Source organism: Uranotaenia lowii, chromosome 2, assembly GCF_029784155.1.
Source record: "Uranotaenia lowii strain MFRU-FL chromosome 2, ASM2978415v1, whole genome shotgun sequence".
Taxonomy (NCBI): domain Eukaryota; kingdom Metazoa; phylum Arthropoda; class Insecta; order Diptera; family Culicidae; genus Uranotaenia; species Uranotaenia lowii.
In genome coordinates, this window is record NC_073692.1 from 195,130,006 (window position 1) to 195,272,625 (window position 142,620).

The window sequence follows — 142,620 nt, forward strand, 5'->3', positions numbered from 1 at the left end:
TTATGAACTTTTCATTTATCGTGGTTGAATTAAATGGAATCTTTCGTTTGCTTTGATTCAGTGTCACTTGTCACGTGTCACTTCTCATGTCTAACGTTACTCACGCCTCACTTTTCTGAAATCACGTCGTACATGATGACACGTCTCAGCCTGAGACTCTCAGGTACATCTTAAGCCAGGCATGTCAAACTGGGGGTTAGCGGGCCGCATGCGGCCCGCGCCCTTGGTCAATGCGGCCCGCGCACCCCGTTTTAAATTGTCACAAAAAAACACCACTGATTTTATGTAAAATATTACTGCAAAAAACTAAAGGTGAATGTAACGTTTTCAAATAAATGCAAATGTTTTTCGATGTTAAAATTTCCTCTCAGAAACATTGTTGCTCTGAACCACAGTTTTAGGTTATTCCCGCTTCCATGAAGATTGTGTGTAAGCATTCATAGCGTAAAATACATAAATAGCTTCCAAGTATTTTGGTTCTATTATTTGTGATATTTTTTAAATTGAAGATTTACGTAAGCGTGAATTTCAACATTATTCATTGTAAAAAAGCACATTCTAAATAATCAAAAATTTTCCGAGATTAAATTTGTAGCTCTGAATAAATTTATTTCAGCGACCACTTGTCAAACGTTCAGTTAATTTGGCGGTAAGTGTGTTGGTGGCACCGGAATTGAACAAAAACATATCCCACCGCTGGATTCTTGTTATTGTCTCAAACCTATCCAAATACGTGAGTATAAACAGCATACATTTGTTTATAACACTAGTGAATAATATTTTTGGTTCGTGAATTGATAGTCATTTTTAATACCATATCGGTCACTGAATTAAAAAAAAATCGAAAATCTTTTTAGAGCAGTTTTTAAAATACTGTTTAATGAAAAAACTAATTGTGTTTTTTTTTAAATATCTTCAGCTACTGATCATAAAATTATATTTTTATATAATCTGACCTATAAACTGCCCTTCGCACAGATATTTTTTGACTTCTATTGGGATTCAGAGGTCGATTTTTAATTTGAAACTTGACATCAATAAATAAAGTTCAGTTTTTTGTAAACAATTGCTATCACATCGTATGAGGCCCTCAGAGCCAAAGGGGTATAAGTGAACAAAAGCTACTTTCGAGATAGCAAGCATCTTTGTTGTGCGATTTTCCATATACTTTTTGGGAAGTTGTAGTTGAAGATAAAATTATAAAAATCTGAAATAAGCACTGAATAAAGATTTTAATTCAACTAATTGTTTGAGTGATTAACTCAAAAATGATGTCGGTTATGGTTGGGAGAACTATGGTAGGGGCTAAAAATGGTGTTGGTGCAAAACTGCTTGCGAAAAGAAGGGGGACAGACAGCAATTTTAAATTTGCTCATTTTCAGTGTATTATTCACCAAAAGGCATATTATGCGCAAAGCAATTAAAGTTCCAACATGTGCCGAAACCAGTTTCAGATACTACAAATTTTATGCGTGCCGGGCTTGAATCATCGCAAATTTTCACATTTTTGGAAGACATTGGTCATGAATTCGATTGTGTTCCCTACTACACAGAAGTACGCTGGCTTTCCTGCCACAAAATATTAAAAAGATTTTTTTTTTGCTACGAGAGGAAATAATATTATTTTTGGAAATGAAAGGTGAATCTGTTGAACATTTTCAAACAGACGACTGGGTTCAGGATTTGGCATTTTCCGTTGATCTCACTGGCCACCTGCAAGATTTGAACTTGAAACTTCAAGGAAAAAAACTGCTTGTGATGATGTAAAAAACTTTCAAGCGAAGTTACGGTTATGGATCGACCAAATTTTCAAAGAAAACCTTGTGCACTTCTCTACGTGTCAAGAACTGAAAAGATCAAATGAGGCTGCATCATCTGGTAAATATGTACTTCACCTAGAATCGTTACTAGATGCATTCAAAAGCCGTTTTCGTGACTTTAATTCATAAGAGCAAGAATTTTCGTTGTTTGTATCTCCATTTTCGTTTGCTCCTGAAAATGCAGTTGATAATTTGCAACTAGAGTTGATAGAGCAGCAGCGCGATTCTTTATAAAAATAGAAATATATTGAGGTGGCTGTACCAAAATTTTACAGCTATTTGTCTGAACGCTACGTTGCGTTACGAAATTTGTTGCCAGAATTCTTACTGTTTGCAAGTACCTATGTGAGCAATTTTCTCCATGATGAAAGCTACAAAAACTCCTCAACATTCGAGATTATCTAATACAAATTTATCATCAATAATGAAAGTGTCAGTGACAAATAAACTTCAACCTGATATTAATAAACTAGTATCTTAGAAAAGATGTCAAGCATCAGGAGAATAGATATAATGCATTATAATATAAGAATGTTAAAGATTTAAAGATTTAAAACTTTAATAAAAATTTAACGAAAACTTCCATTCCTAGTTAACATTTAACTATATTCCATTGTATTGTATCTAATCTTTGCGAAAATAATATATTATGTTTTCTAACTGAATTTGGCTGCGGCCCTCTACGTCATAGAAAATTTTCAATGCGGCCCGCACACCTAAACGAGTTTGACATGCCTGTCTTAAGCCCTATAAATATCACAGGTCTCAGGACTTCATAAACAACTGGACATCGTTCTAATATCTGCAAGTGCCAATTATCTTTGGCGACATGCAGGAGAAAGTAGTGTAGAGGCGAAGGATGTACCACGAACTCGCGTAACTCTATGGCGAACATTTGGAAGTTGGCAAATACAGGACAGATAGATACACTTAACAGGATATGTTGCAATAATACAGGATGATTGCCCCCTAAAACACGTGTACAGACCATGGTTGCCAAAATTACAGAAAAAAATATGTAATTTTACAGAACTATGAACAAATCACAGAACATAAAAATTTAAAATATTCACAGATTTTACAAAATTTTTGAATTTTGAATGAATTTCCAGAATTATAATTTTACTGGCCAATATAAAATTTATATATTCCTTACTTTGAATTAGAATGGTCTGATAAGATTGATAATGTTAATTGATTTTTCCTAAATAAAACCAATTTATCATGAATTTTCAATGAAATTAAAGGAAATAGCATCACAGAAAACTATCACAGAATTTATGGGTAGAATCACAGGAAGTCAGTTTTTTTTCAAGTTTATCAAGTTATATCAAAACGTAGGCGCTTATATATGGTAAATTAAGCTGAAAATATTACTCGTTTACATCGGCCCTACGCCATAGACATTGCACTTATTATAAACTGTCATGAAGCTATCAAATAAGTTTGAATGAGAAAAACTAAATCAATCAAATCGTTTCTTTTTGTCTATTTATAGAAAAAAATACAGTTAAAGGTGCTTTCCTCGGAACCTGTCTAGTTATCATTAAAAATATAGGTTATATTTCACAGTTATTGAGCAACAAAAATCATTCAAAACCATTTTTTTTCATAAATATGAAGAGTAAACACTTACTTGAATCACGGATGCTCGTCTCATCATCAATGCGCCGCCATAACCATCGAATCCAGTTCGGCATATTGGGCACTTTGTTTGATTATTTCCGAATTTAAGGAATGCTCCATAACTCCAATTTTGATGTCCATTTCAGAAATTTCCTCCTTAATTCGAAAAATCGCTTTCTTAATATTAATAAGTGGGCCTGCATAAAAGAATCCATTTAAAAAAAACAGTTTCTACATAAGAGATTACAAAACATACTTCCATCGGTCATGGAATTGCCTCTTTGTTCCATCTGAATTTTTATGTTTTCAAGCTCGTTCGTAATCTTCGATAGTTCGTGTTCCTTCTCAGTCTTTTCGCTGTCGCGTTCTTTTATCTGATTGTTAACCTGGTTGTATTCAACCAGTATGTCCTTGTACTGGTGAATCAAGTCCTTTAAATCATTGTTCAAATGTTTTTCGCGACTTTCTATCTTTTCCATTACATAGCCGATATCGTTTTGAAGTTTTTTCAGCTGTCCATCCGTTTCCTCCGTAGCCGATTCGATATTTGATCGAAGGCTTCTCATCTGCTCCAGATGAGCTCTCCAATCTCGTGGATCGGTTTTGACGACTACCTTAAGCTGCGGCAACACTCGTTCTAGCTCAAGGCGCCAATTTTCGCTATCGGTTAGCGAATCTACTTTGTATTCCTTGTTGGTAACTTTTTTGAGTTTTGAGTCCGAAAAATTTAAATCGAACAACCCATTCGTTTCGTCATCACTCTCGTCGCTGGCTTCGGCCATCTGTTCCTCTTCGACTTTCTCCAAAATTACCTCCGAATCGTTTTCAATTAAATCTACCATCGGATCGTCTTCCTTTTTACACTCCGGCCGTTTGATTTGAAACTTGGTCAATTTTAATGCCTGCGTTGCAAGACAATCCATTATGTAGATGCAGATCGGTCCCGCTCCTTGAATCAGCTTGTTTGTTTGAAAATCTGTGGGTACATCCTGATAAAGAATAATATCTTTTTCGTTACGTTTTTCTTTGTCAAATTAGCTTTTACAACACACTTACCATTTCTTGTAGCACCCGAATAATTCGGGAGATAACTAGGTTGGGATCATCGAATTCCTGCGGTTGATCGAATGTCTTGCCAATTTTTCTAATCAACCAGGCAGATATGGAAGTGAACATGAAAAACTGCTCGCCTGGGTTGAACGACTTCAGGAAGTAATATCGATTGATCTGTTTCATTTTCATTTCCTTCAGTAGCAACCGCTCATAGTTCAGTAGCTTTAGCTTTTCCATCAGATCGTCCACCTGATAGGAGGAAACGACCGAAGCACCGTGCTGATCCCGGTCCATAGCCAGGCCATACTCGTGACGGAACATCACTAATTCGAATATCTGTTTAATTACTTTCTACAGGAAACTAACTAGAACATTTCCTGAAACCGACAAATCGGCTGAAGGATACGAATCTATAACGATAACGAAACCCAAGGCCACAACAAAACATTCGGATGCCGTTGCTACGGGACAGGAGGTGCCACTTCAATGCGCATGACACGGATAGGCGGCGATATTACTTCAAATTTGTGTTGTTCCAATTAAACGGTTATGAGCGGAATGGAAAAATGTCCTTAAATATTTAGTTCAGCGTCTAAAAAAATTTTACAATGAAAACATAAGTTTCAAAAACGTGAAACCTAATTATGAAACATTGAAAGGATGGATTAATAGGATGTGCTTCATGTCGATTTGAACACAAAATTGCAAAACTTTATAAAGGAAAAATAAAGTTTCAATAGGTACCTACATATACAAATCGAAGTGTTTTTCAATTAACTGTCTGATTCCATGCGACGCTTTCTGTGGAATTTCCATGCACCTTGGTAGGGTAGATAATATTATGCTGAACTGAAATTTAACCCCCAGTTTATCATTTAACTTAACAAGTTCCGAACAATCCTATGCTGGATATCGTTGGGCGATGAACTAAAGCACAATGATTTTGTATATTAGGCTCCATTCGCCATTCAGCGGTTTCCGAAACATAAATATCTTTTTGGCTTTCTTACAGAAAGGCATAGCGAACGGTCAGTTGGGGATATCATTAATTAAGGATCCAAGACCCCACTCAATATAAGTATACCAATCGACTCAGCTCGACGAGTCATATCTTAAAAACAAAAAAAAACAACATTTTATTCCATAGTAAATATCATACTTTTGTAGGCTCCAAAAAAGGTAGCCATTTGCTCAGCAACAGTAGCCAGCAATCGCTAATTTAATTACGGGGGCGATCAAAAATTTGACAAAAAGTTCATCAACCAGCCGAGAACCGATCCCACGCCATCTATCATGAGAGTTAAGAAGGCTATCCCCTTGACCACTAGTGAGCGTCGAGAATTGTGGCTCTCAAACTTAAACAATTTGAAATATTTTGATAGTAAATGAACTCGTTGAATATCAGTTCGCTTATCCTCCAAAAAACGTACTGGCTATCTTTTTGGCTTTCTTACAGAAAGGCATAGCGAACGGTCAGTTGGGGATATCATTAATTAAGGGTCCAAGACCCCACTTTATAGGTACCAATCGACTCAGCTCGACGAGTTACGATGATGTCCGTCAATTTGTATGTTCCATAAAAACGTTCTTAACACAACTCCTGTTCTAGGTTTCACGATTTTGATGAATTTAGTATCAAAAAATTGCATTTTTTTTCCTGTAGGGCATATTTCAAATCCAAAAAAAAAACAAAATTTTTTAAAATTTTAAAAATTTTAGAACATATCATGCTTACGTTGGCTCCAAAAAAGGTAGCCATTTGCTCAGCAGCAGTAGCCAGCAATCGCTAAATTAATTACAAAGGCGATCAAAAATTTGACAAAAATTTCATAAAACAGCAGAGAATCGATCCCACGCCATCTAGCATGAGAGTTTAGGAGGTTAACCCCTTGACCACTAGGGAGCGTCGAGAATTGTGGCTCTCAAATTTTAACAGTTTGAATTATTTGGATTATAAATTCGTTGAATATAAGTTCGTTTATCATCCAAAAAATGTACTGGGCACCTTTTTTTATATTGAGTTTAGTAATTTTTGCTATCGATTTTCTTTAATCATAATCTTTTTTATAGATTAATAATATATAATTCAGAAAAAAGGAATCCATTATTGTGTCATTTATTTCCAAAGATAATTGACACTCTGTAAGAAAGCCTCCAATCCACTGATAAGTGTATTAAATCGGGTTTTTATATTGAGTTTAGTAATTTTTTTTTGCTTTCGATTTTCTTTAATCATAATATTTTTTTATATATTAATCACATATAATTCAGAAATAAGGAATCCATTATTGTTTCATATGTTTCCACAGATAATTTACACTCTGTAAGAAAGCCTCCATTTCACTGTTAAGTGTATTAAATTGGGTTTTTTATGTTAAAAGCGAATAAATCTAGATATGTCAATCGAAGATAGCAGTTCACCACGTTACACATTCTGTATTTTCAAATCAAGAACAAAACTTACATGGTTTACTAGAAGAGCTTCCATGCGCTTAAAATTAATACTTGAACTCGAAATGACTACACGTAGAGAACACTAAGCATTAGAAAAAAAACAAAACTGATTTTGTTTGAAAACATACTTTTTTTAACCAAACTCCTGTTTTGTTTGAATCAAATTATTTTGTTTTTGATTCAAAAAAATATTTTTGAAAGAAAGAATTAATTCTTAGAACTAAATATTTTTGAACTTTGATGTTACACAAATTCTTTGATTCTAAATAAATGGTCCAATGGCTTATTTCTTTCGAAACTTAAGTACTTCTTTATATACTGAAAGAACACTTGGATTTTTAGACAACTAATTACTAATTTATTACTTTCAATAGAACAATTGAGTAGCGTGTTGATAGGACGTGGGCCTGACGAAAAATGAATAATTTTCACTTGTTGATTTGGTATCCACGGTAGCATAAGTCGATGCCTACTGTGGAAACATATTTCCTTCCTTATTCCCAGGACACCAGGTAAGAGTTCAATCTATCAGGCAGCCTGATGTTCCTCTGGGGACGTCTAGGTGTTGGTTCATCTTCGAAGGAAATGAAAGAATCGTTTTGGTCTTCTATGCTAACATCGACATCGACCGAAGTTGATTCCCCGGCTGGTGGTTGAGGATCATCTTCTTCAGGTTCTGGAGCATTTGATGTACAGGATGGTTGACCAGGCTTGAAGTCCAAACATATCGACCAATACGTTCAATGGTGCATGCTGCCTCTCCGAAGTAATTGCATCACCAGGATACCGAAGCTTGACCTGGTCAACGTGTGAACGTATCAGCTTCCGCCTGCCATGATGTTCTTCCAATAGGATGTTGAAGTTAACTTCAAGAATCTTTCCAGGAACTCACTTCCAAGACGAATTGTTGCGGTATAGTTTGGCATACACCGCAGCACCAGATGTTAGTTTGTGTGGTCGTGGTCCCTGATCTACTTTCGGATGTCTCGGTTGGTCATGATCCAGAAGATTCATAATAGTTCTGATTGTTCTGCCAATCATGAGCTCAGCTGGGGTAGAACCATCCAGGACACGGCTTGGAGTTGCAGGAACGTTTGAAGGGATTCTGGATGTTATGCCAGTCGTTGATTTTCAGCAAAGACCTCTTGAGGGAATCCACGATCCTTTCAGCCTGACCGTTTGATTGTGGATGATAAGGCGAAATCCGCAGATGTTGAGTTGAATACCGTTCCTCCCGCAGAAATTTTCGAATGGTTTCGAAATGAATTGGGTGCCATTGTCGGAAACAATTGTTGATGTTTCGAAATGATGGTGATGTCTGCTGCTGTGTCGGATTGAAGCGTTGCTGCAGAACCATCGATGAGAACAGTAAGAAACTTCCGGCTTGACACGAAGTTGATGTTGTTTTCAGCAAAAACAACTTTTACTGGTCGCTTCTTGAAAACATTGGCTTTTGATTGCGGCTTCGGTTTGTAGCAATCACAATAACCTTCCTTGTGTCCGGTTTGCTTGCAATTCCTGCAGACGCGGCTTGAATAGCTGCAGTCGCGGACAAAATGCATTCCGCCGCACTGCCAGGAGTCTTTGGGTTGGTTGAAGTGTTGGTGGGTTTTGAATGTGAACCGGATCGTTTTACTGGAAACTTCTTCTGCTTCACTGTGCAGACAGAAGTCACCTGTTGATGTTGTTCAACCATCGCTTTGTCGAGCTTCAAATTTTGCAGACGTTGAGCATCCTTGACCAAAATTTCAAGACTGCATTCGTCTTCCGGGCCAGTTGCTTCCAATTTGGACAGTAGCCTCGTTCGTTTGTCTGCATTCTTTCGTTGATTGCACCGCACCGCAGATGAAAATGAGGCTTTTAAATTGGTCCACCTTTAAGTTGGCCAATTCGAAATCCACGCAGACCTTGTTCACCATCCCAGCGTAGCTCACCAAATCATAAGCAACGTTTTTCCGCAGTTGAAAGCACTTGTAGCGTTTGCAGAAGAGCGAAATCCGGGTACTGAAGAGTTTCGTGAGTTTAGTGACCGTTAGAACAATTGAGTAGCGTGTTAATAGCACGTGGGTCTGACGAAGAATAATTTGCACTTGTGGATTTGGTATCCACGGTAGCCTAAGCCGACGCCTACTGTGGTAACAGAAAACAAATTTTTTTTTCTTTATTTGGTTATGACCGAGGAAGTTTATAAAAACTGTTGACGGTTCCTAGACAGTGTTACAGCTCCAGGGTTGTGTGTACTTATGTAATATATACTTAAATTTAAAACACTTCCGTTGCTGCCATTAGGGAAACAGTGAGGATAGGAAGGAAGGGATGGAGATTAAGGATGGATTTTGGAGGTGGAAAGGAGATAGTATGAATTTTGGAAAGGGTGCTTAAAAATTCCCCACACCAGGTTGCACACGGTTACGAAGACCATTTCCTGTCTTCTCCTCCCTAGAGCCCATAGCTTAGACAAGATTTACCGCGCTTGTCACGCGTTACTTTTGTTGATGTTTAGTTTCTTGGGAGGTCCGTGCAGTTTAATTTTAGAGGTTTGGTTTAAGAAGCACAGTAAGATCGCACCCCTCCACTAGTCATACTGTCTTTGTACGGTATGGTTTCGTAAGAGCGGATGGACCCTACTGTGCTGAGTTTCGTTAAAGTGATGATTGTTTCGAGTTAAATCCAAAATATTTGATTTTTGTTTTGAATGTAGTAAATCTTGGTATGTTTTTTAATTCACTAGGCAGAGAGTTGAAAATGTTGATTCCTCTGTTTACAACACTATTTTGTGCAAAAGAAGTTCGTGATCTTCTAGTAGATAGATTGACATGTGCCGAACTCCTTGTATTATGTGCATGAAATTCTGATGATAGAGGTATATTTAATTGATGTTTAACCAAATTATTTAAAACTTTGTAGATATAAAGGCAAAGTTCTAATTTATTGAGCATATCATAAGATAACACTTTGGAATTGTAGAGTGATTCAGTCGGGTGCAATATGGGAAGATTTCTTATAATTTTTATGGCTTTGTTCTGTAAGATGCGTATAGGTTGTAGATTGATACTGGTACTACTACCCCAAATGCAATTCATGTATGTTATGTGGGAATGAATATATGCAAAGTATATCTTCCAGGCTGTACTTTCAGAAATCAGTGGGCGTATTTTTCTTAGAGCAAACACATATGGCGTTATTTTACTACAGACATTTTTTGTATGAATATTCCATTTCATGTTTTCATCTATGAATAAACCCAAATACTTTGATGAGCTGACTTGTTTTACTGGAGAACCTTTAACAGTAATGTTTAGAGTTTGAGAGTTTCCCCGAAGTTTGAACAACATAAAATTGGTTTTTTTAAGGTTCATTTCCATGTGATTGGAAAGAAAGAAGTCAACTAGTAGTTCAAGATCATGTTCGATGTTTTCTTTGAGCGTTATCAATTTTTCAGAAGAGTATAGTATTGTAGCATCATCCGCGTAGAGTTGTAGTTTTCCTTTTAGAGGCAACAAGAATATATCATTGATATACATTATGAACAACATTGGGCCAAGAATTGATCCTTGTGGAACTCCGTGTTTGATAGTCTGCAGTGAACTTGTTGTATTGTTAATCTTCACTGCTTGTTTTCTATTGCTCAGATATGAATGCATTAAGCTTTGAGAATCGTTAGAAAAACCTAAGTCAGAGAGCTTTTTAACAAGTAACTTGTGGTGAACTGAATCAAAGGCTTTTTTCACATCTATGAACACACATACAACAGACTTGGCGTTGTCTATTCCACTTGAGATGCCATCTACGAGATTAATGGCGGCTGTTAAGGTGTTAGACTTAGGGACAAAACCAAACTGGTTTAACTGTTTCTTAACCAAAGAATAATATTTTTAACTTAAAGAAATAATCATTTTAAATAAACACTTCAGCCTTTGATTCAAAAGATCGGTACTCGCTGTCACATTATTTGAACATTATTTTCGCAAACCTTAACAAAGGTATCAGTACTTTGGTATATGTAAGTATATTTATCAGTATATTTAAAGATGTACGCTTTAGTCTTAAGTAGAATTTAGATCTCTTCAAAGAAACATGAAGTTTCACTGAGATCCTATATGTGTGTGTTCGTTTTTTTTTTTAAATCGAGTTGAACGGAGTACCAATTCCATATAAAAAAGCACCTAAAATCCTAAGCTTAACCTTTGACAGACGTTTCAACTTTGACTCACATTGCAGAACGGTTTAACCGGAAATACAAAGCCGTGTACGTCTCATTGAAATGATTAGTAAAAAGCATACTGTATCCAACCGCAACACTATTTTGAATTATGGAAATAGTATAGTCACCAAGATGATACCAATCCAACTTCATTGGTCTTGGTCGACAAAGATAAGGACCGGATGATTTGATTATAGTGAACACGTTGAATTTCAGGTCAGGAATTTTAAATAATAAAAAGAAAGAATTTTAAATCTTAAATTTATTTGCATTCGCAATCAAATGTAACACTGGGTCACAGTGATTCATTTGATAGCGAATAAAATTAAATTTGAGGTTTAAAATTCTTTCTTTTTTTATAAGAAATTCCCGATAGGAATTTAGAAACAACAGAAAATATTTCCTCCAATTGGAAGAAAAGGAAAATGGTTCAATGAATAAATGCTTTTGAATCTAAATCGTAATAACATTGTAGCAAAAGAAAATAACTTAGAATCAATTTGAACTGTTCTTGAATCAAAGCATTAAGATTTTAAATAAATGATTTTTCAAATGACAAATGCATTTGTTTTTGCGGCACTTTCCTTTGAAATGAAATATCATTTCGCTGCGTGTTAGAATGAAATTTGTTACTAAATCAGGGATTTTCAGTACATTACATTTAGTGTAAGGAACCTTCTTCCTGTTCCCATGGCCATTATTGAAGCAATTTATTCAGTGATTCGAAAATAACGAGAAATGGGTAAAATTAAAAAGAAACAGAACTTCGTCGAATATATCATTTACTTATCAAAAAAGATTCAACGCCTCATCGACGGGATTCAAACTTTCAATTTTCGGTTTTAATACTCTTTTTTTCCTAATTGTTTGGGAACACTTTTGAAAATTTTAAATTTTAATGCAATCATTAAGGCAAATGGTACAAATTAGAATGCATTGTGGATGATTAAAATTGATATAAAAATCAAAATTCAAATAAATCCACTGAAAACACTGGAGACATGGAGAGGTGGGTTTTTGCATGACACAGTTCTTGACTGGTCACGGATGCTTCATGCAGTACCACCATTGGTTTGGACATGTGACCTCGCCATTCTGCTCAACCTCCTGTGACACAGTAGACACCATTGCACGTAGTGTTCAACTGTCCGAGGTTCGAAGGGGTACGCGCTAACATGCTTGTCGCCTGCGGACCAGACACGACAGCCGACAACATCATGCGAAGGATGTGTGAGGATGCAAATACCTGGCGTGTGGGCGGCGATGGGTTCACCCGAATCATGACTGCCCTGCAGAGGAGTTGGAACCAGCACCGGTCCGCGACCGGTGTAGGATGACTCCTTCGTCGGGGAGCATCTGAATAGTGTGCGTCCGATCCTGGCAGTAAAGTATACGAAGATAAGACTCTACCTTCTCCGTATGCCGAGCTGTTGGGTACGTCGCGCGTCTGTGTGTAGGATACCTCCAACGTTACCGTTGCGCAGTATCTGAGTCGAACGCGCCCTCTGCGACGGAGGCTGTGGGGATAAGACATGACCTTCTCCGCAGTCGAACTCGCACAGGGAAGAGTATTCACGTCACGGAATACTCTCGAGTAGAGTGGTCTCACGTCGCCGTCGGATGAGCCACTCGAGTCGTGTAGAATGACGTCTTCGCCGGGAATCATCCGAGTAGTTTCGTAAAGTCCCGGACGTGTGACAGGCGCGTGTCCAGGATAAGCTGCTCTCGATTCGGCACACGGACGGGCAAAGAGGAGAGGGCCTCGAGCCAAACCAACCGGAGCCAAGATCTCGAGTCGTTAGAGAAGAGGTCATTGGTATCTTGCAGTGGTCTCGAACAGAGGCGGATCGCACGATAGTCGTGCAAACCAAGCGAGCCTTGAGCTACGAGTAAAGGCCGGACCTCGAGTCGTCAGAGGGGAGGTCCTTAGTCTTGAATCGTAACAAGAGGCAGGGTATATATGCTGGAGTTTTGACTCGAAATTGAGTTAGCCAGTGAGCGCTTAAGCGCGGACTTGGTCTCCCATCTCGGGTACAGCCTTCGGTGCAGGTCCGGATGGGATTATGACCAGAGGCCCCAGGTGGACTTTATGGCGTAGGGGTACTTAGTATCATGAGTCGTCCAATTGCACCCATGGACCCATAGTAGCATACTGGGGGGACTCGGTCGCTCGCCGTGCCTTGGAATGCAATCTGTAAAAAGGATTTACCACCTGGGTGATAATAAAAAAAAGGTGCATTTTGACTCGTTTGCTTTTTCAGATGCATCTATTGAAAACGATGGAAAATTTTAAGTTATCGGTACATTGAGATTTTGAAAGCCAGCTATTTAAGAATCGAGCGTGGCTCAGTGGTAGGGCATCAAATAAGTTATAAGCGCCAGAGTACCTGGTTTTTATAAAATTTGAAGCAATTGATAATAGCTTAAATGCTTATTTAGCCTTTAAGACCCCGTTTACTGGAACTTTTAGTTACCGTTGTGTGTACTGGCCCTTATTGGCTTAAAATCCCATATTGGCTTAAAATCCCATGAAGAATTTCAAGAGCTTAGGGGAAAGCCCAGTAAGACGGACTCAGCGGGTAAAACGAACGCTTTGAATATTTCAAATACTACTCTGTTGTGTTGTGAGCCTACTAATGGTTGAATCAAATACAATTTTTGGCAAATATCTAATGATGGGAACATGTTTGTCGAAGTGTTTCAACCTTTGTTGACTTACAGCAGGCAGCAGGTCCCTTATTGATTAAATTATAATAAAACAGTCCATAACTCGCAAAATTTTCGGAAATTACAACCGTTTTCAACGGAGGAATGCTTGTTAGGCTTCTTCTTAGCCATCTGGAGAAAAACCAGAACTATCTGTGAGGAGTGTTCAAAACTTGAGGACACACAGGTAATACAATTAAGTTTGATAAATGTTAAATTAAGGAATATTTATATTTATTTTAAATTAATACCATATGAGAATATATAGCTTTTCTTTGTATTGCCGTAATCGTTTGAAGCAGGTACAACAGTATAACCCAAGTTCATTCTTATCAGCATAACGAATCATGTGGATGAATTTGCACATTTGTACAACATCCACAAAAATGGCAAAACGATGGTCTCGACACCCACACAAAGGATTTTTTCGGGTACCTACTTCTGACCAATCAATCTCACCAGTTGGTTAATATCAATTGCCAGGTACACTGGTGTATTTGCGGGATTGCCAAATTATACGAACTAGTGAACCATCAAAAATGCTGAGTCCGTATTATTTGATTTATCTCATTCTCGGACCGGTCTTCAAGATTGCCGAAAAACTTATGATTTTTCTGAAGGTCAACATTTTAGTAAATGCTTTGGAGCAGCATTTCGGCTACTTTGTTATCGGGCTGTAAGTATCAAAAGTCGTTTGCACGGAAGAACAACATATGGTTCGATTTTTATCGTTATCATCATCATGAAAAACGTGTCAAGTTTCGCATTCGCTTCATTTAACAAATGCATTGTTACATAATGTGTTATGGGATGACGAGATAATCACTTAAATAAAATTGATTAAAGAAATGACCCTCGACCGAAGGAAACCGCCCCGAAAGACAGCGTTAGTCAAACAGAAATATCTCACATGGCAAAAATGGTTGAATTTTGGTGGAACCCAAAGGGGCCGGCCAAGATGATGCACACATTTCATCAAGTCAGGTAAAGTTTTGTAAATTTTCTGTGTTAACTGATATAGATAGCCTAAAATGGTACTTACAGAGTTCCACTGGTGATCGAGGGGTTGGCTGAAGTGGGTAAAATTCCATCGAAAAATATAACATCAAACAGTGCACTGGACGGAATCCGAATTCTGGAGGCCGGTTGCGGTGGTGGAGTGCTAGCTGAAGACCTAGCATACAAAGGAGCATACGTAGTGGGAATCGATCCTTGTAAAGAGATGATCGACTTGGCGAAAACTCATCTGGAAACCAAATCTAAGGATTTGAAAAAATCAATCGAATATCATACAACAACCGTCGAGGAACATGCTAAACAATTTGCAAACTCGTACGATGCAGTTGTTTGTTCAGAAGTTATGGAACACGTTGATGAGAAGGAGTCCGTTCTGGAGGCTTGTGTTCGCTGCTTAAAGGTATGTTGTCAGCTGATGAAAACAATCATAAAATCTAACAAACCACTTTTTTAACAGCCCGGAGGATCACTGTATATTACGACTGAAAACCAAACGATGTTGTCATGGTTTACGTTTATACTCATCCCGGAGTATATTTTGAAATTTATACCAAAGGGAACACACTTTTACGAAAAATTCATCTCACCGGAAAGTGTTTCCTGTATGCTTGCCAAGCACGGGTGCAAAACAAAACGCGTGCGTGGATTTTTCTACGATAGGTTCCGGAATAAGTGGAGTTTCATTTCAAATGCCGATTGTAACTACGGACTGCACGCTGTCAAGCAATAGAAACCCGATTTTCTCAAATTTTCTTCAGTGGCATGTTCGGATAAGAAACGTTCAGCAAGGTGTTACGCACATTCACAAATAAAACACTTATATTTCAGATCATTCGCTCGATCACTTGCCTCATATTCATGGACTGAGCACATTCATATCACTCAAACTCATTGTGCTACGTAATCATTTGTAAGTCTTGTTTACCTTCCCACTAAGTTAAAAGTTGGAAGAAATAGTTCGTTTGTAGAAAAATAAATACCTACCACAAAATATTCGAGACGGAAGAAAACTTTGGAAATGTTCAGTGTTTAGTAAGAAAATAGTTATGGTAAAAAATGTTAAAGGATAGTAAACTGAGGCAGATTATAGTTGGATCACTTGTTCCTTGCAAAGGATGTACCACTTCCTTCATTTTCAATTGTGCGAGATTTGAAGAAATCACAATGTAGTCTTACTATGTACCAGTCTGTTAGGATTTTTATAGCTCATCTTTAGCGTTCGCTCCATTTGACTTGATGAATTCATACATAGCTGCTGCTGTACGTTTGCCGTCGTAATTTTTATAGAATTTCCCCCGAACAAAGTACTTTAACGTTGGATACCCTTGAATCTCAAATCGCTCGGAAGTTTTGGTGTATTCGGTACAATCAACGGCGGCCACCTTTCCTGGTATGCCGTTCTTTATGAGTAAACTGGCGGTTTCAGCGAAATCTGGCTTCATTCGTTTACAATGACCACACCAGGGGGCATAAAACATTACTAGAACGCGATCCTCGTTTTGCAAAACGTCATCTACGTTGCTATCGGTGATAGTGATTATTTTATCGGCACCCGGAAAATCTCCAAATGGTTCAGGAGCTTTCTTTTCCGGAGCAGCTGCCGTTGGATCGGTTAAGAATTTTATAAAATCCACCTCGGTCCTACCTCCATTGTATTCTTGTACGGTCTTGAGATAGCTGAAGTATTTCATCGTGGGGTATCCACGAACTTCGTAAGCTGAACAGACGCCGGAATAACGAGTGCAATCAACTGCGGCTAAGGCAACCTTGGGATCATCTTTAAAATGCTCAGCCGCTCCGGCGAATTCTGGTTTGGCCCGTTTACAATGCCCACACCCTAAAAGAGAAAAAAAAGGTTGAGTTATGATCTGTTCAACCGTAATCTATTGACAATGACCACTCACATGGTGCATAGAACATTAGCAGCACATGCTTTTTCTTCTTGAGGAATGGCTTGAACGATTCGTCGTTCAGATGGACCACTTCGTTTTCTTCATCTTCCCAGGGTGCTTCTGGAGCTGGTGGTGGTGGGGGTTCCGCTGGATTCTAAAAACAATCGTTTTAGTATTTAAGATATAAGAAACGCTTTTGCTCCCCATAAAGGCATCGCTTCTGAAATTGAATATACTTGATGCAAACCAAAGAAAGCATAAAAATTTCTATAGAAAAACGGTCGAATTTTTATTGATACATACAAAAACACAAATACGATTTCGCTGGAAGCTATTCAGTAGCTGTTTGACCTACTTTAATTTCAACCCTATTTAACAGACTACACATTTAAATGCTTCACAATATCGTTGGAGGATGGCTTGAGACTTGAAATTTTTTTCTTCCATTTTCAGAAGCCTTCAAAATGATAAACTGGTTATTAAAAACCGAAACGTAGCATTACGCTTCTGGATCGTGACTTACCTTCATGAATTCTATTATTTTGTCAGCTTCCCGCATGTTGACATCGAATTTGAACTCCCCGTTTACAAAGTACTTAACTGTAGGGAAACCTTGCACAGAGAACTTTTGCGAAATACTTTGTTCTTTAGTAGAATCTATAGCTGCCAAAACACCGGCAATTTTCTTTTCTTTCATCAATGTAGCCGCCTTTTCATATTCCGGTTTCATTCGTTTGCAGTGGCCGCACCAGGGAGCGTAAAACATAACCAGTGCTGATTTTTCATCTTTTAGGGCGGGTTCAAAATTGGCACTTGTCAGATGTACGATTTCCGAGTTTGGTTCAGACGCCCAGTCAACCTCTTGAGGTTTATCTGGAGGAGGAGCCGCTGGGTTTTTCATGAAGGCTACTATTCCGGCTCGGTTGTTTTCCCCGTCAAAAGTATGCTTCATTCGACCATTTCTGGAAACAAGTGTTAAATAAGTAGGTACAGGAATATTTCTAAATGGATATTCGAAAACTTACTCATAGTAAAGCAAAGTTGGAAAACCAGTAATGTTGTATTGCTTTCTAATAATTGAATTTTCTGGTCGATTTACGTCGATGGCAGCCAGAATATATTTTGGCTTAAGTTCCGTTGCAGCTGCAGAAAATTCCGGCTTCAACGTTTTGCAAAAACCACACCATGGAGCGTAGAACATTACAAGGACCGGTCGCACTTCCTTTTTCAAAAATTTTCCAAGAGCCTTAAAAAATGACATTGTTTAAAAAAGAAATCTAAAAAGTTGGCAAAATAAATAATTCAAAGCCTACTTACAACCGAGTCCGGAACATGAACAACATCCACTCCAATGGGATCTTCCTCCCATGGTAAATCGCCGGTAGGTTCTCGCATGAAATTGGACATGCTGGTAGCGGACAACTGTCGATCGTAGTCCTTGTGGAAATCACCATCCTTGTAATGCTTTAGCGCGTGAGGTGCAGGTTGAGCTTTCAGTTTTTTGCAAATCTTTTTCACTTCACTGTTGCTGCAGTCGAACAAAACCATCGTTCCCTGACCCTTTATTATCTCTGCCGCATCTCGAAACGCATTCAAGGTACTGTGGGCCTCTTTCATACTCGAGACAAACAACACCAGTACATTGTTCTTCGTGCGGAGCAGCTTTTTGAAGTCTTTCATATCGGAAATGCCATCTACCACGGCGCTTTTGGAGTTAGTTTTTCCCTCTGTTGGTACATGTCCAATGATGCAGGCCTGTTTGAAAAATATATAAATTATAAGTGATAAAATGTCAAAAGCAATGTCAAATTATCAAATACCTACAAATAACGAGAAAAAAACATAGTTTCAACAAGGGTAAAGCATTGTTAAATATTTGTTTACCTAAAGTAATCTGTTTCGAACAACAGATCATGAAACTTACTGAGATAGTTTTGGACTACATACAACATATTCGAAATCTTTTTTGTTTGAAACTATCGATCATCGCTTGTATTTTTGTTTTTTTTTTTTTGGAAACTTGTGAAACAAAAATTATTCAAACATTCAATAACATAAGAAACCGGTACTACAGGAATTCAACCAAAAAATGGTATTTTACAAAACATGGAAAACAGTATCAAAAAAAAATGTTTGAAATTGTTTTACATGATAAACCTCTATTCGTCTACCTATATTGAAATTCAATCAAAATCAACTAAACGTGTTAGTACAACATAATTAGCAAACATTTCCAATAAAATTCTCAATAAGTTAAATTACTTTTATAGAAATCTCATATTTCTGAAACCAAATATAAGAGACATAATTTTATGATTATTAATCATTACAAGAATTAAGCCATTTTTTTCTGGGTCCGTCTAACTCTGTCATTGTAAACCGAGGGATCAAAACAAAACGAAACTCAAATCTCCGGCAAGCTCAAGTCATGCAGAAGCGCAAGGGCAAGCACGCAGACAAGCGGAAGAAATCCTGACGTGGCGTAGCGCTGCTTTCATTTAATGCTGCGAGAAAGATCAAAGCTAGCGCCTATCTTCCGGGACTGATGCGATTAGCATTTTCTCCACCATTCTTGCCGTCTGCCTGCAAGAGCTGCTTTTTGCTGTACTTACCAATGCGGCCACAGCTAGAAATGTTGCTCTCATGATTCAATGCACAAGGAACTATTTTATGGCAGCTACATTTACAGATTTATCCTTAACTTTTCACTTTTTCGGGCCAAAAATTAGTAGCACCGGCTAATCTGCTTCCCAATCAAATCTGCTTTTTTTTACTTGTTTGACTTTTCTTCTTTTCGATTCTTTCACCATCACGAACCGATTCACCACGATCATTGAACCGGTAAAAAGCTCGCGCATCATGCAGATGAACTGGAAAGCTCGAATTGATAGAAGTGTTCAATGACAAAACACTGCTGGTTCTGATGGTTCTGACCAAGGCGGGTAAAGCTTCAGGTGTGTTCTTATACCAATGCACGGAATCGTCCATCTTGTGACAGGCAATCGTAATCGTAGGCATGGTAGACGAACAATTCGCTGTCAAAAAACGCTCTGTCTCCACCCCCCACCAATGAGAAACTTTTGGTACCCCTTGCCTACTTTTCCTCAATATGAACCCACCCTACTGACCCACCCTGGTTCTGACCAGGCCTACACTGAACCTCGAAAATACCCAAACTTGAGAACTTTCCCCGCCAACCCGAATGAAACTCCCTCCCTACAGGTTTGGCTATTGGACGTATAACCCAAAGTTAAGCTTTTGAAAGAGAACTCATCCCCCAAAATCTGATACCGCAATAAAATGGAAATCAAAATAAAAAAAATTACTGCAGGTACGGGAATTACACCCATACCTGAAATGGCTTTGCGCTTATCATCTCAGGATGCTAACCGCTCGACCACCGGAGAGTTGTTGAGAGAGGCAGCTACATCATCGTATATGCGAGACTTTCTGCAAATGAAGCGGGAATAAAAGTTATCCCCCAAAAAAAAACAGTTCCTCGCTTTGAACTTACCCCCCAAACCTAAATCTGCCACGATGGAGGTAGCAGAATCAGATGCGCTTACAACAAAAACCCCCCAAAAAAACAGTTCTCCGCTTGAAGGACAAGTTTGGCGTATTGGCAAGCTGTGATTTTTTCACAAACTTAAGTTGTCAATCTTGAACTTAGGTTTGGCGGGTGGCAGTTCTCAAGTTTGGGTATTTTCTATTTTCAGTGTATGAAATGATCATTTGATGGCCTGGCCAAGCACGGTCTCCAGTCTTCTAGTGTATACGATAATCACCTTATGCTGAAGGACAGTATCCAATTTTTCAAAAGATCCTTATCCGAAAAAACAGACAGCTGGTATAGAACATATTCCGAAGATAAAGGAAGGATCTTCTTCTCCATTCAACACGTGTTTTCAAAAATTCCATGGTTTATTGGCCAAGATATGGATGGTCGTGATATTCGTCTTTTGAACCGTTTAATGGCCACTCACGATTATTCGAAATACTGGTTAGCGAAGATGAAAATCGTTGATGATGCTAATTGTGATACATGCTCAGTACCAGAGACTGCTAACCACGTAATAATGGAGTGTCCCCGGTTTACAACTTTGAGATTGCAGTATGACTTTGGCAGCAAATACACAAATATCCCAGATCTATTCAAATCGAAGAACCCTCAGCTCTACAAACAAATCGTAGATTTCGTACGCACAGCAAAATTGGATTTTTAGCTCAACGCAGCGAATAGTAGAAGGGCATATAGTCTTAGCTACTGGCCCTTACACCCATGGAATGCAGCCCAAACAGCACACGCTAACTTTTGGTTACCCCTTAACGAATACTTTTGACCCGTTATTGGATAAGACTGGGAGAACTCCTTTTTTGGGATAAAACCCCTTTACCCCTTAAGGGGTACTCAACATGATAACGCCTTAACGGGTCAAAACTACCCCTTATTTGAAACGCTTGCTCTGGATAGAGATGTGAGCAGTGGCTTGTTGAATAGAAAAAAAAATGCAATGAAATGTCTAAACAAAATAAAACTGAATTATTTTTTTAAAAGCATCATGTATTGTTTGGAATAATACATAAATAATTCATACATTGTTCATTAATTTTAGGAAGTTTTTAAATGCCGATCCTCCGATAATAATTTCAGGAAGTTTTTAAATGCGGGTCTTCCGTTGCGATTTTTTGTCCGGAATTGGACTGGACGTTTTCCTAGCGGTAGCGGTATCGAGATGACGACAACTGAAAGGACATCAACTTTTTGTAATATGAAAATTGCTTAATAAATTTGAAGGAAAAAGCTTACGTTAGAATCCGACAACATCGGCTGGGTTGAAGTGTTGACACGAAGCCGTCTTTGTGCTGCAAAGTAGGTGATGAAACATTCATTGCCTAGTTCCAAGATCATCTGTAGCGGGAATTATTCAAATTAATATCATAATGTTTACATCAAATAATAATAAAACACTTACCACGATTCACGACCGCAAATGAAACGTTTAAAATATGACAAGACTCAAAACTACCCTTTTTGAAGGGAATCAAGCCTTCCGAAATAAGGGGTAATATTGATCCGTTAAAATGACCCTTTATTTGACAGATAGTGGAGGTTCTCAATAACGGGTCAATTTTACGCCTTTAAGGGGTAGCCAAAAGTTAGCGTGCAGGCAGTCCAGCAGTAGAAAGAAGAAGAAGAAGAAGAAATGATCATCGAATCCCACACACAAAACTTTCGAGGCTCCACTTAGCAAAAAATGGCTGTTACTTTCCGTTAGCAAAAAAAATTTTTTACTGTTGAGTTAGTACTTTCTAATTTTGCCTTGCAATTAGCTCAATTTGAGTAAAAATCACCCATTTGCTACTAGTTTAAGCATTTCAAGTAGCTTGGACTCGAACTTTTAGTCTGCACTCGAACCGCGGTCAACGTTTTGTGTTGACAGGAATTACATTTTTGTTTTCTTGTCGGGTCAGTCGATTTCGGAATGTTTCGATTCCGTTTTCGTAATGCTGCTGCTGTTGGCAGATTTCCGAAGGCTTATCCTTCGGATACTATGGTGGCCGTTCGGAAGAACCTCCGGTGGATGTTTTTCCGGGTTGAAATTATCCTGTTGGAAACGGAATTTCGATTGGTAAGTGAGATCAACGATTGAATTTGATCTTGGAGGAAACTTAATTATGCTTCTTTATTTCAGGTTTCAGGGCCGAAAACAATCGGAGCGGCCGCTTCCATATGTGAAGCCAATAATAAAATTTGCGGATATCTGTGGAGATCTTCGATTCGCTTGTGCATGAAGATTTTAATTTTCCCGGTAAAATTGGAAACAAGGTAAATTAATAATTGTTCAAATAGTTACCTGAACATGCAAAAACTGTTCACAGTGCTCCGTTCTAGTTTGAAAATCGACTTTTCAATTGACTGCCTTCTGGAACAGATGGTCCGGTACAGCAGAAATATCGTTGCAGTGCTGCTTCTGAGTTCGGACTTTAATGATGAGATTTCTAAGGCTTTGTAATCAATGAACATTGTAAATAGGTTTCCAAACTCGTATAAAATACTGCGAGGATGTTCCGTATCATCTGTTTCCGAATGCAGTCAATTGAAAATATGAGTTCCGAATTCGAACATAGCACTGTGGTCAGTTTTCCTCGTTATTTCATATGTACGGGGCCGTCCATTAATGATGTCACGCAAAATTTGGAAAAAATTAACCCCCCCCCCCCCCCCCTCTGTCACAAATTGTCACAACTTCCTTTTTATATGACGTCACGTTTTCATACCCCCCCCCCCTGGAGTAAAATTTTTAACCCTTTAGAAATTTGATTAAAAATGTATCTTTTTTTTAATTGTTAGTTTTATTCAAAGAATTAAAAAAAAAAAAAAGATAACCAACATTTAACAAGCCATCAATCATTGCTTAGAACATATTTCAATCATTAGCCCAAGGATTATGTTGATGACTTTTCATATCAATCATTAAATGAAAGGTGCAAGTATAATTTTATTGAATTTTGGATAAAATTATTTGTTATTGTTTTGCTTTTTATTATTTTTTGTGTAATGATATATGATGTCACGTTCAAGCGTTCACAGATTGTCACAAAAATCGAAACTCCCTCTCCCCCCCCCCCCCTCACGCGTGACATCATTAATGGACGGCCCCTACTAGCTGTTCCAGAAGCAACAGATATAATTCGAAAGAAACCATGAAAGTGTTTTTTTTTTCAGGACTTGTAAAGACACCTTCAATCATGCTGCTGTGGATGCGCGGGAAGCTGGACATGACGCTGCAGTTTTTAAAATTATCTCCCATTTACAGGCAAGGTAAGTTTAACTTCATGTTTTTCCTTATGCTTTCAAAAGCGCCCATTGAGCTCTCATTTTTGAAGTTAGAAATTAATTTTTATTAACTCAAGCTGAAAAATCTTAATTCAAGTGTTCATGTGAATTAAAAATATTCAAAGTGGATACGTTGGATCATTTCGGTTCGTTTAAATCTTTCGAGTCATACGATCAGTTTGAACCGTACGAACTGTTCGATCCGTTTGATCATTTCGACTTGTTCGATCCCTTTGAACCATACCATACGATACGTTCAAAGCGTTTGATCTGATCGTTCGTTTGATTTGTTCGATCCGCTTGAACCGAAAGATCCATTTGAACCGTACAATCGTTTCGATCCGTTCGTTGTAGGCAAATATTTAAAAACCTGATGAGTTTGAATTTTTCCCGGGATTTTCATCCCGTAGTATGATGTTGTTATAGAGGGGCTAAGTTTAACATTTAATTCAAGCAAGCATTCGCTTAACGATACATTTACTTCAATTCTAACTATGTACTGAAAATATTTCTTATTATAAAATTTCAGCTATCAACCCTGTATTTCGTTAATGATTTAATAAATTTCATTCTAACTTTTTTTTAATTATAGAATGGAAACTCCGGATGCCAAAGTGTTGACATGCGACATGCGAGACTGTTAAAACCGCTAAACTACCGATAACAAAATAACCGACGTAAAGTGTAAGTACAAAAAATGCTACTGCTCCCGCATGCAGTTTTTTTTTTTTGAATAAATTTAAAGCAATTGAATACTGTGGTGATATGTGAATACAAGCTATGGAAAACTATTAGGCATACGAACAACTTTTATATGACGACACTCCAGGCATAGAGAGCAATGGTTCAACATGGTCGAAAGTGGAGTGCATTGTGTGAGTGGCACGCAGAATAGGGTAGCAGCCAGGAACTAGTAAATATACTATGTTGAGTGGTCCTGTAGTGTACAAGGTGTTACGAGTGGACTGAAAGGAGGGTACCACAAATTGGCGACGAGGATGGGATTCAGGTAAGACTGATATTTTGAATCCAATTGAATCGCGTGTGTTTGTTGTTATTTGCATTGTGTTTTTTCGAAGACAGCTAAGACCATGGAGGTCCATCATGTCGTGTGGTTGCGACGATCTAATCATGATTCGTTGAAATATTTGAGAGAATTAAGGAAGTTGCTCCTTAATTCGGCACTTCATGGCTTATTTCCTGCGTACCCTATGTACTGAACCTGTTGATGGTGTGTGATATTGGCCAGTACGAAGTGGGAAATGAGATGGAAAGAGAGATGATGAGAAAGAACCGTTGCAAAGATAGTAGTCAAGTTTTCCTTCGTAAACATAGCTACCATGACAAAAGTGACGTCACTACAGAACATTTTCGCGACGCATTTTGGCTAGGCTACCACCTTATGCCGTTTTCGTTTTCTCCACTGGCGCGGGGCAAAGCTAGTGGGCTTCTAAATTAATAAATGAACACAATAACAGCAGTTAGGGCAAACCCGTGCATAACTAGGTTACCACTGCTAATAAACGAAAACACTATAAGTAAAAGTGAATACAGGTTGCGTTGTGGGTACTGCGGAAGGCATTAGGGTTAGGATGCGACATATCGATCGAGTGTGAAAAGAAAAAATAAAAACAAATTGCATGGCCGGTGTTTATACCGCGCAGGGAGCGAAGTTTTCGCGACGTAAACAATTGTGAGGATTGTTTTGGCCGATACATATGGGTATCGTGCAGGGAGCGAATTTTTCGCGAAGTAAACAATTGTGAGGATTGTTTTTGGCCGATACATATGGGTATCGTGCAGGGCGACAGGAAATATCCTGTGAGAGATCTGGGCCCGAGAGAGGCAGATCAATTGGCCGGTATGTTGTACCGTGCAGGGTGACAGGAAACGTCCTGTGAGAGATCTGGGCCGAGAGAGGCAGATCAATTGGCCGGTATGTTGTACCGTGCAGGGTGACAGGAATTATCCTGTGAGAGGTTTGGATCCAGCTCAAGTTAGTATACAGAAGAAAAAGGTAGAAGAGGAGTAAAAGTACAAATGTAGTTTTTTAGAGATGGTGAATGGTGAAATTCTCAAACTCAAAAGCAGAAAGAGGGTATTCATTAACAGGAAAATAATTGTAATTGAATAATAGTACCTTTTTTGAGGATTGTATGTCTCAAGTTCTAAACGAAATTCCAGAAAACAAAATTAGTTTGGTATTGTAACAATAACATAGGACCACGGAAGACGATTAATAAAATAGATTAAATTCAACAAATTTGGTGTTTTTGATTCACTAAAACTTGAATCGCGTAAGAGATTTTAAAATTTTCTTTATGATTGATTGATTGTTTGGTTATAGAGATACTTAAAACTATAAAGTTCATGCATATCTGAATATTTTAGAATTCATTATTTTGAGCACGTCAGTTTCTTTAGGGGGTGATGATATTGGTAAACATATAAAATTAAAGTATAGATTTTTTTTTCGCTTCCAGTTTTCAGAAAATATATATATATAAAAAAAAAATAATTGCAGAAGTTATTTTAGAGAATTAGTCTAGATTCGTTTCTTCTTTGAGGGTTGTAGGATTCTCAAATCGAAAAGCGTCTGATAAAGAAGAAAAGGAGAGTAGCCAATTGTATTGGCAGTTTTGGGGTCGGTTTTCAGGAGATTTTTAAAATAGACTCGATGATTTAATCGTTGTTTTTAAAATACAACGGTCAACACAGAACAAGTCGGAGTGTTTCTGGTCGTAAGCATTTACCATAGTGAGCTCGGGACCATTCATGGCGGGCGTGGACGTTCAGAGGTCAGAGTTTTATACAGTGAGAGTGGTTTCAGATGTGGAGGAGACATTGTAAAGATATCAGTCTGAATAAAGGTAAGGGCAGAAACACTTGGAAAAATATTTACGCAGTCAACTAATGACTCTGTGGAACCAAATATATTTGAGGATATCAGTTATATTTTCTAAACTATCATCCACTATCGGTTCTGGAGTGAAGAAATGGTGCAGATACTGATTTACTCTGTAGGTAAATAGCCAATCTCAAAGTTTCATGATTTCGAACACGGTTGAGAAGCTTGTTTGTTGTTGTTTGGATGATGAAAAATGTTTCTGTGAGCGACCAGCGAAGACTAATTATATGCATAAGCGGTGTTTAGTCCTCGGATCGAAATGTTTCTCGGTGTTTGTAAGCTTATTTTCTGGAACGTGACTTGATATTATGAATATCACCAGAAGTGATGAAGCGCCACGAAATGATCAACAAGTTACTAGATTTTGGAAGATGCTTATACCGTATTGGTTAATTCCGAGTGTTGCACTGGTGCACCACTAAGTGCTGCCATCTTGTTTATTCGGGCAGTGTTGCACTGGTGTCGCACTGCTATCGGGCGGTAGTGCTCTGGAAATTTTGTCAATGTTGCTAGAGAGCGTATGAATGAGTGAGGTAGCAATACACTAGGCTCGATTTGTATTTGTTTTTATCAAGTTAAGTGCAACACTGAACGAGGGGAGAAAACAAATGTATAAGATACAAAACTTTCTGAGAGAGCGAGGAATGTGTGATCGTGTTTGTTTACCCGGGAGGTCGGGGACGCATGTCCTTGTATGAGGATTGTATATTGATAAGTTGTTCTGAGGACGAGTATGTAAACATGTATGTAGTCTCTTTAACTAACAAGCTCCGCACTAGTGTTGCGTTGAACTCCATGGAACTGTTGCTCCGTACTTAGTATTGGTTTCCATTTGAGAGTTGCCGATACAGTGAATATTTTCGCAAGCAAGAAAAGACTTATTGACTCGCTCAGACTTCTCTATGATTAGAAAGCACAAAGAAGGAAATTGTGGCTTGTAATGGAGGCTGAATTGTGGTCGGTGCCACATAAATAAACAATTCAAAATTTGAGCTAAATTTTCTATTTTGGCAACATTTTTAAACCCCCTTTTCCCAGCTAGAACATGTGTGTCATTAGGCTTTCACTTACGCTTCGTTGGGGTTATCACCCGGGACCTGTCGCTCGTCTCGCAGCGTCGCCTCATGCTTGCGTGATCCTCCACTAGTGCTGCTCTTCCGTAGGAGGCGGAGGCCGCCACACGCGACCCTGTCGCGCCTCGTCGGAGCGCAACCGAAATGGCTGAGCCCAGCGTTCGATGGTGTTGATTCCGATGGTGCCTCTTCTGACACTGTTTCGCCTCACGCGACTCTGTCGGGTCTTGCTCGAGTGCAAGCGAAGCTGCTGGCCCCCACTTGATCCTGAAGCGCGCCTTGTTGCTGATAGCGCCTCTTCCGGACGCTTCGTCGCCTCTCACCTGAGAGTAGCTGGTGCTGCCGGTCGCAGCGCACAATTTTGGCGCACCTGTCGTGCTGCTGGCGCCTCTTCCGGACAATGCCTTGCCTCACGCGACTGACGCGTCTGCTTGCCGAGCGTAATCGGCGCTGCCGAGCACCACGCTCGATTTTGGCGCACCTATTGTACTGCTGGCTCCTCTTCCGGACAATGCCTCGCCTCAGGCAACCTTGTCGCGTCTGCTTGCCGAGCGTAACCGATCCTACCGGTTACCACGTTCGATTTTGGCGCACCTCTCGCACCGCTAGCGCCTCTTTCGGATGATATTTTCTGCTTTCCGCGTCTCTCGCCGATGCTGCTGGTCGTCACACTCCTTTTCGGAGCACCTGCTGTGCCGATGGCGCCTCTGCCGGACGATATTTAGCCTTCTGCGACCCTGTCGCGTTTCTCGTCGAGCGTAACCGGTGCTGCCGGTCACCACGCTCGTTCTTAGAGCACCTGCCGTGCCGATGGCGCCTCTGCCGGACGATATTTAGCCTCCCGCGACCCTGTCGCGTCTCTCGTTGAGCGTAGCCGGGGGTGCCGATCACCACGCTTGTTTTTAAAGCACCTGCCGTGCCGATGGAGCCTCTGCCGGGCGATATTTTGCCTCTCGCGACCCTGTCGCGTCTCTCGCCGATACTGCCGGTTGCCACACTCCTTTTCGGAGCACCTGTTGCGCTGCTAGCGCCCTCCCGACACCGTATGGCTCACGCGACTCCGTCGCGTCTCGCTTGCCGTAGCTGGTACTGTCGGTCGTCGCACTTGTCGATGAAAGGCCTGTAGTGCTGATGGTGCCAGCACAGATAGCGGAAGAAAAAAGGGCCGCAAAGCGACCCTTATTCTAACTTTTGCTTCCTTCCGCCCGTTCTGGTGGTCTTCCGACTGAAGTTGCCTGTGGTACTTGGTGGCTTTTCTTCCTTCCGGCCGTTCCTTTGCTGGCCTTTCGACAGGGGTATTCCGTGGTGCCACGTTGCTTGGAGTTCGACTCTGTGCCTGAGTCGACTTTCCTTCCTCCTGAACTGAATTCCCGATCCCCCTTTGATCGATTCGGATCAGACGGATTTCGTTTCTCCGGAGAAGTCCGAACAGCACACTCCGCGCTTTCAATGCCGTCACTCTGCGGTTAGGTTTTCCCTCGTTGTACCGCCACGCGGGAATCCTCGTTGACAGTTCTTCGCATACACGCTTAATCTTTTCCATCCATAAGTGTCATTCTTTCTACCCATTTGCGCTAAATATTTTCTGCATGGGTTTGTTTTTTGCGTGAGCCTGTTCAATGTTCTACACTACAATGTTGCTTTAGTGTGGGATGGGTTATTTTAAGAAGTTGTTGCCTTGTTGCTCATCGTATCGTTTTCATTTCAGGACAAAACATGACGTAGTGAAAAAATTCATATGCAACACAACATTGCTGCTTTGGTAGAATTTTTCATGGATCATGACAAGGATCCATGAAAAATTCATAATCACGCCACTAGGAGTTCGAAGGAGATATTAAAATCGACGGCTGTGTCGAGAAAACCTCGAACTGATGTCACCCTGCAGTGGTGAGTATCTTCAAAACTAAAGACAATAAACTATATCTCTACGCCAACGGGTCTTGGCAAAATCCAAATCAAATCTAAGCCAACGAGTTATGGCAAATGTGTCGATAATTACCAGTATATCTGGCAGAAAGAAACTCCTTCGAATCCTTAAAACAATCCACTTAATAACATCCACCTCAGCAGCATACGAAAATCCAAAATCAAATGGTTATTGATAGAGATAATAACCTAGATCTTACAAATAGAACTTAACAAACGAAATTTAGGTGGGAACTTGACTGGTTTATACTAAAAGCAACAGAAGTCTAAGGAAAAGAGGGATTTAATCCTCTTAATTACCAAGGGCCCGGAATAGAGGTTATACCGCGCCTCCAGATCGCGTTCCTTTTGATATTTCCTTGGCAACCCCCTTGACAACTGTGCATGATCCATTATGTATCATTTTATGAGGTTGGTGATTTGTGGTCAAGTCTGAATCGGACAGTTGAACTGTCGACACCATTTCAGGCGAGGGTAATTTGTGGTTCCGCTGCGCGTATTTTGGGGTGTGGACCGTGGTAGATGGTGTTCTCATAGCTTGTGGTCTTTGACGAAGTTGGTAGATAGCTTTTGAGAGATTCGTCTTAATCGGGAAGTCATAATCGGAAGTTGTCATGGTTGATTGAAATGTTCTTGATCGGGAAGTCTTAATCGGGAGTTGACATGGTTGGTTGAAGATAGTCTTGATCGGGAAGTCTTAATCTGGTAGTCTTGATCGGGTAGTCTTAATCGGGTAGTCTTAATCGGGAGGTCTTAATCGGGAGTTCATTGTGGATGTACTTGTTCGGTTTTCTTATTTCTGGGAAGCCTGGTCAGCTATGGTCCTCCGGACTAGGAGAAAGTCAGCAGGAATCTTGCAACCTCTTTCAAGCTACCCTGGGCGTTGTCCTGATTCGTCCTGTTGATACTGTGCTGAATAAGCAGGGTTCGTGTTTGCGGGACAAAATCGGATATTGCTGCTGCTGCGAATGAGCTCCCTCAGACGGGCCCTTCTTCCGGAGTCGTCGCGCAAAGCAGATGGTTGTGGTGCTGACGATGAACGTGTTTTTTGCATCGGTGATGCTTTTGTTGGCAACCTTGGGTAGCGGACATAGCTAAACTTGTTACTGTACTCACGAGGAGGTAGATAAGAGATATTGCTCACTGCGTTTTCCAGATGCACGATTTTTCCCGATCGGCCTAACGGTATTTCCTGCGCTGTTGCGCTTGGTTGACAGGCTTTGGCTGTGGTCATAGCTGGTGGATAATCTCCTTTTTGTGGTAGTAACGACTGGCGTGTTTTGACCTCGTTAGGCTCTTGTTGACTACCTTGGGTAGCGGTCATAGCTGGATTATTTGCGTGTGGCTTTCGATAGTTAGCGAGAGAAAGTCGATATGGTAGTAGCGGCCGTCATGATGTCTACTCCTCACAACTTCTTCGCATAACTGTGTTCTCTGGTGCTGAATCCTCTTCTTGATGTCCTGACAATCCTTTCAATTGCAGCGACGTGGTGTTTGGAGCTGCTGTACTTGACTTTCCGAACATTCCAATATCCCGAACCTGGATGGGTTCTCTGCGATGGTGTGTAGCGCCTGGCTACGGTGGCTCACCAGTGCTACTATCCCCAGCGCTGCTACGCTGCTTCAAGATGACAGGATTGCATTCTGGACAATGAGTGGCGGCAATCCCACGCAAGGTTGCCAGCCCTCTCCAAATTCTGACGAACTTCCTGGCAGAGTTCTCAGAGTCCATTCAGCCGACGCTGGTCCCGCTCAAGGCCGTTGTCTCCTTCATAAACGCCTACTTCGTTGTGTTCGTCGGTGTTCTAGCGACGAATTAGCATCAGCTGTGCTTCATTGAGTTGTTCGAATGGAAGAGTTCTGTATAATTTACTCCGAGTTGTTGGGGCGAGGTTTCAACGATGATGTTGTTGGTCCTACAGCCTTCTCCATTTCGTGTTTTGTGCTCCGAGTGAGCTTGTGGTCAGCGTTGTTGCTTACATAGCTTGAATACTAATCAGGTTTGATGTCCTTCGCATGGTAGCGCCCACGCTTTCCTGTGACGACATCCTCTAGAACATACAAATTCGCTCCCAGTTTCTCCTTCACGATGGCAGCGATAAACTTCGGATCCAGCTTCTTGTTTATGTGGTCCGCCTTCGACGATAGTACAAACGAACGACGCCATACTAGCTCGCCCGGTTGGAACGAGACCGTGCGCTTCCGTAGATCGTAGCGTTCCTTCGTTCTCTCATGGTTCTTCTTGATTCGCTGCTGGATGAACTTGTGAATCCTGTTGATCGTGGATAACCTCATCTCCTGCGCGACCTTTGGATCATCTGACACGTTTAAGTCTTGCTGAGTGTAGAGATCCGTGTGCAGCAAAAGTTCCCGACCGAAGTTGGCGAAGTGTGGACTGACCCCGGTGGATTCGTGCTTTGCACTGTTAATAGCGGCGGTAATGGCTGCCAGATTCTTGTCCCATTCGCGGTGATCTTCTTCCAGTAAAGAACGAATACATGTAATGAGAACTCTGTTCACCCGCTCGGCGTTGTTGACCTGCGGTGCGTAGAATGCTGTCTTCATATGGATGATGTTGTGACGGCTAAGCAGCGCTCGAAAGACTTGTGACTCGAACTGCTTCCCGTTATCTGACAATACTATCCTCGGCCTGGAGAATTTCAGGAATACCTTTTCCTCGAGAAACTCGACCATCTTTGTTGAATCGGCTGCCCGCATCGGGTGGGCAATGACGTATTTGGTGACCCAGTCGACGATGACCAGAAGAACTGTGTTGCCCTTCTTGGATCTGGTGAGCGGTCCGACGAAGTCGATGGATATTAACTCCCATGGTACCCTTGCTGGCTTGAGGTTCCCCATCTGAGGCATCATTTGTTTGTTGGGAGCTTTGCTGGCTTTGCACGTAGCGCAAGCCTTCACGTAACGAGCGACCATGTCCTGCATCTTCGGCCAATAATAGTGTTGTTGAAGTTTGTGCCATGTTTTGTAGAAACCTAAGTGCGCGGCTGAAGGCGAATCGTGAAAACGACGGATCAATTCTGCTCGCTCTTCCTCTGGAACGACCTTCTTCCATCGATGACTGATAACGCCCGTCTCGTCTTTGACCTGGCAATTTTTGTAGAGTTCTTCATTCGCTATTCGGAAGTCCGGATATTTTCCGCCTTGATTCTGCACCTGCCTGATGAGGTTTCTATACCACGGATCGTGTACCTGCGTGATTGAGAAGACCAATGAACAAACTATCCTGGACAGTGCGTCTGGAACGATATTACAGCTGCCTTTCCTGTATCGTATCTCAAAATCGAACGCGTTGAGCCTCAACAACCACCTGCTCATGAGGGCCGTTGGATTCTTCAAGGTCTTCAGGTAACTGAGGGCTGAATGGTCACAGTAGACCACAAAGCGTACTCCTTCGACGTAGCCACGGAACTTTTCAATTGCTCGTATTACGGCCAGGCATTCCTTTTCAGTTACGGTGTATTTCCTTTCCGCTGAAGAAAGTTTTTGTGAAAAGTAGCAGATTGGGTGCTCGTCACCGTCGATTGTCTGCGTCAACACGGCTCCAATTGCCATATCGCTGGCATCGCAAGAAATAGAAAATGGCTTCGTGTAGTCTGGCATGGCTAAGACTGGAGCTGTTACAAGGGCCGACTTAAGTTTGAGAAAAGCTTCCTCGGCTGCTGTTGTCCAACGAAACTTCGTTTTGGTCTTCGTAAGCTCGGTGATGGGAGCTGCAATACGGGAGAAATCGGAGATGAAACGACGGTACCACCCACACATTCCCAGAAACCGTTGGACTTCCTTCCTGGTTGTTGGTACGGGGAATTTTACAATACACTCTACTTTCTCGTCATCCACCTTCCAACCTCCTTCGCTGAGAATGTAGCCCAGATATTTGATTTGCTGCCGACAAAACTTGGACTTTTCGGCCGAGATAGTGAGCTTAGCTCGATGTAGTCTTGCCGCAACTTCTCTAAGAACTGTAATGTGTTCCTCAAACGATTTAGAACATATGATGATGTCGTCCAAATAATGGAAAACGTACGGCTCCATATCCGCAAACAAGTGAGTCATAATCCTCGCCAGTCCTTGGCTGGCTGTGCACAGCCCAAAAGGGACCACTTTGAATTGAAAGTGCCCTCGGGAAGGTACTGTAAATGCCGTCAGTGGCCTTGATTCCTCATGAAGGGGCATTTGCCAAAAGGCATCTTTGAGATCTATCGACGATATGAATGAACAGCCTCCCAGATTATTGATAATCGATGAAATTTGTGGGATTGGGTAGCCCTCGTTGACCATAATGGAGTTAAGATGCCTTGCATCCAAGCAGACGCGGTAACTCCCGTTTTTCTTCTTGACTGCCACAAGAGGGTTGTTCCACGGCGAAAAAACTGCCTCCTCGATCACATCCAACGAGATCATTCTGTCTACTTCGCGGTTGACCTCCTCCAGGACATATTGGGACATTGGGTAATATCGCTGCTTCCGTGGCATGGCTTTGCCCACATCTATACGGTGTTCATAAAGCTCCGTTCTTCCCAATTTCCCTTCCTCGGCTTTCGGAAATAGCTTGATTGTCTCCTTCAGTATCTGGCGTTGTTCTACCGATAGTTCCTTCATCGGCTCTGCTTCAAGTTCTTGCTCAGTAATCATTGAACAGCATACTGCTTTGACTCCGAACGTTTGCCAGAAGTTCATGCCCATGATAGCGCAATCTGGCAGGCTAGGCACGAGTAGAACCGGCAAAATTTCGCTTCGGTTGTTGTACGATATTGGCAGACGTGTGAAGTGATTGATCTGGTGTGGCGTTCCGTCCGCTGTCTTGATCCCACCGCTCAGTGCTTCTTTTCGTAGTCCAAGCTCTTCTACAATCTGTGCTTTACTGCCACCTAACAAAGAACAGTTTGCACCACTGTCCAACAAAGCTGTAACTTTCTTTCCAAGAACGTCCAGAACGGCGTGCGGACGATTGTCATGTCCGGGATTGATAATGATAGAGTTGATGTCTTGTAAATCAGGAGGTATTGAAGGTTGATAGCTGTGTTGCGAAGAATCTGGCCCTTCATCTACCACCTCCTCGCTGCGGCGTTTTCCGCTTCACTGTTACAAACAAGACAGCTGCGTAACGTGTAACCTTTTCGACCGCATCTGTAGCAAAAGAGAATTGCTTGTGCCTTTGTGCAATCCGGAAACCTATGCCCCTCCTCATCGCAGTTCCAGCAAAGCGCTGGACGGTACGCTGCATGCTGAACAGGATTTAGATCGTACATATTGCTGCCTGCTTGCTGAAGCTGCTGGTTCTGGAGCTGTGGTTGATAGTGCTGTTGGAATTGCCGTTGAGGCTGCTGTTGTTGAAGCTGCTGCTCTTGAGGCTGCTGTTGAGGCTGCTGCTGTTGTTGAAGCTGCTGCCGCGGCGCCCATTTAGCTTGCTGTTGCAACGGATGTTGTATTCGATAGTTCTCCGCTTGACTGCCTTGCCGATTCACCAAATTGCTCTGACCTGCCGAAGTTGTAGGCGGTTGTTGACGCTGTTCCGGTCGTTGTACAGAGTGCTGCTGCTGTAGTCCTGTATTGAAACGATTCGATCTGCGCTCCAGTTGAAGCTTCATGGCACAAACTTGCTCGTACAGCTGGTTAAAGTCCCCTTGCAAACCGTTTGCTTCTTCTGGATCCACTAGATCTGCTTCAGTTTGGATAGCTGACGTTGAAGCCGCACCTTGCTGGCTCTCGTTCTCCACCGTATAAACTCTGTTGAGGCGTGGCTGTTGTATTGGAAGCCGATGCGATGGTGCTGAGTATGATGTGGCTCCGTACAACTGCTCGTCCGCCTCCACTGCTTGCAATCTCCCGAAACGCTGCTGCTGGTGTTGCTGAGGTCGACTTGTTGTTGCTGGTGTTGCGAAGTTTGGTTCTAGTAAGTGGTTGTGCGGAATTGGAATTCTGCGCTGCTGGTTCAGTAAGAGCCTTGTTTCGTCGAAGTTACTGCAGACGTTGACCAGGTCCATCAGTGTCTTTGGCTGAGCGGCTGTTACTATTGTTGCATAATCCATGTTCATATTTTTCTTGACTATGAACAACTTCTCCTCTTCCGTAAGTGGTGGATCGATGAAGCGGAATAGTGTAGAGATGTCACGGAAGAACTTATCGAACGTTTCGTTGGCACCTTGAAAACGAAAGCTGGCTTCCAGCCTCAGGATCTGCGCATACCCGCTTGGCAGAAACTCCCGTCGAATTTCTTGCTTGAATGCTTGCCAGGAATACAGACGACGTTGGGCAAGTGCTCTGGAGTACCAGTCGAGGGCGTCTTCAAGCAACAGGTGCTTTATGGAAGCCAGAAGTGTCTGATCGTCGATTCCCTCTGATCTGGCAAACGTCTCCACTCGGTCTAGGAAAATGTTGAGGGACGTGGTATCCTTTTCGCCTCGGAACTTGAACGGCCAATTGTGAATCGCCTTCTGCATCCGCCTGTCGTAGTTGCTACCACTTCGGTTTGTAAAGCTGTCGTTCAACTGCTGCTGCCTCCTTTGTCGTTGTTGAATGTCGAACCGCAGTTCGTCCAGAACGTTCACAGCAGCCAGACCAGCCGAACTACCCGACCTCCGGATGATTACTTCCTCCGAGTCCCTCTGTCCTTGTCTGCCTCCTTGGAATGGAAGAGAAGACGGCTCGACATCCGCTTCTTGCATCCGTGCTCGTGCTCCTTCATCATTTCCGGCTGCTTGTGGCCTCGGTGGAATCGTCAACGCATCGCAGGCATCCCTACTGCTACTGTTCTCTGCCTGGATGGTTGGGACACTAGTTGAAAGGCTAGTGTTTTCTGTTTCACTTAGCACCATATTGACTGCACTGTTCACGCACTCTATCTGAGCTAGCAGCGTCTCTACAAGCTCGCACACGACCCTACGCGTTTCCTCTAAACTCGCGACCACTGGAATCAGTGATAATCTTTGCCGGTAATGAAGCAATCTCGATTTCGCGCAAGCCATTTGATCGGCGTTTCTATTCTGCGTGGCTAAATCAACATGATTCCTCAATTCTACAACTGCCCTCTGGCAGACCTCGATGTTCAACTCCGGCGACATTACATGTTCTGAATTTACGTATACAGTGTCCCTGAGGGTGTCCTCTTGGACAAGGGCTTTTAACTTGACCACCCTAGCTCTTCTAGAGCACGGGGCTAGATTTGTAACATGGCGCAAGGCCAATTCATATTCCATCTCCTCATCATTAAGATGATACAATTCAATTTGTTTGTTCATGATTATTTATTTGGATCAAAAAAACCAGATAATTTAACAATAAGTGGACTTACAGATTACATAAATTGATACGATTGAATAATTCGAGCGATAATAATCAAAATAAGCATAACAGTTTTTTTTTTTTTTTAACTAATAAACTGTTTTAAAAATCATAATCATATCATTATAATTACTAATGATATTGAAATTTATCTAACTAAATCATAAGGTTCGATTTAGTTGGGCGCCATTTGTAATGGAGGCTGAATTGTGGTCGGTGCCACATAAATAAACAATTCAAAATTTGAGCTAAATTTTCTATTTTGGCAACATTTTTAAACCCCCTTTTCCCAGCTAGAACATGTGTGTCATTAGGCTTTCACTTACGCTTCGTTGGGGTTATCACCCGGGACCTGTCGCTCGTCTCGCAGCGTCGCCTCATGCTTGCGTGATCCTCCACTAGTGCTGCTCTTCCGTAGGAGGCGGAGGCCGCCACACGCGACCCTGTCGCGCCTCGTCGGAGCGCAACCGAAATGGCTGAGCCCAGCGTTCGATGGTGTTGATTCCGATGGTGCCTCTTCTGACACTGTTTCGCCTCACGCGACTCTGTCGGGTCTTGCTCGAGTGCAAGCGAAGCTGCTGGCCCCCACTTGATCCTGAAGCGCGCCTTGTTGCTGATAGCGCCTCTTCCGGACGCTTCGTCGCCTCTCACCTGAGAGTAGCTGGTGCTGCCGGTCGCAGCGCACAATTTTGGCGCACCTGTCGTGCTGCTGGCGCCTCTTCCGGACAATGCCTTGCCTCACGCGACTGACGCGTCTGCTTGCCGAGCGTAATCGGCGCTGCCGAGCACCACGCTCGATTTTGGCGCACCTATTGTACTGCTGGCTCCTCTTCCGGACAATGCCTCGCCTCAGGCAACCTTGTCGCGTCTGCTTGCCGAGCGTAACCGATCCTACCGGTTACCACGTTCGATTTTGGCGCACCTCTCGCACCGCTAGCGCCTCTTTCGGATGATATTTTCTGCTTTCCGCGTCTCTCGCCGATGCTGCTGGTCGTCACACTCCTTTTCGGAGCACCTGCTGTGCCGATGGCGCCTCTGCCGGACGATATTTAGCCTTCTGCGACCCTGTCGCGTTTCTCGTCGAGCGTAACCGGTGCTGCCGGTCACCACGCTCGTTCTTAGAGCACCTGCCGTGCCGATGGCGCCTCTGCCGGACGATATTTAGCCTCTTGCGACCCTGTCGCGTCTCTCGTTGAGCGTAGCCGGGGGTGCCGATCACCACGCTTGTTTTTAAAGCACCTGCCGTGCCGATGGAGCCTCTGCCGGGCGATATTTTGCCTCTCGCGACCCTGTCGCGTCTCTCGCCGATACTGCCGGTTGCCACACTCCTTTTCGGAGCACCTGTTGCGCTGCTAGCGCCCTCCCGACACCGTATGGCTCACGCGACTCCGTCGCGTCTCGCTTGCCGTAGCTGGTACTGTCGGTCGTCGCACTTGTCGATGAAAGGCCTGTAGTGCTGATGGTGCCAGCACAGATAGCGGAAGAAAAAAGGGCCGCAAAGCGACCCTTATTCTAACTTTTGCTTCCTTCCGCCCGTTCTGGTGGTCTTCCGACTGAAGTTGCCTGTGGTACTTGGTGGCTTTTCTTCCTTCCGGCCGTTCCTTTGCTGGCCTTTCGACAGGGGTATTCCGTGGTGCCACGTTGCTTGGAGTTCGACTCTGTGCCTGAGTCGACTTTCCTTCCTCCTGAACTGAATTCCCGATCCCCCTTTGATCGATTCGGATCAGACGGATTTCGTTTCTCCGGAGAAGTCCGAACAGCACACTCCGCGCTTTCAATGCCGTCACTCTGCGGTTAGGTTTTCCCTCGTTGTACCGCCACGCGGGAATCCTCGTTGACAGTTCTTCGCATACACGCTTAATCTTTTCCATCCATAAGTGTCATTCTTTCTACCCATTTGCGCTAAATATTTTCTGCATGGGTTTGTTTTTTGCGTGAGCCTGTTCAATGTTCTACACTACAATGTTGCTTTAGTGTGGGATGGGTTATTTTAAGAAGTTGTTGCCTTGTTGCTCATCGTATCGTTTTCATTTCAGGACAAAACATGACGTAGTGAAAAAATTCATATGCAACAGGCTGAAGAACAACACGACGTTGCGTGTAGCAAGTTTTTCAACTTTTAACAAAGTGACGGAGTCCTTTTGTTTAATGTGTTTTGATTGGATAGATGGTTGTTGAGAGAAGCGGCGAGGGAAAGCAGGAATTGTCTTTTGGTGAGTCAGCAGGTAATAAGAAAGCTATTCCTGAGTATACTTTCTGTTCGAATTATCTTCATGGTGTCGGTCGTTCCATGTGTAAGGGTCAAGATTCGACCACTAGAACGGGGAAATGCATTACGACCTTAGCCCACAAATTCGACATACACACATACACAGATTTAACATATAAGATGATAAGCGATCCCGCTTATTCAATGGGTTGATCGTTAGACGCAAGTAAATAGGCCTGGATGTCGGATCATTTTAAAACTATTGTTTTTTTCTAAAAGCCGTTGAGGTGGATAGCAAAATTAGAATGCTGACCTTGTAGACAGGTCGAAGACATCGAAGTCCATCCTTAGTTTTCATTCATGAGGTTTTGCGAAGCTGGTTATGGATGCCTTGCCTTCTTTTCTGTTTTCTACTTGTTTGCCTTACGGTATCTGTCGGTTACGCGCTCAGGATCTGGAGGTTAGTCCAACTTCGTTACTCTCTTAGGCGTAAAAAAAAGGGTTAAAACCAACTATTCAACTGTTAGCTTAACAGTCATAATATCAGAGAGTATAGAAGCGGCGTTTTCGAGTTAAGATTTGATTATGCTGGGATGTAATAAAAATCCTTTTGTCAAGCCGATTTCGAAGTGGCAATCACTGGCGAGAGGACTCTGGAAGGAAATGAGGCCATCTTCAGGATTGTTGAAAAAAATCGAAAGAAGATAAATGCGTTGAGTGTTGTTTCAGATATTGAAATTCGTTGTTCCTTTTTCTGCACATGTAGGTACCTTGCCAATGGGGAATAGCACGAGGATCTCGTGAGATATTTGAGTGATTGGGCAGCCACGAACATTGGCAGTTGGAACGTTTTCCTCGAGTATGACACTGAGTGTCCAACACGCATAAACGTGTTGGGTAATTCCTCAGTTTCGGGACACAGTTATTTCAAACATCTTGTTTTACTTAACGATGGTGATGTTGGAGTTTTGTACTACATCGGAGGATATTCACATTTCAATCTTTATAAAAAGGGAGATGTGGTGATATGTGAATACAAGCTATGGAAAACTATTAGGCATACGAACAACTTTTATATGACGACACTCCAGGCATAGAGAGCAATGGTTCAACATGGTCGAAAGTGGAGTGCATTGTGTGAGTGGCACGCAGAATAGGGTAGCAGCCAGGAACTAGTAAATATACTATGTTGAGTGGTCCTGTAGTGTACAAGGTGTTACGAGTGGACTGAAAGGAGGGTACCACAAATACAACGATCTTTTTATTTATAAATCAATATCAGAAGAAAAACAACGGTGATTTCAAAAATTGAAAATTACTAGAATTCTAGTTTTTTTTAGGGTAAATAAATTTTTGCTTAAATTTTAGCAAATAATAATTTTTATTGCTGAAAAATTAGTAAAAATTTAGTCTGGACACTTTCGACTATTTTGCTAAAATTTCAGTAATTTTTTTTTGCTAAATTAATTGCTAAGTTTTTAGCTGGTCAAATTTGAGCAAAATTTTGCTAAATTCTGGCCTCGAAAGTTTTGTGTGCATGTATACATCCAGAATCGAACCCCATATATACATCCAGAATGACCGTAAACTCGATTCGTTTACATTTGACAGTTTCGCCCTTATGAAATGTTACTCTAAAATATTAATGAACCATCCGCGTGTTCATTCGCTTTGACCGATTGATGAATGTCATCATCAAACAGTCATTAGAAGTCTGTTGATGTTTACAAATGAGTAAAGCTAATTTTTGATATAGTTTTTTTTTAAAAAACATTGTGTTTAAAAGCAAAATGTGAAGATTTTTTTCATATTTATTACGTTTTATGTGTTGCTCAAAGGAATTGTTATTGCGTACGTTATATGTAGTTCGAAGAAAATGCCCTGCTGATTCCATTTTTTGAACCAACATTTGAACAAGTTAACATGGAAGGATCTCATCATCGCACTATAATAGAACACCTTGATCTCGAATCGGACACGAATCACCATCACCACCTGCAGGAAGATTTATCTAAAGGAGTTCTGCGAACGATTCATAACGTTGAAAGCGACACGTTACATTTTATAACAATCCCTCCAGCCTCGGATTCACGGGAGCAAGAGTACATAGAAAGTTCACTGCTGGGGGCGGATCTTCTATCAAGTCACATTCCTAACGGGCTGTTGGTAGATTATATCGGAGCTCCAGGAACGGCAACTACTCCTGGGACCGCTCAATTCCATTCACAGCAAAATCCCAATTCCAACAACCTTTTGGAGCATCATCATGGAGGTGCAATTCAAACGTATACAGCCGAAGATTTGCAATCGCTGGTCGAAGCAAGCTCTATGCAACATCAGCAGCAGCAGCAAACCATAACAGATACCACGGCGACAGTCGATGCTGATCGAAAACTTTTTCTATCTTCCGGACAACTTTCCCATGAGGCTCCTGTCATAGTAACAAATTCAAAGGTTTGTATTGTTTGTTTTGTAATTACCACCAATAATTTGATCATTTTTGCTACAGGATATTGCTTCTATCTCGGTTTTAACGGACCACGATAAGTTGGTCCACACATCCCATGCCCAGTTGACAAATGTCTCCCACATGCCAGTTGTTACTAGTGGCAGTAATTATCTCCATTACCATCATCAAGATCTGGGAGGAACATCGCAAACCACTGGCGGCAACAACCTTTCAACAGCGGGAAATATTCTCACCAGCCACCACAATACCATAAGTCATCATCATCATAACCATCATCACCACCATGCTCCACACCAACACCAAATTATTCAAAATACCGCCCACCAACAGCAAAACCATCAGCAGCAAAATCAACAGCAACATGTTCAACAAAGTTCCAACCAACAAAGCTCTTCGCAACACCTAACATCAATACACTCGATGCTGCAAGGTGATTTGGGAGGTTCTCCGTCAAAATTGTTCCATGTTGCTTCGTCCAGTTCCGGTAATAGCATCGCAATCAATGCGGCAGTTGGCCAAAATGTAAGTAATTTGTCAAATTGCTCTCAATAGTTTATTAACGTATTATAAATAGTATTTAAAAGCTGATTGAAAAAAAAACTTAATCTTCTGTACTCAAATCTAGCATCAGAATTCAGAATATTTCTGCATAATATAATTTTATAACTCGTCTTGGGAAATCATTTTTAATTTTATATTTCAGTGCCTTCAGATGCCTCCTCTGGCTCCCATCAAGCGAGTTCCATCCCCAAAACGCTACATTTCATATCCAATAATACAGCCACCACAAACATCTGCCGATCGGACGGTTTCATCGGACGAAATAGGAGTTAATGGTGATAATTTCCTAACCAAGGACGATTTGCTAGAATGCGATTCGCGGTCCGATGAAGACGACGTTGAACCAACCCACAACTTCAGCGCTAATAATCAATTTTCCAATACTCAGTACCTTCCGCATAAAAAGCGGTTATCTAAAAATCTGGGAGATTCCAACAATCCCAACGAACAGCAGTTTCAACGAGAATCTGTCATCTCAAATGACCACCATCAGCACTACCATTTGGATAAACAGGGCAAACAGCCTCCCAGTGATCGCACTGATAAACAAAGTTCGGCTCAATTTTCGTGTCAGCTATGTAACGAATCGTTTGAAAGTCAGATAGAGTTTTTCACGCACCTCAAGGGACATTATGAACCGATAGTCGGCAGTCCTGTTGATGAAAGTAAGAGTGATCCTAAGAAAAAACCTAAACTCCCACGCGTCAAGCACACCAAAAAACTGAAAAATGATAAATCTTCGCGTGATGCAGCATCTAATCGGAATGCGCACGAGTCAATTGTAACGAACAGCAAAATTGAAATTTATCATGAACCAACCAAAAAATCTAATTTGTCTGATGTGATACCATCCGCCCAAACGCAATCATTACCCGGGAATGATGCAGAAATGTCAGGAGAGTTTAGTGACCCTGAAGATATGTTGGAAGGGATTCGAAACGTGGTTCAAAAAGTACAAGACACCGTTGACACGGATACCAACGATGGGCATGTTTTGGGAGGCTCAACGGGAAAAGCATGGTTCCAGCAGCAACACCACCAGCAGACGGAAGTTGCAGAAATAACAAAAACTTTCGATTATTCCAGAAGTTTGGAGACCCAAGAAATACACATCAATGCTGGTGGCGACAGTTATGTGCTATTCGTTGACAAATCGGACTTACAGGAGCCAGGTAATATTGATAGATTCTTATAAGGTATGGAAAAATATTCAAATGAAAATTTTAATTTTTAGATCAACATCAAATCAATCAAACATCAACGCATAACCAACTAGGCCGGCAACAATCTACGATTGAATTAATTTCTCATCATCAACTTCTACAATCGAATCATCTTCCACAGCATGATACAACCCAATACGTAATAACAGATGCTGGACAACAATCAGTACCACAACATTCAACTGCTACCACCATAAGCCAAGAATGCGATATGAACATTCAAATGCTAGGACTCGGTACGACAGGCATGGATAACCACGAGATTCCTAAGCTCGTAGATTTCAACCTAGGCGAGCATCATGATCTGAACGAGCTGAGCAATCCGCAGCAGCTGAAACACGAGCAGGAACATATAATCGACGATACTGATGATAATGAGTCAAACGAGGAATTCTACGTATCTGGCGAGGAAGATGAAACAATTCCGACTGAAGCAGGCACGGATGTGGATCGGCTTGGACCACAAGAGGCGAGAAAAGTTGTAACACAAAAGTCCTTGACCGCAAAGATCGGTGGAACGGAAAAAGTTGAGGGAGGCAAAAAATCTGGCAAAAAATACCCGTGCGTTGAGCCGAACTGTGATAAGATTTTCAATTCCAAGACAGCCGTTCGCTACCACGAGTTACAGCACAAGAACGAGCGGCCGTATCAATGTGGCCAGTGCCCCAAAAACTTTTTCACAAGCAGCGCACTGAAGGTGCACGAACGATTGCATTCTGGCGAGAAACCTTACAAGTGTGACGAATGCGCGCGTTCTTTCCGGCAGTGGGGAGATCTAAAGTACCACCAAGCTTCCATCCATTCGAATGAAAAAACGCACCAGTGTGAATTTTGCGGGAAAAAATTTGCCCGACGGTATTCGCTCGTGTTACATAGGAAAATCCATCTCAATGAGAAAAATCACGTTTGTGACATTTGCAACAAAGCTTTCAGGGCGAGCTCGTATCTGCAATCCCACCGCATGATACACACCGGTGAAAAGCCATACGCTTGTAAGGTCTGCGGAAAGCAGTTCCGTTGCGGTGGCGACATGAAGCGTCACATGAAAACACACAATCGGCAGCCGGATACTGGTGACGGTAAACCGGTCGTTGACGCGGTAAAACGTAACAGCAATACAACGAGGCCGATAAAGCAAAGTAAAACTCCTGCAACATCACAAGGTCCTTCCAGCAACGAAGTCGCTCCGGAGGACGTGATCGATTTGACAAAAATTAAATCCGAATCAATACAAACTACCCCGGTGGAAACGATCGTGTCCAATGATCTCGACCAAGTGGGTAGTAAAACGGTTGTCTATCATGCCACACCGATTTTAGATTTGCCAGGAGCGAGCGAACTGTGTCTCGATCGCGTGACAAAGCCGTAAACCAATCACCTATTCCGGCGTTGCTTGATCGGCCAAACCATGGAACAAAAGTAACATCATTAGCACGGCACTCTACAGCGTGGTCCAAATGTTGGCAGATAAATACAATGTTGCAGTTAAACAAGAGACATGAGTACATATGTACCATCCGGAAGGCAAAAGCACCATCCACAAGCCAAATAGGTCATATCGAATTTCGCCAACCGACCATATATATTTTGTAGGTATTGTGTGTGGATCGTGTAGATGTATTATAATTGTTTATTAGGCTTGTAAATAATTTGTAGATAAGTATTAAAAACATTGTGTAGAAAGTTTATAAAAAAAAAAACAAATGACTAATCTAAATCTCTTATAAACGATTTACTTTTGGGAAAATAAAAATATGATTCGTTATGCTTAAATTTTCATTCCATTTTATAAATAGATGACGCCTCCAATTAACTCGAAAATAAATCAAATATTTCATTGATGGCTTTATGTGACTCTGATACTGACATGCATGTCCGCAGAATAGAAGTGTATAGAATTAGATGAAGCACCATAGGTAGGCTTGCAGAGTTGTCCAAGTCCATTAAATCATATGGCCCGCCAAGTCCGTTAAATATATTTAATATATTATAATATGGCACCGCGCGTGAGGTGACGATAGTTGAGTCACCCGATACCAGGAGTCGCTTTAGGTGAGAAACGTCACTTCGGATGAATTTTGAAAATGAATCTCTGTCACTTCACTTTACACCGACTATCAGAATAAGGTGACTAGAGTCCCGTGAAAGTAAGGTGACTCGACTTTCGTCACCTCACGCGCGGAATAAGGGCTGATATTATTGTATTTAAATATTTTTTTTAGAAACGTCGCTGGTGAACTTACAGCTGAACATAGACTTCCGGCAATTTAGTACTTAATTTTACTTCGCCGGAGGTCGGGACTTCCGAATTAAAATGTAGTGCTGGTGCGATTATATATGTCTCGCGTGAGCTTTAGGCCTCGTTTTCACAAAATTTCTTATTGATGCGTGCATCAATTAAATGTTGCACACATTATAACAGTCGAAAAATCGAGCAGTTAGAGCTTTTGTCTCTCTTTGTCTCCCTAGCCTAAATTCACATATGGTGGAAAGAGAAGCATATTGTTTGCCAGATTTGACAGCTCATTTGAAAGCTCCAGCAGAGCCTTCAACTGTTATACAGACATCAAAAGTCTACATCTAGGGGCTTTTTCTATTGATTTTTGCAATAAATGCACTCAAATTATGATTTTAAAAATCATTGAATATAGGGTTTTAAAACTTCTATGAGTATAAAAACAAGTTCATTTCATTTTTTTAAAAAATATTCTGATATTTTGAAACTCTAAATTATCTTGAAAAGTGTGTAGATTACAAGAAAAATTTTGAAGATGAACGCATCAATACGTTTACATGAATGGTGAGTTTTGTGAAAACGCGGCCTTAATGACGTCGTATCAAACATCTCAAGAATTCAATTTATATCTCACATACAATCCAGGTTCAGGCTACACATATTCTAAATGGAAAGAAATTGCGACTAGTTTATGTCAGTTTTTGTATTTTTTTCGTATTAAAATTCTTTGTTTAGATTTTGTTTCATTCGACGTAGTGGAAGCTCACGCGAGATGATAATTTTACATCTATCATAGGTGTGAGCCTAATATTGGACACCCTGTGAAAACTAAAATCTTTTGGTGCCTTAACTGGTTTTGGAAGAATTTGGCGCTCTTTATTCGGATTTTTTTCGCATCACCTCTCACTTTCTTAAGATATCATCTGAAGAATCGAAAATAATCATTTTTGAGTCGATGATAAATGAAAATCAATCAATCATTTTATTCAAAGCCGAATTGGTATTTTTCTTAGAATTCTGATAACACAGATAAAACGCATACAAACAAAAATTCCACTATTTAAGGAAAAAAATCCATTTAAAATCATCACTGGATGACGTTTTGAGCATTTGATCGTGAAAATGGTAATTCACAACTCTTTTTAGGATCGTAAAAAAATAGACTAACCTATGCTTTAAAAATAGCAGTTTGACTTGAAATGCTTTCACGGAAAATAATAAAAAGGTAAAATTTACCGAGTTAGCAAAGGTGAACGCTCGTGAAAGCCAAAAAGGTAACTTCTACCTCTTCGAGGTGAAACTCACCTCACAGCTATTATGTCATTCGACCTTAAGCGCGAATACCGTTTCGCTTACTTAATGTATGTGAGAGAGAGAAGTGTTCTCTCTACCCACCACAATACGGTTCGTGATCTTATCATACAAAATATATGATCAGTTTACATTTGGTCATCAACTGATAAACAAGTGTTTTTATTATAACATCTCCGAAACATCGAAAGTGACTGTAAGTGTTAAAGGTTGCAGTCATAGAGTAGTGACACTTAAATTGACGACGAGGAAAAGTGTAGCGAATTATAAATTCACTTACCGCGTTGGTCAGTTTGTGTGTTTTACCGCCGCATCTATAATTCGTGCTAAGCGCGTGATTGCGAATTGAACAAACTATAGCTTTGAAGAGTCGGTTTCGGCTGTGACAAAGTCTATCTGTTTTAGAAAAGTATTCAGTGCGTATTTATACATTGTTCTTGAACAGGCTGAGCAAAATTGCTAGAGTGCCACATCGCAAGCTTGCCGTTGAATCGGTGTATAGCTAAGTTGGAAGTGCCATTTTGTACGTGGAAGTTGAGCTTGCCTGTTAAAGGTGTACAGCTTTGTTCGACATTCTTTTGTGTTTCGCCATTTCGGATCGATCATCAGTGGATAAGGGAATCATCATCGCCATTGCCCAGTTCGACAAGCGCCTAGAGAGTGAGCTGCCAAAGTGAGATCATTTGCCGAGAGAATTCACGTATCATCACGTAGCGATTTGGTGAGTGAATTGAGAGCAACACATCCAATAACATTGGTGAGTAATAACCGTGAATTTTATGCTTCTAGTGACCGCATCTCTCAGCTCTGTTTGAGATGGCTAATGTTCAAGCTAACATTGTAGGATCCATGGAACCTTATGTTCCTGGAACATTATTTAGCCAATACGCGGAACGATTCGAGCATTTCTTTGAATTCAACCAAACTCCAGATGAACGCAAAAGATCTCTTTTTATCACGCTCAGCGGCCCTATTATTTTCAATGAACTGAAATTATTATATCCCGGACAAAACCTTAATACTGTTAATTATAATGACATGATCGCTCGACTGAAAGCTAGATTCGACAAAGAAGACACAGATGTTGTACAATGTTTCAAGCTGGAATCCAGAATTCAAACGGAAGACGAAACGGTTGAAAGTTTCATTCTGGACTTGAAATTAATTGCTTCACAATGCGATTTAGGTGACTATAAGGAAAAGGCTATACGGAACAGGATTTTAGTAGGGATTAGGGATAAAGATTTGCAGAGAGAACTTTTGAAACAGGATCGTTTAACCTTGCAATCGGCTGAAAGGATTGTAACGCAATGGGAATTAGCCTCAAACAGAGCAAAAATTCTGGGCAGCAATCATCATCAAAATGCATCTGTGGGCTCAGTGAGAGAGAGATTGGGTAGGGCGGTTCACGGTGGTAATAGGTACCAATCTACGAACGAAAGGAATGTTGACTACCGTAGTCGTAGTAGAAGTCGTGGAGATCCGAGATCCAGAAGGGTATCTTTCGACCACAGGAGCAGCAGCAGAAACCGAGAAAGCAGATATGCCAATTTGACTTGCAATCGTTGTGGTCAAAAAGGACATATTAAACGGCTATGCAACGTTTTCATCCACAACAGAGCGGGTCCAAGCAGAGCAGATCGTGTTCAGAGTGTTGCTATTCCGGCTCCTTCGAGGAATACGGTTAGCAATATAAATCAAGCGCTGAACCGACTAAGAGTAGAGATGAGTGAGGAGTCTGAGGAAGAAAATTCAGGTGATTTTTATTGGTGTATGATGGTATCGAACGATAAGGGATCAAACCGCTCATGTTTAGTTGATGTTGTTGTTGAAGGTCATAATATTATAATGGAAGTTGATACTGGTTCAGCTGTGTCTGTTATGGGCGAAAATATGTTTCAAAAAATTTTCTCGGTTAATGTTTTTAAAAGCAATCGAAAATTAGTGGTTGTGAATGGTGGTAAACTTGATGTACTTGGGGAGGCCAATGTGTGGATCAATTTAAACAACCACATAGAAAAATTACCTTTGGTTATCTTAAAAGAAAATGTTCAACGATCCAGTCATAATTTATATCCGCTGTTAGGAAGAGAATGGTTAGATGTATTTTTCCCTCGATGGAGAGATACATTCGCTAGGCAAACCTCAAGTATTAAACATGTTTCTGTATTTCCGCATAAAGATTCTATAATTGCAGAATTGAAGACAAAGTTTTCGAACGTTTTTGAAAAAGATTTTTCTGAGCCTATTCGCGGATATGAAGCAGAACTTGTATTAAAAGATAATAAACCCATATTTAAAAAAGCCTATGACGTTCCCTATGGTCTTAGGGAGAAGGTTTTAGAGCATTTAGAGAAGTTAGAAAAAGAAAATGTAATAACTCCAATAGAAACCAGCGAATGGGCTTCGCCAGTTATTGCTGTAGTGAAGAAAAATCAGGATATACGTTTAGTTATAGATTGCAAGGTATCTATAAATAAATGTATTATTCCGAATACTTACCCCCTACCTGTGGCACAAGATATTTTTGCTAAATTGTCGGGCTGTACTACATTTTGTGTTTTAGATCTTGAAGGAGCTTACACACAGTTATCTTTATCAGAGAAAAGTAAAAAATTTATGGTGATAAACACAATTAAGGGGCTATTCACATATAATAGGCTACCTCAGGGTGTATCTTCTAGCTGTGCCATTTTTCAGAGCACGATGGAGAGAATTTTAGATAATATTGAAGGGGTTTCTGTTTATTTAGACGACGTTTTGATTTCAGGGAGAAATGCTGAAGAGTGTAAAAAACGATTAATTCTTGTACTAAAGCGTTTGTCAATAGCTAACATTAAGGTAAATTGGCAGAAATGTAAGTTTTTTGTATCCGAATTATCTTATTTGGGACATATTATTTCACACAAAGGGTTGAGTCCTTGCCCTGATAAACTTACAACTATAAAAAATGCATCCATACCAAGGAATACAACTGAATTGAAGTCGTATCTGGGACTTATAAATTACTATGGTAAATTTGTGCCTAAACTTGCATTTCAGCTTTCACCACTTTATAAGTTGTTGAAAAAAGATAGTAAATTTAACTGGACAATTGATTGTCAGAAATCTTTTGAACTAAGTAAAAATGCCTTGCTAAAATCAAAAATGTTAGATTTTTATGATCCTACCAAGCCTTTGGTTGTTATAACAGACGCTTGTAACTATGGATTGGGTGGAGTTTTGGCACAAGTGGTAAATGGAGAAGAGAAACCCATTAGCTTTACATCCTTTTCGTTAAATAACGCACAAAAATCATACCCTATATTACATTTAGAGGCTCTGGCACTTGTGTGTACTATCAAGAAGTTCCACAAATATCTTTATGGCCACAAGTTCACGGTTTATACGGACCATAAACCTCTTATGGGTATTTTCGGTAAAGAAGGAAAAAACTCAATCTTTGTTACTAGATTGCAGAGATATATATTAGAGTTGTCGATATATGATTTCGAAATATGCTACAGAAAAGGGGAAAAGCTTGCAAATGCTGATTTCTGCTCAAGATTTCCTCTGCTAGAAAATGTTCCTCCAAACCTTGATACAACAGTTATACAACATTTAAATTATGAGAGCACTGTGCCTTTAGACTATTCAAAAGTTGCTATGGAAACAGAAAAAGATAACATCTTAAATCAGGTCTCTAAATTTGTTCAATTAGGTTGGCCACAAAGAATTGAAAAAGAATTTAAAAATATGTTTTCAAAACAAGTTGATTTAGAAATAATGAAAGGCTGTTTACTTTTTCAAAATCGGGTGGTGATACCAAAGAGTCTTATTCCAAAAATATTGAAGTTGTTGCATGTAAATCATTCCGGAATCGTTAAAATGAAGCAGCTTGCTAGAAAAACTGTTTATTGGGAAGGAATAAATTCCAATATTGAACAACATGTACGAAATTGTATCACATGCTGTAGAATGGCGATAGAGCCGACGAAAGTAAAGGATTCCTATTGGATTCCGACAACAAAACCATTTAGCAGGATACATGCGGATTTTTTTTATTTGGGACAAAAAATATTTTTAATAATTGTTGACAGCTATTCTAAATGGATCGAAATAGAATGGATGAAACATGGTACGGACGCATCCAAAGTAATCAAGAAATTTGCTAAAATATTTTCTGTTTTTGGTTTACCAGATATCGTAGTAACAGACAATGGCCCTCCGTTTAGTTCACAAACCTTTATCAACTTTCTAAAAAATCAAGGGATCGAAGTTCTTAAGAGTCCACCTTATCATCCTTCAAGTAATGGTCAGGCAGAAAGGATGGTAAGGCTGGTGAAAGATGTGTTAAAAAAGTATATGTTGGAGCCAGAAATCAAGTCATGGGATACTGAAGACCAGTTAAATTACTTCCTTTTCAATTATAGAAATACATGTGTAACTAGTGAGGAAAGATTTCCATCAGAAAAAATATTTAAGTATAGGCCAAAAACACTCATAGATCTGATTAACCCAAAATATCATTTCTCGAGAAATATGATTGAGCAACCCGTTGAATATAAACACCGAAAGCAAATTACCGTTGACAAAAACAAATCAAGTGATAAATTTGAAAGTTTAGTGTTAGGTGACAAAGTGTGGATAAAAAACTATAGACAGCATGAGTTTGCGAAATGGATAGAAGCATCATTTATAAAACGAATATCTTTGAACACATTTCAGGTGGCGTGTGGAAGCGTGACTACAAATGTCCACAAAGATCAGATGAGGATACAGAATAGAATGCCATCTCGACAAAACATTCTTGTACCCATTGTATCCAAAAATAGAAAAAGAAAATTGTCGATAGAAGATGAAGAAGATTTCGAAGGTTTCGGCAATGAATCAAAATTATGTAATCAAGATGAATATTCAAATGAAATAAATTCTGAATTAGAAACAGTTAGAAGATCAGCAAGAATTAAAAATAAAAGAATAGCACTCAGTAATCAAAGGGTAAAGCTCAAATGAAATTGAATAGGTGTATTATGTATTTATGTAAGTAATATTTTAAAAGGGGAGAATTATTATGTCATTCGACCTTAAGCGCGAATACCGTTTCGCTTACTTAATGTATGTGAGAGAGAGAAGTGTTCTCTCTACCCACCACAATACGGTTCGTGATCTTATCATACAAAATATATGATCAGTTTACATTTGGTCATCAACTGATAAACAAGTGTTTTATTATAACATCTCCGAAACATCGAAAGTGACTGTAAGTGTTAAAGGTTGCAGTCATAGAGTAGTGACACTTAAACAGCAAGGTAAAATTTACCTGAATCGAGGTTGGAAAAAAGATACAATTCACCTAGAAAAAAAGGTAAATCCAAATAAGATAAAACTTACCTCTTAGCGAGGTGGAATTGACCTGGATTGAGCTAAACAAAACGGTACAATCATCTCGAACAAAAGAACTATTTGCCGAATCCGTTAATTGAGGTTAAGCTGTTTTGTCGTTCAGAAGGGAAGTTTTGTTTCGTGCCAATATGGAAAAATCGGAACAGAATTGTAAGTGTTTTCTTAGCTATTATTTAGTTGTGCTGGTTCTCATCATAATAATTTGTTTTTATTTCAGATCAGCCCAGCTTCGAGGTGTATTCCACGTCATCCTACAGATATCATTCCGGAAAAGCCGGACCTGACTGGATGTCGCCATTATGGCGCGGAAGAACGCGAAGCCAAATTGCCACGAGCCTGGCGAAAAAAGGACTTACCTCAATAATTTTTTTTAAATAAGGTGATATATTTAAAAAAAATAATATAATGAATTGTCCCTATTTATTTTTAAAATAAATATAAATTTTTGAATGAATTTTGTTTTCATTTTTATTGAAGAAACCAACCAAACCAACTAGCATTTACCTTTCAAATCAGTGAATGGGAAAACGATATTATTTACTATTTTGCTAGGCGAAAAAGGTAAAATGTACCATTTTTTCTAGGTGAATTGAAAAAAGGTAAAATTTACCTTTTTGCTAGGTTGATTTAGAAATAATGAAAGGCTGTTTACTTTTTCAAAATCGGGTGGTGATACCAAAGAGTCTTATTCCAAAAATATTGAAGTTGTTGCATGTAAATCATTCCGGAATCGTTAAAATGAAGCAGCTTGCTAGAAAAACTGTTTATTGGGAAGGAATAAATTCCAATGAAAAATGAAATGAAAAATGAATGAAAAAAAGGTAAAATTTACCTCGAAAGAGGGGTGGAAAAAATTCACCTCGCAAAAAGGTAAATTTTACCTTTTTTTTATTTTCCGTGTTAAAAAATTCCTTCAAATTTTTATGTTACGAACGGAAAATTAGGACAGATCAAAAACTCCTGTATTTTTGTGGCTTAGAGTAATAGCAAAGATATTATATTCTATCTAATAGTGAACAACAAACTGGGCTATCAACTTTTTTTATTTGTAGTGTGTATATATTCAGGAGGTGTTACCGAATATCGAATTCCCGATTCAGCCATTTTGGCTATGTAGGCTATGCAACTATGCGGAACTCATGAAGTTTGTTTTACCAACAAACCACAGAAATACTGAGCAAAAAATAAACAAACTCATTGAAAGCCCCGCTCACTCCTCGCCTACTTACTGTGAAAGTCGGAGAACCTCGTATATCTAAGAACCTTGAACTTACCTATGATTGACTTGAAAATTGAAACCCGTTCCAAGGCCATCGGATATGGATTGGATAGTCTACAACAAGTGCCTTTTAGTTGTTTTTTATTTATACTTAGCAAAATGTAACTCGCTCGCAGAACGAGGGGAGAAAGTTGGAACGCAATGTTTATCGCTTTCCTCCGACACGGGGAGCCGCCTTCTGTGACACCTTGGTAGCCTTCTGCTTCTGCTGTTTCTGACTGGGCTGGCTCTTGACCTTCTTCTCAGCCTGCTTGGCTTTCTTGGCTTCCTTGGCCACCCTTGGAAAGGAAATTTAAAAACAGAGATAAGAATTTTTGTTTAAATTCTCATAAAAATTCAAATTTTTAAGCTAACCTGTCAGAATTTTTGAACGGTTCCGATGATTAGATAGTCCTTTTGTTTTGGAATTATTCAACTATAAAAGATTATTTGAAACTAACCGAATGTAGCTTCTTTTTTCAACATTTGAAACGATCTAACCAAATACGGAATTGTCCAATTTCTAAAGAATGGAATTCCTATGCAGTTTCTAGTAGCAAAACTGTAGGAGTCCCAGGTGAACGAAATAGTTTTGCTTTAGCCTTGCTACTTCTGCCGAGCGCCATAGTTTAAAAAAACGGAAACGCTCGAACGCGCGAGAAGGCCGCCGAGCTAGCAACTATTAGTTGAGGAGGGAAACAACCAAAACACTACTCACTTGATGGCTTGGTCGCGTTGAGCCTTGCGCACCTCCGGCTTCATGTTACGCTTGGCCATGATATCGGTGATCGAGGCACCGACAATGGCGCGCTGGAACTTCTGGGTCCGGCGGGAGCGTTTCTTGGCGGCCTCTTCAACGATACCCTTCTTGTGCTTCCGACGGTACAGCACGGTCCACTTGACCTTCCGCGGGTTGCGCTTCATCAGGAACGAACGCTCGCATTTCTTGTTCAGGAAAGTGAAAGTCTGCAAAAGTTGTCAAATAAGGAATGTGTGGAATTAAGTATTAATGTTTCTATGTTCAATCTTTATTTGAAACGGCTCATACCTAGTAGTATTAATTTATTAAATAAAATCTTATTGGAAACTCCGATGAATAAAAAAAAGATAAGTGTTGGTAAAAACAAGTTGAATGATCATTCCAAACAAAAATGTTTGGTTACCCTATCGGAGAACCTAACTTGTAAAGGTTATGTTAAAAACAATCGATATCTCAATTGATTTCGAAGTGTTAATTAGCATAATATCCTGTTAAACACTGACTGACGAAGATAGAAATGTGTTAAATTTCCCGAATCCGGAAAACGGTTTCCTAAAAATACATGCATTATTTACTATTGGCTACTAACCTTTCCGTCGGCTTTGACCAAAGTTTTACCACTGGCGGGGTAAATTTTGAAACCGCTGAATGCGCACAGGCCGATCCTGAAAAGTAACAACGGTTTTGATTAACACTGGCAAGGATACACTAATTCCGACAACGAATAACAGCAACAAACGCCGATACTTACTTCATTTTGATAAAATTTTACTGCTTTCCAAATCAGTAAACTTGAAGCCCATGAAACGTGGGACCAAAAAGAACGTCCAAGATCGGGGTTCGCTGACGCGTGACGTCATGTCCATCGGCTGTCAAAGGGCAAGATTGCCAACCTGACACTACAGAAACTGCAGCTCAAATTTTTGAGTTGTGTATTACCCACAGAGAGTATAGAATTTTTATTTCGAGGAAAATTGAAAAGTTCCAACATGTTTCCGAATTTCCGAGTAATACCGTTACGACCATTATGTCAAATGATTTTATGCCAAACGGCGTACGATCCTTTTCGACGACTCGGAAACCTAAACGGTTTAGAAGTCTTAATTGGGGGAAAACCTAATGGAATGATGAAAAGATTTGGTTAATTTGTTTTGTTTATTTTTATCCGTTCTGAAAAAAATAACTGTTCTAAGATCTCATTTGTTCACATGCAAAAATCCTAGTCCACTCGTTGGATGCGAAACTGAATTAGCTTTGGTACATGCAAAAAAGTTTTAGGTTAACAATTATTTCCAGATTTGAATGAACGCATTTTAATGTTATAAGAAGGAGGCTTCCCCGAAATTTTGGCGACGTAACATAAGCGCCAACTACCGACGCGTTCATATATTGATTTTTTGAATGATGCAATAGTTGATCGATTTGTTAGATAGATGTCAAAATTTCTCGCGTGAGCTTTCATTACGTCGAATGAAACAAAATTTGAAAAACTGAGATATTCACTAAAAAAGCTTCATTATAACATTATCTACCTATGTGATTGATAAAACAATCAATTTAAACCGTTTTAATATGTAAAATTTAAGACTTCCAAAATGACGAATGAAACAAAACCTTGATTGCCAATTTCAATGTTGCTTACGTCCCTTCTTCCAAACGGCGAATGTGCAGAGGAAGAAAAACCTAGCACATTCGCTATGGATTCCATGAGCAAACAAGTGTATACAGGTAGAGGTTTTCAGAATATCAACCTGGCAATGAATATTATTTCAGATTCTTCTTTTCAAGCGTTCTTAAATCGATACTCAAGCAGGCTTTCGAACGCTGTAAAATAATGCAGCAAGGAAAAAAAACCGAACAGCAGCAGTATAGCAGCAAACCTAACAACTAACTGCATCAGGCTGAGCGGCAGCAGCCTGCTGCTGTTAGTCACCCAATCACCCGATTCACACTTTTATTACGCATTCATTAATAAATTTACCGCTGCACTCGACAACTCAATAAGTTAACATTCACTATGCCGAGAAAATTGAAAATTTACCGGTAATTGCCTCAGAAACATTTGGGCGTAAGTGCAAATTGTTCGAATCAAAGGACGAATGAGACAAATTTCCCCTCCAGCTGGTCGGCAACAGAAAGCTGATCAGCAGCAGCGAGCTGGTTTGACCGATGGCGCGCCCGATTCACACATTTCATTATGCATTTACTCACCAATTTACCGCTACACTAGATATTTCACTTATTAAACAGCCACTACGCCGAGAAAATTGAAAATTTCCCATAGTATTTGCATCAGAAACGTTTGGGCGTAAGTGCAAGTTGAACGAATCAAAGGACGAAAGAAAAGAGACGAATGAAACAAATTTCCCCTCCAAACGACGAATGTGTTAAGACGTATGAACGATTTATGTTTGAATATGTCGTATGTTCCTATATGATTAAAAAATAGCTCTAAAAATTGCAAAAAATTATATTCATAATGTGGAATATCTGACACAATTAGTGTCCATGAAAATTACGTATTTTTTGAAGGGTTATCGGCGAAGGAATGAAAATAGGATTTGAAAAACACTCTTCAAATTTCAGAAGCGTTTTTCTCGCTTCGGTGTTTCTGTTTCATTCGACGTAATGAAAGCTCACGCGAGATTTGATGATTTAATTATTAATCGCAGCGCACTAAATTGGACTGCGCACTCATGACTGCAACATTTGTGCGAACTTGTACATTCGTGCGACCTGTCAAATCAGTGTAAAATCTTTCGGAGTTCTACACGCTAACCTCTTTTCAGCCAATCTTTGTACGGATAACTGCGACTGCAAAACATTGCACGAAATCCAATTTTTAATGAAAGCGATAATATTTAATCACTTTCTAATGCTTTTGCAATACGTTTGTTTATCATTTACGAACGCCAGCATCGATAAAAAAATCACTTCGAATAGAAAAAATCAATTTACGAACACGCCGTAAGAGATTACGGGTTGGAGTTCAACCTCTAGTTTAAACATTTTTCACGCACACTCGTGCATCAGTGCAATTTACATTACTGTTTTACCTGTTATTTACCTCCCGAATAAAAAAAATATTGTTACCAGAAACACAATGTTAAACGAAATTCAGAACAAACTCGAAAATTTCAAAAGGAAGCATTATAACACTTACATGATAAGATTTGATTAACCGTGTCATCCGAACCGGAACTCATTCTGTCAAACTGTTGTTTGTGTTTTTCTCTGTTTTCCTTTTGGGTCTTCCTTCATCACAACCCATCGGAATCAGGCGTCGCGACGTCACTTCAACTGCAAAGGGCGTCTGAATAGTACGTGACGAATTTTTTGTTAGAAAATTTTATATTCGAACACATTTTTAAATAATGTTCAAAGTGTTATAAAACAAGTGTTGAAATCATTTTTTTTTTATATATTTACAATTCTATATTGGGGGGTTTATTGGAGTTTCCCGGGATTTTCCAGGACGTTTTCATTCATCCCTGTGTTCACTTCTGCTTGCATGCGCGCGGTGTGCTTTGGTGCCGTTTTTTCATGCATAAAAGTCACCAACAACAACAAATCAGGATATCAGGGATATCAGCCAGTTAGCCTGACGTGTTGTTGTTAGAGTGCATACAGATCAGAAGTTTTTAACTCAGAATTAAATTTTTTTTAAACATGTTTAAACTATCGTTGAAGAGGTTCGCCTCATTGCTGGTGTTCCAACTGCTGTTCCTCTGTGTGGATTTGGGAATAAACAGTTTTTCCTACTTGGCTCGCGGCGATAAAATTGCCATCATTTTCTTGTTTCTGTGGGTGGATTATCGATTTTTCTCATGGTGCATGATGTACTGATAGATGCGTTTTCTTTAATTTCAGGGCTCAAGATGTATGCTTAATTCTGTCGTTGACTGGTATAATCTTCAGTCTTTATTCGACCTACGTCTACCAGGTAAAATAGCTATTCAACGTGATTGACTTTTTACCTTCAAACTTATAAAAATGTTCTATGAAACAGGCCGGCATGGCGCACTTGTTATATGAGAAATTCCGGGTTCCTCTTCTGGTGGCAATGATATACCTTTTGCTGAGCATCAGCCTCCACACTTGGCAAGTTGTGGATCACCACAAGTCACCGTATCTATTCCAATGGCCCAAAGCTTTGACCGCACTGTTCATCGTTCAAAGGCTGTGTAAGTTAATCGATAACACACATTTTTCTGTAAGAATTTGAAATCTACTTTCTATTTACAGTTTCGCCATTGTATTATTATTTCTACAAAAGATCAGCACTCAAAATGAGCGATCCTCGCTTTTACGAAAATTTGGATTGGATTACTTCCCAGCTGGCCATCAAATAAATAAATGAACTACATACGTTGATCCGATTAGAAGTACGATTAGCATGGTGCTTCAGCACTTGATTTGTAGTTCTTAATATCATTTATCATCCGGAGAACGTTTAGTTAGGATGTTTGTTCAGAATCTGTGGCCATGCCATGCGAATAATCCATTGGACGGTTAAGCATGAAATGATCCATTGAATAAGAAAATGTTATCTCTAAATTGAAGGACGAGATGGGACTATTCTTCTCTGGAAAACTCAATGACAAAAGAAAAAATGGATATTTATCAATGTATTGTCGAAATCTCAGCAAGAACCATTATTAGTTGCCCCGGTAACAAATCACATAATAAAACTTTAGTTGAATCCAGAAATAAGCCTAAAAAATGTACTTGCTGAATAAGATGTCAATCACTAAACTGTATTATATTACCAATCACTAAAAATATAAAATAACCTGAATATCTCCCGGAACGATTGTGTAAAAATTGCAGAAATAAATGTGTATTCTTGTACATTCAATTAATTATCCAACATATCATTAAACGATTATTGATTGTCGTTCTGAATGCATTTTTTTTCTGAAATATCACAAGCAAAGTCGAGTGAAGTTGTAGGAGAAGCCTTATAAGAAGTATGTTGAGTGTACTGGAATGAGTGGGTCTTGAATAATTGCATATACTTACTTATGTTGGTCGCAAAAATATTATCCGGAAAATTTAGCATTACCAGTTTCAATCGATTCCAGCTGGTTGTAATGGACTGATATTTTACGAATATTGAGAATTCAATCAATAAAAAGTATGCACCTTACACTGCTTTTCATACTGCTTAGCTATACATAATTAATCAATCTGTCTATGGCAAGTGGGTCAACTTCAATAGATTTATCATTTATTCATCAACTTCAGTATAGATTATAAGTACGCTTCTGCGTGACATCAGTATCAACACTCCCAAGGCCGTTCTTTCTTTTCTAAGTAATTGAATACAAAGTGTTTCATTGTTATTAGGAAATGTGTATTTTTTTAAACCAAGAAAAATAGTACCTCTTTGCCATCGGGGGTTTTCCGACTCCAAATATTATCGTCGTTGTATTACATCGTAAAAGAAAATTCTATGCAATAGTTGCATGCAGATACACTTTCAGAGTACAATCGATTCGGGAAAACAACCGAACAACACAAATTCTAACACACATTAACAATCAGCTTTGATGATTAACCGACAACGTTTGTAAAGGATTGTTCAAACGATTGTTGTAGAGTTTTTTTTTGCAATCTCGTTCTTTGTATACATCCGACAGAATAGGATTGTTTTTTGAATCAAAACTGATAATTGAAAAAGTTACGTAACAAAAAAACTTTATTAGTTTATCTTAAACTAATCTCCCATGTCCTTTAATTAGACTGATTATACCAACGAGTTAACTCTGTAGCTGCATCGCACCGGTGAGTGCAACTTAACTATATCTGCACGAGGGCGGGAGCTTAGTTTAATTGCTTCACCTTACTACCTGGTTGCTGAATGTCTTTTTAAAACTAACCTTTTCCATATTTTAAAATACGTGTGAGGGTGTCTTGGAAATAATGATCGGTTTATGCTGTGTTTGACATAATATGGAAAACCAAGAAAAAAAAACCTAAGAATGATTCCTTCCATTCTGAGCTGGTGCGTATGGTTTGTTGGTGGATGATTATGCCTTTGTTTTTTCTTAGATTATGACTGCGTGTTACTATTACTGCTGCTGCTGTTGCATTGGGGGCGCTAGCCGACTCACAATGCTAATGCTGCTCTGCAGAATTTTGCGAATTGGCTCCGGAGTGCGGGCTCCGTTGGCGAAGTTTTCCGTTGCCAGGCGCAGCTCGTAGAAAACGTTACGGGTGTAGGGATTGCGGCGCGATGAGTAACGCAGAACCAAGAACTGGTAGTAGACCAGGGGAGTCATAATGGCGGCCTTGCCCCTGTGGAAGAATAAACATAAATTCATTCTGGTGTTGACTATAGAGACTATGGTAACTTACATGAACAGAAGAACTACTGCCAAGGGCATGATAAATATCTCAGCGAATGCAGCTAACCGCAGAATGTTTCGGGTCTGGAACTCGACCAGAGAGATCAGCAAACGAGCACCCCACCATGAGTTTTGACCGAGAGTCTGGAAAAGAACGCATCTAGTTAGTTTAGAATTCATCAATTTTATTAAAACAAACTTCAGTGGTTTATGAAACTGTTTATGTACATTTTGGTTTTTATTTGAAACTTCTATGCAGTCTGGAAAGCTTCCTTTGCTTATGACACTAAAAATGCAGATGAAAATTTTACCCTTTACTTGAATAGGAAGGCCTAGAAGAACCTGACTTACGGACTTTATTCTTTCTGGGTAATTGGCCAGGGGCTTTGAAAACTTTTTTTCGTTAGATTGTTCTATACAGGATCTCCATGGGCACGAGACATGGATATTGCTCGAGGTGGACGCTTTTTCTAAAAGTAATAACAACTACAATTTTTGTAACTAGAGTCAGAAATAAGAGAACATCACCCATAACATTTATAATTACACGTAAATAATTTTTGAATCCCTGAAGATGATGTCATACGACATCGAAACGTCGGTTTAGAAATAAATTTCGTTAGCTAGCAAGAAAAATTCGTGTAAATTTAGATCGAAAACGATGCACGAAAACGGAACATCGATTTTGATGTAAAATTCTATCACGGTGTATTTTTTTTTTGAGGATGTAATTTTTGAGGCGTGTAAATTTAGATCGAAATCAATGTACTAGATTGGATCACAAAAGCCGTCGTGTAAAAATACACAGGGATGTAAATTTTAAAATTTATTATCGTAAATATTGATATTTTTTCTACATATTAAGGGTTTGCTTTTGTCTCATTTTTAATTCACATTTATTTCCAAAACTGAACATAAAAAACACCATTCGGAAAGCGTCAGGCTAAAATTGTTGTTGCATCCGATGACTCCCAGCACGGGGATTTTTTTCGAATCAGCATGATCAGCATCCTCGAATGGTTCCGGAAATCATAATTTTTCGGTCAGCATCCTGCACACTTGAATTGTTCTGACAAAAGTTTCTCCGGATAATCACTGGCCGGATATCAGCCGCTGCCCTTGCTATAATGGAGAGAAAACTAATCAGTTTCAACCATATTCTTCATTTCACGTCTTATATACTTACTACTTTAAAGTTTTCAAAGTGCTCCTGTAGCTACGCCTTTGAATAACTCGTTTCCGAATAATTTTCCGACTTGTTTACTTTGTGCCCGACGCGCAAACTAACTTGAAATATAAAAAGGCACAATTTAAATATTTGCATTCAATTTTAAATCAAACAGATATAATTTTACGCTGTTTGAGATATAAATTTCATTGACCGGTTGATTTTTGCATGATGCAGTGTAAAATTAAATCAAAACAGTTTACTTCTATTCAATTTTGGAAAATAGACTAATATTACATCGAAAGAAGTTTAAAATTACATCTTTTGTAATTACACTCAAGAAAAAATAGATCACTCGTGTTTTAGATTCCGTGTACTTTTAGAAATTTTTTGCTGTGTAGTGATAGGGGAGAGGCGGGCTATATGCGCATATTAAGGAAAGCACTCATTTTCTCCAAAATTCCAATAGATAGGAGTCTGAAAACTATATACACATTAGCGGACATCTGTTTTATATACGTTAGAGCAATTTTTCTGTTAAAATCTCTTACAGTTTTCGTGAAAATAATATTATAATAAAAGAAGTCAAAATAGCCGATTTCCGAAACTGGCGGGCTAAATGCGCATATTTTAGTTATATTTCATTAACACTTGCAATATTTTGATATTATTTAATTGAAAATAGTAGAAACGGATGTTAAGCATACGTCAAGGGTGAAATTTTGGTGAAATTTTTTACATCACTAGTTCTTTTGCATGAAACATAGTTAGGTATGCGATATGACAATATTTCATGGTAATATTTTGTTCATATCGTATTTTTATCGGATTATTAAGTTCTTCTTTTTTCGCTGTAAGATCGTGATTTGAGCGTAGATTTAATGTTTAAATGATAAAAAGTAAAAAATATATAAGACAAATCTATTTTTCTTGATATAGGCATTTAACCTGCCTTGATATGGGCATTCAGAACCTGTCTCTTATTCCAATATCTTATCATTTACAAATTTGCCAAAAGTTTCAATTTGTTGAATTTCCGATTTCCAGATGATTAAGAAAAAAAATCCATTAACATTTTTGTTCACAGAATCTGTACGCACGATAATTGAAGTTCAATATATTTTAACAAAACTGACAAAAATCTTGCATGAATTTTTAAATTTTTATGACTTTATATTTAATTTTTTCATGCCATGTGTTAAAAACGTGTTACCCTCAAACTGCACTGATAAGATATGATGAATCTCCAGCCATATCGTCAATCGGCTGTATGCGCATATTACCCAACATGCGAATTTAGGAACACTTCCTTCTAATTGGACTGATTTGCCGGAAATAAATACATATAACAAACATACAGTCGACATCTCGTAAAACCAACATAGGAAAAATTTGTTTGAAGAATTTTCTTTGTTTAAATATTGAATTTCTCGTTACTAGCTTAAAATAATTTTCAAAAATTACCATTTGATGAGATTCAATTCAGTTCAATTTAATAACATTGAGAGTTAAAATTTGGCGAATAGCACCTCTGAAAACACAAAACACTCTACATCCAAATCAGACTATTCAGACTACTCCAATAATGAACTTCCTTAGAGGTGGATTCATCGGTATAAGATTCTATGCCAGACTGGCATTAACAAGCTTTCTTATAACTGGCATGGTCTTCCCAGCGCAACCGCATTGCATATGTCTGAAAGAAACCAAAGAAAATGTATCCAATATCACAAGACAAAGCAGGATGGAAACAATCAGCCAGCAAGGATATTGTCGAATGATGTAGAGATTAGAAAGAAAAAATCTTTGTTTCCAAATGACGGCAAAAAAAACACCAGCTAAGATGAGCTGTGCATGTGTATGTAAAACCGGCCGGCAATAGAAAACAGTTTCTAGTTTTCCATTTCCACCCCATTTCTCTCTCCTTCTCATCGCTTTCCCATCAAAGACAAGGGAGGATGAATAAAACACCGGCCAAACGGCAGACGGACAATGCAGTGCGTTGTTTTGGTAATCGGCGGTGGCGGAACGACTATGACAATATACTTTCGTTTGCTAAACGGCTCAGATGGTGCACTGGATAAGTTATCGGACTAGCAAGCCGAGAGTTCGATTCTCACTATACATTTTTTTGAATGAATTGGGTATCAAATAGGATGAAAATCCCATGATTTTTTTTTTGTTTCGTTTATAGTCGTTTTACCATCTTTATGGCATTCGCGACTTTATCAACGCTGCAGTTGGCGGATCGTTATTGAAAAACTATCGTACAACTGTGTTCGATTTTTACTCTTGGGCTCGAACTCGCGGACATCGGCTTAGGAGGAGGCAACAGACTTGCCAACTGAGCTATATCACAAGCCCAATAATCCCATGAAATGTTTTTCATGTTTCGTTTGAATGTAGTGGTCTGGTCATGCATCATTTTGTCTGTGAGCTCGAGTTTTATGCCAGTAATGCTTTTCCAATCATATCATTTTTGGCACAAAAACCTTATCAGCGCTGTCAGCGCATTTTCGGCAGAGAGATTAGCTTATCATTCATTTAAAAAATCTTAACATTCTCCATTTGGAGGTGGATGTGTGTGTGTGTGTGTGTGTGTGTGTGTGTGTGTGTGTGTGTGTGTGTGTGTGTATGTGTGTGTGTGTGTGTGTGTGTGTGTGTGTGTGTGTGTGTGTGTGTGTGTGTGTGTGTGTGTGTGTGTGTGTGTGTGTGTGTGTGTGTGTGTGTGTGTGTGTGTGTGTGTGTGTGTGTGTGTGTGTGTGTGTGTGTGTGTGTGTGTGTGTGTGTGTGTGTGTGTGTGTGTGTGTGTGTGTGTGTGTGTGTGTGTGTGTGTGTGTGTGTGTGTGTGTGTGTGTGTGTGTGTGTGTGTGTGTGTGTGTGTGTGTGTGCAATGATGCTTCTAGCTGGATTTCGACACTAGGTCTTTCAAAATGGTGTCAAAGCAAGAGGAGCTACGAATCAGAAGTTTGTACATGCGTCGTGAAAATCCAAACTAGACGCACACAAAAATAGCAAAATTGTGGAATGTGGACAAATCAACCGCCACCAAAGTTATAAAAGTGTTCGGGGAACTAGGAAGCCGGGATCTGGGCGAAATCGAAATCCGGGAACCGCAGTGACGAACCGAAGAGTGGCTAGCACTTTCGAGCTAAACTCCAAGCTCTCCGTTCGAAAAGTCGCCAATAAGTTGGGAATTTCGTCTACAACCCTACATGAAGCTTAAAAACAATCCGGACGATATCGACTTATAAGAAGAAGGGGTTGCTAATCGCAATGAAAAGCAAAACCTTACGGCAAAAACAAGATTTCAGAAGCTGTATACGACATTGTTGACAAAGTTTGATTGCGTGGTATTGGACGACGGAACCCACGCCAAGGCAGACTTCAGACAGCTTCCGGGCCAAGAGTTTTATACAGCAACCGAAAGGGGAAATGTGGCAGACATTTTCAAGCATATTAACTATCAAAGTTTGCCAAGAAATATCTCCTTTGGAAAGCTATCTGTACCTAAGGCTTGTAAGTGACATTTTCGTTGCAGCCGGGACCGTCAACCAGGAAATTTACGTAGAGAGTGTCTTCAAAAGCGTTTGCTACCTTTCCTGAAGAAACATTACTTGTCTGTGCTGTTTTGGCCAGATTTGGCATCCTGTCATTATGGAAAAAGGCTACGGAGTGGTTTGCCGCTAATAACATTCAGGTTGTGCCCAAGGATGAGAACACTGCCAACACGCCAGAACTTCTACCAATCTAAAAATATTGGATGACAGCTAAGCAAAACCGTGACAAGACCCAAAAAACTGTAAGCAGCGAGAAGCAGTTCAAAGAAAACTGGCGTTCTGCACCGAAGAAAGGGGATAATAGGTGTAGGTGACTGTACAAAATCGGATAGCAGGCGTCAAACGAAAGTCTCGCCAATTTGGACTAGTTCGACCGGAATCTTAACGTCTTTTATACAGATTGAACTTCAAAAAGAAAGATACTTTGATTTTTTTAATAAACAAATAATCGATTACACGCAATTTAGTTTGGCCACTTTTTGATCCGAACGCCCTATAGGTTTTTTAAAGATTTCAAATAAAAAAAATTTAATAAATATTTTTGTATGATGGGTCACCGACCCCCCAAAAAATACTACAGAAAAAAGGGTTTTTAATTCATAATCCAGGAAAAAAAACATTGAAAAGTATATAAAAAATGAACAGTTGAACATCCTTACATTCATGCATGTTTAAATTTCAAATATTTAAAGTGAAGGCTAATAATATTCAAGCTTCAAGGTTCAGACTTTAATTCAACGTTTTGCGGAGCGGCAATTGAAAAATGAATAAATCTAAAATAGTAAGTTTCAATGAGTCACCGCGATTTCTTGCAGTGAAATGAAATACAGGGACAAAAGAGACACCAGATAGAGGTTTCTTATTCCGGCGGAAAGAAGTCGGCTTTTTCAGGTGTCTCTTCAAGAATTTGTTCATTTAAATTTGTATTGGGGATTTTTTTTTATTATCTGACAATTTGCGCCGGGGGTCTTCAGATTTTCCTCAAAATTGAAAATTTGGTTTATTTTTGCGACTTAAAAAAACATGTATTTTTTCAGATTTCTAACATTTTTATTTTTTGAGTTAGCTTCGGTTAGATTTTTTTGTAATTAAAAAATAACCATTTTTCAAAGCTACATAACTCTGTTGTTTCTTAACGGAAATTATAAAATAGCACATCAAAATGCATTGACATTTTATCAGCTTTCCAAATAAAATAGTTGAAAAAAATTGAATAATGACCTTCAACATGAAAAGTTGTAAATAAACTTTAAATGGCGTCTAAAAGTACCGTCTGCACCACCGAATATTTTGCAAAAAATACCATTGTATAGCTCAGTTCATGATGCAACTTTCATCTGAAGACACCAAAGTGGGCCATTAATACCTTGAAGAGTTATGAAAGAAATATTGACAATAAATCTCTTTTTTTTTGCATCGAAAACAAACAATGATCGAACAACTGCACTCACATATGGAGATAGCAAGCACTTCTAACAACATGGAAACAAAAGAACTTACCAAAGCAGGTGAAAACACTACTTTTTCGTGCTTTGTAGAGTGTTTGCAGAAAAAATGACTTTAAATTTTAACCAAAATTCTTAGTATCGTATTTTTAATGTGATATAACTAATAATGGGAATGTTGCTTTTACAACCTGGTCATATACTATATAACTTATTAACTTTTCGATCAAAGATCATTGTGAAACATAATCAATGCCAATAATAGAAGGTTCAGTCCCTGTGTTTGGAATCACAAAAAAGTGATTAAAAAATGAAATATAGACGTGCTTTACATAGTTTTTATATCGGGAGCTAAGCACTGGACACCAAAATTCTTTCCTATTGATCAATAAAGTATGAGAAAGTGGCACAAATGTTGTAGAAATAATCGAAGAGCTGAGTATGGCCAGCTCAGGCTGTAAAATTATGAAAATATGATACTTACACCGTATTCGTTTTCTACATTCGTCCAGTTTTAAGGTTTACCATGCTAGAACAAACATAATTCGTTGTCAGTGTTTTGCTACCTCGATCGCTCACACACGAATCTTCAGTGTTCCACCGTCCATTTTAATCAAATCTGGGGAATTTCGGATGCAAAACTTAGCGCATAAACTTCTAAAAATGACAGTAAAATGTGCATAACTCGTTGTGACCTGGTGCAAAACTGGGTATAACTAAACGAATACGTTATTAGATTTTTGGATATAACATGAAGTCAGTTAAGCTGCAACAATCTACCGCCTCTACTTTCATAACAGTCCCATATATAAAAACAAGCAAGCGAGACAATCAGCTTTTTCTGTTTTGGAATATATTTTTAAATTGTTACCACCACTTTCAGCATAAAAGAAAATCGTCTCTAGGTTGTCATAATTAATCGTTAGACCTGAAATTTTCGAAATTGGGTTATTGGTAAGGTCGAGAGCACCATTTTTATTCATTATGGGACTGTTAATCGACAATATTTGAAACCTTTTTCAAATCTACTAGCATAACAGTCCCATACAGAATATATTTTTCTCGCCAAGCTACTATCTAAGACTTGAATTTGATCATTTTTGAACTTCTAAATGCAATTGTCAGAAAAAGAAACATACTTTTGGAAAAATATCGTGATTTGCACATTGTAAGTTGAATCTTTTTACGATTTTTGATTGCATCCGATAGTTTTTCGCTCAGGAAGTCATTCCTAAGAAAGGCAGACCAGCCTTCGAAAACTAGTGTGCATCATTCGACATCAAGTGAGTTAAAAAAATGTTTAAATGATTCAAAGCAATAAACCAAAGACTATTTCGCCGAAAGAAGCATTGACAAGTAACCAAATCCGTGGTATTTAACATATGGGACTGTTATTCAGGTATATTTCATATAGAAATATAGCGAATTGATTTTTTTTTCGAAATTTCTAGAACAAAACCTCTTTTTTTAGTGTTTTATTTTGAAGCCCTATGTTGACCTAAAATGACGAAAATTCATATGGGACTGTTATGCGATTAGGAGCAGTCTGAAAAGGACGAAAAAATAGTGTTTTTTACCTGCTTTGATGAGTTCTTTTGTTTCCATGTTGTTAGAAGTGTTTGCTATCTCCATATGTAAGTGCAGTTGTTCGACCATTGTTTGTTTTCGATGCAAAAAAAGAGATTTATTGTCAATATTTCTTTCATAACTCTTCAAGGTGTTAATGGCCCACTTTGGTGTCTTCAGATGAAAGTTGCATCATGAACTGAGCTATACAATGGTATTTTTTGCAAAATATTCGGTGGTGCAGACGGTACTTTTAGACGCCATTTAAAGTTTATTTACAACTTTTCATGTTGAAGGTCATTATTCAATTTTTTTCAACTATTTTATTTGGAAAGCTGATAAAATGTCAATGCATTTTGATGTGCTATTTTATAATTTCCGTTAAGAAACAACAGAGTTATGTAGCTTTGAAAAATGGTTATTTTTTAATTACAAAAAAATCTAACCGAAGCTAACTCGAAAAATAAAAATGTTAGAAATCTGAAAAAATACATGTGTTTTTAAGTCGCAAAAATGAACCAAATTTTCAATTTTGGGGAATATCTAAAGACCCCCGGCGCAAACCCGTCAGATAATAAAAAAAAATCCCCTATTGTTTTTTCATTTTCAATAAAATTAAAATTTACACATCTAAGATTTACAGAGAATTCTATTCGAGGTTAGGAAATATTTCTTGTTAATTTTCATCAAAGAGCCATCACTGTCGATAAAAAATAGTCGATAATCAAGTCTTGCAAATGATCATGAAACGAGCGAGTAAACCAGCTGGTAATGTAATCTCAATCATTCTTAGCATATCATTGTCTAACTGTAATTCTAAGCGTTCTCACGGAAAGTAGTTAGGTTTGCGGAATAAATGTTTTATAGACAATTCTTCAATTCTTCAAATTTCGAGTACAATGAAACTTTCTAGAATTATTTACATCTTTTCAAGAAAGTGAGATAAAGATAAATTCGAAATAAACTATCGAACTAGATGTTTTATAAAAAAAATGAAAGCCACACAAAACCCGATGTGAGTAGGTATCTGATTCGTCAATGCCAAGGCTGGGCTGAGCATTGATGTGCATCTGCCGTAAACACGACTGGACACGAAATGTGTTTTCCTGAGAAAATGAATGCTTAAGTAGTCGATTGTTTCACATATGCGAACTCATGATCAGTCTGAACCGATTATGAGTATTAGAATGTAAAACGAGTTGCTGTAAAACTAACTGACTTGTTGCAAATCTGTTAATGCATCGATATAAAAATTAACTTGCTTTATAGCTTGTGATAATAAAAATTATTGTAATTGAGCTTTGAGCCATATGAAATCGGAGTATACAGAATCGTCTGTATTAAAAAGTAAAAAGTTTAAATGGAATAAACCAGGCTCGTTTTTCAAATTATTGAGAGGTTTTTTTTGAATATTCAAACTGCATTGAGCCCAAAAAAAAGCCCACAACAATCCCTGATACTCACGTCTAGAAGCGTTAGCGAATAGCTGGCCGAGTGCAGGACGGCAAAAAGGGCCACTGGGAATATGATGAGTAGTACCGGAAAACTGACGTACAGGAAAATCAACGAGTAGAGCAGGTAGTGGCATGAATCTTCCAGCAGCAGCTGCTGAAGGTAGGCTCGGGACAGCTGGAACGGTGGCATGCGCTGGTGCAGGCGAAGGGCACTTGTGGCTGCATTGGCCATTAATACTTTGTAGTAGGAACTGGTGGCATTCCTGAAACGAAGAATAATTGGGATGAGGATAAGTAACCTGACGAATTGCTGCGAACGAACAATAATGATATGTTAAGCGTGTAGTAAATGTTGACAAGATTATCTCCTAATAGCTGTGTATCTCTGATTAAAGTTAGGTAAAATGTAAACAAATTCTACGTAAAATGATAGTTCCATCCGACTGTTTGAATCGAAGATAGAATAAACACTTTAACTAACAACTTTTTGTGGATTGTTTTTCTCTTAACCCTTAAAAGTTGGAGCATTTCGAATATTTCATTTAATTATTTCGTTAGTATTAAATTTCTATGCAATTTTTTTCTAGATCGCTTTCGGCACAATCCAGGAAAAAACGCGTTTTTTTTAAATTCAATCTTAACATACAAGTCTTTAGCATAAATATCAAACTGAAAATCCTTAGGCTCTTGGTAAAGGTTAAGTACATAATTTTATAGTACACCCATAGAAGAGGTTGCAAAAATCCAATGCCTTTTCAGCAAATCTCTGTGCCGAAAATGTGCTGAAAAGTTTACTGTACCAAAGAAGATATGATTGAAAAAGTACTACTGGCATAAAAGAATCGAGCTCCCAAGTAAAGTGATGCATAAACACTATATTCAAGGGAAAAAGGGATTTTCATAAAAAAAAATAAATAATGAGAATCGAACTGAATGCAACATTTCATCTCGGCTTGCAGTCCGGCAACTTACCCCGTGCACCATCTGAGTCGGTTAGCAAACGGAAGTTTATTGTCATAAGGAGTGTATTCGAAAAAAATGCAACAATTCCTTTTGTTAATAACTTTTGATGCATGGATGGAAATTGATGAAATTTGTGATGCGTGTGAAAAATTTAGTGACAATATGTAAAGTAGTTTTTGAGATAGCGTTCAATACAGGAACTTATTGACAACATTTTTTGGGCAGGATCGAGAAAACTTTAAGAAATCCCGATGGGAGACCCAAAATTAGCTGTAAATCAACTATTCGATCAAAGTTCATGTGTTGAATCGTTTAATGAGTCAAAGAGGAACTAACAGTGAGGTAAAATTTGAATAAAAGTGAACATGATTGATTCCATGATGTTAAGGAATGTGAGAGGTTTTATCAAGCGCAATCCGAAAATTTTATTTGGAGGAAGTGATAACAAATGTAAATTCTAGAGTTTTTTTGATTAAGTCGTATAAGCCACCTAACTAGTTTCGAGAAAATCGATGTTGAAGTTTACTAACACATTTTCAATTCTATTATTTGAAATATAGCTCAGAATTGTTTGAAAGTTGTATAAACATTTCAAAAATAGATGAAGAATGTACTAGTGTATTCAATACTTTTAGAGCGCCTGCAGGCGTAAATATTGGTTTTAGGTATACCAGTTTTAGCACAATTTTAAATTTTGGAATCGGCTAAAACACGCGCTCTCCACCGGTGTGATAGCAAATTTAAAACGCTTTTACTGCAGACACAATTTAGAAGAAAATACTCATTTTAATAAAAGAATTGCTAAGTTTTTTTTTTTTGTAGAGAAATGAATCCAACTTAGATGAAATTTCAGGGACTAGATAAGAGAAAATCGATGTTGAAAAACATGCGAAAAAAATTCACCTTGTCTCCCGGTAGGACTTGAACCCACATCTTGCGCCTCTCCGGGGCCCAGGTATTAACATTCTACTACAGGAGACCAACCTGGCGCAAGATGTGGGTTCAAGTCCTACCGGGAGACAAGAGGAATTTTTTTCGCATGTTTTTCAACATCGATTTTCTCTTATCTAGTCCCTGAAATTTCATCTAAGTTGGATTCATTTCTCTACAAAAAAAGTTTCGCTGACTGAATGTTTGAGTCAAGACCCATCTCTGGGTCGCAATTTAAAAATAGAATTGCTAAGTTTTGAGTTTTACACCGTCATTTTTCTACCAGGATTTCATTAACTTGAAGTCTTCTTAATGAAGTTTGGTCGAAACAAGTGGAAATGGATTGACGAATACCTTTCTTTTTCCAATTGACTTCGACCGAAGCCAAAATGACTATACGCAGCGAGAAAAAAAGCTTAATTGATACGAAAAAAACATTTTTCTTTTAAAAATTGACTCATTTTGGGGTGCTGATTCCAAATATTATAAAATTTGGAATCAGCACCCCAAAATGAGTCAATTTTTAAAAGACTGGTAGACTAAATTAATATTAATTTAGTTTACCAGTTCTTGTTTTCGAGATACCTTTTGAAAATAGATAAAAATTCATTAAACATATTTGTGCTTTTGTTTGGGCAAACTAAACAGATTGCCAAACATGCTCCTTTTATGTATTCGTAAGTAAAATTTTCATGATTATCAGTAGTTTGTAATGTAGCAGGCGGCTTTTTTTAGCCAGAAATTTAAAGGAATTTTTTCTAAGAATCATGTCAGTTTAGTCAATCTTTTGATATAAAAACCGTGAAATATGATATATTGTTCGTGTAGATTATGAATATTGTTAACAACTTTTGACAAAAATCGATCATTACACTGATATTCAAATTTTTGGATTTTTTTTAAGTTTATTGTTGTTTTGCGTTAATTTCATTAGGATGCTTCTGTTATTTTCCTTTCGTATTTATATAACGTTTGAACTCGAGAAACGCTGACATGGGCTCACTAATTCGTTGAGGCTAAAATAAGGTTGCCAGATTGCCCGGTTTTATCCGGGTTTGCCCGGATATTTCATACAAAATTTGGAAATAGTCCGGCCCGGCCCGGTTGCCCGGATTTCATTGGAAAATGCCCGGATGTTGCCCGGATTTATTCACTTTATTTGGCAAATAAAACAAAAAAAAAAAAACAAATAGAGTTGTGAAAATTGATAATTAATGCCTCCAAAACGAAATTTTTGAGCAAGTTTTATAAAAATTATCATGAAAGGTTTTTGGAAGCCTCTAATACGATTTCAAATCTGTCGATGTACTTTGATGAAAAAGCTTTTTTTTTCAATATTTTTTCTTGATAATTGTTGAATAATTTTTGGGTTTTGACAAAATTTGCCCGGATATTGCCCGGATTTTGGTCGTCAATTTTGAAATCTAATGCCCGGATTTTGCCAGGTTTTTATAAAAAATTGCCCGGATTTGTCCGGCCGGGATTGGTACTGAAAAAATTCTGGCAACCTTAGGCTAAAAGCTATTTATAAAATTATGAAGTCAAGAATAGACGTATGTCAAGAACATACATTTTTTATACTTGATACGGTTTTTGTAAACATGTTTTCTCCCTTTATGTTACGTATTGCCCGGTTTTGGCGGGAAAAAACATTCAAATAATTTCTTAAAAAGAAACAATTATTACACCCAATGCTACTCAAACATGTGTACAAATAATCATAATTAGCTAAAATTTTCCCGGTCTCTTCGAAATTGACTGCAGGCCAGAGGATTCGTTGTAGCTCATCGTTGTCTTCGACAAAGTTATTTGACTATATTTGCGCTATCTATTGATGGATTTGAATTAGTTCTATTTTTCTCCGCAAGGTGGATCCTAAATCTAACTTTTTACAGAAGCAAGATACAGGCATGGTTACTTCTACATAGTTGTTCATTTTACCTTTTAACTTTGCAGAACGTTGGAAAAAGTTTTTTTTTAGCTATTTTTGTTATAAGCTACCTAAAATTTCCACAGTATTCGATTGGAATAGATTCAAATGAGATATTCTAGTGCAAACCTTATTCGTTTCGCAGATTTTTTCTGTCATAATCACAAAAAAAAGTTTAAAATTATACATTTTTCAAATTGCAATAACTTGCTTACGAGCAGTTTGGCGCACCTCATTTTTCGAGATGTGACAATTGTAATTATGATCTAAATGCAAGTCAAATATGTCGGTGGGTTCTCCTGGGTTCCTTGCCAAATAATTTAATAAAGTTTGGTAATTTTCAATACAACTGCACATATTCTTAGAACTTTTTCAAAGAAAACATCCGTATTTCTCGTAGAAAAGTCGAATTTTCAAACATTTGTCCGAAAAAGAATGAAATCATCTGTTGGAAAATAATGAACGGGTACTAGATCAAACATTTTTTCATCTTTTGGCCAAATTTCAAGTATTTTCAATAAATATTGTCAAAAATACAGCAATCTCAAATATCCCTTTTCCACGAGAATAGCTGTAAATTTTTTTTCCAGTCATGAAAAAATATCAACCCAGACAGAAATGGCGGCAAGTCAAAGTTGGAAGCGAGTGCGCTGCTTCACGCGATTTAATTGTTTTTTGAAAGCAGCTGTATGCTCAAAAATGTGGCCAAAATCTGCAGACTTTTGAAAATTTTAAACGTTGCAGACGAAAATTGATAAAAGGCCTAGCACAAGACCCCATTTAAAATTTAGGCCTGATCAGACCACGGAAAGGGTCGTGCAACGAGTTTGAAATTTATATCTTACTTACAGCTGTTCCCGTACGAACTCCGTTTCGCTTTTATCCTTTAATATGTATGAAGAGTGTTGGTTAATCGCCGCGATGTAGGGGAGATAAGGGCATAATGGCAACCTTAAGAGGGACGCTAATTTAACCATGGAAAACAGCTATAATATGTGAGTTAGTTAATTGTTTTGTTTTCAGACGCTAAAAAAGTCTATTTCCTAACGCGCTAAAACTTGAAAAAGTAGATAAATACGTTTAAAATGCATTTTAATCTTCTTTTGCCAAAAGCTGAAAATTAGTCAAAGAAAATTAGTCAAAGAAAGAATTAAATTGAAGTTTTCTTTTATTCGTCTCACTTCAACTAATCTCATTTTCAAGGAGCTCCCTTTCATACTCGAATGAAAGTAAATCCACTCATACTCACTGCTCGGGTGAAAGAGAAAGATTCGAAAGTCAGCAGAAGAGAATTCCAATGCTGATTTGAACCGCCCGCAATCAGCGTCTCCAGTTCCGACATCAAACGAAACGTTCAATGCAGCAAAAACAGGCAGCAAATAGAATACACACACACAGCTCCTGTGGGCAACAGATTTTTTTTGTGTACGCCCCGTGCAATTGTTGGTATTTTTTGTTGGTGCGTCTACCGGCTGTGCCGGCCCGGCGCCCGGCACCTTGTGCGTCATCAAGCTATTGTTGGTGTCGTTGGTGTGTATTGTTGTTTTCCAGCCGACATCTGCCGGCTTTCTTTATGTAGGTATTTGTGTATAAGCAATGAAACCATTCATTGAAAGGGTTTGCTCAAATTTGGTTTAGAAATGAAATCGACGTTTTCCGTCTCCAAACGAAGGAAACCGAGGTGAGAGCGAACTGAAATAAGCATATGCCGAATGTGAAGAGAGGCTTATGCGAAGAGAAATTGAAAGTAAAGCTCTGACGAATGAAGCGTTTTGTGCTTATTTTTGAGTGACGATTGACGATTGAAAGTGAAATTGCCAGGTCCTGATGGGAACCCCCACTGGGGCGGTATAAGCACCATTAATCGGGGCACGATGAGCATTTTCTGCCGTAGAATGTAACAGCGAATTAAATTCGATGAAGTCAACTGAATTATAGAGCTACAGCTTGACTTGTTTTATTTGGCGATTTGGTCTATTGGTTAGGTGTCGGATTTCTGGTCGAGGTTGTTTTTTTTTAATTTTACTATTCATGATCGATGCATTTTGCACTAAACGGTGAGCCTAAGATCTATCAAACAAAGCAAGATCAAAATAAATTGTGTCTGTGTATACAAATAATTTACAAATACAAATAATTTACAAAATACAAATACAAACAATTTACACACACTCATGTACTATGTTTCTGGTGCTTTGTTTGGCGGATGATGCTACTAAGTAGCCGTATACTGCAACAATCGAAATAATCGTTCATGAATGGTAAATGAAAAAAAAAATCACCTCGACCAGGAATCGAACTCGAGTCTTTTGATTACTTTCCCGACACCTAACCAATAGGCTAAATCGTCAGATGTGAACTAGTCAAGCTGTGGCTCTATATTTCAGTTGATTTCATCGAATTAAATTTGCTGCTGTTTCTACGGCTGAAAATGCTCATCGTGCCCCGATCAATGGCGCTCTAAACGCCCCGAGTCAACAAGTTAAAGTAAAAACGCGTTTAAAATTGATTATAGTGAAAAATAAAAAAAATTAATGATATTGAAAATGGAGGAAAAATGTGCACATCATGTTTCAATGCGTACTTTATGGATCAAGATGATTTAACGATCATAAGGGCTTATTTTTCGGAGCTCAAAAATTTTAATATTTTCGTCACTTGAGTACCTAGTTTTTACTGAAAATAGGAACTACGAAACTATTCCTCATAAAAATTTATTTGAGAAAATCGTACTTTCGTGGAAAAGAAGAGTGCTTACTATGCCCCGGGTGCTCGTTATGCCCTTATCTCGCCTATTGTAGCTGTCCGAATGAAGAACAAATTAGAATAGACGAAAGCTAGTAATTTTGTCCACTGAAGAGGAGCAAAAGTCAGAGGAGCTCGAAATGTCTGGACAACTGGAAAAAACGTTTTTTTATTTGTAAACTCGCCGAAAAACGTCGATAAAATTCAACAATAACTTTTAATATGTGATGAGGAGTTTGTGTTTAAATGGTAATTGGAATGCATTTTCACGATAATATTGCCTAAAATATTGAACACATTTTTTGAACGACCCTTTTGCTTATCTATCAAATTGACATTCAAAACCATAAATTGATTGATCCTCGGGTGTGTCGTGATTTTACGAATCTTAATTCAGAGATTCACTTAAACACGTCTGTCGCTCGCAAGAATAGATCAATGACTGACATTGTTTTGTTTGTTTGTCAAGTGCTGCCTGCCAAAATAGCAAAAGTTGTCATAGAAATTTATTTTATTTTATTCATCTACAGTGTTTCCGAATACAACTATTATTTTATTTTATTCCTAATTAAATTTGATTTATTTTCTGTATATTCTTCATCTCATCCCTACAGGGTGTTCACCCCGTTTACGAATTTTCTCCTAGTTTGGGTATACAGCTTAGCTTAGCTTAATTGACTACTCACATCCACCTTTAAACATTGAACCCGAAATTCTTTATTTAAATTTCTTAGTAATAAATTAATAATGAACAATGCCGTTCAATTTCTTCAATAGGCTTTTGAACTCTTTAGTGGTTAAATGCATTTCGAATCCCATGATCGCAGGCGTGGCTTAGTAGAACGAATTCCACATCGCCAATGGTTGCTACTCCGTGATTGACCGAGGCCACCGATTTTGTTCAAAGGTCAAATGAAAGGTGTCTGGGACTGACAGCACATTCACAATGCCCAAAACTGATGCTCTCTCTTTAATCATCAATAACGGCGCCGGCCACGTCCTAGTAGTCAATAGATAGATTGGAAAAGAGAGAAAGGGATGAAAGAACAATGTCGCGCTTTAGGACCGAGGTTACCTCTGCATCCTAACAAAAAAAACTTGGGTTGGAGCGTTGGGTGAAAGGATATGATAAGGAGACACTTTTGACTAGTGTACCGATTTAGGTTTTCTACAATAAATTTTCTATGTTTCCTGGTAAAATTTCAAAATTTACTGTAAAATGATTATAGAGATCTTGACCCCAATATAAAATCCTCATAAATTTCTCAAACAAAACTATCGACGCTTGTCTGATCAATAAAGGAAAGGAGGAAGGATAACAAATGTAAATTCTAGAGTTTTTTTGATTAAGTCGTATAAGCCACCTAACTAGTTTCGAGAAAATCGATGTTGAAGTTTACTAACACATTTTCAATTCTATTATTTGAAATATAGCTCAGAATTGTTTGAAAGTTGTATAAACATTTCAAAAATAGATGAAGAATGTACTAGTGTATTCAATACTTTTAGAGCGCCTGCAGGCGTAAATATTGGTTTTAGGTATACCAGTTTTAGCACAATTTTAAATTTTGGAATCGGCTAAAACACGCGCTCTCCACCGGTGTGATAGCAAATTTAAAACGCTTTTACTGCAGACACAATTTAGAAGAAAATACTCATTTTAATAAAAGAATTGCTAAGTTTTTTTTTTTTGTAGAGAAATGAATCCAACTTAGATGAAATTTCAGGGACTAGATAAGAGAAAATCGATGTTGAAAAACATGCGAAAAAAATTCACCTTGTCTCCCGGTAGGACTTGAACCCACATCTTGCGCCTCTCCGGGGCCCAGGTATTAACATTCTACTACAGGAGACCAACCTGGCGCAAGATGTGGGTTCAAGTCCTACCGGGAGACAAGAGGAATTTTTTTCGCATGTTTTTCAACATCGATTTTCTCTTATCTAGTCCCTGAAATTTCATCTAAGTTGGATTCATTTCTCTACAAAAAAAGTTTCGCTGACTGAATGTTTGAGTCAAGACCCATCTCTGGGTCGCAATTTAAAAATAGAATTGCTAAGTTTTGAGTTTTACACCGTCATTTTTCTACCAGGATTTCATTAACTTGAAGTCTTCTTAATGAAGTTTGGTCGAAACAAGTGGAAATGGATTGACGAATACCTTTCTTTTTCCAATTGACTTCGACCGAAGCCAAAATGACTATACGCAGCGAGAAAAAAAGCTTAATTGATACGAAAAAAACATTTTTCTTTTAAAAATTGACTCATTTTGGGGTGCTGATTCCAAATATTATAAAATTTGGAATCAGCACCCCAAAATGAGTCAATTTTTAAAAGACTGGTAGACTAAATTAATATTAATTTAGTTTACCAGTTCTTGTTTTCGAGATACCTTTTGAAAATAGATAAAAATTCATTAAACATATTTGTGCTTTTGTTTGGGCAAACTAAACAGATTGCCAAACATGCTCCTTTTATGTATTCGTAAGTAAAATTTTCATGATTATCAGTAGTTTGTAATGTAGCAGGCGGCTTTTTTTAGCCAGAAATTTAAAGGAATTTTTTCTAAGAATCATGTCAGTTTAGTCAATCTTTTGATATAAAAACCGTGAAATATGATATATTGTTCGTGTAGATTATGAATATTGTTAACAACTTTTGACAAAAATCGATCATTACACTGATATTCAAATTTTTGGATTTTTTTTAAGTTTATTGTTGTTTTGCGTTAATTTCATTAGGATGCTTCTGTTATTTTCCTTTCGTATTTATATAACGTTTGAACTCGAGAAACGCTGACATGGGCTCACTAATTCGTTGAGGCTAAAATAAGGTTGCCAGATTGCCCGGTTTTATCCGGGTTTGCCCGGATATTTCATACAAAATTTGGAAATAGTCCGGCCCGGCCCGGTTGCCCGGATTTCATTGGAAAATGCCCGGATGTTGCCCGGATTTATTCACTTTATTTGGCAAATAAAACAAAAAAAAAAAAACAAATAGAGTTGTGAAAATTGATAATTAATGCCTCCAAAACGAAATTTTTGAGCAAGTTTTATAAAAATTATCATGAAAGGTTTTTGGAAGCCTCTAATACGATTTCAAATCTGTCGATGTACTTTGATGAAAAAGCTTTTTTTTTCAATATTTTTTCTTGATAATTGTTGAATAATTTTTGGGTTTTGACAAAATTTGCCCGGATATTGCCCGGATTTTGGTCGTCAATTTTGAAATCTAATGCCCGGATTTTGCCAGGTTTTTATAAAAAATTGCCCGGATTTGTCCGGCCGGGATTGGTACTGAAAAAATTCTGGCAACCTTAGGCTAAAAGCTATTTATAAAATTATGAAGTCAAGAATAGACGTATGTCAAGAACATACATTTTTTATACTTGATACGGTTTTTGTAAACATGTTTTCTCCCTTTATGTTACGTATTGCCCGGTTTTGGCGGGAAAAAACATTCAAATAATTTCTTAAAAAGAAACAATTATTACACCCAATGCTACTCAAACATGTGTACAAATAATCATAATTAGCTAAAATTTTCCCGGTCTCTTCGAAATTGACTGCAGGCCAGAGGATTCGTTGTAGCTCATCGTTGTCTTCGACAAAGTTATTTGACTATATTTGCGCTATCTATTGATGGATTTGAATTAGTTCTATTTTTCTCCGCAAGGTGGATCCTAAATCTAACTTTTTACAGAAGCAAGATACAGGCATGGTTACTTCTACATAGTTGTTCATTTTACCTTTTAACTTTGCAGAACGTTGGAAAAAGTTTTTTTTTAGCTATTTTTGTTATAAGCTACCTAAAATTTCCACAGTATTCGATTGGAATAGATTCAAATGAGATATTCTAGTGCAAACCTTATTCGTTTCGCAGATTTTTTCTGTCATAATCACAAAAAAAAGTTTAAAATTATACATTTTTCAAATTGCAATAACTTGCTTACGAGCAGTTTGGCGCACCTCATTTTTCGAGATGTGACAATTGTAATTATGATCTAAATGCAAGTCAAATATGTCGGTGGGTTCTCCTGGGTTCCTTGCCAAATAATTTAATAAAGTTTGGTAATTTTCAATACAACTGCACATATTCTTAGAACTTTTTCAAAGAAAACATCCGTATTTCTCGTAGAAAAGTCGAATTTTCAAACATTTGTCCGAAAAAGAATGAAATCATCTGTTGGAAAATAATGAACGGGTACTAGATCAAACATTTTTTCATCTTTTGGCCAAATTTCAAGTATTTTCAATAAATATTGTCAAAAATACAGCAATCTCAAATATCCCTTTTCCACGAGAATAGCTGTAAATTTTTTTTCCAGTCATGAAAAAATATCAACCCAGACAGAAATGGCGGCAAGTCAAAGTTGGAAGCGAGTGCGCTGCTTCACGCGATTTAATTGTTTTTTGAAAGCAGCTGTATGCTCAAAAATGTGGCCAAAATCTGCAGACTTTTGAAAATTTTAAACGTTGCAGACGAAAATTGATAAAAGGCCTAGCACAAGACCCCATTTAAAATTTAGGCCTGATCAGACCACGGAAAGGGTCGTGCAACGAGTTTGAAATTTATATCTTACTTACAGCTGTTCCCGTACGAACTCCGTTTCGCTTTTATCCTTTAATATGTATGAAGAGTGTTGGTTAATCGCCGCGATGTAGGGGAGATAAGGGCATAATGGCAACCTTAAGAGGGACGCTAATTTAACCATGGAAAACAGCTATAATATGTGAGTTAGTTAATTGTTTTGTTTTCAGACGCTAAAAAAGTCTATTTCCTAACGCGCTAAAACTTGAAAAAGTAGATAAATACGTTTAAAATGCATTTTAATCTTCTTTTGCCAAAAGCTGAAAATTAGTCAAAGAAAATTAGTCAAAGAAAGAATTAAATTGAAGTTTTCTTTTATTCGTCTCACTTCAACTAATCTCATTTTCAAGGAGCTCCCTTTCATACTCGAATGAAAGTAAATCCACTCATACTCACTGCTCGGGTGAAAGAGAAAGATTCGAAAGTCAGCAGAAGAGAATTCCAATGCTGATTTGAACCGCCCGCAATCAGCGTCTCCAGTTCCGACATCAAACGAAACGTTCAATGCAGCAAAAACAGGCAGCAAATAGAATACACACACACAGCTCCTGTGGGCAACAGATTTTTTTTGTGTACGCCCCGTGCAATTGTTGGTATTTTTTGTTGGTGCGTCTACCGGCTGTGCCGGCCCGGCGCCCGGCACCTTGTGCGTCATCAAGCTATTGTTGGTGTCGTTGGTGTGTATTGTTGTTTTCCAGCCGACATCTGCCGGCTTTCTTTATGTAGGTATTTGTGTATAAGCAATGAAACCATTCATTGAAAGGGTTTGCTCAAATTTGGTTTAGAAATGAAATCGACGTTTTCCGTCTCCAAACGAAGGAAACCGAGGTGAGAGCGAACTGAAATAAGCATATGCCGAATGTGAAGAGAGGCTTATGCGAAGAGAAATTGAAAGTAAAGCTCTGACGAATGAAGCGTTTTGTGCTTATTTTTGAGTGACGATTGACGATTGAAAGTGAAATTGCCAGGTCCTGATGGGAACCCCCACTGGGGCGGTATAAGCACCATTAATCGGGGCACGATGAGCATTTTCTGCCGTAGAATGTAACAGCGAATTAAATTCGATGAAGTCAACTGAATTATAGAGCTACAGCTTGACTTGTTTTATTTGGCGATTTGGTCTATTGGTTAGGTGTCGGATTTCTGGTCGAGGTTGTTTTTTTTTAATTTTACTATTCATGATCGATGCATTTTGCACTAAACGGTGAGCCTAAGATCTATCAAACAAAGCAAGATCAAAATAAATTGTGTCTGTGTATACAAATAATTTACAAATACAAATAATTTACAAAATACAAATACAAACAATTTACACACACTCATGTACTATGTTTCTGGTGCTTTGTTTGGCGGATGATGCTACTAAGTAGCCGTATACTGCAACAATCGAAATAATCGTTCATGAATGGTAAATGAAAAAAAAAATCACCTCGACCAGGAATCGAACTCGAGTCTTTTGATTACTTTCCCGACACCTAACCAATAGGCTAAATCGTCAGATGTGAACTAGTCAAGCTGTGGCTCTATATTTCAGTTGATTTCATCGAATTAAATTTGCTGCTGTTTCTACGGCTGAAAATGCTCATCGTGCCCCGATCAATGGCGCTCTAAACGCCCCGAGTCAACAAGTTAAAGTAAAAACGCGTTTAAAATTGATTATAGTGAAAAATAAAAAAAATTAATGATATTGAAAATGGAGGAAAAATGTGCACATCATGTTTCAATGCGTACTTTATGGATCAAGATGATTTAACGATCATAAGGGCTTATTTTTCGGAGCTCAAAAATTTTAATATTTTCGTCACTTGAGTACCTAGTTTTTACTGAAAATAGGAACTACGAAACTATTCCTCATAAAAATTTATTTGAGAAAATCGTACTTTCGTGGAAAAGAAGAGTGCTTACTATGCCCCGGGTGCTCGTTATGCCCTTATCTCGCCTATTGTAGCTGTCCGAATGAAGAACAAATTAGAATAGACGAAAGCTAGTAATTTTGTCCACTGAAGAGGAGCAAAAGTCAGAGGAGCTCGAAATGTCTGGACAACTGGAAAAAACGTTTTTTTATTTGTAAACTCGCCGAAAAACGTCGATAAAATTCAACAATAACTTTTAATATGTGATGAGGAGTTTGTGTTTAAATGGTAATTGGAATGCATTTTCACGATAATATTGCCTAAAATATTGAACACATTTTTTGAACGACCCTTTTGCTTATCTATCAAATTGACATTCAAAACCATAAATTGATTGATCCTCGGGTGTGTCGTGATTTTACGAATCTTAATTCAGAGATTCACTTAAACACGTCTGTCGCTCGCAAGAATAGATCAATGACTGACATTGTTTTGTTTGTTTGTCAAGTGCTGCCTGCCAAAATAGCAAAAGTTGTCATAGAAATTTATTTTATTTTATTCATCTACAGTGTTTCCGAATACAACTATTATTTTATTTTATTCCTAATTAAATTTGATTTATTTTCTGTATATTCTTCATCTCATCCCTACAGGGTGTTCACCCCGTTTACGAATTTTCTCCTAGTTTGGGTATACAGCTTAGCTTAGCTTAATTGACTACTCACATCCACCTTTAAACATTGAACCCGAAATTCTTTATTTAAATTTCTTAGTAATAAATTAATAATGAACAATGCCGTTCAATTTCTTCAATAGGCTTTTGAACTCTTTAGTGGTTAAATGCATTTCGAATCCCATGATCGCAGGCGTGGCTTAGTAGAACGAATTCCACATCGCCAATGGTTGCTACTCCGTGATTGACCGAGGCCACCGATTTTGTTCAAAGGTCAAATGAAAGGTGTCTGGGACTGACAGCACATTCACAATGCCCAAAACTGATGCTCTCTCTTTAATCATCAATAACGGCGCCGGCCACGTCCTAGTAGTCAATAGATAGATTGGAAAAGAGAGAAAGGGATGAAAGAACAATGTCGCGCTTTAGGACCGAGGTTACCTCTGCATCCTAACAAAAAAAACTTGGGTTGGAGCGTTGGGTGAAAGGATATGATAAGGAGACACTTTTGACTAGTGTACCGATTTAGGTTTTCTACAATAAATTTTCTATGTTTCCTGGTAAAATTTCAAAATTTACTGTAAAATGATTATAGAGATCTTGACCCCAATATAAAATCCTCATAAATTTCTCAAACAAAACTATCGACGCTTGTCTGATCAATAAAGGAAATTACTTGTATGTATTTATAAAAAGTTCTCAGTTGAACTAGGAATATTTTTTTGAATAACAAAATCAATGAATTAACATTTACTTTCTTTTTATAAAAATGTTTTTAATTCAATTGAGTATTCGACATTTAGTTTATTTGTAAAATTGTTTAGTTTTGAAAAAAAAAACATCATTAAAAGAAATATCAAGCTAACATTCATTGGAGCCTTTTTTTATCAAGTATAAAGAAATTCTTATAAACCATTCCATGTAAACTGTAACATGAAAAGAACAATGCTTTTAATTACTACAAGCCTTTTTGTAGGACAATACAAATTTTTTATCTGGGAAAGTTATTGCTTTTCTTGAAGGTTTTGTTTCACAATTTTGAAACATTGATTTACTGATTGACTACAATTTACATTAATTTTTTGAATCGAACTAAGAAATGATTTATCATTTTCTATTCTATCCTCTTTCCTTTCTTAAAATAGAAAAATTGAGTTATGTTTGCTATCTTATCACTTCGTTATTAAAAAAAAACATTGATCTAGAATTTATTGATAAGCTTCTTCAAGAATTAATAAAATTTAAAATTCTTTCGTTACACATTTGTTGACCAGTGAATTGTGTGGATGTTCCACGTTTGAAAATTATAGGATTAAAATCATATTTTCTACAGCAACTTTATTTTCATATTTACATATATGCAACATTATATTTTCATAACACAATTCACCGTTTTTAAACAAGAGTGGAATTTCCTTGGATTGTGGAACTGTTTTCGAAAATTTTGTTTTTGGCAAATGCCTAAGATAAATTCCTATCATGGTTGATTAAAACGCGAGTAATTGCTTTTTAATCTTTAAATGATAATTTTATCGAAAATAAAATACGGATCAATCATCCTTTTAAAGGGCCCCTCGTTTGCTATGGGCGGATGAAGTTACGTAAATATGCAGGAATTTCTTCCTACCTAAACTACCTTTACCTTAAACACGAACTTAGTTTTTATCGTTATTTAGCTTTCAAAAGTTCGAATTAAGTGCTACATACCCGGATAAACAATTCACATCAATACGCAATCTTCAAATCTTATTTGAGTAAGCAATGCTTTAGTTGCTAAATTATGATCAGAAAGACCTTAAAGGTCTTATAATTTGCTCAGATGGATTTGCTTAAAATACCACTGTTCTAAAGAACGCAGAAAAAAACATATGTATTTTATGAATGAATATCTGGGTGCGAAAAAGATCAAGAACCGAATTTTAATTAACTACATATTCCCATGTAGTGAATAGGAAATTATGAGAACACTAATCAAAAGATACTTAGCTTCGGTAAGTTGTAGAATGGATCGGATTTTTAAGACGTCCGGTATCAACCCTGCTTGCAATCCATTGTCGCTTGAACTCCGTCCGTACGTCGAACAAAGTAGTGCTAATGACCGGCTGGGATTGTTTCTCGATGTAAAACATGAAGACTGGGCTCAACTTACGTAATCTGAGATAAAGACGCTTGAAATTCAATGGTAAAATCAAAACTGGAGCCATTTTCGATAAATATCCACATTTTTACAAATCCTCATTTCCACAAATCCAAATTTCGAGAAAAACTTTAAGAGCCCGATTTCAATTTTCGCCTAGTTTGGATATATAATATCAAAATTAGGAATCGATTGTCCGTCCTGTAAAACTCCCACGAATTTGCGTCTTAATTCTATGCACAGTAACACAATAACTGCAAAAACTTTAAAAAGTTAGTATGAACCACTTCTTTTCCTGGCGTCTGATTCAAAATTTGAACCCATAATATCCAAATTCTGGCAACCTTATTCTAAATGTAATGGATTGAAAAAATTGTAAGTCAACCTTTCCTCTTTAAAATCGGTTCATTGGTTTCAATATGCACATAATCGACTCAATTCAATCCAGGAGAAAAGCTAGTAGGCCAATCATATGAAGGTCTCATATCGTTATCACCCTTATCACGTGCTGTGCAAAGGCGAGGAACTTAGGGAAAAAACACATCTAAGCTTCATGTCGTTCCCACAAAACAACATACAATGATTCGGTTGCAAAATGAAAACTAGGATAACTAGGTAGCCACTGCTAATAAACGAAAACGCTATAAGTTGAATGGAAACCAAGGTTGAGAATTAATAAAAATGTATATGAAATAGTTTCTTGTTTAATTAATCTAAAATCTCTAGCCAAAAAAAAACAACAAAAATTATCAACTTTTTCAAAAATTTGTAATTTTTAATTCCAGCTAACCAGTTACCATTAACTTTTGATTCAGGTTAAGGAAAACACTCCAGGTAAGGGAACTTCCCATGTTATTTCTCAAGATTGCTGAATATAGCTCTTAAGTAAAATATTTTGCTGTTCTTCTTTGAAGTATCTTTGAAATACGATAACAGCATTTCGAAACATTTGAAAGAAGATCTAAAATTGGTGTTTAAGGATGAAGAACCTATTTAACGAAAAAGTAAATGCACAATTTAAGAGCTTTAGTTCCAAAAAGACGAAGATACGTATAACGCTGGAGTCATCAGCCATTCGAAACGTACAAACATTCATACAAACACATCGAGCTGCTCGTTTCAATTACGTAAACCAATTACGTTTTTTTTTGCTGTTTCGTGCGTCGCCACCACACCATGCACTCTTTACGACGTAGCACTATGACGACCATTATCACCGTGCGCTCCTCCGGCAGTCCAAGCATTCAATAAACCGGCGAATGAATCAAAATAGTAACTCGATGCAGCTGATGATGTCGCGTTTGATTATGTGTTGCCGCGCACTAGGAGGGTTCAAGTTTCATGCGACCAGGGAGTTGTTGAAGGAGAAAACAGACAATATCACAGAGACTGACACATGAGATCAATCTACTAAAAGGCGATAAGGAGTTTTATTTTATATCAGACAAAATTTGACCTTATTACTAAACTAGACAAATCTATTTTCAACAGAAAATAATGTGAATTAACTGAAGCTTTTAAAATCTTGAAAAAAAAGTTTTATCGAGCAGTAAGGGGCAAGGTCTAGCGTTCTGTACTGCCGTTCCAAGCAAGATTGTCCCATGTGTAAAAACGTACAAACGAGAAAAACGTGATTGAAATTCCAGCTATATTTCCAATTTTTCTCTCAAACTAAAAACTCACCGACAGTTTTTTCGATCGGGGTGATCACATTTATATAAATGATGGAAAACATTCTACACAAAATGTTTATGGGATTTTAAATCATGTTTACAAATTTTTTATTGTGTTACAGATATCAATTGTGTTACAACAGCTCACAAAATCTACGTCTCTAGAATTTAAAATTGTTCTGGGGGCGTTCAATCATGTGACTCCCTTGTCACAGTAAATCAGAAAAAAAAATGTTGTTTTCAGACGTTTTATAGTCAGTAATAAATGCATCTTCAAGTGTAATATAAATTTTTGCCAAACATTTATCATACTGATTCACTGAGGATTGTTTATAATTGCCCATGTTTTTCAAAACTCGAAACATTGTTTCTAGGCATTGTTTGATTATCTAAACTTATCTTTAATGTTTAAAATACTAATACCTGTCAAGATCTTTAAAATAAACCGTTTGTTACGGCATAACTGACCGACCTCGGAGAATATCAACAATATCTGGGAGCACGCAACACTGCGGTAGAAGTAATGACATTTCTTAGTGAGGATTAGGCAAAGAAAAAGAGAAGAAGAACGGTTGTTAGAATTTTGGATTATCATCGTTGTCACAGTTGAGAGCAAACGTTGTGCTTTAGGATCGTTTGAGGATTTAAGCGAGTTTCGGCGTCTTAATTCAGACTTATTTCCAAGATAGTAAGTGAATCATTAAAATTACTCTTGTGGCTAGATTCATAACGCTCCTTTTCCTGATTAGGTGGATATCGATCCATATAATTCTTATGCGACATTTATGCACACGTGTGCTTAAGGACTGTTGGAGGTTTTAAGCGAGTTTCTACGCATAAAACCAAATTGTACCCTCATATAAGTAAGTCACTTATAAAAATCACTCTTATAGTTAAATACAAACCAGTTCTACTCCTCTTTAGGCGGATATCGATCCATATATTTACGCTATAGTAGATTTGTATTTGCGAGGTTAGGACACCATCAATTGTAAGTAGATGATAGTCTCTTCTCTTTACAACAAAATATTAAATAAAGTTATAGTTTTAGCTACTTCTTACACCACAAATACGGTGCAGATTCGCTTAAAAAAGGTGCCAAAAAACCAACCCAACACCGTTGTCCATAACTTTATCAGTTTCTAAAACCTGTGAATATGAGATTGTATGGACAAGATTCCTTGTTCCTTTGTGAATACAAAAATTCCCCATGACTAAATAAGGGTAAATTTTAAAAGACTTCAAATCGTATCTCGACGCAGTGTTTAGATTCCTATAGAAATATTGCCAACACTTAAAAAATTTTACGTATCAAGAATCTTAACAGTGTTCATTACCACCCCACATAAATCTGGCTAGCTATGAACAGATATCCGAAGATTTTCAGAAGAACTTGTATTCTGTTTAGGCTAAGTTTTAAAAATAAATTGATTTATAAAATTCAGTACAGATTTTTTGATTGAAAAAGTCAATATTTTCAAAAACAAAAACTCTTATTCAATTTTTGAATCGTTACTATAATTGTATTTTATGCAATTCAGTGCTAAAAAGTTAATTTTTAGACACTGAAAACATTATCGAAATGCGATAATTTTTAATTCAAACTGTTTTTTTCCCTGCAAAAGTACAGACTACGATCTACTTCATCAAAAATTTCCATTCATTTGGCATAGTTATAGACATGTGATTATTTGCATGATGCACTTCTTGTAGGTCAATCAATGGATTTTCAAGAGATTTTCCAAATTTTCATAAAACTGTGTGTGCCACTCGTTGCAAAACACGATTTTTTTCAGCACTCGAGGTAATTATCCAAATCGGCTAGCCCCGTTGGATTACGATTCAAGCTAAAAAAATCTTGAATTCTGACTTCAAAAGTTTAAAAAAATATGGACAACAAGTTACAGAGTCTTTATTAAACAGTTTGAGGATTATTCAACAAGATAACAAATTTTAAGATATAGATAAAATTTAAATCCTTCATTCAATTCAGATCCACCCAAGATTTTTTTTTTCAATTTTAATCTAAGGAATTTCAGTTTTGAAATTAATATAGAAAAAAAAATTGCAAAAGAAATTCAAAATTATGATATCTAAATTGATTATCATAAAATTAAAAGTATCGTCAATCAATAAAAATAAGAAATATTTATTTTTGATTTTTAAAGTGTAGTAAAATTAAATTTAGCAGTTTGAATTGATTGATAATAAATAATAATATTTCCATAAAAAATGCATGACGTTTTCATTTTTCATTCAGTAGAGTATTAGTTTGTTATACAGATAAATGTGGATTTTATTTCAGTGAAAATAGTAACAGTTAATTGTTCAACATATATTTTTACGTTGAGTTAATTTCTCGGGGTAAAAATATGAGAATTAGAATTAGAACTGTTCCGGTTAATAATAGAGGTATAATGAATTTTGTAATGATTGCTTGAAAACAACCCCTCAATAAATATAAATTTTTTCAAACACATGTTAATCTAAAACTAGCTTTGAGAATTTATGCAAAAACAAGTTTAAAAACACAAAAAAAAAAAATCAAAAATCATGAGCTAAGATATAAAAGTGAATAAAAGAACGACGATCGTTAGATGAAGTCCACTGAGGAGGAGCGAAACGCCAAAAGTAGCTCGAAACGTTTGGACTAACTGGCATGTTATTTTTGTTTTAATTCTCGCCGAAAAAACTGGATGAAAACAAAAAAATAAGTTATAAAATGCAGATTACAATAAAATTATGATATGTACATGTTTTCAAATCTGTAAAGCCTTTGTTTCACAAATTGATTATGCCGTCCTGAATTCGAATCATTTGGAAGATTGTGTCAAATCTAGTTCTAGTGATATTGGGTTTTAAAATTTAAAAATGACTAAGTTTTGAGTAATACACATCATTGATAACAAACAAACCGACTACTAGATTCAAAGAAACAATGCTTGAAAAAAAAAATCCTCAAGCTTAAAAAGCAATAGAAAAAATGTAACTATTTATGACATCATTGAAGAACATTTATGAACTTTCGATATCAAAGATTTAAATTCTTTTTAAAGCTTGGTTTAAGGCTTCAACTTTTTTTTTGATTTATGCTTTTAAAAAATGTTTGATACATTTTGATTTTAAAAAAATATTTCGAAATATCCTTACATTTTCATATTATACCAGACTATGAAAAATAAACTTAAAGGACGCCTCAGATTTCTCAAAAGTTTCAACTATTCGCGGTCTTCGTAAAAGTTGATTCGAAACCTATGATTTAAGTGATCTTTGAAAATTTCTAAAATGTGGCTAAAAACTTTCACCCCCCCGGGCAAACGAAAGAACGTAAATTTGGTGGACTCAATATTATTTCAATAATTTTGTTATTTTGACATGGTTCTTCTTTAACATTCAAATTAAAGGTTTATTTTTACTTAAATGCGTCACTCAAAACACAAATATGTATATTTTGAGGAAAGTACTACGCCATGTTGAATCATTTTAGGATTAGGATTTTCGAAGAATTTATATAGTGTCTTCTATCGACATTAACACACCCTTATGAAAAAAGGTAAAAAATCACTGGATTTTTCTAAATTCAATTTCAATTTACGTCACGGATCAGATTAGAAAACACATTCGGAATTTTGGCAAATTTTTAAAGGAATCTTAACATATTCAGGCTTTAAAAAGTGTAATTTGAAATTTTCTGCATGAAATATGACCAGTGATCGAAAATAGTTAATTTTCCAAACAGTGCGTTTAATAGGTTTCCTTTTAACTAAGCAAATTTTCAGCGATGTCAGCTACAAGAAAACGCCGTGCATAAAGATGATTTCTTGTGCTTAACTCTTAAATTAAACGCTATCACTGCAAAATTATAAAATTAGCATCTTTACATTTCTATTCAAAATTTAATTTTAATTTGCTTGCATATTAAATATGATTGATAGTTTTTTTTTTAAATAATTGTTAGAATGTGCGATACTTGGACAAATTTTAAGAGCCTTTTTGAATTTCCCATCTAATTCTTCGAGCAGTTTTGAACTCTATGTTCCGGTAAGATTAGTGAATTTTTTCAATTTATAGGTATTTGAAGAGAAATCAGAGAGTATTTTAAAAATTTCCAAACTTGTGATATTCTTCTTACACATTCATTAGCCGTTGAATTTTGACTTGGAAATTGAATTCTGAATTTTGGGTTCAATCAATCTCTGATTTTGGAACCGAAACTGAATTTTGGTTTCATTTTGTAAATTTTTCCGGTTTCGGGTCTGAATTCCCGGTTTTTTCCCGGTTTTCCCGGTTCGATTTTCAATTCCCGGTTTTTTCCCGGTTCTGTGGCCACCCCGGGATTGGTTTTGTATTTCAAAATATTTTCAAAATCGAAGGAAAATCATTTAGTCAGAATCAGGACAAAAAATTCTAATTAAACTTCATTTTAAACATAAAATTCTACTACGTACCTGAAATTCAAATTTAAATTAGAATTTCAAATTCTTATTTTTTTTTGTAAATTATTGGTTTATTGAGAATTTTTTAACTTAACAATGTCGTATCAGATTTCTTTATGCATGTATGAATGTATTGTATCCACCTTGGGTTTACGGCAGCGCCGCGGTTGTGGCTAAAAAATAACCCACACGTCCATGTTGGATACCACGCAACACAATAATAACCACTCAATGAGACTTCTAAGGGAATGGAATCGTAAGCAGAGGCACTAACGTAGGGTTGCCATCCGTAGGTTTTAAAATAAATTTTTATACAAATTACACAAAGATTTTTTACGATGTATCGAATCTGCCGTTTACATGAACGACTTCTCTCAAAAATCGTGTTGATTCGGGAGACCTGTGAAATTATGGTGCATATCGCAAACAACGTATAAATAAATAGAAGTCATGTAAGAAAATCGGAGCAAAATCAATTCACGTTGAAAAAATCCTTAGTGTACTTTCTATGAACAACTTTGACTAATGGTATACGTACAATTAAGCTTTTTTTAAGAGTTTCTTAAATGTCCCGGTTTTTTCGGCAATGTCCCGCTTTTTTCGTAAAATGTCCCGCTTTTTTTCTGAAAGTATCTGGCAATCCTAGAAGCTATAACCATGTTATTGACTAACCAAGATAGCATGCAAATTATAATCCCGCCGCCAAGGCTTCTAAAAAAAGAGTGCATCCTTATTTTACAAAAAGTAATCAAACACATTTTTTTCCTCAACCATGGCAAATTCCCTTGGCATAAATTGAGGAACGTCCAGTGTTCGAAACGGGAACATGCATACACGGTCACACCGCACCTTTTGTAAAACGAGGATGCCCCTGCCCTTGTTGTTCAAATATCTTAAAGATAAAATGAATAAAATGTTGTTAAACAAAATAATATAATATAATACAGTATATTGTAATACAATATTATAAAAAGTAATATAATAAAACAAAGTTTTAAAAAATTTAATTTTATATAAAACAATTGACATAATAAATACAACATATAAAAGGTATGGAAAATATAATATTTATGTGTGAAAAGTGTGGAAAAAATTAATTTGGAAACATTTTGAATAAATCAAATCGCAGGAATCCTTTTAAAACCCTTGAGAAAAAAAAATCAATTTTAAAAGCTGGGTAATTTCAAAATAGTTGTTTTAAACAACGTATTCACAAAGTCGGGAAATTAAGGACAATTTTTAAAAAATAATAAAGGGCAAATCTGAATGAAATCTAAGATCAATTCTTAAACATACAAGAGGAAAAAAAAGAAGAAATTACTTATAATTTAAAGTTCTCATTGAATAACAGCAGCAGTGAAAAAATCGTATCGAAGGATTAAACAAAAATTTATGTCCATTTTGAATTTTTTTTTAATCAGTTATGAATACAAAATCTTAAACTTTTCAAAGAGAAATTTTAGTTTTTTATTTAATTTAGCAATTGCGGTCAGATTTAACATGCCTGGATACACGCAGTGAAAACTAGTGCCATTGAAACAAAAGAAATACGTTTTTGAATCAAAGTTCTAGTGTTATTTGAATCTAAATCTTATTTTTTTGATTTAATTTTTTTTTCTATCAAAAGGAAAGAAAATTATTTTGAGTTGGTGTACAAGAATTTTGAATTGATGTACTGTACTTGAAATCAAGAGACAATAAATTCGTGCTACAATCAATGAAAAAAATCTTTGATTTTGATTAAATTTTCTTCGAAACCAACAACGATGGGAAACATTGTGGCGGAAAGTTCTCAATGCCGTGGAGGATTTTTGGTGAGTTTTCTTTAAATATATCCGGAGTAAATTATTAAATTTTTAAATTAGTTTTAGGTCAACTATTCAGCCGACGAAGACTAGTTCTAAAGAAGGAGCGAATTGAAAGCTGTGAAATTCCAAGTTGCCCAGTTTATAATATGATCCTCATGTTTGCCAAAAATTCGTCTGCAGATCAATGCTAGCATGTTGAAAAGTGAGTACCTTCAATATTACATATTGCCAAACTACGATCTTTAAATTGCTAGTACTTGACTTCCTTCCCCACATTTCATTCAATGTTTTTAGGGAACATATTTTTGTCATTCATTTGTGTTTTATTAATTTGATTTTTTTCTATTTTCCTCTCTTCTTTACAGGTAGATTTCCGGAAACAAAAATTTAAATAAATAAATTATTTGAAAAATAAAATTTAATAATAAATAATAAACATTTAATGTATTATAATTCTTCGAAATGAAACATTTGTGGTACCTACTATCTTAATAGAAACGAAAGTAAATAATTAGAACTAAGAAAAAATGTTTTCGAATTAAAATCAAAATAACTTGGAAATAAAGGAAAATGTTATGGCATCAAACGGAAATGCTATAGGTTCAAGGGATTTAAGATATTGAATCAAAGTATTTCAGATTTTGAATCAAGAAACATTCTTTGATTCAAAGGAAAACATTTCTTCGAAACAAAGGAAAATGTTTTTGAATCTAAATAATTTTTATTTGTCCCAAAATCAAAGGAAAAAATCCTTTGTTTTCGTGGCACTTTCTTTTGAAACTAATTTCTATTTTTCTGCGTATATATTAAGAAAACCTGGAATAAACGTATCAAAGTATTCGTATTCGGCCGAATACTTAGCTCAATTATTCGGTGTGCCGAATATTCGGCTTAACGGTTTTTTTGGAGATATTCGGCGCCGAATATTCGGCCGACCGAATATTGGGTACATCTCTAATCTGGTCAAATTCTGACCAAATGTGAGAAAAAAGATAGAAATTTAGAAATATTGATGTTGACATACTGATCTATTTTTTGTGGCTGAAAATCAAAATAATCAATAACAATGTCGTATCAGAATTCTATACCTAAACTCATTCTAAAATCTAATGCAGTACTATTTTCACTTAACTTAACAAGGAAATCGTAATTAGATGGCAAAATAAGAATTGATTGTCTGAATCATAGTAAAGATTTTCTGTCTCTCAATTTTCCATCATTCAAATAGGAATTATGAAACTTCAAATTAACCTTTAGGTATATTGAAATTTAGAAATATTAATTTAAATTAAAGAAACATTTTAATTTAACTATGTTTGATATCTACCACATCAAACATTCATACTATAGATGACCGTGAATTTAAATTTTAATAGTAAGAGGTTCAATTTTAAAAACCTTTTCAAGATTTCTAAATTCAAGTTAATGCGTAACAATAAACCAAAAGAAGAGATAGTGTGTTTGTAACTTTTCCGTTCCATATTAGTTTTAAAAGCCAAAAAGGAATAATAAGTAAGGTACACCGGGGTAAGTGGGGACGGTGGCTATTAAAACAATACTGTGAACTATTTTTTCAAACTTTTAATGCAGAATGTTAAATTTACTTGTAATCTATCCAATAACTGTAAAAGAGTTACGGTTCCGACAATTGCGGATGTTTACGGTGACTTCTTGTAAATTTTCTATTTTTAACTACGATGTGGAGTGAATGTGCCTCTTTTTCAATGGCAAATTTCTTGTAAACTAGCTGGCTCTTGACGAAAAACTCTACATTGAAACAATCCTTACATTCGAAACAACCAGTTAGGAAAAGAAACGACGGTTAAAAATAGAGAAAAAGGGTTTATTTGCAAAAATCTAAAATTTTGTCTCCAAACCCTACCTGGGGTAAGTGGGGACGGCTTTATACATACTTGATGTTTACACATTTTTTCAATTTTCTCTCCTTCATTCAATCATTTTACAATGTTTTCTGCCAAAAAAATTACATTTCCTACAAAAAAAACAGCAAATTAGAGCCAAAAATGCTCCGTGTGACACTTTTGCGTAGAATCAGAACGCATGCCGATGCTAGTTCTACGAAAAACTGTCACACGGCTACAATTTTTCTATCATTTTAAAAGCTTGCGTAGTTTATTTTTTTGCCAAAAACTCATGCTAAACCGTAATTTGAGAAATACGTTCCTCTTTGTTTATAAAAATGTATAGTTGAGTATGGATCTTGTAAGTAGTGCCTACCGAAAAGTGTTTAGTGAAAATTTCTCTGAATAAAACACTCAAGGCTTCTCGCTCCTCCTCTGCCCTCTATTTTAGTGTTCCTTTCAGTAATAACATTAAATTCAACAGTTTGAACTCATCTTAAGATAATTTTTTGATAAAACTTGCATTTTTCATAGAATTTTCTCTAGTGTGACATTATTGCGTAGAACTATCAACATAGAGACAACCACCTTGATGAAAATTTCGTATAAGTTCAGAACAAAGTATACTTGTTTGTGTTTTTATTCGAAAGTTAACACTAAAAGAGACCGTTTCCAGCAAAAAAGTGAAAATGACCCAAAAGTCACATGGGACATTCTTGCGTAGAACGGCAGTATAGCACCCTCAAATGGTTAACAGAAGATAAGGATTCAATAACGAAACTATTTTGGTCCTCTGAGAAACTTAAGATTTTGCTGTCCGGTCATAGACAATTTTTCTCTAGTTTTTTCGAAACAAATGTTTCATTCTGGTTTGTCAAAAAAACTTTTATGACTGGCTTCATAGAACGTTCAGTCCTATTAGAAAACACATACTCACAAGATCTGTGCAAGTGATTTCAGTCATTTTGCTACGTTTTTGTGCCATTGGTGACAACTTTGGTGAAGTAATTCGTAGTGTCCGGCCATAGACAACACTTTTGGAAATGAGTGAAAACTAACATGAAATGATTTCTATTACCACATGAATATGTTGTAAATTATTATTTTTTTTCTAATATAGTTAAGTGATCATAATATGTATTGATACTCTTCAAATCAGTAGAGGAACCAATATTTACAAAAATATATTTTTGAAGTTATTGCCTAAAAACCTTAAATGTCCGGTAGTAGACGACTTCCCCCTACACACAATAATTATTGGAAGATGCCTTATTAATAGTACCATGAACTTTTTTCAAAATTTCGGACGGTTCGAGCAATAAAGTAACGTATTCAACCAAAAAACACAAATTTGGTGAAAATTTCCTGAGAAATCAAAGGGAAAATCTACTGTCCCCATTTCAATTTTCCCATACAAACCTTAAAGTTCAAATTTACTCGTGTAAACGATACATAAAAATTCCGAAAAAAAAATGGATGAGTTTTGGACCAAAACGGAGCTTTTTGACCCCAGGGTTTGAGAAATTCAAAAATGACCCCAAATCAACTCAGTCTAATGTAGCATATACAGAAAACACAGCGCAAAAGAAATGAACCAACCTAGCGTACCCAGGTTGCTGTTTACTTTACATCGTCGAAGAAACGAATTCGCATATGCATGCATACATTCAGTTCACATGTAAATAAGCAAAATTCGCCCATTAGGCTATGCGCGGTCAGCAATAAGCACGCATCTGACGATACGCGACGACTTTGAGCTCGCAATTCTCGCGTATTTATCATATACAACTGTTTTATAAGGTACCTGACTCAGATTAACTTGCTGACGTTATACTCGGGGCAAGTTCAAGTATTAAGAACGTTTTAATTGCTATCTACCTATGTGTGTATAAAAACTCCCGGTCCCGGTGGCTGTCGTAGTTTGTGACACTAAATATGTAGATACATATAGCTAAAAGCTGGCAAAATCACTTACCCAAATATTGGAATAACGTATCCGATGGCAAAGATGATGGTCAGCACTCGCGAAGCCCAGAGGGCCGAGTCAATCTTGTGCAGTAAGACGTGCTGCTTAAGGGCTTCGAAGCCGCGCTGTTGCGGTTGCCCGGACTGTTGCTGCTGTTGGTCACTCATTTTGGTTGTATGCCCCCGTTCTTCAGTTTCGTTTTGACGAAAGATTGCACTTTTTCCGACCTCGGAATCAGTTAGGTGAAGAATTATTCAACACACTTGCGCGCACTGTGGAAACCAATCAGTTTCATCAACAAGATCATAAGTACCCTCAAATGACTAAGCACTATCATTGAAAAGCATTTTTTAATTAAACTATTTCTATTCGTTTTTTCCCCGTTTTTTTGTAATTGATATTCTGACCAACTTCAGAAAAAATGTACTAAAAAACATTATGTGAGTTCTGTACTTCCAGACATTTTCTCTTATTTATTGATTTTTTTATTTAGCTGCTTTTTTTGTTTCAAACAACAAGAATTTCATGTAGCTCCAACATTATAAATGGAATGACTATGAAAGTGGTTTCAGAATTCTAACGGTATGCACATGAACAGTACAAATATCAATGAAAACAGAAGGTGAGTAGCTCACTCGCAGGGTTTCAAAATTTGTGGTAAAGCCCGGTTGCTTTAAGCTAGTTTTGCCCTTGCCTAATCGTAGATATAAGAACTTGATGGTAGTGAACGCATGCCATAAAATGCTAACTATTGTTAACAGAAGATTTTGAAAGCTTCATAATAATTTATACATAATTAACAGTAAATAATATAGTAAACTTTTGATCAACAAATTTGAGCCAAAGATGATCTCAAAGTGAACAAGTCGATAGTGACATCTATTCGCTTATGTCTTTGGTTTGTTTGTTATAAGTTCCAGTAACATTACTTGGATGCACAACAAAGAAGGTACGTTATTAGATGAGACAGTTTTGTGACCATTTCTTGATAATATACGAAATAAATAACAATATCCAATTATTCAAAAAAAAAAAAATTCAATCAAAATTCGGCTAACGTTCTTGGACATCTGATTATCTAGAATGTAGAATTCCATATGAATCATAATGTACCAAAGGTGTCGTTTTACTGCTTACATTCAATTTGAAATAAGATTTAAAGATAAATTTGCAGAAAGGTGGGTTGAAAAAAAAGCCCTAAAATTTACAGCCACTTTTCCAATGTGAACCAGATATACCAAACATGTATGACGATAGTCAGAGCAGAGCTTATCAGACAAAGCATTTTAGTGAACCAGCTGAATGAATGAATGATTCGTCACATTTTGAACTCTCTGCGTCGATTTTCCTCCTCCACAAACCATGACGAGACGCCTGAGAATATCGGCAAGTTCTTTATCAAAAATAAACTGTGTGTAACGTGATCCCGCTATAAATAGAGGCTAAAGGAACGGAATCCCGTTGATCGCACCACCACGTTCCATCAACTCTCTATTCCATCAATGATGGCGCTAGTGAGTGAGTTATTGAAATTTGACCAACACTCGACGAGAATCAGTCAAGAGGCTAGATCTAAATATGAGGGGGTTGCTGCTACTTGTGTACGATTAGTCGTTTTTCGTATTTCAACCATTTCGACGCCAACAATCCCAAAGGCAAAACCAGTTATCACACATCCTTGAATATTTAAAACGTTGCTATTGACGGGAGTTTTTTTCGCTCTCGAGATAGTAATTAAATGTAATGCTTTTCAATGATACTAGTGTTTTCGTGTTGAATCGTAATTAAACAGGGCCATTGCTGAATGATATTCGAAAAAGCTTTTACTGTCAATCGCACTGGGTGCTATCCGAGATTATCTGTCCCTATCAACACTTCGAACATTTTGTCATTAGTCTCCCAGATAAAAACCCCAATCTCCAACTCTTCAATGTGCAGTAGTAAATGGTCATCAAATTTTCCACGTTGAATTTCACATTTTCTGGTACAGGTTGGTTCCATCTTTTCATGGTAGCTCGTTGGAACTTTCTCTAATTTCGAACGGTATTGGGCACGGGGCACAGACAAAAATCAACTGATATATGAAACCTTTTTCTTTAGCGAAGCAATTATTTTACGTGTTTTTCCTCCGATTCCACAATCAAGACTTTGAAACCTTACACACCTGACGATGACGAAACTGACGACGATGTGTGCTGCACACAATTATTAATGTGACCACCGAGAGAAAATCCACACCCGCTAGAGCTAGAGCCTCGCGTGCACACTATACAGGTGCAATCGTTCGCGCAAGTTAACTACGAATGAGTGGTCGAATGCAATAGATGAGGGAATTTGTGGGCAACTAGAAACGTATATAATTTCACCTGGCACTAATAATGATGAGAATGACGGACGATCCACCAGCGCTTCCAAGTTCCAACATCACTCCTTTGAACGGAAAGAGCGAAAAGGTGTAGACCGATTGAAAAGAGAACTTCGTTGACAGATCTGTCAACGAAATTCTTTAAAAAGCCCCCTTTGACATTAGGTGTGTTCAACAGAACTGAATCGAAATCAATTGAAATGGATTGACAGTTGATCAGCTGTTTTTCCAATCGACTTCAATCGATTTCTATCAGGCTGCTGAATGAACGGCCAGACACTAATACTAACGCGCTGTTTTTATTGTCATTTTCTTATTCAGCTATACTCTATTGTGGTAGTGTAGTGTAGGAATAAAAGAATTTCTTAAACATATATAAAAATGGGTGTTTAAGAATATACGAGTTTTGATGGTTGATCGTTTATTGTACAAATTTGAGTTTAATTTCTGATCGTGTACTGTATGATGTTACGTTGATAAATTCTGTGTGTAATGTAAGTGTATTGATGTTTAACACTTATGCGAAAATCCATCAATCGATAAAAGTATTGGTGAACGGACAAACGATCAACACGCATATAGTGAAATATAAAGCTCGATATAGGATTTTGAGTTAGGCTTCTTCTCTGTGAGAGTCAGTCTATAAACTAGTTTCAGAGAACAGAGTTGTGTCGGTTGTGTCCGCTAAGATGCGCTTAAGCGAACCGAGGAAATCGAAGTTTCGAGTTACCACATCTATGAGGTTTCAGGATTAATTTTCTTTTATAAAAGAAGCAAAATCGTAATGGTCTTAAATTTTACTTTTAATTAATTTTTCGATTCCCGATGCGTCTCCGCTAGAATTGAAAAAAAAAAACTGAGTTTATGATTCGACCCCACAAAAAAGGAAAATGAAAAAAATTACGGATAAAGTATTTTTTAATAAAGATTATTTATTTCTGGAAAATTTTGTGTCTATTTTCCGGCTGGCTATCACAAAATACTGCATCTCTGACACAGCACCGCCGACACCACATCGACCGACATCAATTTCACTGGCACAGCACCATCGACTCAGAATACCTGGCAGACTATAGTCGTATACGACTTTCACAGCAACACCGCATGATTGGCACAGCAGCACCGACCAGCATCGACCAACACAGCACTACCGACACCGACTTAGCACGGCACAGCACCACCGACTCAGTACACGACAGAGGACACCGCACCGAATGACATCACTTTCAAACTTGAATATTAAAAAACAAAACCGAATCAGCTGTTTTTTGACAGTAAACAACTGCATTTGTGTTAGTGCGATAGAAACCGATAGAAACGAATCCTGCTCTCGAGCTTGATCGATTTCGATTGGTTTCGATCGATTCCGATTGGCTTCATTGAACGTCAATTGGATTAGTTTCGATCACAACATTGGCTGAGTGAACAACAATTTACCAATCGAAATCGATTGAAACCGATTTCAATTGGCTGTTGAACGGGCTTATTGGTACCGGTTAACACTTTTTACACGATGATTTTTTTGAACCTATTTTCTAACAAATTTGCGTAAACGGCGTGAACCCCGTGAACCCTTAATATTCCGCGATGCCAAGTAAATGTTGGACGTTTTGTTTTTAGGACAAATGTATGACCGTTTTCAAAAGCTTTCCCAAAGCTCCCTAACTAATCTAAACTCTTCTATGGTGTCGCTAGTGTTTGCTTAATAACTCCCTTCGCTCAGGGGGAGTGCGTCGTAATGAGGCACACTGAACATCGAAAATACCCAAATTGAAAACTTTTTTTTTTAAGCAGGATTTTCATCCTCTGGGATGAACATCGGAAAAATGCGGAGTTTATAGTAATTTTATATGAAAAAAGTGAATACATTGAATACTCAAATCACTCTCAGTTTTTAAGGTGATAAATTGAAGTCTTCTTAGTTTGTCGGCAGATTCAAAAGTAAACATCGAAATCGAATACACCCTGCTAGATTATCCAATGCCAGTCTGTCAACTCTGTTGTAAATATAAATTTTCAACTAAGTATATAAAAATGTTGTTCGGCCCATGGGAGCTACCAAAAATCTAATTCTATTATTGAAGCTATCTTAAACCACCCCTGAATCTGACAAGCCTTGGCAGTTTAGCTGAACGTCAGCTTGCCACAAAAGAGAAGAAGAAGAACAATTGTTTTAACAATTTTAACAATTAATCACACAATTATTATTTATCAGCTTCAAAAACTTCAACGAAATTTGAGCGAATTATTACGCCGAATTTATCGGAACAAAACAAAACCTTATTAAATAATTGTTCAGTGCAAAACAGTGCTTTTGAGCATTAAAAAAGTTTTATTGGAAATCACTAAATAAAAAGTAAATTTTGAACCTTCGCACTGGTCGGTAGATTGATGAGAGAAATTTGACGTTTGAACGATTTTTCAGTCTTCCTCCCCCAGGTGTTTATAAACACTTCAGAAAGCTGTCAAAACTTTTTTTCAATATGGCTGAACGTGCGATTTGGCATTTGAGAACACCATACGAGATTCGTCGTGGTTCAAGTTTCGAGTGTGGACGAGGCTTAACGTACGTTATAAAAAGATTGTAAACAAAACGTTGTCCAACCAAGCTACCGCTGATTGTTGCAGTTAAATTTGGAATCAATTTTCCATGGTTAGTACGGTAAACAGCAAATTAAATTCCAGGTATTTAATGAATATTTAATCCTATAGTCTGTTACACTACACACCGACGTGGGTGACATTAAGTTGGAGTTGTTCTGTGAGGATTGCCCGAAGACATGTGAAAATTTTCTTGCTCTTTGTGCTAGTGATTATTACAACGGTAGCATATTCCATCGAAATATAAAGGGATTCATCGTTCAAACTGGAGATCCAACGGGTACCGGTAAGGGAGGTCAATCGATCTGGGGCCGGAAGTTTGAGGACGAGTTTAAGGATAATTTGCGACACAACGAACGAGGCATGCTTTCCATGGCCAACAATGGACCGAACACGAACGGCAGTCAGTTTTTCCTTTCGTATGCCGCTCAACCAGCGCTGGATTTAAAGTACACTTTGTTCGGCAGGTTGTTGAGAGAGATGAAGGGATTGAACGATTTAAATTTAAAAAAAATGTTTTGCTTTCAGAGTGATAGATGGATTTGAAGCCCTCGATGAGCTGGAGAAACTAGTTGTTAATCCCAAAACGTACAGACCAGTTGTTGAAAAGCGGATAACGAGCGTCACAATTCATGCAAATCCTTTAGCTGGATAGACATATTATAGTGTGAATTTTAGGATTAAGTTGATCAGGTTGGAATAACAAAATAAAATCCTACTGACTCAGTTGAAGAAAAATTGTCTATATTTAGAAAAAGATAAAACGAAGGAATATTTCGGCTAAAATGATTACTTAGGATTTCAAGTAAACCGATTCATTTAGGCATAATTTCGCTTAAAATAATGTAGACTTTTACTGTCTTACCTTAACTAATCGTTCTGTTCTTTCTATTGAAAATTATTGCTCTTTAGATAAAAGCTGCCATCCGCACTTTGATAGATAACTTCTCGAGCATTTGTTGTAGACATCGTTTGTTCCGAATTTGCTACAAAGAACATTGAACATTAATAACTGTTGCTACCTAGCAATAAAACAATAGAAAAAAAGAGGTTGCTTAAATATTGTACATTTGCAACGCTCACAACTCACTGCCAAATTCTTGATTGATAACCTCGTATTGCGTCTGATGATCGGGTGTTTGATCCGGGCTGGCTCGTTCGAACTTTTTTATACTCTGCAAAAGTAAAGTAGATTTTAATTAACCGCAAATTATAAACCTTCAATTTTAAGCAAATCATACCTCGCGGTATTTGGTGAGATACGTTTTGAGCGGTTCGACGTAGTTGTCGAATCCGAGCGTATACATTGCACACAGGATGTCCTCCCCGTTGATTGTCTTCCGTTTCTCCAGATGGCACCGTTCGCTGGCCTCGGACGTGATGAACGAGATGAATTCGGAGACACACTCCTGCAGACATTCGCGAGCATCTTTGGCTATTTTCCCGTTAGGTGGAATGGCTTTCTTCATTATTTTGGTGATGTTGGCGATCGGCAAGAAGCGATCCTGTTCCCGTAGCGGGACGCCCGATTTGCTCGTCTGTTCGGTGCCGTCCGAGTCGGAATTCATACCGTCTATTTGTACGGAAATTGGAAATTAAATGTGAGCTTAGTTTGAGCTTCTTATTAACAACTACTACTCGAAACCAGACCAAAGTTAAGAATCATAATCTGATGATATTTTCAACTTTACGTTTACATTAATTCGAATTTGATAGAGCCCAAATATAGAAATTCGTTTTTGATAATGGTTGCGTTTTTGCAAAGTATCAGATAAATATTTTTGTGACAATTGATCTTACTTACCCGTTTCATCTTGCGTGTAATATCCTCCACTCATGATGTCTTTTCCTATCATATAAATGGACAAACTAACATGAATTTGCCAATATTTTAAAACTGAAAATGCAGAAACAATTTCGCACGAATCGTGAATAATGGAAGTCGTTTGTTTACAAACAATACTTCGATGTTTTTGGGAAAGAGAAAACAAAACATGAAGCTTCAGGCCCGTTAACACTTTTTGGGTAATTTTGAACCCATTTATCTGTCTTATTTTATTTTTTTTATTAGCGTGTATGAAGAAAACCGTCATCTGTCATTTGCGCGCTTCTGGCACGCATTTTCCCGTCAACTTGCAATTCTCAACCATCAACTCCATCGGGAAGAAAATATCGTGTGGAAAAGCGCCAGGTTTTGCTTTATCCATTTCCCTCGGAACTTGTAAGTCGTACGCTTTCCGGGTCAGGAACCTGCAGCATTCGAAGAGTGTGGCCACAGCCTGTAAAAAAAAGTTCCGTTAACGCACTTGAGTGAACCGACTTACGGAAGTCAGCTGCAAATGGCGGCAGTGGAAACGAAACCGGTTCCGGTGCAGGATAATCCGGAACAGCACGAGGAGGATCGAGACACGGTCAACGACGAGAATGCCGACGAAAACGTTCCGGACGACAAAAAGAAAAAGAAGAACAAACCCAAGCGACCCAAGAAGACAGGTGAGTGTGAGGGGAGGTTTCTGATTGCGCACTAGGGTGGTATGGAAAATTTTGAATGTAGAATTACTAGTGGGAATTACAACTTTTTGTTGAGTTGATTTTTCAAACTGATAGAAATTATAATCATTGAATTATTTATTACCTAGCTTCAACTCCTTATTTAAATTGTATAACTAAACAACATTGTTAAAATGTTGTAATACATACTTTGTAAATAATTGATCATGTGGTGATATGTGAATACAAGCTATGGAAAACTATTAGGCATACGAACAACTTTTATATGACGACACTCCAGGCATAGAGAGCAATGGTTCAACATGGTCGAAAGTGGAGTGCATTGTGTGAGTGGCACGCAGAATAGGGTAGCAGCCAGGAACTAGTAAATATACTATGTTGAGTGGTCCTGTAGTGTACAAGGTGCTACGAGTGGACTGAAAGGAGGGTACCACAAATTGGCGACGAGGATGGGATTCAGGTAAGACTGATATTTTTGAATCCAATTGAATCGCGTGTGTTTGTTGTTATTTGCATTGTGTTTTTTCGAAGACAGCTAAGACCATGGAGGTCCATCATGTCGTGTGGTTGCGACGATCTAATCATGATTCGTTGAAATATTTGAGAGAATTAAGGAAGTTGCTCCTTAATTCGGCACTTCATGGCTTATTTCCTGCGTACCCTATGTACTGAACCTGTTGATGGTGTGTGATATTGACCAGTACGAAGTGGGAAATGAGATGGAAAGAGAGATGATGAGAAAGAACCGTTGCAAAGATAGTAGTCAAGTTTTCCTTCGTAAACATAGCTACCATGACAAAAGTGACGTCACTACAGAACATTTTCGCGACGCATTTTGGCTAGGCTACCACCTTATGCCGTTTTCGTTTTCTCCACTGGCGCGGGGCAAAGCTAGTGGGCTTCTAAATTAATAAATGAACACAATAACAGCAGTTAGGGCAAACCCGTGCATAACTAGGTTACCACTGCTAATAAACGAAAACACTATAAGTAAAAGTGAATACAGGTTGCGTTGTGGGTACTGCGGAAGGCATTAGGGTTAGGATGCGACATATCGATCGAGTGTGAAAAGAAAAAATAAAAACAAATTGCATGGCCGGTGTTTATACCGCGCAGGGAGCGAAGTTTTCGCGACGTAAACAATTGTGAGGATTGTTTTGGCCGATACATATGGGTATCGTGCAGGGAGCGAATTTTTCGCGAAGTAAACAATTGTGAGGATTGTTTTTGGCCGATACATATGGGTATCGTGCAGGGCGACAGGAAATATCCTGTGAGAGATCTGGGCCCGAGAGAGGCAGATCAATTGGCCGGTATGTTGTACCGTGCAGGGTGACAGGAAATGTCCTGTGAGAGATCTGGGCCCGAGAGAGGCAGATCAATTGGCCGGTATGTTGTACCGTGCAGGGTGACAGGAAACGTCCTGTGAGAGATCTGGGCCGAGAGAGGCAGATCAATTGGCCGGTATGTTGTACCGTGCAGGGTGACAGGAATTATCCTGTGAGAGGTTTGGATCCAGCTCAAGTTAGTATACAGAAGAAAAAGGTAGAAGAGGAGTAAAAGTACAAATGTAGTTTTTTAGAGATGGTGAATGGTGAAATTCTCAAACTCAAAAGCAGAAAGAGGGTATTCATTAACATGAAAATAATTGTAATTGAATAATAGTACCTTTTTTGAGGATTGTATGTCTCAAGTTCTAAACGAAATTCCAGAAAACAAAATTAGTTTGGTATTGTAACAATAACATAGGACCACGGAAGACGATTAATAAAATAGATTAAATTCAACAAATTTGGTGTTTTTGATTCACTAAAACTTGAATCGCGTAAGAGATTTTAAAATTTTCTTTATGATTGATTGATTGTTTGGTTATAGAGATACTTAAAACTATAAAGTTCATGCATATCTGAATATTTTAGAATTCATTATTTTGAGCACGTCAGTTTCTTTAGGGGGTGATGATATTGGTAAACATATAAAATTAAAGTATAGATTTTTTTTCGCTTCCAGTTTTCAGAAAATATATATATATAAAAAAAAATAATTGCAGAAGTTATTTTAGAGAATTAGTCTAGATTCGTTTCTTCTTTGAGGGTTGTAGGATTCTCAAATCGAAAAGCGTCTGATAAAGAAGAAAAGGAGAGTAGCCAATTGTATTGGCAGTTTTGGGGTCGGTTTTCAGGAGATTTTTAAAATAGACTCGATGATTTAATCGTTGTTTTTAAAATACAACGGTCAACACAGAACAAGTCGGAGTGTTTCTGGTCGTAAGCATTTACCATAGTGAGCTCGGGACCATTCATGGCGGGCGTGGACGTTCAGAGGTCAGAGTTTTATACAGTGAGAGTGGTTTCAGATGTGGAGGAGACATTGTAAAGATATCAGTCTGAATAAAGGTAAGGGCAGAAACACTTGGAAAAATATTTACGCAGTCAACTAATGACTCTGTGGAACCAAATATATTTGAGGATATCAGTTATATTTTCTAAACTATCATCCACTATCGGTTCTGGAGTGAAGAAATGGTGCAGATACTGATTTACTCTGTAGGTAAATAGCCAATCTCAAAGTTTCATGATTTCGAACACGGTTGAGAAGCTTGTTTGTTGTTGTTTGGATGATGAAAAATGTTTCTGTGAGCGACCAGCGAAGACTAATTATATGCATAAGCGGTGTTTAGTCCTCGGATCGAAATGTTTCTCGGTGTTTGTAAGCTTATTTTCTGGAACGTGACTTGATATTATGAATATCACCAGAAGTGATGAAGCGCCACGAAATGATCAACAAGTTACTAGATTTTGGAAGATGCTTATACCGTATTGGTTAATTCCGAGTGTTGCACTGGTGCACCACTAAGTGCTGCCATCTTGTTTGTTTATTCGGGCAGTGTTGCACTGGTGTCGCACTGCTATCGGGCGGTAGTGCTCTGGAAATTTTGTCAATGTTGCTAGAGAGCGTATGAATGAGTGAGGTAGCAATACACTAGGCTCGATTTGTATTTGTTTTTATCAAGTTAAGTGCAACACTGAACGAGGGGAGAAAACAAATGTATAAGATACAAAACTTTCTGAGAGAGCGAGGAATGTGTGATCGTGTTTGTTTACCCGGGAGGTCGGGGACGCATGTCCTTGTATGAGGATTGTATATTGATAAGTTGTTCTGAGGACGAGTATGTAAACATGTATGTAGTCTCTTTAACTAACAAGCTCCGCACTAGTGTTGCGTTGAACTCCATGGAACTGTTGCTCCGTACTTAGTATTGGTTTCCATTTGAGAGTTGCCGATACAGTGAATATTTTCGCAAGCAAGAAAAGACTTATTGACTCGCTCAGACTTCTCTATGATTAGAAAGCACAAAGAAGGAAATTGTGGCTGAAGAACAACACGACGTTGCGTGTAGCAAGTTTTTCAACTTTTAACAAAGTGACGGAGTCCTTTTGTTTAATGTGTTTTGATTGGATAGATGGTTGTTGAGAGAAGCGGCGAGGGAAAGCAGGAATTGTCTTTTGGTGAGTCAGCAGGTAATAAGAAAGCTATTCCTGAGTATACTTTCTGTTCGAATTATCTTCATGGTGTCGGTCGTTCCATGTGTAAGGGTCAAGATTCGACCACTAGAACGGGGAAATGCATTACGACCTTAGCCCACAAATTCGACATACACACATACACAGATTTAACATATAAGATGATAAGCGATCCCGCTTATTCAATGGGTTGATCGTTAGACGCAAGTAAATAGGCCTGGATGTCGGATCATTTTAAAACTATTGTTTTTTTCTAAAAGCCGTTGAGGTGGATAGCAAAATTAGAATGCTGACCTTGTAGACAGGTCGAAGACATCGAAGTCTATCCTTAGTTTTCATTCATGAGGTTTTGCGAAGCTGGTTATGGATGCCTTGCCTTCTTTTCTGTTTTCTACTTGTTTGCCTTACGGTATCTGTCGGTTACGCGCTCAGGATCTGGAGGTTAGTCCAACTTCGTTACTCTCTTAGGCGTAAAAAAAAAAGGGTTAAAACCAACTATTCAACTGTTAGCTTAACAGTCATAATATCAGAGAGTATAGAAGCGGCGTTTTCGAGTTAAGATTTGATTATGCTGGGATGTAATAAAAATCCTTTTGTCAAGCCGATTTCGAAGTGGCAATCACTGGCGAGAGGACTCTGGAAGGAAATGAGGCCATCTTCAGGATTGTTGAAAAAATCGAAAGAAGATAAATGCGTTGAGTGTTGTTTCAGATATTGAAATTCGTTGTTCCTTTTTCTGCACATGTAGGTACCTTGCCAATGGGGAATAGCACGAGGATCTCGTGAGATATTTGAGTGATTGGGCAGCCACGAACATTGGCAGTTGGAACGTTTTCCTCGAGTATGACACTGAGTGTCCAACACGCATAAACGTGTTGGGTAATTCCTCAGTTTCGGGACACAGTTATTTCAAACATCTTGTTTTACTTAACGGTGGTGATGTTGGAGTTTTGTACTACATCGGAGGATATTCACATTTCAATCTTTATAAAAAGGGAGATGTGGTGATATGTGAATACAAGCTATGGAAAACTATTAGGCATACGAACAACTTTTATATGACGACACTCCAGGCATAGAGAGCAATGGTTCAACATGGTCGAAAGTGGAGTGCATTGTGTGAGTGGCACGCAGAATAGGGTAGCAGCCAGGAACTAGTAAATATACTATGTTGAGTGGTCCTGTAGTGTACAAGGTGCTACGAGTGGACTGAAAGGAGGGTACCACAGATCATAAAAAATCAGAACAAAGTCACTGAAAAAAAAACAATAAATTTCTGACTGATTCCTTCATTTGATTGAACGGACGCCTTGAAATCATTTTTGCATCTAAAAATTTCCTTGACCCTAACTATGATTTTATATCGATTGGCTGACGTTAAATCAGAACTATTACAATTATAAGAAAGATATATGAAGTAAAATGCGTGTGGGTCATACCCGAGTCACCCATAGTCACTACACAGGAGGAGCAAACCAACAACCCATATGCGATATTTGCAACATTTACCTGACGATCGAGCACATCCTTACAGACTGTCCTGCTTATGAAAATCAGCGTTCTGTGAGTCAACTACCAAACGGAATACGAAACATCCTGGCCAACGACAAGGAAACCGAAGAAAAATTACTAGAATTTTTAAGAGCAACAGACTTATTTAGTCAAATTTGATTTACATTAATATTGCAAAATCTTGTAATGTAATTTTCTTTCTCATTCAAAAGAGGCGAATGAATTCTAAATTTAAAGTCTATAAAAATAAACAAAACAAACAAACAAAGATATATAAAGGAATTTCAATGTAAACGACCTAGGCACCAATCTGAACTCAATACAATTCTGGGTGCCGTGATATACAAATTTTAAGTATTGAGGTTTCTTCAATAATTGAGGTTTCTTTGAACGCGCAAAACTGATGCTAAGGTTGAAAACCCTAAAACGGTTTGCTTATTTCTTATTGTCTTATATTGAACATATACATACATTTTGTGAAACAAATCAAGCTGTTCTCAACTTATGCAAAAAATCATTTTGATATCCGGTTTCCTTTCAGCTGCTGAAAAAGCTGAAGCTGCTGCCCTGAGAGAAGCTCAAGCGGAAAAGGAAGCTGCGGCAAAAGCTGAAAAGGCCGCTGCCAAGGAGGCCGAAAAACTGAAGAAACAAGAACAGGAAGCAGCCGAAGAAGATGACGATGATGACGAAGGTGCGGCTGGAGAGGGTGGCGCGGATGCTGCCAAAAAGAAGAAGAAGAAGCGCAACAAGAAAAAGACTGCCGGTGCCGGAGCAACCGCTTCCGGTGGAAAGTTGGTGGCACCTTCGGTACCAATTTCCGAACAATTTAAAGACGGTAACTTCCCGGAAGGGGAAATCATGCAGTATCCCGATTCCACCACGGCCAAAGATCGCTTCACCAGCGAAGAAAAGCGTGCCCTCGATCGAATGCACTTGGATATTTACAACGAGCTTCGACAGGCAGCTGAAGCTCACCGGCAGACTCGTCAATACATGCAGAAGTGGATCAAACCGGGTATGACCATGATCGAGATCTGTGAAGAGCTGGAGAACACAGCGAGGAGGTTGATTGGCGAAAACGGTTTGGAGGCAGGGTTGGCTTTTCCTACCGGTTGCTCCAGGAATCACTGTGCCGCTCATTATACTCCGAATGCTGGTGATCCGACTGTTCTTCAGTACGACGATGTTACGAAAATCGATTTTGGAACACACATAAAGGGACGCATCATAGATTGTGCCTTTACGCTTTCGTTCAATCCAAAATACGATAAACTGCTGGAGGCTGTCAAGGACGCAACCAATACCGGAATCAGAGAGGCCGGTATCGATGTGAGGTAAGTCATTCTGTCCTTCACACTTGAATCTGATTTCTAAACGTTATGTTTTTTTTTTTTTTTAAAGGTTATGCGATATTGGAGCAGCTATCCAGGAGGTTATGGAGTCTTATGAAGTAGAATTGGACGGCAAAACTTATCAGGTGAAGAGTATTCGGAACCTTAACGGTCATTCGATTAGTCCCTATCGTATTCACTCCGGAAAAACGGTACCGATCGTTAAGGGAGGAGAAACGACTCGCATGGAGGAGAACGAGTTCTACGCCATCGAAACGTTCGGCTCGACTGGTCGGGGAATGGTGCATGATGATATGGACTGTTCACACTACATGAAGAACTTTGAAGCTCCCTTCGTGCCATTACGTTTGCAGTCCTCGAAGCAACTGCTGGGGCTGATCAATAAGAATTTTGGAACGTTGGCTTTCTGCAAACGCTGGCTCGATCGTGCCGGAGCAACGAAATATCAAATGGCTCTAAAAGATTTGTGCGATAAAGGTGTCGTCGAAGCTTATCCTCCGCTGTGTGACGTCAAAGGATGCTACACGGCTCAGTACGAACACACCATCATGTTGCGTCCTAGCTGTAAGGAAGTCGTATCACGTGGTGACGATTATTGAGCGTTCGTTTTTCTACTAGTGCACCTTCTGCATATACACAACATATAACTAACACATATTCAGTTTAACGTTTTATAGGCAGTTCGCAAGGTAGATGCCAGCGTAGTGAGCAGTAAGACATTTTCTGCTTCCCATCGAATTTTTGAACCAGTGAATAATGATGCAAAAAAGTGAACGTATTGAACAGTCTGTTTAGTTTTTTTTTTTTTTGAAAATTACGTCCAAATCATGTTGGGTGGCATATTGAATATATTGGCGTATTTGAATAAATGCAAGTATGCGTTGGTAATTTGCGATGACTCACTTGTGTCTCAATCCGAAATGATTTACATTTTACAATAGGGGAGAATGAGGATACTTGATCCCTGGGGATACTTGATTCCTTAGCTATATCTCGAAACTGGAATGTCTTACAAAGATCAAATGTTCTAGAAAAATGCGCCAAAATGAGCAAAATAACATTTCTTGTAGTTTAAAAAATTTTAACAAAATAATTGTTTGAGTAATTGAACTGAACTGAAAAATTTCATAAAATGTAACTTGAAGATCTTTTTTCATCACTTTAAAATGTTCCTTACATGGGAAAATCATGGAAAAAAATATTTGTTCCAATATATCAATCGTTCGAGCGTAAAATGAACTTCATAATGCCATATTTTCAAAGTAGTGGAAAACTCTCAACTTTTTTCAGAAAAAAGTTTTCTAAAATGTTGATTATGGGTACAATTGATCCCCTAGAGTTGGGTACAATTGATCCCCCCTTCCAAACGGCGTATTCTTCTTCTGAATTGATCGATATGATTGCTGATTACGAAATTGCTAATATTTATCCGAAAACTAATGTTTATCAAACAATTGTCTGAAGAAAAGAGCAAAAATAATTAATTTTCTCATAATTATATAAAATAGCGCCTTTAAGTATGCAATGTTATTAGCTTTGAGACAAAGTTATAGAATTTTCTTCTTATGTCTGGTATAAATTGTGAAATGAGAACAACATGACCAAAATAGTCAATTAACATTCTATCTTGGGGTTTTGTTTGATTTTTATACAAGGATTAGGGCTTCCTGAATAAAAGATCAAGTCTCCTTAAAAAGGGATCAAGTCTCCCATAACTTCAGAAAAATCGCATTTTTTTTTACTCCCACGAAAATGCTTCTAGTTCATCAACGGGTTCAAGTATCGTTCTAATTTTTTGAGCATAGAAACTTGAAGTTACAAGCTGTCAGAAAATGTCAAAGTCGGCGAGTTGCAAAATTTTTCCAAAAAGATATGGTGAAAATAAGAAAAGGGGATCAAGTATCCCCACTCTCCCCTATACAGTGAGGGGCAAAATAAAGTGTCCAAATTATTTTTTTTCAATTTCTTTTATTTTTCTGGTTAAAATTCAACGAAAACGCATCGTAATCATTTTTTAAATATTGTTTATTATGTTCTTTTCAATTTGTGTTAATGTTGCTCTGTTAAAAAAAAGGTTTTTTTGATAGAAAAAAAAATAACAGTTAATATTCCAAAAAATCAGGGGCAAAATAAAGTGTCCAGATCGGTACAGCTTCAAATTGATTCAAACTGAAGGCAAAAAAAAACGATCTAATAATGGGTATGGCCTCCTTCGGCCTTCACCACCTCCTACAAGTGCTTCGGTATACTTTCAACAAGGTTGTGCAAGTGTTGTAGGTCGAGTTCCTCCCACGCATGCTCCATGGCATCAAAATAAGTATTTTTAATTTGTCTCACCAGTCTTATCAATCAGAGCATCCAGGATGGCCCACAGATTTTCGATGGGGTTCAGATCAGGACTTTGTGGGGGCCTTTCAAGGGGTTTGATGCGGCAGGAACGGGAAAATGACTTCATCAGATTGGCCGTATGCTTCGGATCGTTATTCTGCTGTAAAACGAAGCGCTCTTCGAGGCCTGTCTTGATGAGGGATACCTCGAGGTTTTCCCGCAGGATATTGGAATATGACTCAGCTGTCTTGATTCCGTCAATTTTTATCAAATTGCCCACCCCACCCCGAGAAAAGCACCCCCACACCATCACGTTACCTCCTAAGTGCTTGACTGTTCCTTGGATATGGCGATCTTGGAGCTCCTCACCCGACTTGCGCCACATATGATCCCGCTTCTTCCGGTTGAATGCTCGAATTTGGATTCGTCGGTCCATAACACTGTTTTCCAGTATTCGAGCGGTTTATCGGCGTGTTCCTTGGTGAACTTGAGCCGCTTAGCCTTGTTCACCAGGCTGATAACAGGCCTTCTCACTACGATCCTGGTATGGTACTCCTTTGCATGGATGCGGCGACGGACAGTACAACGCAAAACCGAAAATTGGAGCTCTTCCTGTATCTGCCGGATCGTTATTATTGCGTTTTTCTTCACTTCAAGAATGATTTTCTTGTCCGTTCTGGCATCTTTTTTGGGCTTCAGTCCTCTTCCTGGGCGATCCATCTCCGATACGAACGTTTTCATCTTCTTCATGATTTTTGATACCGCTGTCTTGCTTATTTCGTAGTGCTTGGCCACTTTCCGGTGCGTTTGACCGTTATTCACATCACGAACAACCAGTTTCCGGATGGACAACGGAATGAAACCAGAAATTTATACGTTCTCCATATTTTACATTTTATTCGAATGTAGACACCTGTTTGAATACTCCAGAGCCAAGCCAGTTGATTATGAAACGTCAAAATACACAAAACAAACAAATTCGAGGGGCCTCGCGATGGAAACTTATCGAAATTATATTGATTTTTGAGTTGGACACTTTATTTTGCCCATTTTTTTTGGAATATTAATTGTTTTTATTTTCTATCAGAAAAACTTTCTTTTTTTACCAGCACAACATTAACAATAATTAAAAAGAACACAATAAACAATATTTTAAAAATGATAACGATGTGTTTTCGGTGAATTTTAACCAGAAAAATAAAAGAAATGATAAAAAAATAATATGGACACTTTATTTTGCCCCTCACTGTACCTACCTACCTACAATTTATTTGGGCCTTACGTTTAGGATTCTGTGGTGCTATACTTGGCTGGTTACGCAGTTACTTAACTGGTCGTATATTGATTGTTCGAACGGGTGACACCTTTCCCAGGCAGTTCCCTGCCACCTCCGGTGTGCCCCAAGGTAGCCATCTAGGTCCGATTATTTTCCTTATTTATTTCAACTACGTGTTGTCACACCTCGACGTCCCCAAACTATGCTATACTGATGACCTAAAACCGTTTTACACCATAAACGACCACGACGACAAAAATTTTCCGCAATGTCAATTCAACCTCTTCGCTGATTGGTGCGACATTAACTGCCTGCTATTAAACCGCAGCAAATGTGCAGTAATCAGCTTTTCTCGTAGGCGGCAGCCTTTAATTGCGAAGTACTTCCTTGAAGACGAACCCATCTCACGTGTGAACCACGTTAACGACCTTGGCGTAATCTTAAATCAGCGCCTGGAATTCAAGGCACACACCAACTACGTGATTGACAAAGCATCCATCCAGGAGTCTCGGTTTCATTTTTAGAGTGGCGAAGGACTTCACGGACGTGTATTGCCTGAAAAGCTTATACTGCAGCATTGTTCGTTCCATCCTAGAATACGCATCAGCTGTTTGGTGTCCCTACTTCCAGAGCGGTGTCGATCGGCTCGAGGCTATTCAGCGGCGATTCTTGCGATACGCCCTTAGACACCTAAACTGGCAAGACCGTTTTCGCTTGCCTAGCTACGAAAGTCGATGCCGCCTCATAGATATCGATACCCTTCAAGCCCGCAGACAAGCAACACGTGCCTCTTTTGTCGCCGACCTCCTGACATCGCGAATCGACTGTCCCACGCTACTGGAGACTACTCCGCTAAGTGTACGACCCCGTGGTTTTAGAAATCAGGATCTTCAATTGTACATTTCCATTCGAATGAACAATTACGGAGCTAACAGTGTCCTTATCGGTGCAATGAGATCGTTCAACAGTTTTTCGGAGCATTTCGACCTCGACGTTTCGAGGAATGTTTTCCGAAGAAAATTGATAAGGGCCTTGAGAACCCCATAGTTACACTTAAATTGTTTTGATTTTAATTTTAAGTAATAATTTGGATCAACATGTGATCCGTTGATCAGAAATAAATAACAAATGAATCAATAACAAATCAACTGCGGTAAGATAGAGACCCATTTTAACAATGATATCGAGCATAAATATGCTACCATACTGTTACTGCTCGGTTGAATCGGAGATTGGGTAACTCAAAGCTCAAGTATAGGGTCCATTGGATCGATGGATGAAGCTATTTTACAGAGAGATGTCACCACCAGCGTTTAGAGCTGTCAAACCTCATGTCAAAGAAAACGTCGGCAACATTTCATATGGGCGAAACCAGCAGTTGGCTCTAATCGAGAAAAACGTATTTGAGATTTCCGAACATTTTAGAAATACCTATTAAAAAAATCAAGCACTATTTCTTTAAAAACTTGTGCTAATTATTCGATTATTATTCGTTGAATATAAAAACAGTGCATTTTTCAGTAAGTTTTTGACATTTGAAAGTTTTGCTCAATCTTGTTTTTTTATTTCAGTTGTATCTTGAGGATTTCCTCATATGATCGATCGATTTTGCAAATGCATACTTCATTTGTTCCTACTCGAAAAACGAATAATATGCCATTTTACCGTAAGGTGATGTAAGATAAAAACAAAGATTGCTCATCTTATGTGTTTATGTTATAAATTATTAATTTGGAATAATAGAATCTTAGTGCTTATAATCTAATTAACTAGCCCTTTATGACCATAATGACTAAAATTTTCATTTCAAGATTCTTATATTTTGTTAACTGTATACATAGTTACAATACGACCAACCCAAAAATCTGACTTTTTATTGTACCGCCATCTGTTAGCAGCAATCAGTTTGTTTGAAAATGCGACAGATGGCATTCCTTTTTCCCTCTATCGGTAGAATAATTCAGATGGCTCTTAAATTAATCCATTGTCCCAGTCCGTCGAGCACTAGTTTAATGCTTCCTCCAGCTGGTGGTTCAGAACTCTAGGACTCTGTTGCCGCTATTCTACTCTAAGCTATTCTACTGTTATGCAAATTTTCCTTGTCTCCTGATCTGTTTTTCCTTTCTGGTTCAGCCAGGTAGCTCATAAACCTATACAAAAAAAAAAGATAAGTAGGTAACTCTTCAATATCGCGAGAAAATGTGGTTAACTATCTGGTATAATTCTGCTAAAAGGCACAAATAATATACAACTGATGAGTTTTGCTAAAAAGGCATCTGCTTTCAATGAAACATCCCAATTTATAGCGAATTTCTCGTTTTTTTTTGTTTTCAGATGTCTCTGCACGAAGTTGCGCATCGAATGTAAAAAAATATAAGTTGGATATTTCGGATGGAAGCAAACTGGTTTCTGTATCGAATCCCATATCTTCGAAACCTAGAAAGATTTATTATTTTTTCACCATTAAATTCTTTCTATGGATATTGATATAAACACTGTTCAAAATGATATCATAGGAATAAAATAGTAAATTAGAAAAAAAAATGAAATACGGTTAAGGGTAGAAGTATTGACTGCAGTTTTATCTTATGCTAATTATGTTTTAAAAATGTAAATTTCAAGTAAATGTAATAGGATAAAACATATTTGTAGATATAACCGTCAACCGATATAGTTTGAATTTGTTGTCTGAATATTGATATAGTAGTAACAAAGGATAAAAATTCAAAGATTATAATAATTATAATAAAATCGCTTTTGTTCTTAGAGATAAAAATATGTTCTTTCTACATAACCCAGTTTTCCCATATAAAGTTAAAACGTTATTTTTACTTTCAATCCCTAAACCAAAAGATGTTTTTCACGTTTGTTCTTTTTTAGTTGATTTGCCAACTTTCTTTTCATTCGGCTGCTTGTTCATCATAACTTAATGTTTAGTTCTCTCAGTGTTATAAACTTTTTTTTATTTCTTGCTTTTTTATTTTGCTTGTATTTGTTTCTGTATAACTTTCAACCGCGCTGACAAGATTGGCACGGTAGTTGCTTCTTCTTGGGAGCATCAGTATGAGTTGAAGTACTAAACGTTGCGTTCGATATTACAATACCATTCTTGCTTGTTTTTAGATTTAATTACTGATGGTGAGTTAAAAAAAGGGTTGTGTCTCTTCCACTTGTTTTATTTTTCTCTCTTCAGTTAGCTGATATAATCGCATAAAAGTGTTTGTCTGTAGTATGTAAAAAAAATGTAAGTACAATAAGATATATGTATGTGCAGGGTATATTATACGCCTTCACTTTATTTTCTCAAGTTGAATCTAAGCTAAACAATAGTTCAAATTTTGTTTTGTTTGGATGAAAGTTTCCTTGTCGAACAAATTGATCTCCTTCGAGAAAAACAAGTCTTGCCTCTTAGCTCTCCTGATAATGTTTTTTCCTGCCATTCTCTTGATTTTAGAAGAAAAGTAAGAACTCGCTCACTTGCGAAGGAAACTCATTTACTTGATTTGGAACGTTGCATATGATATTATTGTGTTCTTCTCTGTCGCAACTGTTTCGGTAAGGTTTTCCATTTAAGTTTGCATTGATAGCAAATTATCTTTAGGATGTTGTTCTTTACTTTGATAAATGTCAATAATTTGTACTTTTTTTGGGACTTTTTGTAAAAAACATTAAATTTTTTATAAAAAGGTTTTTTCTGTTTTTAGTTTTTTTTTGTATTTTTTATGTTTTTTAATTTTTTTTTTTTTTTGGTATTTAATGATAGAAGCATTTCACTTAAAACAATTACATATCGCAAGTATCCGACCTTGAAGATAATTTAAGATTACATGCATATCTGCTATAGATTATACTGTTTGAATTTAATGCTGGTATTGTAATTTCAATCGGAAAGAGAGATGTTTTTCTTTCTCCCTTTCTTTTAACTTTATATGCTTGGATGTTATTTGGTTAATATTATTGTATCAAATAGTTGGATAGCGTTATGCGTGCTGATCAAAACGGACCCAACGAGCGCACCGATTTGGGATGCGACGATCTGCCACTAATCGAAGCTCGGCAACTCAGAGGGTTCTTACCATTTAGGGGTTTTCATCTCGTCAAGTCTCACCAGAAGATGATAGCGTGCAGATGTTAGTGATTAGGCACGTGGTGCGATACGAAGAAAGATAACCACTGAATGGACTTAATTTTGATCAACCCACACCCACTCGTCTTGGTCTGAGTTGAATGTTGTGACCTTTACTCTTCAATGTTGTAGATCATAAAGAGGAACTCGTTCTTCTGCTGCTCCTCGATGTGGGGCGGCGTGAGCGGCGAATTGGTGCTGCTGATAGGTTGGAAACCTACGAAGGAAAACGTGCGCACCAAGTTCGGGCGATCGAGGCGATCTTTGCGAATGCACAGAACAACGCCGTCGCATTCGAGCTTTTCCTCGGCAAATTCCAGCAGTGAGATGAACGAGTGTTTCGAGGCCTCGTGGGACATAGTCGATGGCAAATTCACGTACAGCATGTTATCCAAGGGGTTGAAGATCTACGATAAAAAAGTTAAAAAAGTGACATTAGTAAAAATACCTAAAATAATAACATTGTTCAGTTAAAACAAATATCTGACTTCTTGCGAGAAACCAAAATGAATAAGTACCTGAAAATACACTAATAATAAAGTAACAATTCTATGTATACATCAAACTCATTTGATTTTAATAATTGATTTCTAACCCCACGAAATGCGAAAAAACTGTTCAAAATGCATAACAGTTAAAAACCACAAGAATTGGTAATATGGAATGAAAGGTGTGAGCCCAAAGAGATCTAATTCAATTAAAATAATTCTGCAGTTTTTAGGTTTCGTTCGTTTAACATAGGCTTATCCGTGAAAGCAACTTATTGAAACAACTTACCGTTTCCCAGGTGCTGTGCTTCTGGGCCGTAACGTACAACTTCAGAGTGATCTGGGTTGGTGACGGTTGGGTCAGCACCTCTTGGATGACGGCGGCCTCATGCTGGTTCATGAAATCGACGGTCGACTCTGTCAAATCTAAATCGGTATACTCAGACGAAGCGGTGGTGGTCGAATCGATAGATGTCTTGCGATTGTATTCTGCAATGAAGAAAGGATCAGATTAGTTGTGGAACAATAATCGTCCATTACGCATTACGCAATTACCTTTCAAGGGAGACGCCCTATCGTGATCGGTTCTGATTGTTGGGACATCAGGACCACCACAAGGGTCCTACAGCCAACGAGACACAGTAGGAGTCGAAGCCCACCGACGAAGAGGAGGAGGACGACGAGGAAGTAGAAATCGTACGCTTGCAGGCACGATTACTACTACTAATACTTGGCTCACTGCAAGAGAAACAAAAAGGGAACATGGTTAGTTCAACGTCTAAAGTTTTAAGGTACTAAAATGTTAATTACCATACAAAAACAAGATAAAGTATTGAAGAAAAATAAAAAAAAGAGTACATTGCAGTTTGAATTAGTTTCTCTTGGTTGTCATTTTAAGAACACGTTCAAGACCCACGTATTCATCACAGTGTAATGCCATTCTTTTCTCATGTGGCTGGTCAGGAGCAACTGGACCCTTGCGTTTAATTTTGATTCGAGTTTTGATCTCAAGAAAATCGTCATCAGTTACTTCTTGCGAGCTTGTTGTTTGTACAAAGCTTCGTTTTCTGGTGAATTCTCTTACACTGGAAGTAGTGGCCTCGGCGACAACCGTTTCTTCCATATTCATCGGGGTAGACTGACGGGTGACGGTAGTGCTGATTTCTTCTACATGAAAATCCTGAACCGAAGTTCCCAAAACCTCTTGCATGAATGAATCGGTACCAAATTCTAGACTCTCTTGACTTTCCCATCCAGATATGGTCGACATTTCTTCCTTGACTGGAAGTTGCTGACAGGGTATGTATGAGCTGTCCTTGTTTGAAATGTTGTGACAGCTAAGAAGTGCCATGGAGGAAGTTAGCTTGGCTTCCCTGCACAAGTCTGGAAACTCTGATCGTAGCTGGTTTTCCGCTTGGGTACAGCGTTTTCGAAATTGGGAAAATGCTAGAAGCTGCATTTTGCAGAACGGGCAAATTTGACATGGAAGTCCCGGGACTGAGGTCAATCGGATTTGAGTGCAACTATAGGCTATTTCCAAGAGAGACTCTTTTTCGTTGATGAACTGATGCAGCGATTCCAAATCTTCGTGCGGAAGAAGACACAAACGGCACAATTTCTCCAGATTAGCCATTTCAAACGCTTTAGTTGAGTAAACGCGTAAACTTTTTACTTAAAAAATTTGAATTTTTTTTGGTAGAACCAACTATTGTTCGTGTCAAATAACGCACCAACACTAAAAACGCAACGCAGGGGCCATTCAAACTTTCATGCAATTTTATGCAAGGGTGCCAGAGAACCTGTAAAAGTTGGCAGTTTCCTCTGGCTGGATATTTATTTGAAATCTTCGAAATACGTGTTTATTCAGCACTCATTGCTTCAATACCATAGGTATATATTGAATAAACAAAATTGCACAAAAAGATACGGATTAAGAACTATTAAACACATTGGAAATTAAGATTAAGGGTTAGGGCCTTTATCTTGGATCAGGTGAACGTGAGCAATATACAATTTTATTAATGGATTAATTTAAGAGCCATCTGAATTATTCTACCGATAGAGGGAAAAAGGAATGCCATCTGTCGCATTTTCAAACAAACTGATTGCTGCTAACAGATGGCGGTACAATAAAAAGTCAGATTTTTGGGTTGGTCGTATTGTAACTATGTATACAGTTAACAAAATATAAGAATCTTGAAATGAAAATTTTAGTCATTATGGTCATAAAGGGCTAGTTAATTAGATTATAAGCACTAAGATTCTATTATTCCAAATTAATAATTTATAACATAAACACATAAGATGAGCAATCTTTGTTTTTATCTTACATCACCTTACGGTAAAATGGCATATTATTCGTTTTTCGAGTAGGAACAAATGAAGTATGCATTTGCAAAATCGATCGATCATATGAGGAAATCCTCAAGATACAACTGAAATAAAAAAACAAGATTGAGCAAAACTTTCAAATGTCAAAAACTTACTGAAAAATGCACTGTTTTTATATTCAACGAATAATAATCGAATAATTAGCACAAGTTTTTAAAGAAATAGTGCTTGATTTTTTTAATAGGTATTTCTAAAATGTTCGGAAATCTCAAATACGTTTTTCTCGATTAGAGCCAACTGCTGGTTTCGCCCATATGAAATGTTGCCGACGTTTTCTTTGACATGAGGTTTGACAGCTCTAAACGCTGGTGGTGACATCTCTCTGTAAAATAGCTTCATCCATCGATCCATTGGCGATAGGCGCGCTCGCAATCCCGATATACGGTTTCTCATGTGTTAAACAGAGAAAGCAATAGCCTTCACTCGAATTTCACTCCGATTAGTTGTCATTCTTATGAAAATCTGTGTAAGAGTGAAGGGCAAGCTTTATTCTTTTTTAGGCCCAAGCCCAATGGTTGGATTTTTCCGATCTGCAGTGAATGATATAGTCTATATTATTTTATGTTATATTATAATATATTATGTTCACATCGATCTGCAATCGAATCACAAAATTTTATTTAGAATCATCACTATCTGGAGCGAAACTAGAAAAAGATTTGATCCTTTGCTCCTTTTGAATAGGTCAGATAGAGAAGATAATGTTATAACATTTATCAAAATATGTAAACTTATAGATAAGCTATGAAATGTAAACTTAAACCTTATTGAGACACGAAAGCCATATTAATGGTAAAATGTCTTTAATGTTAATAATAATAATAATTTGATCCTTCGCAGAATTGCAGAAATTTGGCCCAACTTCCAAGAAAGTCTCCCTCATAACAACCTTGGGTTTAGCCCTGCAACTAAAAACGATCTTTTTTTTTACAATACCCACGAAACATTCGTCTAAGCAACCCATGAATGTACTATTTAAACGTCGCAAAAGGATGCGGCTAATTTGATCGAGCGATATTATGCCAGCTTTTGTACAGCGTGTGTTAAATTCTCTCCTCAAAATAAAAAAAAAGTAATCGAAAATAAATCTTTGCAAAAATTGCGCTTTAGCAAAGTTAAAATCAAGAATGTAAGCTCAATGGACTTGCCTTCCGATTCCTAAACATGGCAAGAACAGAGACTCTAGGTTATATAGAAAAGAAACTAACAAATGCTCTGATAGATTTTACTAAGTACGAATTAATTTAAGTATGTTCATTGACACGTACGGTGAGATGAAATGCTAGGTAGAAGAATTTGTAAAGGAATGAAGAACAGGCGGATAGGCAAGCATCAGATGAGCTTCGTAGAATAAAGTTTTGGATAGGTGGTGAAAATTGTAAGTCTAGGGCATTTTTGTATTGGAAAGCATGAGAGCGTGCTGGTACGCCTTTGCCGTACAACAGACTACTTTGTATAGGAAGCGTGATCGACTTTTGATCAACACATTCCTAAACACAGCAGGCCAGTTGGATTAGTACGAATTAAGAAATGGCATTATTTGAAAACATTTGCCTAATTAAGCCCAGCTTACAGTCCTAGTGAAAATGAACGTGAAAAAATCTTATTTTTCAATAACCCAAAAACGCGACACAACTAGCATGTGTAACATGATGGAATCGATTAGGAATGGTTCAAAAATGAAATTCCGGAATCCGGAATAAACTGAAGTGTGAAGTGAAAACTTACGAAAATCGCAATTGCTGTGTTTTAAGCATATCAGTAATTGTGACCAGCCCAAGAGCAAACATCGATCACAGTTGTACCGAATAAGTTTTTCAATGACTGTCTGCCAACTGCATCGTTGATATAAGTCGCGAATGACATAAAGATTTTAAAAGGGGCCGTTCAGATACCACGTGGACAGAAAAATGAGTTTTTTGACCCCCTCCTCCCCCTCCGTGGACAAGCGTGGACATTTGGCTTATCCCTATCCCCCTCCCCAGATGTCCACGTGGACACATTTGAAAAAGTTTTTAGTTTAAATACCTATAATTTGACAGTTAGAAAACACTACTTTTTGCCTTTTTGTTATAGAAATGGCTGATTATGTAAAACCGAATAAGAATTTCCTGTTATAAAAGAATTTAAAATTTTTAAATTTCTCAATTATCTTATTTATTACTTGCTTTCAAGTAGCTATTTATCGTGGAAAGGTATGCCATTTTAAGATTTTGATTTAAACATCTTAATATTTATTCACCTTTAGAAAATATTTTGAAAGTAAGTATGTCCACGTGGACATGACCCAAACCCCTACCCCCCTTTCCGTGGACAAGCGTGGACATTTCCATACCCCCTTCCCCCCCCCCCCCCCTAAGTTGTCCACGTGGTATGTGAACGGCCCCAAACGACTAAAGGGTGATGCGGTCTAATTTTGGTCAATATCAACTTGACGTATTTCTTTCAATTTTGCATTTAAAAAACCTGAACACCCCTCATTTTGAAGGTGTATTCTACACACACACCCACACACACAGTGGCTCCTATTTGGATTTTGGAATTCACTCTTCAGTTGCAGCGATGCCACACATACCGATTTTCCGGTATTTATACCGATTTTTGAGCAAAATTTTGACCAAGAATCGGTATATACCGATTACCGATTTTTGGCAAAACATACCGATTTCATACCGATTTTTAAGATTTTAACTCAAACTTCATTTCACTTCCACATTCCCACTTAATTCAAGCTGACCTCGTAAAGGTCCTGTAGAAAGGAGACAAAGTGCGGTAGCTGTCGTGGCGTAATTTGATCTGTACAACTTTGAAAGTATCCTGCAAAGATCTCCACTGCTGACTCTCATGATTCGTTCAGTTATTATTATTATTAATTTTATTTCTGACTTTTTTAACACTTATGTTGTGTTCATTCGAGTCTAGAATTCGTTAAGTTGTTCACGCTGTTTTGTTCCTATGTTCTGTTAAATGATGCACTATTATGGTGCTCAACCTCAAAGCCAATGGACTTAGCTCAAAGCTGATATTTGACCTTCTGCAACTGCCAGTAGAAGTGGTAGAAGTTTCTAAAGATCAATCTCAAATGACAATGCTCTTGTCTCCTGAGATGCTAAATCTTCATGGGAAAATATACACCGTTTGAATATAATCCTTGTTCAACTTGTCGCCAGATGTGGTATGTCAAGATTTGATGTGCAATCAGATACACGGTTTGTCATATCATCGCTATAATCTTCAATCCTTCTCCATTTTGTTAGCCAAATAAATGATATCACATGTATGCAGAGATCTCCAGGCCACGCCAGACAAAAGGGTATTTTCAGTTTTAGAAAAAATATGTGTTTTAAAATCTTTTTTGGAGGAACACCTTCTTGTAGAACACGTTTCTCATTTATTTTCGCGTATATACTACTTGAGTTTTCATATGACTATTGCGTGATTTTTCTAAAAACAAAATTAGTTTTCCATTGGCTGAAAAAAAATTTAAGCAACAACTCTCTCAACTTTCTGCAATCATTTCTTTTTTTAATCGCTAGAACTCATATTAAATTAAAAAATATTAAAAGCTTTGAAAGCTGAAATGGCCAGTTTGGCAGAAAAACCATCAACCAAACGAAGAACATCAACTTGGGCCCATATTTACCTCGAACGTCAAAAAAACCATTGGATTTGTAAGTGCTTACTAAATTAAAATATCCTTTAGGTTGACCTGGTTCGAATTTATCAAATAGCTAAACATCAATTTGAAGTATTTCTTTATTAATTGAGACAATACTTGGATTTGTAGATAACTAATTACTTATTTATTACTTTGGAGAGAACAGTTCAGTAACGTGTTGATAGCACGTGGGTCGACGAAGTATGACCAATTTTCACTTGTTGATTTGGTATCCACGGTAGCATAAGTCGATGCCTCCTGTGGTAACACAATTAAAGTATCTAGTTTTTACTTAATTCAATGCCTAAACCACGTCAGACCCATGTAACTTATCGAAAATTCTTTCTATACTCTATACTATATTCTCAGTGCTGCTCTCTTCTGAGAAGGGGTATCATAACAGGCGACTAAAATAGCTTGTACACCCTCCATGGGAGTCAATGGTTTGAGTATTCAACAACTTCAACGTCAAATAACATACAAAATTATCAAAGCAACCGTTGTTCGTATTCGCACTGTTGGTATCAATTTCAACATACTTGTTTTTATGAACAAAAAGATTCCCAATTGAGCATTCAATAGATGATTTTCTTCTCGAACAGAGTAAAATTAGAAAAGCAGAGTTTCGGTTTAATTCCAATTCAAATCAATTTTTTTCCGAATGGCAATATATGATTAATAATTCGTCCAAAAGGTCAACCAAAATATATTTTCACCATTTAAAGCATTATAGATGGCTCTGAAGTACTCACTTCCAACAGATATACTTTTAAAGCATATTTATTTTACCAAGACACACATTGGTTACCATGGCTAGATGCATGAATCTTGTTGCCCCAACTCTTAAGGTGGCGTTGCGAACATCGAAAGTCCGTATAGAAGAATTAATGTTCGCGGCAAAGCCCACTTCTTTATCTTGAAGTGACGGTATCTTTGCCACGTGTAACCTGAAGGTGCTCGCCATGCCCTTATTTTTTCTTGGCCAAAGGTAACTTTTAAACTAAATTTAGATTAAATTATGAGTACTGGAAAGAAATACTAAATTCGGAATCTCTGCTGCTTTACATTTGTGATTTTTGCTTTTCGTCAGCAAAAGCAGATAGGTTAAAATAAAAAAAAAATGTGTAAGTCGTAACAAACATAAAGTTCTGTTAAAATTTCAAAACCGTCTTTTTTTATGTACCTAGAACCAAGTTACGGAAAAAATGGAATAATATATGCTAAAACACACTTAGTCAGTTAGTTTAAAACTAAAAATGAACATTCCTAGAGTTCTTAAACTTGCTTTTATTACAAGCTTCCAGTTAAAGAAAAAAAAAAGGTTAGGAAGTTGAAAATGTAAGCATTTTTGAATATCCGCCTCAAATACCGATTTTCATACCGATTTTTTGGATTTCCATACCGATAAAAGATTTTTTTGGGTTGCAAAATACCGATAAAAATGTGGCATCACTGTTCAGTTGTCAAAATGCCGTCCAAGGAAGAAGAGCAGCGTATCAAAATTTTGCTCGCGCATTGCGAAAATCTGGGCTACTAAATCGCTAAAAGTTGCCAAATCAACCGTTACAAATGCAATTAAAGTGTTTGGGGAACGTTTGTCGACAGTCAGGAAGTCTGGATCGGGGGGAAATCGAAAACCGGAAGCCGCTAAGACGACAAAGAGAGTTGCCGGTAGTTTCAAGCGAAACCCTACCTCTCTCTCCGAGATGCCGCAAATAAGCTGGGTGTATCGTCTACAACCGTGCATCGAGCCAAAAAACGAGCCGGACTATCGACTTACAAGAAGGTAGTGACTCCAAATCGCGATGATAAACAAAATACGATAGCCAAAGCGCGATCCCGGAGGCTGTACACGACGATGCTAACGAAGTTTGACTGCGTGGTAATGGACGACGAAACCTACGGCAAAGCCGACTACAAGCAGCTTCCGGGACAGGAGTTTTATACGGCAAAAGGAAGGGGAAAGGTAACAGATATTTTCAAGCACATGAAACTCTCAAAGTTCGCGAAGAAATATCTGGTTTGGAAAACCATCTGTACCTGTGGCTTGAAAAGCAGCAGTGTATGAATAAACGTCTGCTGCCTTTCCTGAAGAAACGCGATTGTTCCATTAGACTGAGTCGATTTGGGGTCATTTTTGAATTTCTCAAACCCTGGGGTCTTAAAAGCTTCGTTTTGGTCAAAAACTCATAAGCAACGTTTATATGAGTAAGAAAATTTAATATTTTGTACTGAAAAATCAACATCATTTTTGTTTCTTCTGTGAAACCGAGCCAGCTGATGGTTTTTGTGCCAATTTATAAATTCCTTCAAGGAAATTTTCCGCTGAACAACTTTGTCGAATATCATAACTTCGTATATTTTTAGACAAAAAAGTTATTAGCTCTTTAACAGGTGTATGTCTTTTGGCATTGGTAAACCATGAATTCAATTGACACCACTGCTTGTTCCCCACGAAGTATGGCATGAAAAGTGGTCTTTCAATACTTCGCTACACGGAAAAAAATTGAGTGGTTATCCCAAAGACGCTGTCATGATAATTATACCATTTCAGCGCTATAGTATTTTCAACCATGAAAAGTTTAACATCGATTTTGTAAAAGTGCGCATGAAACAATATTGAAATTACTATGTACCTAGTAATTTTCGATAACTCTCAATGTTTGTTGTCGAAAATACTATGATCATGATAATTTCATCATAATTTCTATTACAACTAGCGTCCGCATAGTAATTTAGACATTGTGGCATCAATTCATATCAACAAAATACTACGCACATGGTACTTTTGAGAACAAAACATTATTGACTCAAAAACATCAGTGCGTATGATAATTTTACCATGCAAAACATTCTTGTTGTTTACACTAATTCAGGATCATTAATCATCAAACCCGTGAGTAAAAAAACTAATTTTCAGCTGCTTTAAAGTTTCATAACTTTGAAAATCTTTCCAGAGCATCGGGAGAACACACTAACATTGACCGACGTTTGTCGGAAGTGTGAATTTTAATGTTTCAAATAATGTCATAATACATGCATGCAAATAAACAAACAAACATACATAGTAATTTTACTATTTAAATCAAGCTCCTCGCGCCTCCTAATTTTTATCATAACACATACTAGTTTCATCATGGAACATATTAATTTTACTAGGGATGAAGTAGAACAATGCATCATTTCATTGACAATTTTACTAAAACGCAGTCGAATTTACTACGCGCAGCCAAATTGAACACATAGTAAAATTGCTATGCGTAAGGTATTATAAACAACAAAACATATTTGACTCAAATATATGGTTGCCTGTTGTTCATTTAAACCACGGATTTAGTAATTCTATTATGCTTTTTTTTTTGTGTGTAGGCACCCAGCAGTGGTGTCTATTGAATTTCTTGTTTATCAATGCCAAAAGACATACACCTGTTAAAGAGCTAATAACTTTTTTGTCTGAAAAGATACGAAGTTATGATATTCGACAAAGTTGTTCAGCGGAAAATTTCCTTGAAGGAATTAATAAATTGGCACAAAAACCATCAGCTGGCTCGGTTTCACAGAAGAAACAAAAATCATGTTGAATTTTCAATACAAAATATTCAATTTTCCCATACAAACCTAAAAGTTCAAAATTACTCATGTAGGGTAAGTGAGCCCTATTTTGGCATGGTCCTTTTCTTGGCATGCCAACATGTCTTTTCATGTTTTTCAGGTCCAAATTGAGCTTAAAAAATTTTGAATATATTTTCATTGCGAAGAGAATAATTTGTTTCAAATTTGTGCATACCGAATTTTTTGATTGTTTGTACTTTAATAAAGAAGTTGTTTTTTTTTCGATCTGCATCCGAGGAAATTATGTTGGAAATCACCGTATGAAAATCAGATGAACTCACCTTTCTAGTGCAACTGTTAAATTCACATGCGCTTTCAAACGCGGACATTCATTTGAAAAATTTGCAATAAATACTCATGCTTACAGTTAAACTCGGCAAAAAATCAAAAAATACTAGAAAGACTAAGGAGTGAATATTTATTAAGGTTTTGAATAAACATTTAAAACTAATTTTGTTCCTTTTCTTGGCATGCAACTTCAATTGAAATACACCACCAGTGTTGGAAGCTGGAAAAAATACATGTTCATTAAAGCGGTATTTTTGTGCTGATGTTTTTCCTAAAACTTCATTTCAAACTACGCACAAATGTTTTCATACTAATTGGGTTGTATGATAAGACCGTTGCTATCAACTTAAGCTTCGAAATAAGTTGGAGAACATAAGTGATTCGACTAACTAAAAGTCATATCCAAGCATTTTAAATGCAAAAATCGCTATTTGGGAACCATGAATCGAAGGTACACGGAAAAAAATTGAGTGGTCATCCCAAAGACGCTGTCATGATAATTTTACCATTTTAGCGCTATAGTATTTTCAACCACGAAAAGTTTAACATCGATTTTGTGAAAGTGCGCATGAAACAATATTGAAATTACTATGTACCTGGTAATTTTCGATAACTCTCAATGTTTGTTGTCGAAAATACTATGGTCATGATAATTTCATCATAATTTCTATCACAACTACCGTCCGCATAGTAATTTTGACATTGTGGCACCAATTCATATCAACAAAATACTACGCACATCGTACTTTTGAGAACAAAACATATTTGACTCAAAAACATAAGTGTGTATGATAATTTTACTATGGTAAACATTCTTGTTGTTTACACTAATTCAGGATCATTAATCATCAAACCCGTTTGTAAAAAAAACTATTTTTGAGCTGCTTTATAGTTACATAACTTTGAAAATCATTCCAGAGCATCGGGAGAACACACTAACATTGACCGACGTGTGTCGGAAGTGTGTATTTTCATGTTTCAAATAATGTCATAATGCATGCATGCACATAAACAAACAAACATACATAGTAATTTTACTATTTAAATCAAGCTCCTCGCTCCTCCTAATCTTTATCATAACACATACTAGTTTCATCATGAAACATATTAATTTTACTAGGGACGAAGTAAAACAATGCATCATTTCATTGACAATTTTACTAAAACGCAGTCGAATTTACTATGCGCAGCCAAATTGAGCACATGGTAAAATAGCTATGCGTAAGGTATTATAAACAACAAAACATATTTGACTCAAAAATATGGTCGCCTGTTGTCCGTTTAAACCACGGATTTAGTAATTTTACTATGCTTTTTTTTTGTGTGTACATTGGTATGCGTGCGAACAGCATTTGCATTGCAGTCTGCCGAACAGAGACCACGTGGTCTCCTACAGAACACAGTGGTTCGAAATATTAAAAAAAAAAAACTAATTTAACTTAAGCATCTCACAAGACTTAAGATGTTTTTCTTATCTAAAAATTGTTGGATCGATGGCTATTTATGACTTTAGTATATAAAATACATAATTATTTGAGTTATGGAATCGTTTTCTATTGCTTGGGAACCATATACCTACTCAGATTTCATTTTTTGGAATTTTGTTCTAATTTTTTTCATGGAAACAGAAGTTGGAAGTTCAGGAAAATATCGTTTGCTTTCCAATTATTCCTTAAAATATTTTATGTGAGTCGAATTAAAAAAACTGTTTTAGCAAGGTTTACATTCTAACATCTATTTGGCGAGTCAAACCACTGTGCAACACCCCGGGCATTCGAGATGGCTCTTGCTAGAAGCTCATAATCTCAGCTAACAAATTCAAAAGGGCAAAATTTTTAAATACCATTCAAGGAATTTTTCAATTTCTTACTTTATGAAGCCAAACTCCACAATATGAAGACAGATGTTTGGTAGTGAAAATAACCCTATGTGTCAATCGCATTGCGGAATTTCTGGACTTCCGACTTTTTGAAATGAAAGCTTATTTTGTGCTTCCCTTTCAACCAAATTTCATCAATGTTTTCAAAAGCCTTTTTGTTGTATGAGTGGCGCCGGGTGTTCCATCGTCTCATAGAACTTTACGCTCAGCTGACGTCATTCTGTCAGTGGTCATATATTCAGAATAGCCAACGATTATGTTAACTGTCAATTGAGCATTGTTGGTAAAGATCTATTGCACTTTGCTGGTGGTCAAGAATCGGATCATCGAAACGGCAAACAATTGGTACGGCGGCCAAGTAATTGGAGCACCGCAGTGAGTACTTTGCATGCATTTTACTCACATTAATGAAAGTTCCATAGAGAAAACATATTTTTGTTGAATTCTAAGCAAGTTAGCAAGTAAATTCTTCAAAGAATGTTATATGGTGCACTCAACAGGAAGGTAGGAATGTCGAAAAAAGGGGTAAACCATGACTTAGGTGCCAAGGTCGGGTACATTTACCCTAAACGTTACTTAAAAATTCTGCAAAAAATCATGGATGAGTTTTGGACCAAAACGAAGCTTTTAAGACCCCAGGGTTTGAGAAATTCAAAAATGACCCCAAATCGACTCAGTCTATTGTTCCATACTGTTTTAGTCGGATTTGGCATCTTGCCATTACGGTAAAAAGGCCATGGAGTGGTACGCCGCCAACAACGTGCAGGTGGTTCCCAAGGACAAGAACCCTCCCAACACGCCAGATGTTGCGTGGGATTATAGCCCACAGATTGGGTTTCTAGTTTGAGCGTGTAGAGAGAGGGCGATAAACGTCAAAAGAGAAGAAACGAAGAAAATCGTTAGCGTTTTGTAACGGCCGTGAAAATTTTTCCTCGCGTCAGTATAACCGCTTAAAAGTTGGCAAAATATTATATTCGGAGTGAATTAGGCTCGATTAGTTCTTTCATTGAATCCAGCAAATCGCCAACTTACGTTTTTGAGGCTTGTTTTCGGCAAAGCCACTGGGGCTTATTGATTGGATAAAATTGTTCTATTGCCAAGTAAGTTTCTTCTCGCCAGGCGTAAACAGGCGCTAGGCAGTTTGCTACCGTAACCTGGCACTCGAGTAGAGCGGAAGTTAGTAGGGGAACTATTTGTAAGTGACAAATTTATTATTGTATTTCCCTAAATTTAATAAAAATGCTTTTGCAGTTGAGTCCTGTCGAGGACAGTTTCCCGTCATTAAACGGCATTAAGTCTATCCGAGACAGACTACAGAAAAACCCAAACACCAGAGCTCCGCCCAATTGAGAAATACTGGGCTATTGTCAAGCGGAACCTAAAGAAGACCAAAAAAACTGCTAAGGACGAGCAGCAGTTCAAGGCAAACTGGCTTTCTGCGGCTAAGAAGGTGGACAAGGTGGCTGTACAAAATCTGATGGCAGGGATTAAGTGTAAGGCCCGGCAATTCGGATTTGGAAAAGCGAAAGCCTAACTGAATATTTTACCTGAATTTTATACTAATTAAACTTGAAAAAGAAATTTAATTTGATTTTTTAAATACACGATTTCACCGATTTACACGCGACCGAATTTTGACCGTATCACCCTTTATAATCGAAAAAAAAAAACAAACAAAAATTGATTTTATTTTAACTTTTTAATTGGAATCATCCAATCCACTCGGAGAAAGAAAATTCGATTCCTCAAACGAATAATAACCCGTTTTTTGAGTGTTTAAGGCTTAACGAGGCTAATTGATACTCATCAAAGCATGATTGGACCAGATATGAATTATGTTCTATTCTGGATGATTTGTCTTTTTTTAAACTATTATGGGCTACTTCAAAATGTTTTTTCGCAATGAATAAGCTATAATCCTAATTTAGACATTCCTGAGAAGATTAAAAAAAGCACCACCAGATTTAATTTTGTTTTTAAATGAGACAATATACTCTTCAACTGACCTTCGCGTCTGATTGGCCACTATCTCGGCCATTTCTACAGCAACGAATTTCATCATTCAAAATCGCCCAGGTGTACCAGTACTGTACAGTTTTCACTCTGATTAAAAGTTTTCTTCTGGACGAAGCTTTGCTGAAATGCACGCTATCACTTTGGTACACTTTATGGGTGTGCACTTGAAAATTGTTTCCCACTTGTCACACTATCAGTCGGGGTGAGATTGGCTTTGTAAGCAAATTGAGATTTAAATTTGATTCTTGTTGGGATTTCTCGAGGATTCACTGTTGCACGGTTACTTTAATCCTTTACGTTCCAGATAAGGCTAGACAGAGGTAATCACGTTCCAGTTTCACTTATCTTACTCCAAGTCGGTTGCAGCAGCTCTTGAAGAGAGCTTATTTTACTAGAGGCCAATTTCGCGGCGTGTTGCAGAAAAAAATATTTCAACTCGCGTTGACTAGTCCGGATTCTGTTCCTGATCGGAGATATTGCGCTTTTTTTTCAACGAGAAAGGGAAAGTCGCCTGACGGAATTACGAAAACACGTCGACGATGCGAAGAGTGTACATTTTCGTGGATAAAATCCAACTGAGAGCAAACGGATGTGGCATGGTCCCACAGAGCTTGAGTCGGCTTTTTTGGGTGGTGAAAATACCTACATACATTTACACGCCAATCGGCCGGCCGTTAGCTCACCCACCAAAACCAACTTCTCGACTATAGCACAACCATGCTGCCACAAATCGGAAGGATTATGGCGAATACGAGAACGTGTCTGAGTATCGATATCTAGAATCTAGAATCGACATTAGGGATTTAAGCTCACCTAAGCTGAAAACCTTTCCCGAAGCACTTACGAAAGTCAGAACTACGAGTCACGTGACGTGACTCGCAGAATAAGTCCCAGTTGCTCAGTCAATATTTACAAGATCAACAACCGAAAATAAACTCAATTTCAACAGAACCAAGTCAGTTTTTTGTAGATTCAAAGTTTAAAGGTGAGACAAAGTAAAAATCACCACGTCCATATCCCTTCGGAAAACTGACCGAGGATCGCGTTTCTTTCGGAAACGGCTTAGTCGTGGTTCTTCGTCGGGTTACATGAAGACGGCGAATGGCGAACGGAATCAAAACATTTCACGAACGTGAGCCTGTGTGATTTTTTTGTTGGTAACGCTTTGGGGGGAGCATCCCACCATTTTTGTCCTGTACCCCACTACCTACCTAGTATTTTGATTTTCGTGAGACTTGAAAATTTACCGGTGTTATACCTACACACAATGTTGATAAGTTTGAACGGATGTTCTGCGGATTCAGAAAACTCGTTCATGCTCATGTCAATCTCTTGGAAGCGAGTGACGTTTGAAAAGTTCTTACGGGAACGGAACGCATTCATCAACTTTGTAAAATCGATGCACCTTTTTAGGGGAGCTCAATTTGTGTTCTGCATTGTTTACCCAATCTTGGGGTGGGTGGCGATTAGTTGTTGATTGACTTGAACCTTGAATCTATCTAGTTAAAAACGATTTAGAGCTTTGTAAAATATACGGGAAGTATCTATAGATGAAGATCGATAGTATGACCTTATGACCTAGGAAAATATTCCACTTTCATTGCTCGTCCTAAACGTAAAACGTAATGAGCAAAACAAAGAAAAAATAACAGCGGGATATCTACCAACAAAAAATCGAGAGAAACACATAAACCGCGAGACTTGGTTGTTGTCGTTAAACCGAATATTTTTAGCAATTTTTTGACAATTTTTTTTAACTCAATCGCTAGTGTTTGTCGTCCTAATACAAGCCCATTTTTGAGCGTTGACTTAACTTTTTTTCTATTTGTTTTTAAACTCCAACCTTTACGATTTAATTTTTATCATTTCAAAGTTTCCCTAGCTCCTAATCTGCCAGTTTGTTGCTGTGAATACCTATTTAAATGGTTTGAAAATTATTTATTTTTACAATTTACTCCTAGAACTTGATGTTTGATTTTTACTTTTAGGTTAATTAAAACTTCTCAAAAATATAATAAATATAAAACTCAAAGTAAATCCAGACATACGCGAATGCTTGCGCGTTTTTTCGTTTAGATCACCCGTTTGTAACGAAATTAGACATACAGGGTTGCTAGCGATTTTTCGTTTGGAAATTCCAAAGTTTTTCCCGGTTTTTTCCAGGTTTTTTCCCGGTTATAAATGATGATTTTTCCGATATTTATTATAGTCGATTTTTATTTAAAATCATGATGAATACAAAAAAATCTATAGAAAAGGCTTCAAATGTCTAATAATTGTATCCAAAAACTTGTTAACCGATTATTTATGTCTTTTCGTTTCAAATTTACAGGTTTAAATGATTATTTTTTAACAAATCTAAAGAACTGGGCATCTATTCGTTGGTTTGCTCAACAATTTCAACAATTTTACAAAAAAAAGTCCGGTTAAATTGATCTTGAAACTATAATGCAGTACTTTTCGACCAATATAAATTTTGAAGAATTTCTATAGAGTTCTAGGTAGAAAAAAAGTGTAATTTGTATGAAAATATGTTAACAATACATCGAAACATACTATAAAATCAACATGAATGGGGATTTGTCTTACAAAACTTAAATCATCAGATTGCAGGAAAATATTTAGTTATTTTCTAAATCCAGTCATATTTTTTTGTTCAAATCTAAAGACATGCTTTTGAAAAAATAATTTTTTAAAACAAAACAATGAATAACTATAGTAATAGTCATTTGAACTAGAAATTTATGAAAATATAGAAATCGTGTATCAGACAGGGCTGAAGTTTAATTGTTTGAGTGTAAGATTTTATTTTTTTATCAAGGTTAAGACCTTAGATTTCGGAAACATTAAGCAACAGCTTAACATAGAATTAATTAAAAATTCACCCTGCTTAAAAACGTCTTACGCTGATAAACTGTTTGCTTTTGGCATAAAATAATTTTATGAAATATGTATATCGAACACTGAATAATTTTACGTCGAAACTGAAACTGGTACAGCCGAACCTGGATGTGCGAGAAACCTCTATAGTGAGAGAAAACAACAAGTCTCAAGATTTGCAAAACACAAAACTTCTTCAAGTGAGAGTGTAGTACCTCCATAAGCTAGAGTCGTTTCCTGACTAGACCAAGGAAATTAGAGGAAATAACAATTTTGTACCATATTGAAACTTACTCAGAAAACTTCGAGCTGATGCATCAACTGGTGTCAGGTGGATTTTTATCAAATACATATTGAATAGTTTTTTTTCTAGATCACTTTAATCCATTTATATGTTGCTGACCTTCTATAAAAGAGAACCTGGTTAAGTTAGAAACCTTTTTAAGAGAGAAAAAAAGTTTAGTTTTGTCGATAATAGTTTCATTATTAAATTAATATCATTTGAGTTCTGCTCGTAAGTGTAGCACACTTGCGGAGAGCGAAAAAGTGAGATAACTCATATATCTCTGCAATTAGTTAAAATGAGATAACTCTTATTTCTCCGCAATATGTTAAAAAAGTGATAACATAAAAACTTATTTTACTAATGAACGAAAATAAGCGTTTATAAGATAAATCTATATCGAGACTCTCAAAAATACTCTTAAATTTTGAAATAATTCTAAAAATATTTTTGAAACTTCGTGAAAAATTTCAAAATCATCAATTTTCCCGGTGAGGTGCCGAAATTCCCGGTTTCCCGGTGACGAGATGAAATTCCAAAGTTTTTCCCGGTTTTCCCGGTTTTCCCGGTTCGCTAGCCACCCTGGACATAGTTGCAACGAGTTGACGCAGATAAAAAATTAATGTAAGCAACGTTTACTGCCATAATACTCAACTTGTACGACACGCCCTTCGATTTGCTCGTTTTTGCCGCCCGATCCCCACCCACTTTAAAAAAGAACCAGCGGTTTGCGTTGACTAATGAATCTTCAGAAAGTACTTCATATTTCTATAATTTATCGTATTTTTGCAAAGTATCGCAGTGCTAATGTAATTACACCATTAGAATCGGCATAAAATTTGCCATCCTGGTTGAATTTAGGTGTTAGAAAATCTAAGAAATTGCAAATTGAAATAAAGTACAAAAAAACAGCTACCTTTGAAAATGCGTAGTTTGACACTTGTTCAAAAAACAACGGAATATACATAGATACATATTTATTATATGTAATTAAAAAAAATCAATATGATACCTCACCACATTTCAAAATAACTTTTCGTGTAATCAGGGGTTGAAAACATGTGATTCAGTTTCAAATAATTTCAGACGTTCCTAATCTACAATTGAGCGCAAAATTATGTTCTAGAAACTCGTTTAAAATGGCAAATTATACAAACTTTTATAAGACAATTTTTAAAAATAATTTCACAACCAAAAGAAAAAATTATGTTGAAAATATCGCGCAACGACGCGACAGATTTCTCATCTGAATTAGGATTGGTCGATCTTGGATCGATCTTTTGAACTCATTTTTCCGATTTTTTTAAATCGATTCTTTAGCTTTGGAAAAATCGATTGAATCGGTTTATTTTCGATCCGATCTTTCGATCTCTTAAAGTTTTTTTTTATTCCTGAGATCATGAGATTCAGTTTCGTGCAGAATTTTGATTCCTGTACATCCTTAAGACTGCTTTGCATTATTGGTGCTTCCATGCCAATAAAATTGAGACCGATTTAATAGGTAGCACTTTTTAGCACTATATTCTTGAGGAAAACCAGAACTTTTATCAAATACTCAAGTAGTCGAAAGTTCCATAGAGCGGTCACTTGAAAGCTTATTCAGTCTTGAATTAAGCTTCAATATTCTGTAGGATTCTAATCAGCTCAAGATTTAACTTCTTATCGATACTTTCAAGTCTCATAGCTAGGTTGCCGAAATCACAGAATAATGTGTAATTTCACAGAACTTTTGCCCATTTTCGTGACAGAATCTGTGTCAGAGATTACAGAATATTGAACATTTTCACAGAACCTATAGAATTTCGGCATTTTGTACATACTTTTGAAATTAAGAATTTTGATATTACTTTTAACCTCATATTTTAATCTACTTCATGAAATATTATTGCAATTGTTATGTAAATTTAATTTTTCCAATGGAAATATTAAAATACCGATAAAATTTGTGAAAATTTGACTTGACTTTTCTATAAATTTCATGACAACAGCATCACAGAAAACCATCACAGAATTTTGAGGTCAAATCGCAGAATAAAAGATTTTTATTTGTAAAAAACACAGATTTTTTTTCGGCAACCTTGTCTTAAAGTCGAGCCTTGGTAGAAGTTCAGCATTTAAATTAGACCACATTAAAAAGTGTTCTTAGGAAAATAAAACATTCATTTTATATTTAGATTGGAATGATAACATTCCTATAATTAATATTTTAATATTGCCTGTACTCCTTATGGGAATAATGCTTGAAAAATTTGGATGCCTTAAAAATTGAACTTTACACGGAAAAAAATTGCGTTGCTATTCCAAAGACGTTGTTGTGATAATTTTACCACTGATGAAGTTTTACTATTTCTGCGTTATAGTATTTTCAGCAACGCAAATTTTAACATAAATTTTGCAAATGTGCACATGGAACATTATTGAAATTACTATGTACCTGGTAATTTTCGATAACTGTCAATGTTTGTTGTCAAAATACTATGGTCATGATGATTTCATCATAATTTCTATTACAACTAGCGTCCGCATAGTAATTTAGACATTGTGGCACCAATTCCTATCAACAAAATACTACGCACATGGTACTTTTGAGAACAAAACATATTTGACTCAAAAACATCAGTGCGTATGATAGCTTTACTATGGCAAACATTCTTGTTGTTTATACTAATTAAGGATCATCAATCATCAAACCCATTGAGTAAACAATCAAATTTTGAGCTGCTTTCAAGTTTTATAACTCGACCGACGTGTGTCGGAAGTGTAAATTTTAATGTTTTAAATAATGTCATAATGCATGCATGCAAATAAACAAACAAACATACATAGTAATTTTGTATGTATGTATGTATGTATGTATTTAAACCCACCAGTGTCTGGTAGGTCTTTCGACCCGAGTCGGTAGGGGAGAGGCAGGCTATATGCGCATATTAAGGAAAGCACTCATTTTCTCCCATATTCCAATAGATAGGAGTCTGAAACTATATACACATGAGCGGACATCTGTTTTATATACGTTAGAGCAATTTTTTTGTGAAAATTTCTTACAGTTTATGTGAAAATAATTTTATAATAAAAGAAGTCAAAATAGCCGATTTACGAAACTGGCGGGCTAAATGCGCATATTTATGTTTTTAGCTATATTTCATTAACAGTTGCAATATTTTGATATTCTTTAATTGAAAATGGTAGAAACGGATGTTAAGCATACGTCAAGGCTGAAATTTTGGTGAAACTTTTTACATCACTAGTTCTTTTGCATAAAACATAGTTAGGTATGCCATATAACCATATTTCATGGTTATATTTTGTTCATATCGTATTTTTATCGGATCAATATGAAGTTCTTCTTTTTTCGCTGTAAGATCGTGATTTGAGTGTAGATTTGATGTTTCAATGATAAAAAGTAAAAAATTTATAAGACTAATCTATTTTTCTTGATATAGGCATTTCACCTGCCTTGATATGGGCATTCAGAACCTATCTCTTATTCCAATATCTGATCATTTACAACCTTGCCAAAAGCTTCAATTGTTTGAATTCCCGATTTCCAGATGAATAAGAAAGAAAAACCATTAAAATTTTTATTCACAGAATCTGTACGCATGATAATTAAAGTTCAATATATTATATCAAAACTGACAAAAATCTTGTTTGAATTTTTAAATTTTTTTGGCTTTATATAAGAATCAAATTTCTTCATGCCATGTTTCAATAGCATATTACCCTCAAACTACACTGATTGGATACGTTGAATCTCCAGCCATATCGCCAATCGGCTGTATGCGCATATTACCCAACATGCGCATTTAGGAACACTTCCCCCTACGGGAAGTCTCGATCGCATATTCAAATATTGTTCATGCTTAACTCATCAACAATAATTGCAGCACAACCAAGGGGTCCGTTACCACTGGCTTTGGACAGGTTTGACTCATCTTACTCCCTTCCAACTGTTCGAAAAAATAAAGAATCTTGAAAAGGTACATAAGTAGCTAACCTACTCATGATTCTATATTTGCCGAGATACTCCGGCTGGCTTGAACCCACAATCCGTTGTATATTAGTTTTCGGATCGTTCGATCCCCTGTCCAACCCCCCACCAATCCCCTTTAATAGAGTTAAGCTATTTTGGTTATTGAAATATAAATCTAAGTAATTTGCACATTTTTAATATCTTACCTCGTACCATTTTGAAAGGATACTAGAATTTATTAAATGAAAGAATACTTATCTGTATTCATAAAAGGCCTCGAAAATTTTGAAAGAGTCCAACAATTTGGGTCCAATAATAATTAATAAAACTCGGTCCATCTCAAAAAACTTTTTCTGTAGGCTTTCCATCTGCTGGCTAACCACAACACGTTGCAATGCAATCCACATTTAAATCGTAGCAAGCCGTAACTCAAAAATACGAAGCGCAGTTCAAAAAAAATGCAAAACGAAAAATTGGTGGCGTTTAGTTAAACTTTAACTTAAAGGTTCAGGAAAAACCAATTTCTTCCCCCATCTTGTTAAAAATTCATTCTTTTTTTCATCCAACACTATTTTTTCCATTTTTGTTACGAAACAACCTGATATTCGCTTTTTCTTGAAATTGGATTGATTCTATCAACCGCACTTTGGAAACACAACACAAATCACCGACTTTTCAACGGTATTGATGAAAGAATCATGAACACTTCACAAATTCAATTCAATTATTGAACATTTGCATCATTTTTGTAACTCTATCAAAAATCACGAAAGGGCAGGAATCTACGGAACAAATCTTCCTACACGATTTGGAAAGCCAAGCCCAGAACCAGTTCGATCACACTTGTTCACTTTCCCGAACGTAGTTAGTTGGTGCAATTAATGACTCTACTTTGGCGGAAGTTTCAAAAACTCTGCCAGAGGAGAATTTGTTCGATCGATTTTCGATACCTGACAGGATAGACATTTCACTTTTCGATTAATTTCTTTTAAAAAACAAAATTTTTCTTAACACAATGATTTTGACACACGCGGAAAATTTTCTCCGTCCTATTCCGCCAACAAACATACATAGTAATTTTACTATTTAAATCAAGCTCCTCGCTCATACTAATCTTTATCATAACACATACTAGTTTCATCATAGAACATATCAATTTAACTAGGCACGAAGTAAAACAATGCATCATTTCATTAACAATTTTACTAAAACGCAGTCGAATTTACTATGCGCAGCCAAACTGAGCACATGGTAAAATAGCTATGCGTAAGGTATTATAAACAACAAAACATATTTGATTCAAAAATATGGTTGCCTGTTGTTCATTTAAACCACGGATTTAGTTTTTTTTTACTATGCTTTTTCTTGTGTGTAGCCTTCCAGATGATAGATGAATTGATGGTATTAAAAATAGCAGCATAAATAAAAATCCGAAGACTTTTCAAAACCAGCATTTCACCGTGTGAACTAACTTAAAATGGTCGAATTACTTTAATCAGTAAAATTACAATATTAAGATTTATTCCTATAAAACTTACTTATAATTTAAACTTGAAAGTATGTCGTATGGAAAAATGCATATATTTATTTTGTTTTTGAAATGTCATATAAGTACACTAAGGTTGTCAGAACTTTTTCAGCTCGTATCAGGGCTGGACTAATCCGGCTATTTTATTTAAAACCTGGCAAAATCCGAACGTTTGATTTCAAAATTGTCAACCGAAAATCCGGGCAAATTTGGTCAAAACCAAGAAATAACTCAACAAAAATCAAGAAAAAGAACTTCAAAAAAAATTGTTCATCAGAACTCATCAGCAGATTTTAAATCGTGTTTTAGCTTTCCAAAAAACCTTCATGATTATTATTATAAAACTCGCCCAAAAATTTCGTTTGGTCGCATAAATAAAACATTTTTAACACACAATTAGTTTTATTTGGCATATAAAGTTAATAAATCCGAGCTTCAATGAAACTGGGCAACCGGGCCGTACCGGACTTTTCCCAAATTTTGTATTAAATATCCGGGAAAACCCGGATAAAACCGGGAAATGTGGCAAGCTTAATATACACTTAATCAAAGTTACAAAAAGTTAAACATTCTGATGTTGAATTTGAAAACAAAAATGGTATTGTTATTTGTTTTAACAAAAATGTGATTTTCTTTTTTTCTAAAGCTATTCCAATTTGATAGAAATTCAATTCCCAGGTTGTGTATT

General features: G+C 37.4%; 12 protein-coding genes across 16 annotated transcripts; 6 read left to right on the plus strand and 6 right to left on the minus strand.

Moving 5' to 3' along the window:
- Window positions 1-3,350: 3,350 nt before the first annotated feature.
- Window positions 3,351-13,987, minus strand: LOC129746942 (intraflagellar transport protein 57 homolog). Its single transcript, XM_055740899.1, has 4 exons — window positions 13,877-13,987; window positions 4,503-5,091; window positions 3,703-4,435; window positions 3,351-3,643 (listed from the first exon to the last, which is right to left on the minus strand). The coding sequence occupies exons 2-4, from the start codon at window positions 4,818-4,820 to the stop codon at window positions 3,483-3,485; spliced, it is 1,212 nt and encodes a 403-aa protein (XP_055596874.1). The 5' UTR covers window positions 4,821-5,091; window positions 13,877-13,987; the 3' UTR covers window positions 3,351-3,482.
- LOC129746943 (ubiquinone biosynthesis O-methyltransferase, mitochondrial-like) lies at window positions 12,768-15,712 on the plus strand. Its single transcript, XM_055740900.1, has 4 exons — window positions 12,768-14,539; window positions 14,710-14,847; window positions 14,908-15,280; window positions 15,338-15,712. The coding sequence occupies exons 1-4, from the start codon at window positions 14,403-14,405 to the stop codon at window positions 15,608-15,610; spliced, it is 921 nt and encodes a 306-aa protein (XP_055596875.1). The 5' UTR covers window positions 12,768-14,402; the 3' UTR covers window positions 15,611-15,712.
- On the minus strand, window positions 15,682-19,564 carry LOC129746941 (protein disulfide-isomerase A5). The gene is made up of 6 exons (XM_055740898.1): window positions 19,385-19,564; window positions 18,090-18,527; window positions 17,798-18,018; window positions 17,296-17,734; window positions 16,785-16,926; window positions 15,682-16,717 (listed from the first exon to the last, which is right to left on the minus strand). Exons 1-6 carry the CDS (start codon window positions 19,415-19,417, stop codon window positions 16,080-16,082), a joined length of 1,911 nt encoding a protein of 636 aa, XP_055596873.1. The 5' UTR covers window positions 19,418-19,564; the 3' UTR covers window positions 15,682-16,079.
- Window positions 19,565-22,188: 2,624 nt separating this feature from the next.
- LOC129741882 (uncharacterized) lies at window positions 22,189-45,057 on the plus strand. The gene is made up of 8 exons (XM_055733695.1): window positions 22,189-22,402; window positions 22,466-22,599; window positions 23,500-23,595; window positions 24,203-24,294; window positions 40,870-41,485; window positions 41,541-42,023; window positions 42,205-43,234; window positions 43,297-45,057. The coding sequence occupies exons 5-8, from the start codon at window positions 40,955-40,957 to the stop codon at window positions 44,652-44,654; spliced, it is 3,402 nt and encodes a 1,133-aa protein (XP_055589670.1). The 5' UTR covers window positions 22,189-22,402; window positions 22,466-22,599; window positions 23,500-23,595; window positions 24,203-24,294; window positions 40,870-40,954; the 3' UTR covers window positions 44,655-45,057.
- Window positions 45,058-46,839: 1,782 nt separating this feature from the next.
- On the plus strand, window positions 46,840-52,646 carry LOC129748547 (uncharacterized protein K02A2.6-like). Its single transcript, XM_055743199.1, has 2 exons — window positions 46,840-52,367; window positions 52,435-52,646. Exon 1 carries the CDS (start codon window positions 47,649-47,651, stop codon window positions 51,825-51,827), a length of 4,179 nt encoding a protein of 1,392 aa, XP_055599174.1. The 5' UTR covers window positions 46,840-47,648; the 3' UTR covers window positions 51,828-52,367; window positions 52,435-52,646.
- A 914-nt stretch (window positions 52,647-53,560) lies between these two features.
- LOC129746638 (60S ribosomal protein L24) lies at window positions 53,561-55,097 on the minus strand. Its single transcript, XM_055740427.1, has 4 exons — window positions 54,987-55,097; window positions 54,825-54,900; window positions 54,194-54,441; window positions 53,561-53,774 (listed from the first exon to the last, which is right to left on the minus strand). Exons 1-4 carry the CDS (start codon window positions 54,989-54,991, stop codon window positions 53,642-53,644), a joined length of 462 nt encoding a protein of 153 aa, XP_055596402.1. The 5' UTR covers window positions 54,992-55,097; the 3' UTR covers window positions 53,561-53,641.
- Window positions 55,098-57,785: 2,688 nt separating this feature from the next.
- LOC129747116 (transmembrane protein 138) lies at window positions 57,786-59,140 on the plus strand. The gene is made up of 4 exons (XM_055741150.1): window positions 57,786-58,038; window positions 58,106-58,178; window positions 58,245-58,419; window positions 58,481-59,140. The coding sequence occupies exons 1-4, from the start codon at window positions 57,905-57,907 to the stop codon at window positions 58,585-58,587; spliced, it is 489 nt and encodes a 162-aa protein (XP_055597125.1). The 5' UTR covers window positions 57,786-57,904; the 3' UTR covers window positions 58,588-59,140.
- A 429-nt stretch (window positions 59,141-59,569) lies between these two features.
- Window positions 59,570-99,798, minus strand: LOC129747391 (Krueppel homolog 2). 5 transcript variants are annotated; one of them, XM_055741586.1, is made up of 5 exons: window positions 99,708-99,798; window positions 97,351-97,613; window positions 69,789-70,041; window positions 60,596-60,729; window positions 59,570-60,535 (listed from the first exon to the last, which is right to left on the minus strand). In XM_055741586.1, exons 2-5 carry the CDS (start codon window positions 97,506-97,508, stop codon window positions 60,310-60,312), a joined length of 771 nt encoding a protein of 256 aa, XP_055597561.1. In that variant the 5' UTR covers window positions 97,509-97,613; window positions 99,708-99,798; the 3' UTR covers window positions 59,570-60,309. The 5 variants fall into 5 exon arrangements, with proteins under 5 accessions (XP_055597561.1, XP_055597558.1, XP_055597560.1 ...); XM_055741583.1 differs by lacking the exon at window positions 99,708-99,798 and adding an exon at window positions 99,506-99,696; XM_055741585.1 differs by lacking the exon at window positions 99,708-99,798 and adding an exon at window positions 99,502-99,696.
- Window positions 99,799-102,227: 2,429 nt separating this feature from the next.
- Window positions 102,228-103,033, plus strand: LOC129746130 (peptidyl-prolyl cis-trans isomerase-like 3). Its single transcript, XM_055739630.1, has 3 exons — window positions 102,228-102,359; window positions 102,419-102,774; window positions 102,836-103,033. The coding sequence occupies exons 1-3, from the start codon at window positions 102,357-102,359 to the stop codon at window positions 102,960-102,962; spliced, it is 486 nt and encodes a 161-aa protein (XP_055595605.1). The 5' UTR covers window positions 102,228-102,356; the 3' UTR covers window positions 102,963-103,033.
- A 73-nt stretch (window positions 103,034-103,106) lies between these two features.
- On the minus strand, window positions 103,107-104,279 carry LOC129746129 (uncharacterized). Its single transcript, XM_055739629.1, has 4 exons — window positions 104,112-104,279; window positions 103,549-103,880; window positions 103,398-103,482; window positions 103,107-103,293 (listed from the first exon to the last, which is right to left on the minus strand). Exons 1-4 carry the CDS (start codon window positions 104,161-104,163, stop codon window positions 103,196-103,198), a joined length of 567 nt encoding a protein of 188 aa, XP_055595604.1. The 5' UTR covers window positions 104,164-104,279; the 3' UTR covers window positions 103,107-103,195.
- Window positions 104,280-104,402: 123 nt separating this feature from the next.
- On the plus strand, window positions 104,403-112,094 carry LOC129746128 (uncharacterized). Its single transcript, XM_055739627.1, has 3 exons — window positions 104,403-104,800; window positions 110,396-111,188; window positions 111,256-112,094. Exons 1-3 carry the CDS (start codon window positions 104,647-104,649, stop codon window positions 111,803-111,805), a joined length of 1,497 nt encoding a protein of 498 aa, XP_055595602.1. The 5' UTR covers window positions 104,403-104,646; the 3' UTR covers window positions 111,806-112,094.
- Window positions 112,095-117,229: 5,135 nt separating this feature from the next.
- Window positions 117,230-121,057, minus strand: LOC129742221 (ornithine decarboxylase antizyme). The gene is given in 5 exon segments (XM_055734093.1): window positions 117,230-119,343; window positions 119,714-119,913; window positions 119,980-120,028; window positions 120,030-120,162; window positions 120,462-121,057. Coding segments are annotated over 5 exon segments (1,272 nt in total). The 3' UTR covers window positions 117,230-119,049.
- Window positions 121,058-142,620: the final 21,563 nt, after the last annotated feature.

What these genes read in the sequence shown, in the direction of transcription:
- LOC129748547 (XM_055743199.1), top strand. Translation starts at nt 47,649, where the DNA reads ATGGCTAATGTTCAAGCTAACATTGTAGGATCCATGGAACCTTATGTT.
- LOC129746638 (XM_055740427.1), bottom strand. An exon ending in TGGTCAAAGCCGACGGAAAG is followed by an intron (nt 54,442 to 54,824) that starts GTTAGTAGCCAA and finishes CAACTTTTGCAG; the next exon opens with ACTTTCACTTTCCTGAACAA. An exon ending in CAACGCGACCAAGCCATCAA is followed by an intron (nt 53,775 to 54,193) that starts GTGAGTAGTGTT and finishes TTCCTTTCCAAG; the next exon opens with GGTGGCCAAGGAAGCCAAGA.
- LOC129746130 (XM_055739630.1), top strand. An exon ending in AAGTACACTTTGTTCGGCAG is followed by an intron (nt 102,775 to 102,835) that starts GTTGTTGAGAGA and finishes TTTTGCTTTCAG; the next exon opens with AGTGATAGATGGATTTGAAG.
- LOC129746942 (XM_055740899.1), bottom strand. Translation starts at nt 4,820, where the DNA reads ATGTTCCGTCACGAGTATGGCCTGGCTATGGACCGGGATCAGCACGGT. An exon ending in TTCGGGTGCTACAAGAAATG is followed by an intron (nt 4,436 to 4,502) that starts GTAAGTGTGTTG and finishes ATTCTTTATCAG; the next exon opens with GATGTACCCACAGATTTTCA. An exon ending in CAATTCCATGACCGATGGAA is followed by an intron (nt 3,644 to 3,702) that starts GTATGTTTTGTA and finishes TCTTTTATGCAG; the next exon opens with GCCCACTTATTAATATTAAG.
- LOC129747116 (XM_055741150.1), top strand. Translation starts at nt 57,905, where the DNA reads ATGTTTAAACTATCGTTGAAGAGGTTCGCCTCATTGCTGGTGTTCCAA. An exon ending in ATTCGACCTACGTCTACCAG is followed by an intron (nt 58,179 to 58,244) that starts GTAAAATAGCTA and finishes TCTATGAAACAG; the next exon opens with GCCGGCATGGCGCACTTGTT. An exon ending in GTTCATCGTTCAAAGGCTGT is followed by an intron (nt 58,420 to 58,480) that starts GTAAGTTAATCG and finishes TTCTATTTACAG; the next exon opens with TTTCGCCATTGTATTATTAT.
- LOC129746128 (XM_055739627.1), top strand. Translation starts at nt 104,647, where the DNA reads ATGGCGGCAGTGGAAACGAAACCGGTTCCGGTGCAGGATAATCCGGAA. An exon ending in CAAGCGACCCAAGAAGACAG is followed by an intron (nt 104,801 to 110,395) that starts GTGAGTGTGAGG and finishes GTTTCCTTTCAG; the next exon opens with CTGCTGAAAAAGCTGAAGCT. An exon ending in GAGGCCGGTATCGATGTGAG is followed by an intron (nt 111,189 to 111,255) that starts GTAAGTCATTCT and finishes TTTTTTTTAAAG; the next exon opens with GTTATGCGATATTGGAGCAG.
- LOC129746129 (XM_055739629.1), bottom strand. Translation starts at nt 104,163, where the DNA reads ATGATAGGAAAAGACATCATGAGTGGAGGATATTACACGCAAGATGAA. An exon ending in TTACACGCAAGATGAAACGG is followed by an intron (nt 103,881 to 104,111) that starts GTAAGTAAGATC and finishes CCGTACAAATAG; the next exon opens with ACGGTATGAATTCCGACTCG. An exon ending in TATCAATCAAGAATTTGGCA is followed by an intron (nt 103,294 to 103,397) that starts GTGAGTTGTGAG and finishes TGTTCTTTGTAG; the next exon opens with CAAATTCGGAACAAACGATG.
- LOC129746943 (XM_055740900.1), top strand. Translation starts at nt 14,403, where the DNA reads ATGCTGAGTCCGTATTATTTGATTTATCTCATTCTCGGACCGGTCTTC. An exon ending in CACACATTTCATCAAGTCAG is followed by an intron (nt 14,848 to 14,907) that starts GTAAAGTTTTGT and finishes TGGTACTTACAG; the next exon opens with AGTTCCACTGGTGATCGAGG. An exon ending in CTTGTGTTCGCTGCTTAAAG is followed by an intron (nt 15,281 to 15,337) that starts GTATGTTGTCAG and finishes CTTTTTTAACAG; the next exon opens with CCCGGAGGATCACTGTATAT.
- LOC129747391 (XM_055741586.1), bottom strand. Translation starts at nt 97,508, where the DNA reads ATGAGTGACCAACAGCAGCAACAGTCCGGGCAACCGCAACAGCGCGGC. An exon ending in TACGTTATTCCAATATTTGG is followed by an intron (nt 70,042 to 97,350) that starts GTAAGTGATTTT and finishes TCTTCGTTTCAG; the next exon opens with GAATGCCACCAGTTCCTACT. An exon ending in ATTCGCTAACGCTTCTAGAC is followed by an intron (nt 60,730 to 69,788) that starts GTGAGTATCAGG and finishes GTTCTTTTCCAG; the next exon opens with ACTCTCGGTCAAAACTCATG.
- LOC129741882 (XM_055733695.1), top strand. Translation starts at nt 40,955, where the DNA reads ATGGAAGGATCTCATCATCGCACTATAATAGAACACCTTGATCTCGAA. An exon ending in ATGCGGCAGTTGGCCAAAAT is followed by an intron (nt 42,024 to 42,204) that starts GTAAGTAATTTG and finishes TTTATATTTCAG; the next exon opens with TGCCTTCAGATGCCTCCTCT. An exon ending in ATCGGACTTACAGGAGCCAG is followed by an intron (nt 43,235 to 43,296) that starts GTAATATTGATA and finishes TTTAATTTTTAG; the next exon opens with ATCAACATCAAATCAATCAA.
- LOC129746941 (XM_055740898.1), bottom strand. Translation starts at nt 19,417, where the DNA reads ATGAGAGCAACATTTCTAGCTGTGGCCGCATTG. An exon ending in TTCTAGCTGTGGCCGCATTG is followed by an intron (nt 18,528 to 19,384) that starts GTAAGTACAGCA and finishes TTTTTCAAACAG; the next exon opens with GCCTGCATCATTGGACATGT. An exon ending in TTCATGTTCCGGACTCGGTT is followed by an intron (nt 18,019 to 18,089) that starts GTAAGTAGGCTT and finishes TCATTTTTTAAG; the next exon opens with GCTCTTGGAAAATTTTTGAA.